Consider the following 113,153-nt stretch of genomic DNA (forward strand, 5'->3'; position numbering starts at 1 on the left):
TCGCTATGAGTTCGAGGCCAGCCTGGTCTACAAAATGAGTCCACTACAGCCAAGGCTACACAGAGAGACCCTGTCTCGAAAAAAAAAATAAGAAAGAAAGAAAGAATACAGGATCGGGCTGGAGAGATGGCTCAGCGGTTAAGAGCACTGACTGCTTTTCCAGAGGTCCTGAGTTCAATCCCCAGCAACCACATGGTGACTCACAATTATCTATAATGTGATCTGATGCCCTCTTCTGGCCTGCAGGTGTGCATGCAGACAGTGCGCTGTATTAATAATAACAAATAAATCTTAAAAAAGAAAGAAAGAATACAGGATCGGCGTCAGTAATGTGGCTGAGCAGGTGGAGGCCCCTGTCACAAAGCCTGACTGATGATCTGGGTTCAGTCCCTTGGGCTCCCATGGTGGAAGGAGGCAATCAGTCCTGCAAGTTGCCCTTTGACCTCCCATACATGCACTATGATATGCTTGCACGGGTGCACAACATATGTGCACACATACATATGCAAAATCAATCAATCAAGTTAATTAATTAAAAATAATACAGGACCTGGGATGGGGAGATGGCTCCCTGGGTAAAAATACTGAACCTGAAACCCTGGTACCCACATAAAAGCCACAATCTGGGGTGCACATCTGCAAGTCAAGCAATGGGGTAGGGTGGGGTAGGGTCAGGGGGATTCTGGAGTTTGCCTGCCAGCCAGTCTAACCGAATAGCTGAGCTTCACACAAAGTGGGAGATTCCAACTCAAAAGAATATATATGATGGAAAGTGATATAGAAAGACACCAACAGCCGGGCGTGGTGGCGCACACCTTTAATCCCAGCATTCGGGAGGCAGAGGCAGGCGGGTTGCTGTGAGTTCCAGGCCAGCCTGGTCTACAAAGTGAGTCCAGGACAGCCAGGGCTGTTACACAGGGAAACACTGTCTCAAAAAACCAAAAAAGAAAAAAGAAAAAGAAAGAAAGAAAAAGAAAAAGAAAGACACCAACATCTGTCCTACACACACACACACACATATGAGCATTCACATGTGCACACGCACAGGCTCTGCCACATGGGTTGCTGTGAGACCTTAACCTGAGCTGATTCATGGAAGCTGCTTAGAACAATGCCTGGCTATAGAATGCTCAGCGATGTTAGCAAGATTTATGAAGACAGACAGAAATCTAAAACCCCCGCTAGAGAGGCTGAAAGTAGCCCGCACGGTGACCGGAACCTGCAGGTGGCTGCGTCTTCTGGAAGGCAAGCAGAAAGTAGTTTTGCACAAACCTAAAAGTCAAGAGAGGAGAGAACATTTGGGGGTGAGGAAGGAGGCTGCAAATCATCACTGTTTATCCCTTACGAATGCCCCCCTTTATGTGTCCCCATTCATTTCCATAGAGACCATAGGCCAGTGACCCTCTCGTCCCCTGGGCCCCTGACTACAACTACGATTCTGCATATCTTGTTACTTCAGGGGGCCCAGGAGCTCTCGTGGGGACTTTTCTGTTTAATATTGAGTTCTCAGAGTCTAGTGCCCACGTGTGAGCGCTCTGATTTACACCGCTATAGTGATGAGACTGTCTTTTTGGTCCCCGCCATCCATCGGTGCCCAGCCCCGCCTCACACCCTCATCTCTCGACCTGTGCTGATTAAGGCTCTCCTGGCTATGTTCTTCCTGTTGGTTGGGTCACAAACCAAAAAGCACAATGTCCACACACAAAATGGCTTCACCTTCAAGCCCCTTCCCCTGTACTGTCCTTCCCCAGCCTCTGACCTGAGAGAAAGCAAGGAAATAAAGCATGCTGGATTTGTTTATGTATTTATTTATTTATTTTTGGTTTTTCGAGACAGGGTTTCCTCTGTGTAGCGTTGGCTGTTCCTGGACTCACTTTGTAGATCCACCTGCCTCTGCCTCCCGAGTGCTGGGATTAAAGGCGTGCGCCACCACACCTGGCCTATCAGCATCCTTTTTATAAAAAATACTTTTTTTAAAAAAAGTTTATGTGCATTAGTGTCTTGCCTGCATGCCTGTCTATGTGAGGGTGTCAGATCCCTTGGAACTGGATTACAGACAGCTGTGAGCCGCCATGGAGGTGCTGGGAATTGAACTCTGGTCCTTTGGAAGGGCGGCCAGTGCTCTTAAACGCTGAGCCATCTCTCCAGCTCACACGGCCGTCCTTTCTAGAAAGCTAACAACACAACCCCTTTGTCTGCAGACCCAACGAGATTCACAGATTCGTTTTCTATGCATCAGGTACTCGACAGCCTCGAACACACACGAACACACAAGCACGTGCACCACACACACCCAGCACTCACACTCACCAAGGCTGTTGTACATTCACTCACAGCTCGAGAGATTTATTTCTCTCTTTCCCTCCTGGGGTCAGCCGGCTTGGTGGCAGGTGCATTTCCCAATTGAGCCACCTTACCTGTCCCTTGGTGGAACCTTTGAGAAGTGGCAGCAGGGTAAGGGCTCGGGCCTCCCAAGTAGGACATTTAATTATGGACTAATGGATGATTTATTGTCTCTGTGTCCTGGCTCATTCAAGTGTCTGTCCTTATAAAGCACACTGGTGGTCAGGGAGGAGCTATCCTGCTGTTCCCCGGGGCAGACACCAGGCGGCAAGCCATCTCAGGCTCAGGAGTGTCACATGTATGCGTCTGAATGAGCTCTAGCACGTGACTGACTGACTGTCTCCAGTCTCCCACGCAAAACTCTCCTCTCTGTGGCATCTCGGGCCTATGTGAAGGTCCTCACTCTCCTGCGCGCGCGTGTCTTTCTGAACTGCCATCTTCCAGAATTCCAAACACAGCCCCACAGTAAAAGTTCATCTGCAGGTGTAAGGGGAAGGGATCCATCGGGCTCAATAGGCTGAGATCTTACTATGTACGTATTGAAAGATCAGGTTATTATTCATCCCAAATCAGCCAGAAGAAGCCTTAAAAAAAGAACAATGCCCTATTTCCCTAAGGGCGGACAGGCAGGGTTTCTGGTTGTTTTCTTGGGATATGGATGTTTATTTTCATTGGGAGTTGATTGTAAGTTATTATTGATCTTATTCAGAGAGAAAACAAGACCCGGGCATGGTGGCACATGCCTTTAATCCCAGCACTCGGGAAGCAGAGGCAGGCGGATCACTGTGAGTTCGAAGCCAGCCTGATCTACGAAGCAAGTCTAGGTCAGCCAAGGCTACACAGAGAAACCCTGTCTCGAAAACAAAAAAAAAACAAACAATAGAGAGAAAATGAGGTTGGACTCAGGCATTTTTCTCCCTCTTCCTTTCTTAGAAAGGGGGTATATAGAAATATATATGGATGACAGGACAAAAAAAAAACAGATTGTTAATCTACTCCTCCTCAACTTAAGGCCTTAACTGTTACTCACAAACAAGGTTATTTTAAATGCATTGGTATAGAATTTTGTATATTCATGCAAAACAGGTTCAATTTTGATACACTGGTATAGAATTCAAATTCAAGATTGTTCTCCACACACATGAAATATATTGCTACTCTAATAGGAGGTATTGAACCCATACAACTCAATTATAATACACGGTTTACTTCCAATACTTTGAAAGTGCTATTGCAGGCTATATTGGATAATTAAGTGATACAAGTTAATTGTAGTTGACCAACTCATAGCCATGTCAATTACTGATCTATTTTCATCACCAGAATATATACCTAGGTTTAACAGATAGATAGTATTCTATAGCTAGATAAGGCAAAATAGTTAGACAAGGTCTTCAAAAACCTCGGACACCTACAGAATGCACCATTTAAAGATGTTTTTATGATTTTAAGGATCCTTTGACAATAAGACAGATTTAACTCCTGGCAACACCCAGCCTACCTCAGAGAAGATGATGAGCATCAAAGAACCTCTTTATGGAGATGGCTTCAAATGTGGGAAATAAGCCACTGGGCAAAATGTCGTTTCTGCTACAGACAGAAATCTACCCACAAGTGGGCAACCTTGGACGCAGGCAGAGTCGATGTCCAAACTCTGTCAAGACAGGGTAAGCAAGTCCTCAATGGTTCCTGCTTCACAAATATGTCTGCCAGATACATTGGGCCAGAAGGCTGAAGATGATGCTCCAACATTATAGAGAGTTTTGGGTGACTGCTCAGGCAGTGAACTGTCTCTGTCATTTCCTCATTTTGGAAGCTGCTAACCTGCACACCCTGTTTACTCAGATAATTAATTTTATTCCTTCTCAAGTCTCTAATGGGGTTGAAGACTAGATAGGTTAGTTTTACAATTAAGCTTAATTGTTTAGGGGTTAAGATGTTTTTAGGTCTAGGTAGATGTTTTTAGCTCGATAGAGAAGAGATATGATAGATATTGATTTACATTCAGAGTTGTAGACTCACCAAGATAGGAAAGATGTTTTCTCCAAGGTTGCTGAACACATATAGGCAAAACACTATGAATGTAACATTTATATAATTCTTAATTGTTTCATGGTCCTTCTTGCTGTATGTAGTTTATTGTATATATGTGTAATAATATATATATGTAAAAGTAAAAAATAAATAATGAAAAAAAGAGATAATCAGGCCATTGCAATTCTATGTCAGGTTTGTGCCGTCACCTTCTGAATCATTTTTTTTTTAATTTTTTAAGTTTTTTTGTTTGTTTGTTTGTTTGTTTGCTATTGTTTGTGGTACTTTAGTGGTTGAGATGACCCAGCTGTGTAGTAACTAACAACACTCCCAGTGCCCACTTTCCCACTGACAGCCCCTGCTGAGCCCTCCCAGACCCTTTGAGAATTAAAGGAGTGGCCAGCCAGGACCAGGTACCAGGTTGTTCTGCAGTTTGATAAGAATAAAGAATGTGAAAGAATGTTGAAAGGATTTATGTAAGCAATATCAATCAGCAAGAAGTGCAGGAAAATAGAAAAAAAGGGGGGCAGTTGCCATGGAAACAAGAGAAAGGAGCATTACAATCTATGCTGTGTCACAGTGTGCTTATTTCAGTCCAAAGAAAAGTGTAAAGACCCTACGTGAGCCTGGACTTCACCGTGGTTGGTGGGACGCCCGGGCAAGTTCAGTTGCCCCCGAAAGACCCTGACGGAAGAGAGGGCAGGGCTGAGGCCTCGAGACAACGCTTTGGCCTTTCAACCTCCGGCTTGTCTGCTAGCTTGCAAAGTAGGAGCTCACATTTTAGAGATGAGGCACAGTGACGTTAAAGTCAGGGATTCCAGCTCCGGCAGTCCACCGCGAGGCAGCGCAGAGCTTCAAACTCAGGCTGCCTAGGTCAAGAGTGAGGTAGAAACGTGCCCAAAGCAGGCTGCCTGTCAGTTAGTCCTAGTTTGTTTTGTTGCTGTGATAAAACGCTGACTAAAACCAGCCTGGAGCGGAAAGGGCTTATTTGAACATACACTTCCAGGTAACGGTCTGTCACTGAGGAGAGGCAGGGCAGGGAAAGCAGAGGCCGGCCTGTGGATGGCGACCTGGTTCAGATATTTACATTATAACTCAGAATGGTAGCCAGGCGTGGTGTTGCATGCCTGTAATCCCGGCAGAGGCAGGCGGATCGCTGTGAGTTCAAGGCCAGCCTGGTCCTCAAAGGGCGTCCTCCAGGACAGGCAAGGCTACACAGAGAAACCCTGTCCCAAAAACAAAAACAAAACCCAAACCCAACCCAAACAAAACCTAACAACCGCCACCAAAATAGCTAACAGTAGCCGAATTACATTATGAAGTAGCCACAAGGTAATTTTATGGTTGGGGTCACCGTAACATGGGTCGCAGCGTTAGGAAGGCTTGAGAACCACTGCCATAGAAGGACGGCTGCTTACTGACTTGCTCACCGGCTGGTTCAGCTAGCTTCAAGGGCCACCTGCCCAGGGGTGGTACCACCCACAGAGAGCCGGACCATCCCACACCAATCATTTGTCAAGGCAATGACGCACTGACAAACCCACGGGCCAACCCCATCTGGATAGTTCAATTGTTCTCCCACACACATCCACCCCCCCCCCCCCGCATGACTATAGTTTGTGTCCAGTTGACAGTGACTACTAGCCAGCACTTTCCCAATATGGTGGTTTGAATAAGTATGGCTCCCCCACAGACTCATGTGTTTGAATGCTTGGCCCATAGGCACCATTAGGAGGCGTGGCCTTGTTGGAGGAAGTGTGTCAGTGTGGGGGCGGGCTTTGAGGTCATATATGCTCAGGCTACACCCAGTGTGGCGCAGTCTCCTTCTGCCTGTGGATCAAGATGTAGAACTCTCAGCTCCTTTTCCAGCACATCTTCCTGTATCCTGCCACACTTCCCACCATGACCATAATGAACTAAATCTCTGAAACTGTAAGCCAGGCCCAATTAAATGTTTTCCTTTTTTATAATTGCCCTGGTCATGGTGTCTCTTCACAGCACTGAAAACTAAACTAAGACACCCAGGGTAGGGGCTGAGGTGAGGCATCAGCGAGCACCTCCCTGAGTCCCAGTGCCTCAGATGGCGGGGGGGGGGGGGGGGGTTGGGGGGGGAGGTCCCACTCTCCCAGGCTGCTTAGCGGTCCCTTTCCACTCACGTCCTGTTTGCCTGCCTGGAACATTCTCTCCTTCAGGCTGCAGATCTGGAGCCTCCACCCTTCATTATCAAAAAGGGTCCCCAGGCACCCAACAGGCACACAGGGAGTGACATTTTTGCCAGCAATCTTGGCAGCCCTGACCCAGCCAGACTTTCCAACAGCAGATCTCACACCCTCATGTTCACACTTTCCTTTCTGGTAAAGCAGACCACTTAAGGACCTTTTCACTGTTTCCTGACCCAATTTCCTCTTGCAGCCATCTCCCATTGGTCCTGATCCAAGTGGTACCCACCTGTCAGGCCAATTTACTTACACCAGCCTCCAAAGTACCAGGCCTTTGCTGGAAACTGAGAGCGCTGAGGTGAAATGTTGAAAGATGTTGATTGACCAGTTCCACCCAGTCCCTTAAACGACACAGGGAACCCTGGGAGGAGATAGTTGAGGTTGGAACAATGCAGAGCAGGTGACCTTTAAGGACAGCTGGCAAGTTTATTTGGGACGAGAGAGCAGAGTTGGGCCTAATTACACACCTGAGAAGACCTCAAGGGTGGGTTGGGCAATACGATCCATTATGGTATGGAAGAGAGAGGCAGCAGAGGCAGGGCCTGCCAGGAAGTGTTAAGAGCGTCTCAGAATGCAAGTGGCACTGACTGGGGCTGTGACAATGGTATACCCAAGGATTTACTTGCAACCCACAATGTCTGACTGTCAGAGAGATACAGTGCAGGCAGAGGACTGAGGCTGGGTTTTGGCGCCACAGGCCTGGGGGTCTGGCCTCTGTAACTTGGTGTACGACAAACTAACATCCTAAAAGTGACTCACTTCTTGTCAGGGTGCTGAGGAGGAAGCCAGTGTGTGCCTGGCACATGCTTTGGGGGCGCTCACAGAGCTATCACTGATGGCAGCCTGCAGCTGCTCAGGGTGAAAAACAAATAACGTCTGGGAAACAAATATGTCAGGTGGGGGTTGGGGGGCAGGAAAGAAGACAGGACTTCTGCTTAGTAACTGATGTAAAGACGACACAGTGGACATAAGCAGCCAAGGACCCACCACAATAGCTCTGCTGTGCACTTAGCTGAAAGCAGACTTGCACCCACAGGGGCTGGGTGGACAGGAAGGCTGCACACCGTCACAGCCACTAGGAGCGAGAGGCACCAGCCCCCTATGCACACGCACCGGGACACCCAGAATGTGATGTCATGGTGTGGGTGGCTTTGCCTCCCGGAAGAAAAGGGTGACAGATGGGCCAGTGAGAACTGAAGAGCCACCATGTCGTACAGCCCCTCAACTGATGCTGCACCACACCAAGGGAGCTTCGCGCTCAACAAGCTGTAGCCTTCAATACAGAGCCAGGGGCCTTACCCAGCCTCTGCAGCGTCAAGGAACCCCAAACCACACTTGTGCATTGACAACCTTTTACTGTTTCACATTTTTTTTCCAGAAATTATGTAACAAAAATACATGGAATTGGGATTCGAGTTACAGTACATTGTGCGATTACAGAATATAACACGAAGTGTATTCCTTCTCAGGGCAGAACATTTTTATTTCACTAAGAGAATCACAACATGATTAGGCAGTTACCCTACACTGTCTGTTGTTCTAATCTCAGAGACTGACAGACTTGGGAGAAGAAAAAAAAAAAACTTAAAAAATAAATAAATAAAACTGAACACAGTAAACTCCCTTGGGTCCCTTGTTTCTTCTTCCTGTCATCTTCACACACGCTGACAGGATGGGGCTGTGAGGGAGCCTCCTGGGGCAGGATAGGTGCTGCTGGCCAAATGCCAGGCAAGCAAGTTCCCTGAGGTGGCCCAGAAGTGTAGCGTGAACCACCACTCGGCACTGCAAGTGGAACTGGGCAGAGGCGGCCTGACGGCTTGGTGTAGTGGGAAAGCTGCTCGCCACAGGAACAGGCCTCAGCCAGCCTGCTCACGGTCATGCAACCCAGGGAGGGGCTGGAAATCATACTCTTAAAACCTGAGCTGCAGTGCTGGCAGAGCACCGGCTGTCCTGCCCGAGTTCCATTGGGTTCATTAAACAGAAAAAGAAAAAAAAAATAAAGAAAAAGAAGGGAAAAAAAAACACTTGGTTTTTTTTTTCAATGAAAAATCCTTCACATCCACCTGTGTTTGATAATAACTTATGTTATGAACAGCTTCCTTACAAAAGCAATTACCTCAGATTTATATGCTGTGTGTAAAGAGCTGCTTGCCTGTGAAGCTTAGAACTAAATCCACCTCACAGAAAGAACAAGTTCAGAGTAAATTAAGCATTTTGCATTGCGAACAATCTCCACTCAGTCACACCAACAGAAACGAGCGGAGGTGGGGAAGACGTTCACTGTCGGGTCGGGCCTCTGGGCTACAGTGGAGTTCAAGCAGGTGAGCCGGGCCGCCAGCTCCCTTCCAAAGAGGCTTCGGTGATGCGCACAGCGGGAAACTTGCAAAAGTGGACGGTGGGTTTTCTTCTTTTGGACAGAAGACTTATTAAAGGAGGCGATGCTACACAGGTTAGTAAGACAAACTGTATTTTACTCATAGGGTAACTCCTCTTTCTTGGGACAAACTTGTGTGGCTCTCATAAAGCCAAGTCATCCCCTTCCAGACGGTAAGGCCGTGTGGGTCCTCCAGCCACGACGTGCTTTTAGACAAAAAACTGATGCTAACATTCCCTAACTCTGGTATCAGTAACCCCATGGAGAAAAAAAGAAAAAAGAAAAAACTAGAACCGACATCAGACAGCTTGAAGACGAGAGTGAGACAGTCTGCAAGGAAAGGTTGGGCTGACCGGATCCGACAGCTGTTCCGTCACTGCCCACCACTTGGGCTTGAGGCTGGTGACTTCATGGACGCATCCCTGGGATGCGCTGCCGAATGTCAGTCTGAGTCTGTCACGGTGACCCCAGTGTGATGCTGCAGCCTTCTACCTGCCACCTCCTCCTACCCACAGGATCCCAGGGACCTGGTGGCCTTAGGGCAAGCACTTTGCCACGGGCCTTCCTGGACGTGGGGTGAGAAAGTGAGGCAACGAATGGTCTGTAGTCTTGGCAACAGCATCCACACCGGGGCTTAACCTCAGCAGCCAGACTGGAGGATGTCTCCCCCGGAACGCTTAGTCACCGACAGCGTTGTGAATATCTGCGGGAGAGAGGAAGAAGGCGTAGTGTGTTTAAAACGAGCAAACAAGCTCACAGATGCATCAAAATGACGCAGGTGACCAAAGATGCCCTCTACTTCCGCGTTAGGGACTGCTTCCCGTGTGTAAACACCTGGTGCTCGGGAGGCATCCACTACCCCTGTTCTTACTTAGAGGGGGACTCAACTCCACTCTGTGGCATTGCATGTCGGTCTCACCCACCCTTGTTTCTACAAGGGCTATTTGGTCACAGCTCACAGGTGCAGGGAGAGATCCTACAGACCACAGTCACGGCACAGGCTGCCCCATCTAGACACACACCACAACGGCCACAAGGCTCTGCTGGGTCCCACCTTAGCCTCGTGGTGCCCGGCACTCCCTACGGATTCTGTCGGCTGCTCCGTGTGAGCACAGGGCATGTGCCATCTCCTGCACTACCCCCTGCTCCTCCTCCTCTTCGATGACACTTTACTACAAGCACAGCAGGCTCACTGCTAAGTTCCTCCCAGCTCTTCCCCTCACTACACTTTTTTTTTTCTCTTTGTAAAGTTCCCAGGGTTCAATCACCAGGCCATCCCCTAATGACTTTCGTCACAAAGGTTACATGTCTAAACAGTTTCCATCCTCCTGGTATTTCAAATGTCAGCACAAGCCTGGGGACCTTTAATCCTGCCCCACCGGGCAGAGCCTCCTTAACCGAAGGCCACGGTGAGTTTGGAAGAGTGCCCAGAGGAAGCAGACACAGGCTGCATGTATCTTCAGTGACCTTCTGGAACAAACTTTTGTGCCAAAGAATACATTCATTGCTTCTCAAGACACTAAGGGCTTCTTAGAACCCTACCCTACTTATTTGATACAGGACCTCACTCTGGAGCCCAGACTGACTTCAAGCTCACAGCAATTCTTCTTCTTCCAAGTATTCAGAGATGGAACATTATTTAGTACCAGGTCAAAAGAGGAAGAAACCAAGGCTGGGCTGGAGAAATGGCTTAGAGGTTAAGAGCACTGTCTGTCTGCTCTTCCCAAGGTCCTAAGTTCAATTCCCAGCAACCATATGATGGCTCACATCCCCCCCTATGAGATCTAGTGCCCTCTTCTGGCAGGCAGGCACACAGGAAGGCAGAACACTGTATACATAAATAAATAAATAAATCTAAAAAAAAAAGAAAAAGAAAAAGAAAGAAAAGAAGCCAAGGCCATATTGAGGTACATGGACCAAAGCAAACACCCTTTGAATGAAAAGGCTCTTTAATGAATGAAAGGGTATCTTTAATCCAGAGAAAAGCCTTCACTCTGGCTTAGCCTTTGAGTAAAGACACGGCCTTTTCCTATAAAGCAGCGCAACAGTGGCACTGTGAAACTTCAGGCCTGAGTACTTACGACCTAAGTCTTAAAATATGACTAATTCATATTCAAAACCAACCGACTAAATTAGGGGATTCGTCTGTTAGGATGTAAAATCCCTGGAGTCGTTATCCCTTTTGTAACTCCATCAAAAGCACATTCCCCCTGATTCCACAAGGCTCGTTAGCACCCTGACAGTCAACGCTGACACACTGAGAGCCAGCCCAGCTGTTCCTGAGAAGGAACACAATTCCTTTGTTAAAAAGTGTGCATTATGGATGAGGGCGGGGAACAATGTGCGATCGGGGATGCCGGTGCTGCGCACACTTTAAGATGCCGTCGGAGCAGCTCCTCCCGGTCTTTACGGCGGGAGAGAAAAGGAATGACCAGGAGAATATGTTTGAACCAAACCCGTGGCTACTGAGACCTGTAAGTTTATGTTTCGTTTCTTGGGGTTTGGAGAGATTTAGAAGGAGGTCTGGATAAGAGCTAACCCACCAGAAAGCACTAGCATTAAAAACAAAAAGCAAAAAAAGGAGAGCTGTTAGTCTACTTTCTTGCACTGATGCCCCTGCTATGGCAAAGAGGAGGAGGCCATCGCTGATGCCAGAGCAGTGAAAAGACGCAAAGCTGATTTTATAGAGATTTCATTCACATACCATTACCTTACAATGTCCTGTAGAATTTATGTATCTGTAAAAAATTTACTGCGGAGGGCAGAGCAGAGCAAAGGACATGGACAGAGGTCAAGTTTGCCAGGGATGCTCCAGTCTTGCCTCAGCTCAGTTCAGCTTCCCACCACCCGCTCCACCCTACCCCACCCATCCCAGCCTCCACATGCCAGGTCCCCGCCCTCTCCTTAGAATGAGAGTGTAATGTAAATGTAAAAGGCACATAAATTAGCCCCCAGTTTCTTAGTAGATAAACCTGTGAAATGGCTCAGGTTTCTGAACCCTTTCTCTTTATTTCTATCCCTTTCTCTCACAGGCCAGTAGCAACCATCCTGGGGACCTCGCACCACAGGAAGTGTGAAGACACTTGAGAGTCAAATTTCACTATTCAAGATCTAGGCCTTTCCCCATAAAAAAAGATTTCTGCAGTCAGGAAAGCCTTTGATTTTTCCAAATTTCTAATTACTTTTGCTTTTTGGTTTTCCAAGACAAGGTTTCCCTGTGTAGCCTTGGCTGTCCTGGACTCGCTTTGTAGACCAGGCTGGCCTTGAACTCACAGCGATCCACCTGCCTCTGCCTCCTGAGTGCTGGGATTAAAGGTGTGCGCTTAGATGCCCTGCTTAGATTAATGCTCTTTGGCCATATCTTTAATTCAGTGCAGTGACACAGACTATCTGTGTCGGGAAGGTGCCAGTGAATTTTGTTTTCTTAGAGTACACTAACAGCACTACAAACAGGTTTATGTGAGAAAGTGGGAATTAGCCACCCAGATGGCGCAGCAGTTCAAAGCCTATACTCTTTTTGCAGATGGCCTGACCCCGTGTCAGGGGCTCTGCACCCATCAGTAACTGCAGCTCCAGGGGCGATGAGGTACCCACACACACACTTGGCATTCGCTCGATTATACACATAAATAAGTATTTTGGATGATACAAATAAATAATAAAAATCTTCTAAAACAAGAAACAACAGAAATATATCCTCACCACTTTAGCCATGTTTTCCCCACCCCCCACATCTCCACCCTCACCAGCCTGGAAATGTGTGGTCTGCCTCTATTACGCTGAGGGGCGTGAAGTGACGGTGTAGCTGCAGTCCTCGGGGTGTCTGTTAAAGTAGACAGTGGGGGGAGGGGATGGTAGAAATGCGGAGGCACTGAAGACAATTTTGAGGAAGCGTTGTTGGTAGGACCTTGGACGGACTGGCTCATGAGGGCCTACTGTGTGCCAGGTACTATGACCTCCCTGTGTTAGCTTCTCTCTGTCCCCTTCCTGAGGAAGTTGAGGGCACCAGACAAGGGCATTGAGGACAGATGGCAAGGACTCAGCCCACAGTTGCCCAGCCTGAGTTGGGAATCTCACACATCAGCTGCTTCTTGGTGAGTCTGGCACGTCTTAGCTTTTCATGGCTTGCAGCAAAGTTAGCTAAACTTGGAACAGTGTCCAGTGTGTGTGGCCTGACAGGAAGGCCACTCACAAAGCGTGTAGGACCGTGCTGCGGCCACACGGGCGGTGCAGCTTGACTGACTGCCTCCCGGGTGTTTGTGGAGCGTAGCAGGAGCAGGGTGGGTTTTGTAAAACTGCCTCTGGTGGGTGGTGGTGTTTTGTTTTTCATCCTTGCCTGTGAGCTCTACTTGAATAGAAATTAGAAATTGGGGCTGGGCGGTGGGGCTTTTGTTTGTTTTAAATATGGGGTCTCTAGCCTATGCTCGGTACAAACCCACTAGGTAGCTAAGGATGGCTTCGAACTTCTGATCCTCCAGCCTCTACCGGAGTGCTAGGATTACCGGGGTGTGCCACCATGCCCATGTTATGCAGTGCTGGGATTGAACCTGTGGCCTTATGCATGCTGAGGCAAGCACCCTACCAAGTTACACCCAAGCCTTTTGTGTGTATGTGTATTTGTGCACACTCGTGTGTATGCACGCCTGCTGGAGTGGAGGCTAGCGTCATGCAACGTCAACGTCTTCCTCTATTGATTCCTTTTTTGGTTTTTCAAGACAGGGTTTCTCTGTGTAGCCTTGGCTGTCCTGGGCTCGCTTTGTAGACAAGGCTGGCCTCGAACTCACAGCGATCCGCCTGCCTCTGCCTCCCGAGTGCTGGGACCAAAGGTGTGCGCCACCACGCCCGGCTCCTCTATTGATTTCTAGCTTGTATTTTTAGATGGTCTTTTGTAGAACCTGCTTCCAGGATCTACCTGTCTCCATCCCCTGACCCTCTGACCTGCCCCCCCACTCTCTCTCACCCCACACCACCATACCATAGTACCCCCCAGGTCCTATTTTATGCAAAAAGCACTTCACTCATCGAGGCACTTCTTCAGGCCCCTTCCTTTATGAGTCTTTTTTAAGGCTGACGTATGTTCAACCAAGAGTTCAGCTTTACAAACACAACTGGAAACAGAGACCAACCAGGTATAAATGAGCTGTAGAATACATATACATATACATACATATATATATACATACATATATGTATATATGATCTAGTAATAATGCGCACAGATCTACCTCCCTACATGCATGCACACACAAGCACAACATACGTCTGTGGAACACAGATAATAGATGCCTTTACTAACCCACACTAAATCACCTTGAGTTCTCCTACGTAACTCCCCTCGAGACAGGGTCTCACTATGTAGCCCTGGTTGCCCTGGAGCTTTCTATATAGCCTAGGCTAGCCACCAACTTAGACCTGACAGCCTTGGCGCCCCCAATACTGGAAACGAAGCTGTGAGCCGCCCAGATAAACATAAGGCATAAGGTCAGTTTTTTCAAGTGCCCTCAGCAAGTTTCCACCTGCAGGGCGGAAGTCTCTAGTTTATACCAGCGGCAGTGCGTCATGAAAAGGGAACCCTCAAGCCCAGAAGGCAAGCATTCCAAGGCCACTAGTCACCGCCACGCTCTCAGGTACCCAGCAGCTCAAAAAAACGGCAGCAGGAAGGCCAGAGAGCCCGGGGCCTGGCGCTCTGAGTGTCAAGGGTGGGCGTGTTTCAGTGGCTCCGGGAGGTGCCCAGGACTCACCTCCGCGCAGACAGGGTGGATGCCGATGGTGCTATCCAGCTGCTGTTTCGTCAGTCCGCACTTGAGCGCAGCCGCGAAGCCCTGCGTCACTTCTCCAGCGTTTGGACCCAGGACGTGAAAGCCCACGACACGTTCCTACGATGCAGAACAGAGTGAGATGGAATAGGCTGGCTTCTCCTTTCTCTTCCCACAGCCCGGGGACTTCCCCAGGATGTTTGGAGAAGCCCCTCCTTCACAGAAACAGCTGCCATGCGCTGTTCACACTGTGCTGTGGAGGGCGATGGTACACCCGCGGATGGGCAGATACAAGGAGCGTGGGAACATCGAGCAGGAGGAAAACACCAATGGAGGGCAACGGAGGAACAACTGGAAAGGTGTCGCGCCTACAGCACCTTAGCCACACAGCCATTCCAGAAAACACGAGCAAAGGGCAGTGTCCTCAGGTTCCCGGGTTGTCCTGGCACTTTACAAATGACCCATGGTGACTAAGACATAAAGGAAGGCATTCAAATTTCAAGATCATTTAGCTGACATTCTGGGTTTTCCAGAACCTTCCACAGGCACACAAGAGGGAAATGTCTGGAAACTCTGCAATACCTGTGTGGGAATTATTATAGATAGATTATCTCTGTCAAGAAGAGAAGTCATGCTGGGTGCAGTGGCGCACACCTGTAATCCCAGCACTCAGGGAGGCAGAGGCAAGCGGATCTCTGTGAGTTCAAGGGTAGCCTGGATTACAAACCGAGTCCAGGTCAGCCTAGGCTACACAAAGAAACCCTGTCTAGAAAAACCAAAAACAAGGAAGCTGTGTGCACTCCCCAGCTCAGCGGTGCATCTTCAGGGCTGACAGACTAGACCAGTACCACTCTGCTCAGAACCAGGGAGACAACCAGAGGCCATGGGCTGCATTATGAACCACCAAAGGGTAAATAAAAACCATAAACAAAATCAGTCGTGTATAACTGGAACCTCTGGGGCTGGAGAGATGGCTCAGCAGTGAAAAGCACTGGCTGCTCTTCCAGGGGACCCGGGTTCAAATCCCAGGACCGATATGGCAGTTCACAACTGTCTTTCACTCCAGTTCCAGAGGATCCAACACCCGCATACAGACATACGTGCAGGCAAAACATCAATGCACATGAAATAAAAAATAAACTTAAAAAAAAATCAGTTGTGTAATTATTTAAAAACAGTCCAAGGTCCCTCTGCTGCCAGTCATGTTACATATGCGACATGAGACAAGGGGGGGGAGGGTTTGGGGTGTGAATAAAGAGCATCCATGGGCTTGTATACCTGAAGACATTTAAAAGACTCAAAAAAAAAAATGACATTAAAAGTAGAAGGTACCAGGCTGTTCGCTGGTAACTCTTTTAGTTAAATCACAAAGCAGTGCGTAGACCCACAGCAAGGAACAAAACCCTCAACAGTCAGGAGACTCCAACTTCAGAGGAGGCGCGACTTGGGATGAAACAAAACAGTAAAGCACGCCCGCAGGCCTGCCAGTCGTCGACACGGCTGCTGCACTGGCGGGCCACTGACAGCTCTGCCGTCAGCTAAGGCCATCGCTGGACTAGGCGTCCACCTGCTTCCGCTTCCTCAGGCCCAGGAGGGGCAGAACGAGCAGCAGCCGTCACCCGTGTGCTAGCATGTGCTCAGGGATGGGACCTGCTGTAAACCGTGTGTGCGCTGCTCATCTCTTACACATTAGCGGATTGTTGTGAGTTCGAGGCCAGCCTGGTCTACAAAGTGAGTCCAGGTCAGCCAAGGCTACATAGAGAGACCTGTCTTAAAAAACCAAAACCAAAACCAAACAAACAAACAAAAAAAAAAAAAAAAACACCAACCTATATCTAAAGAGACAGAGAAAATGGCACACAATTGTTCCTTACATCAACAGTATAGCTCACTAGGGGCTGGCCTAGTGTATTCCCTTACTAAACGCCTGCCTCAGTGGTGACTTTTGTACCCAAGGCAATGCCCTACAACTTTTGGTTTACAAAAGTTGAAAAACTTCAGTTTCAAGATGCAATATTTAAAGAGAGCATATGTGTATATGCGTTCATGTGTCCTGGGATATAATATGTCTCTTCCTGTGTGGGAACCGGCAGAGGGTTGGAAGACCACTAACGCATTCAATGGTTCCCACTGTGGGCTGGAGCGGCTGCCCTCAGGCTTGGTCATTACTACCGCAGGGTGCTGCCCTCTCCACCTCCGCCAGCTCCTCCACCACTTTTCTGCAGTGCCAGCTGCAGCACACCTGGGTTTCTCTGTGGTTCTTTCTCCCACCCACCCCCCAACCCCCGCCCCCGGTGGGTGAGGACTTCACTGCTCTTCATTATCAACACAGAAAAAAATCCAAGCGGCCCTTGATTTCCTTTACTCAAGTGTGTCCTGTGCCTGCAGTGGGGCCCTGCGCCTGGAATGGGGAGTAGGCAGCAAGCAGGAGGGCCGAGACCCTTGTGCCTCAAACGGTGTCCTCGGGGCTGGGGACACCAATGGGTGAGACAGTAAAGGAACGGCACACATTTCTCGTGGTCACATGAGCTGTCCCAAAAGCTAAACATCATTGTAAGGGTCGTCGCTGCACTTACGCTGTCTTGGAGATTACAGATGATTTTTGCATAGCATTTGTTGTTGTCTCGGGATGGAACCGTCCATTCCAATGGCCAAAAGAAACTGTGGTAAACCTGGGAAGGCACAAGCACCAGTCAGTCCCGTTTCCTGAAACAGGAAGTTGTCAAACAGCAGACAGAGAGGCCCTTTAATGCTAGCGCTGCTAATCAAGTTCACAGAATAAACCGGACTTGGTCAGAAGGCAAAAATCTCTTGGGACTCGGCTAGAGCTCCTCTGACAACTCTTGTTTCAACATGACTAGTAAACCTTAAGTAATGTAACAAAAGGAGTGAGGAAAGGAAGAAAGAAGCCTCCTGAACAGTAGTCTTACATAAGAACACAAGCCAGGGCGTGGTGGCGCACGCCTTTAATCCCAGCACATAGGAAGCAGGAGCAGGTGGAACTGAGTGTGAGGCCAGACTGGTCTATATAGGAGTTTGTGTTACTGTCTCAAAAAATAAAAAAATAAAAGGGAAAAAAAGGAAACCAGGAAAAAAAATTTTAAGGGAGAAAAAAAAAAAAAAAAAACCAGAAAAAAATAAAATAAAAAGAGAGAAAAGAAACCAGGAAAACAAACAAACAGACAAACCAACCAACCAATGAAGTGACCACTTTGTTAGCTTAAGGCAGCAGTTCTCAGCCTGTGGGCCACGACCCCTTTGGAAGTTACGTATCAGATATCCCCATATCTGTGTTTACATTACAATTCATAATAGTAGCAATTTTAAATTAGTTATGAAATAGCAATGAAGTTAAGTTTATGGGTGGGGGTGACCACAACATGAGGAACTGCATTAAAGGGTCACAGCATGAAGAAGGTTGAACTGCTGGCTTAGAGGAATGACATCTGCAAACAAGAGCCTGGGAAGCGGCGGGGATAACTCCAGCAACGACAGAGCTGCTGGTTCTCTTGCTTCCTGCTTCCGGAAACCTCCTCCTGGGACCTTATCCAAGGAAGGAAGTGCAGAGGAGCCAGAGGACAGGGACTCTTTCTGATGTGTCTCATGGGTGACAACTTACTGTTTTCTCTAGCCACTAGCCCCAAGGTAAGTTAGAGTATGAGAGACCAGTGCTTCGATAAGCCAGAGCTCAGATACCACAAAATTACACAGGGAAGAGATTAATGAAATATCCCAAACTGCTACATTACAGACATAACCTGAGGAGTTGTTTCCTATTCCTTTAATTAAGTTGTTCAAAGTTTTTTCAACGCAAACATTCACTTGTATATGGGATATAGCAAATCAAAGTAAGAAAATCAGACTAAATGAGCGTGAACTGCTAAGAACCTTAAACTATAAATACTAAAGCCAAGCATGGTGGTGCACACCTTTAATCCCAGCACTCGGGAGGCAGAGGCAGGTGGATCTTTGTGGATTCGAGGCCAGCTTGGTCTACAAAGAGAGTCCTGGACAGCCAAGGCTATCGGCTATCTAGAGAGACCCTGTCTCAAAAACCAAAACCGAAACCAAACAAAAAAGCAAACCAACAAACAAAATTGGGGAGGTAACACTTTCGCGGGTCTTGTGTACCCATGAGGATACCAAAGAAGGCCACTATTATACATATAATGTAATTTATTATTATTATTGCCCCCTACCTTATTCCCTTGACCCTGGACACGCCACTCTCTGGTGAGGCTAGCAGCCAGCATAGGACCAGCACTCATCCTGTCAATACTGCTGGTCCCTGTCCCCACCCCCAATGCTGTTTTTTTTTTAAGCAGGGCACAGCCACACCCAGTCTCTTACGTGAGTGCTGGGGATCTGAATTCAGGCTCTTGTGCTTGCACAAAGCGCTCTTTCATTATCCAGCTCCTCAGTACTTTAATATGTACAGAAATGGACAGTGGACAGAAAGATATTCACAGACTAGAGACGATGCTCAGCAGTTATGAATATCTGGCTAATTTCCCAGCATCCCCTTAGCGCGTGTAGCTCCATAAGCAACATCCGCCTAGCTGTGGCCACTTGACATACAGTGCACTCAGTCAGAGAGGATGGCGGAAGCTTGCGTGCGTGCACCTGGCACCTCACAACCATCCAACCATCTGTAACTCCCGTTCTGAGGGATCTGATGCCTTCGGGTCTCCAACGGTACACATGTGGTACAGAAATACATGGAGGCAGAACACCCATACACAGGAAATAAAAATAAATCGCTAGAAAAAATAAAATTTAAGAAATTATACACATGCTCACTAATCTACTTATAATTGTACTTTTCTTCTATACATTTGAAACCAATTTGAATCTTTGAAAAAAAAGAAACATAAAAAAGAAGGAAAAGGAGAACTCACTTCAATATTTTCTTCCCCAAATTTCTCTACAGCTTTTTCTTCAGAGAGGCCACAACAGCCATACTCCAAAGGAGTAAATACAGTTGTTGGGACATTTTCATAGTCACACTGTGTCAAACAGAAAAAAAAAAAATTAAGAGAGACAAAACGATGATAAAAACAGTGTCTCAGCGGGTGACGGGGCAAAGCTCACTTTGACAGCGGAGCCCCCGTACAGCCTCTGAGCCAGCAACCTCCCCGCCTGAATGGCGACAGGCGTCAGCTCCAGCTTGCCCTCCAGAATGTCACCGATGGCGTAGATGTAAGGCACATTGGTCTGCTCTTCATCTGTGACAGGGATTTTTCCAGTCCTGCAACCATCAATCGCCAATATTAGTGACATTAAACGGCACCGTCTTTCCTCCCCAGGAGAATAACGTTCTAGTTACTAAAAACAGAACAGTGCGTAGGAGTCAAGGGCTTAGCCAAAATCCTGGCACTACTTTAAAAACCAAACATGAAAAATCTTTAAAAAAAAAAACAAAAAAACAAGTTGGGCGTTGTGACACACACTTTTAATCCCAGCACTCGGGAGGCAGAGGTAGGCAGATCACTGTGAGTTCGAGGCCAGCCTGGTCTACAAAGCAAGTCCAGGACAGCCAAGGCTACACAGAGAGACCCTGTCTCGAAAAACGAAAGAAAGAAAGGAAGAAAGAAAGAAAGAGTGAAAATCCTAAGTAAGAACAATCCCCCTCCCAACGCCCACCCCTACCCTGCCCCCACCCCGCGCCCACCCTCCACCCCCACCCCCCACCCCCACCCCCACCCCATTGATTTGGCAAGTTCTTTCAGAACTCTTGAAAACGTTCACCCTAGGGAGACTACTTCAAAAGGCAAAGACTGAGAAAAACAGTGAGTCACTGCGCTGTGTCCGCCCCCTTACTTTTCATTTATCTTCACGCCCACGGTCTCTAAGCCAATGTTTCTCGTACAAGAATCTCTTCCTACTGCCAACAACACCTGAAAAAAATAATAAACTGTTAACAGAAACCACGGCATGAGCCGCTTAACCCCAGACCTGCAGAACACATTTCATTAATAAAAATTCAAGGGTTAAAGTTGATTAAAACCTTTTAGCTTTTAAAATCTACAGAAAACATCTCTTGGCAATTCTTAAAAGAAAAGGAATTGCTGCCTTAATTAAATCAGACAAACTTAAAAACAAGCAGCACAGTCCATGGCAGACAGCCTAGGCAGACGAACAGAGAAGACCATGGCCAGAAAATCTGGTTCATTAGCAACGCCTGCCTGCCTGTGGCCACTTGACGTATATTAACTTACAGGGAGTATGGTGGAAGCCAAAATAAATCCTACTATCAGAGTAGCTGAGATGTCTTAGAATATGCAAAGAAGGGGGCATTTTAGAAAGAGAGGTCATCTGACATAGGTAACAAACCCTAGTAAGGACTCCGCCTGACCTGGGCCCATTCCTTACTGTGTTAAATTCGCCCTCCATGGTCTCCTCACTGGTCGTGGACTGCGCGGTGACCTTGAGTCGGCCTGGTGTCCCTGCTTCAATTTGTTCAACCTGTAAAAGTAATCAAGTTTTGTTCTGAAACAAAGGCAGACAATGGGGACAACTGTTTCTCCCCTTTCTATCTGCTGAGTCCTCAGCGAAGCATGACTCAGCGCGAAAGGGCTTGACACCCCTCCCCCGTGTAACAACATTATCATCAGCAACTCTCTCATTTACCTTACTAACAGTTTGCCTGAGAGGCTTTTTCTCAATAAATAAATAAATAACCATGCCCAGCTTCAAATAATTCTTAAAACAGAGAAATACAGAGGGAAAAGTGGGAAAGAAGTGGAAAAGCCTAGTGCATCGGCTCCTGCCGCCTCCAGGGTCATTACCCAGAATTCCGTAGGTGAGTGCTGGGATTTGAACTCCGGCTCTTGTGCTTGAGTGCCGGTGTTATTCTGGAAGCTGCTGCATTTCAGAATAGCGTATACTTCCCACGGCACAACATACAGCTGTCTCCTAACCGCAGTCTGATGCAAATACGGGGGCTACATGCGTTCCCTAGAACCAGTAAGCCCAGTGCTCATTTCTACTTCAAACTGTAATTTTGCTAATGTTATAAATTGTACTGTAAGCTGGGAGCACACCTGCAACCCCAGCACTTGGGAGGCAGAGGCGGACGGGACGGATCAATGTGAATTGGAGGCCAGCCCGGTCTACAATGTCAAGTCCAGGACAGTCAAGGCTACACAGAGAAACCCTGTCTCGAAAAACCAAAAACATAAATAAATAATATCTGTCTTCCGATGGTCTTACGTGACCCCCGTGAAAGGGTCGTTAAATCCCTAAGGAGGTTATGATCCATAGGTGGAGAACCGCTGAACTACAAGAATGCAGTATTGAGGCCGGGCGTGGTGGCGCACGCCTTTAATCCCAGCACTCGGGAGGCAGAGGCAGGCAGATCGCTGTGAGTTCGAGGCCAGCCTGGTCTACAAAGTGAGTACAGGACAGCCAAGGCTACACAGAGAAACCCTGTCTCAAAAAACCAAACCCAAAAAAAAAAAAAAAAAAAAAAAAAAAAAAAGAATGCAGTATTGGCAACTTTCAGGAAAGCCAAAACCCAGCTCTCACAGTAGGGCCGCCCTGTGCCACACCGTGCTCTAGCTCCTTAGACAACCTGGCCAGCACCTCACGAGAAACGCGGATCTGCAGTGACTTAAGCCTTGGGAGGGTAAGCCATTCTCCCTAAGTCATAGGGCAGCAAAGTGACAGAGCATCTGACAGGTGAGGTTAGCCCCCAAAATGTGACTCTTACTTGTCAGCACTAAGGGACTTAGTCACACAAGCTTAATCCAGTGAGAGAAAAACAACCGGTCTAGCATGTCTAAACTTTACCAAAACCCAACAACTGTCACCCTCACAAGAGGAAATTGCTGGTCTGAGATGCTAAGTGATGGACTTGACCTTGTAGCGCGTGTGTGCGAGAGCAGGTGTGTACTGGCGTAGACTAGAGCCTTCTGCTTATTAGGAGTGCACTCTGCCACCGAGCTGTGCCCCAGCCACATTTCATCACCTGTGTAGGTGTGTGCACGCACTGAGTTATAGTGGTGTGAGCAGTACCAAGTACGGCAGACCAGGGCAGCAACAGGAAGGAATGCAGTTAAACGGAAAAGAAGCACAGGGTCGCTGGTGTGTGGGGAGCAATGGGCATGCGGCAGCAGTGAAGCCCACGCTGGTCCACCCACACAGCGCTCCTGACGGTTTACGATGCTCAAAGGTCTGCGTGTACCACCCATCCCTTCTTACTGCCTTTCACCACGGATAGAAAGCCATAGAAAACCCACTCACTTTAATGGGAACGAACTGCCTTATAAATTTGATGCCGTGCTCTTCCATGTGTTCACCAATTTTGTTGGCCATGTCCTGGTCAAATCCTCTCAGGAGGATGGACCGAACCATCACAGTGACGTCTAAGCCGATACCAGCAAGAAATCCTGCACACTCCAAAGCAACATAGGACGCTCCAACCACCAGGGTCTTACCCGGGCAGTAAGGCAAGGAGAAAAGATCATCACTGAAAAAGTAAAGAAGAAAGAGGAAAAAGGTCACATATGAATAATGATGCAAGTATTTTCCACTTTGCTAAGAAAGAACTTTTATTTTGTTGGGGTTTTTTGTTTATTTTTTCAAGACTGGGTTTCTCTCTGTGTAGCCTTGGCTGTCTTGGACTCACTCGGTAGACCAGGCTGGCCTCAAACTCACAGTGATCCACCTGCCTCTGCCTCCCGAGTGCTGGGATTAAAGGCGTGCGCCACCACACCAAGCTCAAAGGAGAACTTTTAATGTTATAAACACTTGGTAGACACTATGCGTATAATGTGAGAAAACTCTACAAGGTCTTAGATACTATTCTTTGTTGGAAACACTCACCTGGTTTTCAACTATGCTAGTGGCTAAAAACAGCCAACAGTGTGAGTTCTGTGTCAGATGTCACAGCCACTTTGTACCATTTGCAAGCACAAACCCACACTGACCTTCCACTCAAGTTTCATTCCTGGGTGGAAAATCAGTTTTGCTTCTCACCTGGACCCCCAGTAGCAAGAGTGGGAAGGAAAAAAAAATATTCTGAAAATCTAATCTTTGTAAATATAGTTATACAATTTTAACTACAAAAAATTTGTCATTGAGTTAGAAATACATAACAGATAAGAGACTGTAGAATTAGCCAGCTGCCTTTAATCCCAGCTGCCGTGAAGGCAGAGGCAGGAGCATCTGAGTTGGGAGGCTAGCCTGGTGTCTATAGAAAGACCCTGCCTCAAAAACCAAAAAATAAAGGAAAAAACCAAAACAAAAATTATGTATGAGGATAGCTAGGTAAGAGGGTGCCTCCTTATAACCCCAGCACTTGGGAGGGAGAAGCAGGGGCACCATGGATTCGAGGGTGCTGAGGTTAAGCTTCTCAGCCCCTCACCACCACACTGATGAGTCGTCAGGCACAGCGGCACATGCCTGTAGTCTCAGCTCGTCAGGGTGCTGAGGCAGGAAGATCATCTGAACCCAGGGATGCAAAGTCAGCCTCTGCAACATAGGGAACCCCTAGCTCTTTTTTTCTTTCTTTATTATGTATACAGTGCTCTTATTTATTTATTATGTATACCATGCTCTGCCTCCATGTCAGAAGAGGGCATCAGATCACATTATAGATGGTTGTGAGCCACCATGTGGTTGCTGGGAACTGAACTCAGGACCTTTGGAAGAGCAACCAGTGCTCTTAACCTCTGAGCCATCTCTCCAGCCCAGGGAACCCCTATTTCTAAGACAATAAAAACAGGAAAGGAGCTTGCTAGGGCCTGAATGTCTGTATGCCCAAACATCAAAATTCCTGGCAATATTCTACCCTGAGTGTGATAGGATAAACAGGGTTTTTTTAACAGATGGTTAGGGCATAAAAATATCCGACTCTCTGAACAGGACCAGAGCCTATAAAAGAACACCACAGAGATGCCACCATTCTTTCCACCGTAGGAAGGTGTGACCTATGGTGAACCAGGAAGTCAGTCAGGAGTCACAGCCAGTGCCTTGAGCTTACTTTCCAACCCCTCCCACTCACCACCCACCCCATGCACCCTCTACCCCCACCCCCAACTGAGCAAGTTTGTTACTCATAAGCCCCCCCAGTTAGTCCTTAGGTTACAAAAACCAAACACTAAGCAAGACTAACATCACAGGTAGCCAGGACAGAAGCGTCAGAGCTGCCCCTGCACCAGGATCAGGAAAGTCACAGTTCTCACAGAAGGGAGCAGCTAAAACACAGCAGGGATTCCCAGGCCAAAAAAAAAGCATCCAAAAAGGCAGAGGCTGGCGATGTGTCTTATTGATTTAAAAGTGTTGGTAGTTGGCTGCATGTGGTGGCACACACCTTTACATCTTTAATCCCAACACTCAGGAGGCAGAGGCAGGCGGATCGCTATGAGTTCGAGGCCAGCCTGGTCTATAAAGTAAAGTGAACCTAGGACAGCCAGGGCTACACAGAGAGAAATCCTGTCTCAAAAACAACAACAACAAAAAAAATGTTGGTAGTGTTATCCCTTGATGGGAAAAACATTTTGACTATGTTTTCGAGGGCTTTTCTACAAGGTACTGAGGCCACTGGAGGAGCTGGGCAGTGGGGCTGAGGTCTCCGTGGACGGCCATCTGAGCAGATCCTTTGTTCCTACTGCCCTAGCGTTGACAAGGAATGTGATCCTTGCTTGGCAAAAATAAACTCAAGTACACACGACCACACTTACTTAACAAAATGTTCCTGAATACCCACCAGGTTTTAAAATACACATAAATTAATCTCAACTGCAAAGAGAAATGTCCAATCTATCTACACTGTGTTGTTGATATAATGTGTTAAACCTGAGTGGCAGGATGACAGTAGCTTTCAATTGTTAAAATTGTCCGTCTCTTATTCTCTTCTTCCAATCCCCAAGAACAAATATGGCGAAGAATTCAAAATCTAAGACATGAACTATGCAGGTTTAAAGAACAAAACAGGCCGGGTGTGGTGGCGCACACCTGTCATCCCAGCACTCAGGAGGCAGAGGCAGGCGGATCACTATGAGTTCAAAGCCCGCCTGGTCTACAAAGAGTCCAGGACAGCCAAGAATAACACAGAGAGACCCTGTCTTGAAAAACAAGAACAAAAACAAAAAGAACAAAATGGAAGGACCGTCCACCCCTTCGTTCCTCCCACCTGCTGATGCAGTACTCTTTGTCTCCGGGGATGCCCAGGTAGCGTGGCCTTTCGCCCGTGGCAATGAGAAACTTCTCGGCAGAGTAAATTTTCTCTTTGCCTTTGTTATTCGTTGCCTGCAAAGGAAACAGTGTCAACTCACAGTCAGTAAACTTTACAGTCAGTAAAGGGTGCTGACACAGGGTCTTCCCTCAGTTCTCCCAACAGTTACCGTGTGCTAGCAAGTGACAGACAGAGGCACGCATCCAATCTGGCCTGAGGCCCTGAACTCCCACCCACCCCACAGAAGGCCCCAAGATGCCTGACAGCAAAGTAACCAAACTGGGCAATCTGAGGCACATCCACCTTAACCTTCACGCCTTATTTGATTTTCTGAAATGGTTTATCTCCAAACACCAATGAGAGGTTTTTTGAAAAAGCAGCAGAGGAGCACAGACTGCAGCTTTACCTTGATCTTGTGTGGACCAATGAATTTGCCGTAAGCGTTCTCGTAGACAACCTTTTTCTCCCGAAGGGCTACCCGGTAGCCCCAGTTGAGCGAGCCGATGTGATTCTGCACCGACTCTGTCATTTTCTCCCAGTTGTGTTTAACTGCGTGAAGAGAGAGTCTGTTTAGTCCTTCCGACTGCCCGATGAGCCTCTCGGCAGCCTCTCACCCGGAGCCAGGCAGTTCCAACCCAGAACACATTCCCCTGGAGCGCAAAAGCCACTTTCCCACGCTCAGAATTCAAAACTACAACCCAAACGCTTCTCTCCTCTACTGAGAGGTGAACTGGTAGTTTTACTTTGGACTCTAAACACCGATTTGTGGGGGAACAGGGTACCATTAAGACTTAGGACTCCATCTGCAACAGGCTCAGGAAGGCTCTGCTCTAGCCAGGTGTGGAGTGACAATCACAGGCCTGTCATCGCTTTGGTCAGTTTACTTTTACTGAAATATAGGCAAATTCGTTTATATACCATCTCAAGCTGTTTTCACAATATGAAGACAGCTCAGTGGTTACTCCACAAACTGTATGTCAGCTGCCTGCTCCCCCCCCAACCCCCACCCCACAAACACTTGCTTTATCTACAAGTTTGCTGGTTCCTTATTCAGAGAGCTTTTATCTCATTGTCCCTAAACCCTCACCTGGGAAAAAAGTTTCCATTCTATAATTACTAAATACTAGATTCCAAAACGTCAGCCATCTTTTTTGATAGGCACATGCCTACACTGGCTCTTAGCTGAGCAGTGTCTCCCAGTTTGGACTACGGGATAAGACAGAGATGGCTCAGAGGTTGAGAGGACTGTCTGCTCTTCCAGAAGTCACTGAGTTCAATTCCCAGCGGCCACATGGTGGCTCACAACTATCTATATAATGTAATCTGATGCCCTCTTCCGGTGTGCAGGTGTTACATTCAGACAGAGCATTGTGTACATAATAAATAAAATAAAACCTTTTTTTAAAAAAAATTCAGTCTTAAAAATAATACACCTTGGAGCTGGAGAGGTGGCTCAGTGGTTAAAAGCACCACCTGCTCTTCCAGAGATCCTGAGTTCAATTCCCAGCAACCACATGGTGGCTCACAACCATTTATACTGTGATTTGACGCCCTCTTCTGGCATGCAGGTGTATGTGCAGCTAAAACCCCCATACATTAAATAGATAAATAAATCTTTACCAAAAAAAAAAAAAAAAAAAAAATACACCTCTAATCCCAGCACTCGGGAGGCAGAGGCCAGCCTGGTCTAGAGTGAGTTTCAGGACAGCCAGGGAATACACAGGAAAGGAGAAAAAAAGAAAATCACCACCCACAAAAATCAACCTTTAATCACTGGTTAATCACTGTTAGAAATGACCAGAAAACAGATAAAATACTCAGGAGATATGGAGAAAACAAGTCCTAGGGAGGCTGTGGCTTAAGAGGAAACAACAGACAGAGGCTTCTCTCAGGAAAACATACTGATCAAGCAGCTTGCCCTCTGAGCACACAATGAAGCCAGGCCTGTGGTACTTAACGGTGTGCTTCCTGAATTGGCACAACCGCACAGAAACTGGTCTGTGGCTTTATGGAGAATAAACTACAGACCTTTGATTTGCATATCATAAAATATTAGACCTAAGCTGGGCATGGTGGCGCACACCTTTAATGACAGCACTCAGGAGGCAGAGGCTGGTGGATCCCTGTGAGTTCGAGGCCAGCCTGGTCTACAAAGTGAGTCCAGAACAGCCAAGGCTACCCAGAGAGACCCTGTCTCAAAAAAAAAAAAAGTTAGACCTAGATCTGACTTTAAGAGATCAGTTCGGGGACTTATGACATGTTAAGAGCCCTGGCTGCTAGGACCAGAGTCCAATTCCCAGCACCCACATGGCGGCTCACCAACTGTGTCCAACACCCTCACACAGACACCCATGTGGGCAAAACACCAATGCACATAAACAAAGAGAGAGCAGCTCACTTTAGGGGCTATGGAGCCAAGATACTTGGAGGCCGATGCTGTGGGGAGCCTGGAAGAGGCTGCCTGCCTAGCCTCAAACTCTCACCTATTACAATTAAGTACTGCCCACAGCCCTGAATGCCAGTCACCACATCCCATAAGCTCCGAGGGTTCTGAAATTTTACGATCCACAGCCCTGGCGCTAACCCGGGCCATACTGGCAGACCCCCCTCTCAGAACAGAGCTTCAGGTAGCCAGCTGGTACACTGCAAGACCACAGCTCAGAAGCCCCTGCCCCCCCCCCCCACCCCATACCTGTGTCGTCGACTTTCCAGCCATAGTTGCGCGAGTCCTTCAGGGCTTGTCCTAGTAAAGCTGCCTGGTGCATCAGTTTTTTGGGTATGCAACCCACGTTCACACATGTTCCTCCGAGACCTGCAACAATAGAGAGGTCAGTTTGTAGTCCACAGGGGGCCTCAAGTATTAGGATGCAAGGATACATCGTCATTACTACTATTATTGTTATTGTTGTTGTTACTGTAATGTAGCCAATACTGTTGAAGTTTGTTCCTAAGCCTCACTCTATTTCCAAGGCTACAGAGCCTAATGTACTGAGCAAAGAAAAGTCACTCTGAAAGAAAACAGACAGATTCCCGCAACTTCTGTAACTTCCAGATTCAAAATGGTAGGCGGTGATGCAGAACTTGAAACTTCACTCTGGGCCCAACCCTTTACCTACTACTGAATCTACACACAGAAATGAAGGGGCGGGTACACCAAGCGGGTCTGAAATACACATGAAATTGGGTGTTTATGAAGGAAATTCCTAAGGAAGCAGCCTACAGTTTTCACTGATTCGCCAAAGAACTCCTATGTGAAAAATCCTCTCCCCCAAAACAGCAATCTCAAAGCTTACAGAACAAAGTGCAGGCAGGGAGGGAGGTGGCTGTGGAGCTCATAGTTCACAGGCATGTCCTCTGAGGACAATACCACACCCCCATCCCCGCCACGCTGTGTCACCAGGAAGTCCAAATTCCACAGGTCAGGGACTAGATCCAGCACCAAGAACAAGCACTGTCTGAGCGCTAACAGGCTGCCCGTTGCCATCTTATCTGGCTGTTCTGCCTGCTGCTGATGTGAGCAGTTAATGATCTCTATAAAAGGTACTGACCGTTTCTCTTCCCTCAACTCCTCAAAGGCCCTCATTACCTGTCCCCCCCATTCACTGGTCCGGAAGTCCCCAACTTGGCCTGTAAGTGCTGTGCAGTCTGAACTGCCTTTCCCCGCCCCCCTTTCTATTTTTACTTATTGTGCGCACCTCCAACAACCCGGCTATACCCACCATCTGCCTCGGAGCCTACGGATCTGCTCTGTGAGAACGCTAACGAACACTGCCTGCAAGTCCAACTTCAGCCTTTAGCCCATTGGTCCCATCCTCTCCTGCAGCGCCTCTAGCGGGCACCTCTTCAGAACGCTTGCCTTACCACCCCCATAGCTGACCCTCCTCTACCCTGGAGGCCCCTCTTTTCAGTACCTGTCACCCCCAGTGAAGTTCTCACTCATCTCGTTTCCCACTAACGTCTAAGTTCTACGGGGGCAGGAACTTCTACAGCGAGTTCACCGCGACAGCCCCAGGCTCCTGGTCCCCGGGCCGTCGACACACATTCGACCAATGAGCAGCCAACCTGCATTCATTCACCAAGACTCAGAACGGCTCTGGCTGGCTTATGTGATGAGACCTCTGAACACAGGAGAAAGAATGCCTAGGAAGCTTCTCCACTGTGTAACAGATCCTGCATCGACCTTTAAGCCAGCTTGTGGTCAGGGCATCTGTCGAAGCTAATCTACAGCATTTAACCGGATCACACGGGAGTGTTGCGTTTTGTCCTTTCTAATCTTTGTTGTTTTATTTTTAAGGTGGGCTTCTGGAGTCCTTGCCATCACCGCCAGGGGAAACCACACGTGCAGCATCTCAGAAACTCACCCCATCTAGTTCCCAGAGGAGTGGGTGTGACGAAATCCAAGACCAGCACCTTCTTGTTAAATTTGGCTGCCTCCTGGGAAACAAAATTATTCAAATGGGTTAGGTTAGCAATAGGCTAGGCCTGGGGGCGAGCGCCCGTCTGCGGTTTCTACGCTCTAGAGCCTGAAGCAGGACCAGGCTTAGATCCAGGTCTGGGAACCCAGCACATAGTGTTGGTTAGCTCAGCTCTAGGACAAAGCCAAGACACTCAGGTGGCTTCCAATTACACAGACTGTAGCTGTGAAACTGTTGAAACAGCTAGCCGGCCTTGGATGACTCCTGCATGACTCCTTCCGGACAGTAAACCTGGAAAACACCTAGGCGCTTGTCTCACCCTGTACCCTGGAAAGCAACTTTTTTTTTTTTTTTTTAAATTTTTATGTGCATAGGTGTGAGGGTGTCAGGTCCCTTGGAACTGGAGGCATGGACAGTTGTGAGCTGCCACATAGGTGCTTGGAATTGAACCCCGGTGCTCTGCAAGAGCAGCCAGTGTTCTTAACCACTAAGCCACGTCCCCAGCCCCGAGGCAACGTCTTTAAAGGAACTTCTTTGTCAGAGTAGTTGTGACGTACCAGCCACCGGACCTGCAAAGGTTATTGGAGAGCAAGGACGGAAGCCCTGTGTCCTTCAGCAAAGTGACTCAATTCAAGGGGGGGCTTCTGGGGGCCACCTTTACAGGCTGATGTAGGCAGTACCTTAGAGGGCTGAGATCACTTCTGGGAAGGATGGCAGGCCTGAAATTCACAGAGGCAGCAGCATTTCCTGTACCTCAACGATGCTGGGGGCAGATGTTCTTCCCAGTCAAGCCCAGGACTGACTAGCCATTCTCAAATCGCCCCATATACATCGGGGATAAACTAGTTTTAATCAAGTTTAAGAAATCAAACTGAGCCAGGCACGGTGGCACACACCTTTAATCCCAGCATTTGGGAGGCAGAGGCAGGTAGATCGCTGTGCGTTCAAGGCCAGCCTGATCTACAAAGCAAGTCCAGGACAGCCAAGGCTTCACAGAGAGACCCTGTCTCAAAAAACTAAAAAAGAAATCAAACTGTTTACTGGAGAAGAAGAATTATAGAGAGATCAAAGTGGTGGTGGTGGGGGGGGAGCCTCAAATGTTAGTTTTTAAAAAATGTATGTAGGAGCTCTGGAGAGATGGCTCAGAGGTTAAGAGCACTGACTACTCTTCCAGAGGTCCTGAGTTCAATTCCCAGCAACCACATGGTGGCTCACAGCCATCTATGATGAGATCTGGTGCCCTTTTCTGGAGTGCAAGTATACATGCAGGCAGAACACTGTATACATAATAAATAAATAAATAAATCTTTTAAAAAAATGTATGTAATTTCAAACCATTTCCACACACCTTTACTATCCTTGAAAAACAACAAGAAACAAATTTTAAATGAAATTAAGTGTGCCTTAAATCACTGGGCTCTCAACTTTTTTCATGAAGATCCAACATTTCAGTTTGGAAAAGCAATTAATAAAGTGGTCCCTTTATCCGTCCAGCTACCACCCAGATGCCACAGCACAGGGGGCCTTACCTTAGCTGCTGCCAGTCCTCCCGAGCCTCCTCCAATGATGATCAGGTCGAAGTCATACGACCCAGGGGGGTCTTCAGAGCTGTTCATGGCCGGCAGCTTTTGAAGTTGGCTTTTTTGATATGGCTGCAGGACAACAAGAGAAATGAAAAGAATTTAAGTGAAAAGTGGCCATGTCCAGAAAGCTTCGTAAATCTTTCTTTAAAGAAAAGCAAAGGCCATTCTCAAAGAGGATGTGTCGACTCTCACTGCGGCTACATATGGAAACCTCTAGCCTTCCTGACGGGGAACCTTTCCCATCCCTGCTACCTACCTCAAGTGTTCACTCACGTTCTACACACTGACAGCCCATCCAAACCACCGGACACACCTCTCCGAGTGTGACACTGTTCTCTCCCAGGACCTGGTGTTACAGGCATGAATTAACTTATACAGAGTGGGTTTCAATGTGATATTTTCATACTGACTTCCCAGGGATTTTCTTTCCTTACCGGATTTTATTTATTTATTTATTTATTTATTTACTTATTTACTTATTTATTTATTTACGGGGGAGGGCACGTGCCACAGCATAGTTGAGGACATCAGAGGGAAATCTGCCAGAGTCAGTTCATCAGCTTGGTAACAAGCCTGTCTGCTGAGCCATCTCACCAGCCCCCCTTCGTAGTTTGTTTTTTCCCCTCAAACAGGGTTTCTCTGTGTTAGCCTTGGCTGTCCTGGACTAGCTTTGTAGGCCAGGCTGGCCTCAAACTCACAGCGATCCACCTGTCTCTGCCTTCTGAGTGCTGAGATTAAAAGCGTGTGCCACCAAGCCTGGCTCTTCCTAGAGTTTTTAAACTAGGTTTTAAATTAGGTTTCCCTCACTTTGGGAGAAACAAAACATACAAACAAAAAACCTTCTGCTGAAATTCTCCCAACTGCACAGTGTGAGGCAATGTAATTTAGCAATCACCTTTACCTTCTAGTCAAAGACACAATAGTGGGCTAAGGTCATAGGTTAAAGGTCACAGGCTGAGAAGGGGGTCTGGTAAATAATGAACACAGGAAGGCTAACACAGCAACTGTAAAACTGGCCAAGTATTTAAGACTTTATTACACTGTGTGTGTGTGGTCGAGACTCAAATAGTTAAAATCTCTTGAAAAAAAAAAAACCAAAAACACTGACCAGTATTGATGTGTATGTGAAGGCATGCCTCTGCCTCAACAGGCTCCTGTCTAAGTTTGGAGGGTTTATTGTTGGAGACAGGGCCTCACTATGCAGCGCTGGCTGTGTAGACCTACGCCTGTCTCTGCCTCCTCCCAAGCGTAGAAACTAAAGGTATGTACCACCTCCCCTAGCTTCAAACACATGCATGCTTTCTACCACCCAGGCCTCGCAAGACATTTTAAAGCTCATTGCTCTATCCTACATGTCTGAAGTTCTGTTTAGTTTTTGTTTCCGTATTTGTGTGTATTGGATTTTAAGAAAATATTTTAAAATACTCTTTTTTTTTTTAAAGATTTATTTATTATGTATACGTGTTTGCCTGCATATACACCTGCTTACCAGAAGAGGGCACCAGATCTTATTATAGATGGTTATAAGCCATCATGGGGTTGCTGGGATTTGAACTCAGGACTTCTGGACTCTTACCCTCTGAGCCATCTCTCTGGCCCTTAAAAATATTCTTAAAATACCTTTTCATTCTGGTATATACCAGTGTATGTATAGCTTGCTTTATTTATTTATTTATTTATTTATTTATTTATTTATTTTTGGTTCTTCGAGGCAGGATTTTTCTGTGTAGCCTCGGCTGTCCTAGATTGACTTTGTAGACCGCCTATCTCCCCAAGTGCTGAGATTACAGGCATGTGCCACTGTGCCTGGAGTCTGTATGTAGTTTTACATATAACTAGTTGCATTCTTCATTGGTTTGGAACACTGTTTTAGCAATACGTTCATTATCACTTTATAAAATAAAACCCTGGCCTGCTCGGGGTTAATGACTGAAATCAGTAAGTACAATAAAAGTATTTTTTAGGGCTGGAGAGATGGCTCAGAGGTTAAGAGCACGGTCTGTCCTTCCAAAAGTCCCAAGCTCAATTCCCAGCAACCACATGGTGGCTCACCACCATCGAGATCTGGTACCCTTTTCTGGCGTGCAGGAGTACACGCAGGCAGAACACTGTATATGTATGTGGTAAGTAATTTTTAAAATATATTTTTTAATCGTTTTATCCTTAGTATCTAAAAAACCCCAAACTTACCAGCCCAGACTGCGTGTTTTTCTCCTGCCTACAATCAGATGTAGAGGGTGGAGGACAGACACGCGGGTCAGGAGAACAGGGCGTCTGGGATGTGGAGGGGGGTGCCGCCGACGAGCGTGCAGCAGGAGGCAGCGCCCCACAAGTGCCCCTCAGCAGCACATGAGGCACACACAGCGGCTGGGGGGCTGGAGGGAGGAAGCCCGGAAACCAGCAGCAGTCGGGGCAAGTCTGGGCCACCCAGACGGTCTGCATAAAAGGTCTCACTCGAGAAGCTGGGAAACCCAGCCAGCATTCGTCAACTGGCATGATGGCCAAGGCTTCTCCTCCTCCAATGCAGGGCACTGTGGAGGGGAAAACAAGCTGGTAACAACAGCCTCTCTGATCAAAGTATCAGGTAAAGTCGGATAACCAGTATGGCTCCTCCCAAGGGGTCGCCAAGAGCAAGAGGCTCATCTGTTGGTTTTAAAGAGTAAACAAAAACAAAAACTTAAAACATGTTTTTTGAAAAACAAGGAAAAACAAACAACAACAACAAAAACAAAACAGAACAAAACAAAAGACCACTGTGAGGCTAAGGCAATAGAACAGCAGTTGAGTGTACTGTTCTTATAGAGTCTAATTCCCAGACACCAGCATTCACACCCATGCACGCAGGCCTGTTTTACAAGACGGAGGTGGGGGGGGGGGGTAATGGCTCAGCAGTTAAAAACACTAGCTGCCGTTCCAGAAGACCTGGGTTCAATTCCTTGGAGCCAACCTTTTACAACACCTAAGGCAAATGAGTGAGAACAAATGCATTCTTAACCACCCCAGCATCCTAAAAGGCCACCTACACGCCCCCTTCCAAAGGTTTACAGTGTTCTTTATCAGAATTCTGTATACAACACGGAGTTTTACACTTCAAGCTTGAAGTCCAATTGTATCAGCCAGTTACTAACAAAAACTTTGCTGAAGGTATAACCAGCAAGATGCAGGCAACTGAAACACTCAGCTGAACCTAAAACTGAACACTATACTTTCATTTTAACACTACTTAAAAAATCGAACTGGCTATCTGTCCGGCTAAATGGTGTTCCCCCTCATAATATAATCAAACACAAACAGCTCCCCGGGATAGTTACCAGCCCTGACTTTAAGTCTACTCACACCCATTCTGGTTAGACACACCCAGCCTCCAAAACTGCAATAGGTGGTGCTGTCTAAACTATTGGGTGCTTGGCCATTTGTGACAGCACAGGATGGAAACCCACACAGCCACTGTAAACCCAATTCTAGGTAAGACAGTGCTCCACCACACTCCTCCAGCAGCCATGGCACAAACACTAGGGATGGATGGAGAATTCTTGCTATACCTGAAGCACACTCTATGCTAGGAGAAATCACTACGAGTGCTGCCAGCCTAACAGTCGAGAAGTTTTCTTTTCTTTTCTTTTTTTTTTCCTCTCTTTTTGGTTTTTCCAGACAGGGTTTTTTTCTGTGTAGCCTTGGCTGTCCTGGACTAACTTTGTAGACCAGGCTGGCCTGGAATTCAGAGATCCACCTGCCTCTGCCTCCTGAGTGCTGGAATTAAAAGTGTGCGCCACCACGCCTGGCTAAGGAGTTTTCTAAATACGCCCGCCCATGAGTCACAATTCCACACATGTGAACTTGTTTTCTTACCTAGAATGCCTTCTCCACTGGTGTGGTGGTACACATCGTTATTAATCCCAGCAATGAGAGGCAGAGGCAGGTAGGTACAGGCAGATCTCTGTGAGCTCCAGAACAGTCAGAGCTACATGGTGAGACCCTGTCTCAAAACCAAACCACGCAGAATGCCTTCCTGCTGTCTAATTTGAACACACCTTGCTTGAACCTAGCAGTATACACACACTTTGTTAAGGTTGTTTATACAAAAAAAAAAAGGGGGGGGAGGGTTGCCCTTTTTTCTCTCTTTCCCCAGCTTGGTGAAAAGCCCCCTTACAGGACCTTTGGTTCACCATGGCATCGCAGTGAACCCTGGTTTTTGTTTTTTAGTAAGTTGGGTAAACTCAGGAGCTTACTAAGAATATCAAGTGGGTTACAAGAACACTTCCCATAGACACGATAATGAATTTTTAAGGCTAAAACCTTGTAAGTCATGGAGGAAAACACACTGCACAGTAGACAATTTCATTTGTTCGTGGAAATGGTTTACTAGGGAATATGCTTCTGTTTGGACTTTATTTGGAGATACATCAGTACAAGATGGAGCTATACACTACAAACAAAAATCTCTAGTATGAGTTTTTGATCATAGCTTCTGAAATTTCAAAGGTGGAGACGATATTTTTCCAGTCCTGTAAACTCAGAGATATAACTCCTTGTTTCCTGCCATAAGAACAGGAATCATTTTCTTCATCCACCTGGTTAACATTGGTTGGCTCTAAAATTGGCAGTCTGTCTTGGTCAAGCCTTATTCTTGCAAAGCCATCCCTGATGATAAAAGAAACATAGAAGATATTCTCCACAGTGCGAGAAAACGAGTTTGGGTCGACCACGAACTCAAAATATGACACCGGAGTATCAGGGTACTTTTGAAAGTAGGTCTGCAGCAACCCCAGGATTTTTTCCACTTCCTTTTCTGTCGTCTCCTGGTTGGCATGCACGTCGCCCATCTTCCGTAACTTCGTAGGCATATCCCCATTTCCTTCCATTTTGCAAGCTCTTTTGTGGTGTTCAAGCCGGGGCTTCCGTGCGGAACGCTCTGCCTTAAAGGAGCCGAAAATGAAGTGGAACGTTTCCGCTCGCAGCATCCAGGACGTCGCTTCCTTGTTCAGCATACCCCAGAAGGTGTGCGCGACGCTATCACTGCAGTTGCTCAGCTCTTCGCACTCTTCTTCCACCCAATTCAGGCCCACAAACACCAGCAGTAAGTCACAGAAGGCAACCTGGTTAAAAAAGCTCATATCGGAGTTTAGCTGCTTTGCTTTTTCTTTACCCAGATCAGAAGCCAACACCAGGAACTGGGCGTCGAGGGCCGCCTCTCTGGTTCCGCTCACTCCGTCGAACAGCACGTTGGCTTCCTCCAGGGCCTCAGTCAGCGAGTTGCTGGCGGTGTTCACGATGTCCTCGCGGTTCTGCTGTACCGTGTAAATGAGCTGCCGGTACTGCCTGCGGATCCTGCGGCACTTCTCTCGGTCCACCGCCAGCTCCAGGAGGTCCGGGTGCATGGCAGAGTCTTCAAGGCTCAGGTCACTGTCGTCGGAGCCACTGCCCGGACTGTCGTCGTCGTCGTCGTCGTCATCGTCGTCGTCGTCGTCATCGTCGTCGTCGTAGTCGATGTAGTCATCATCGTCTTCCTCCTCCTCTTCGTCATCACAGTAGTAGTCATCGTCATCGTCGTCATCCTCCTCCTCCTCCTCCTCCTCCTCCTCCTCCTCCTCCTCCTTCAATGGTACCTCTTCCTCCTCCTCCGTCCGCTTCACTAGGCGGCCCCAAGCCAGGCTCCTGTCCAGCTCCTCTCTTTTTCCTTTGCCTCCAGTCAGGGAACTTTCTCCTTTAGACATGGTGGCGGTGGGCAGGTTAACAGCTCCAGAGGGCTACCTTACCACGACGATGGCAACTGCAATGGCAACTGGCAACTGAAAGCCGTTGGAGTCTCAGCCTCCTGCCCATGCGCGAGGGGCACCTCGCCCCGCCCCCAGCTCGCTCTCGCGCGCGCGCTCTCTCTCTCTCTCTTCGTGACCACACCCCCAACCTTCAGCCTCAAGCCAGGTCCCTGCCAATTCAAGCGCCCAGATGCTCCTAGTCACACAAAGGCGATCTTAAAAGCGGCTCCACTCAAAGCTGGAAGAACGAACAGTAGGCAGGAGGGAGCTGTGAATCTGGAAGCCTGCCAAAGGCTAAATAAAGGCTTTTAATACTGTACAGAGAGGGTCAACCTGACTCCTAAAGGAGGAGCAAACCAAGTTTTTTAACACCATCCGTGTTTATCATCCGCCGGGTGAATAATGCGCTTTGGAAAACCTACATACCAGCTCACGGGAGACCCACGGGGCAATTAAAGTGGCTCAGGTTACCAGTACAGTACACAGCCATGTAACAACGTAAGGAGTGTTTTATTTCTAGGTACAACAAACACACGCCCAGCTCACCACAGAAAGCGCGACTGGAAAGGCACCCGTGGTCGATGGTGGAGGAGCTCTGGGAATAAGCAACTACGAGGCCCTTTTCCCTAAACCCTGGGGAGGGCGCAAAGGGAAGCTAGGGCAAAGCTTCTTGCCATGGATGAAGAGCAAAACAACATCTGTAAGTATATTAAATCATTCCGTAGTCCTTATTTAACTGCAGTTTTATCCAGGAGCAGAATTACCAGGGCTGGGCATGGTGCCAGCAGACACCTTTAATGCCACCACTTGGGAGGCAGAGGCAGGCAGAGCTCTAAATTCGAGGCCAGGGCGGTCTGCACAGTGAGTTCCAGGATAGCCAAGGCTACATTTAAAAACCCTGTCTTTAAAAAAAAAAAAAAAGACAAGACAGAGTTTCTCTGTGTAGCTTTGCCTGTCCTAGACTCACCAGGCTGGCCTCAAACTCAGAGATCCACCTGCCTCCACCTCTCGAATGCTGGGATTAAAGGTGTGCGCCACCACGCCTGGCCCTCTCAAAAGTGCTTTTTTACTCACAAAGTGGTTAAGTTCTTTTTCACTGCTTTAGGAACAGTACTCTTTTAGGCTGAGATGTAGTTCATCAGTTGTATTTTTGCCCAGTATGCATGAAGCCCTGGCTTTGACTGGTCCTTAGCACCAGGTGCTGGCGGTGCACAGCTGTAATGCTAACGCTTTGGGGGGCAAAGGCAGGAGGAACAAACTCAAAAGTCATCATCAGCTACAAAGGCAGTTTGAGGCCACCCAGGGGTACTTGAGACCCTAACTCAAAAAACAAACGGGGGTGCGGGAGGGGGAAAGTGGGTAAGAACAGCACTTTTCAAGAGTTAAATTGTCAGGGAGGGTTAAACAAAAGCATATTCTACCGGAACAAATTTATCAGTGTAGGAAGAAAAAAAAACTTGCTCCAAGAAGTTGAAAAAAGCCCACTCAGGTTTCAAGGAATGAGAAGTTATGTTGACAACTCGTGGAGTATGCCCGCCTAACAGCCACCGCAAAGCTGTCCCACAGAGAGGCCGCGTTTGCACAGAAAGGTTTTTTTTTTCCCTCACGGGTGACTCCGTGGGTTTCACTAGGAGTCTTTAAAAGCACAGTACCCAAAAGAGACTGAGTAACTTCTCTTTCAAATAAAATGGATTACATCATCTCAACCCAACGCCTTCCTTGCACCTGCTGATCATACCAGTGCCACGTGCTACGGCTACCAGTGAGCTGGTAGTGTTACCCAAACTGGACCCAGGGGGGCCTTGAGCATGCCAGGAGATCCCTCTACCACTGAGCTACACCCTACATCCTAACAAACGTACGTTTAAGTGTGTATATATTATCACACAGATCTGTGTTAGCGATAACAGGGTAAACCGCCTAGCTCGATGCTGACAGCACAGGCGCCTGATCAGCCAGCTGAAGTGACCTCTCTCTTCCCGAGCGACAAGGGCTCGGCTGAGTGCCATGCTAAAGGCACTGTGACTGTCAGATGGAAAAGTCTAAGTGGTTTCCCAATGCGCTACTCAGAACCAGTTCTGAACAGCTCAGGGGTTTTGTGGCTGACAACCCACCTTCAATGAAATCAGAGCCTTCAGAGTTGAGTGAGTCTGTGCGGCTTGGGCACTTAATGCATTACTTACAGAATGAGTATACAGGTAAAGTGTCAATGTATGGAATGCATAGGAAGAGCTAAAGGGACACATGGAAGGAGGACGTGTACCATCCATCTGATTTGGTAGGCACAGTGGAATGAAGTCTCATCCAGCAAGCCTCTAACATATGGAGATCTACTATATGCCGAAACTATGCTAGGAACACTGGGATCTGCGTGGGCTCCATCCTGGCACCCAAGTCAGATCAGGAATAGCCACCTGTCTCAGCAGAGCAGCAGAGTGCAGACAAGGTGGGGGTGGGGGATTCGGACACGCAACCCTGCCTCTGCCTGGTAGCCAGCTGTGTGATCTGGGCGGGCTCCTGTAACTCTGGAGGGCTTCATTTTCTTACCTGCAATACTGGATGACACACCTTTCATCGGGGCAGCTATGAGGGTCCAGCACACAAACAGTTGTTATTGTCAGTAAGAGGCACATCCATTTGGATAGGGGTACTAACATACCCTTGCGAACATGGGCACACAAAGTAAGCCTGCCTCTCCACCTTGATATAAGCCAAGCCTGAGAATTATCTTTGGTGGGTTTCCTAAGGATTCGTAGGGATGCCGTGGGAACACAGAAGTAGTTGGGCCAAGTGATGCATTCTTCCCTGAACAGGTATTCACCTGGAAGAGTGGGTCTGGACAGGAAGAGCCACCAGCCATCGAAATACACTAACCGAGTGGGGAAACCCAGGAAAGTGCAGGTGCTTGTACTCCCAGGAGCTCACAACAGCTTGGGAGGAGAGTGCATGAGACGAAAACAGGTTGGCTCTAGCCCAAGATGGTACATAACACCACACTGCAAAGCGAGCCCTTTATCCTGGAAGCAGATCTCTGGCAGCAAGAAACAGCAATGAGGAAGCCGAGCAGGTTAGGGAGGGAGAGTTCAAGGTGTGAGGCTGCCTGTGTGAGGAGCTGGAGGTCATTTAGGCAAGAAGAAATGGGCTCCTTTCTAGCCTTACAGGGTGGGCTTGAGACTTGTCTTAAAGAGACAGGAGTCTCGTGTGGCCAGTCTTGTTTAGGGTTTTTTGTTTTTTCTTTTTGGCTTTTTTTTAAAAAAAAAGATTTTATTAATTTTAATTTATGTGCATTGTTGTGAGGGTGTCAGCTCTTGGAGTTACACAGTTGTGAGCTGCCATGTGGGTGCTGGGAATTGAACCTGGGTACTTTGGAAGAGCAGGCAGTGCTCTTAATCACTGTGCTGTCTCTCCAGCCCTCTTTTTGGCTTTTCAGGACAGGATTTTTCTGTGTTATCTTGGCTGTCCTGGGCTCGCTTTGTAGACCAGGCTGGCCTCGAAACTCACATCGATACTGGGTGCTGGGATTAAAGGTGTGCCCCCCCCCAACCACCTGGCTCATGTAGTCAGTTTTAATCTTATTGTCCAAGACTGTTCTCTCAAACTACTGAAGGCTTAAGTGTGGTAGCATTGCAGCGGGTACCTTTTCTCACTCATTCTGCCCTCTCTTCTCAGTGTCACCAAAGAGAGGCATTTACACAGGGGATTTGAAAACTTTGGCCTTGGAGATATAGCTCAGTGTGGAAAGGCACCCGCCACTGAGCCTAACAACCTGATTCCTGAGACCCACGTCGTGGAAGGAGAGAACTGAGTCACACAAGTTGTCCCTTGATCACAGATGCACACATAAGAATAAATGTAGTAAATATATTTTAAAACCTCTTGAAGGCCAGGCAGTGGTGGCACATGTCTTTAATCCCAGCACTCCAGAGGCAGAGGCGGGTGGATCGCCGTGAGTTCGAGGCCAGCCTGGTCTACAAAGCGAGTCCAGGACAGCCAAGGCTACACAGAGAAACCCTGTCTCGAAAAACCCAAAAAAATATAATAATAAAACCCTTGGAATTCCCTAAATTCTGATTCTTGTCATCTTGCCTTAAAGGTAAAATAAAATGCTGCCAGGCTTGGTGGCATACACCTGTAATCCTAGCATTCACAAAGCAAGACGCAGGAGATAATCAGTAATTCCAAGGCCAGCCTCGGCTACATAGGAAGTTCAGAGCTAGTCTCACCTACATAGGGAAACTGCCTCAAAAAAACCACAGTCAACAACAGCAACAACAACAACAACAAAAAGGGGCTAGGATTTTAGTGTGGTCAAGTGGTAGAACACCTGCCTGTGTTAAGGCCTGGGTGCTATTCCCAGCAATCCCAACAACACGCTAAAACATTGCCCCAGGGATCTGGGTCTGTGGTAGAGAACACATACCTAAAATGTTTACAGCTCTGGTTAATCCTGGCGCTTGCGCGCAGGCATACACAGAGACAGAAGAAACTTTTGTGCAAACTCCCCTTTTAAGGCATCACCCGTTCCTAGGAGTCCTTCCGAAGTTTCTCTCTCTCTCATCTGCCACAGCAGTCACTGTGGCAAGCAGGTGGCTCAAAGCTCTCGAACCACTGTCTTTCCTGTTCTCTCTACTCCCATCCTTTTGGCACTCATCGAAACCAAAAGAAAACACAAAACACAGCAGCTAGTTTACTTAAGCTCTCTGTATGTAGTAAATGCTGTTTGTGTGAATTTCATCTGTGGCTGCGTACTTCAAAAGCCTCAAACTAACTGGTCATATGAACTTGAAAAAAGCAGACAAGCATGCCAATAAAGTTAATTCCAAAGCTTATAAAAAGTCGTTTTTACTCCCACTCCCACTGGTGTTAAAATCAAGAGCATGAATAAGATTAAGTGGAAGCAAATGATTCTAACATTTCAATATACACTTACAACACAGGTGGAGTATCCCCCGAGCAATAAATATACGCATTGTTATTTTACCTGCAAACCAAAGGTCTGAGTGACACAACTGTTTAGATAGTGAGTAACTATAGGTAAAAAGCCTTTTATCTCCTTTAATTGCCTTCAATTTGTCTTTGAAGTCTAGTCTCATTCCCTATATTCATTCTTCAAAAATGTGTGTTTCTCTGAGAAGAAAAGAGTAAATAATGATGCAAAGCAATGGTTGATAGCCTTCTTGAAAGTACAAACACCGAAATGCTTTGACACTTAGCAGGCCTCAGGTTTACTAAGAAAGCACTGTTCCGCCATGTTTTACTTCTGACACTCCACAGAAGAGCTGTGTGGACGGCTCAGTGCAGAAAGGCACTTGCTGCCACGCATGGAGCCTGGAGTTTGATCCCCAGGATCTGCATGGGGGGAGGGGGGAAGGGATGAACAGTCTCCACAGTGTCCTCCGAGACTTCAACAGATGTCTCTCCCATCATGCATTTTTGCAAATCTGCAGGCTGTGTGTGAGCCCTCCACCTAAGTGAGTGGACCCAAAAAAAAAAAATGTCCAGCGGTCTTGCCACTGAAGGGTAAATCTCCATTCCTTTATAGCCACTAAATTGTTAACTCTGAGCTAGTGAAAGAAATGCCTGATGGGAAACAATTTCAACCCAGGGGATTCCTGGCTGCTCCTAGGAGCCCGGGGTTTCTGGGTGCCCCAGGCCTCAGAGAATTAGGAGGAAGGTGCAGTGGCGACCTGATGAGGGAGGAGGGTAAGCATTTCCTGATGCCCCTTTCTCAAGACTTCCCCGTCCCACTCACCCTACAGCTTAAGTCTCTTAAGAGGGCAAACTCGAGCAAAGGGCATTTTGAACAGTCATTTAAAAAAAGATGAAGAAGAAGAAATGTCTTGGCTTTGCTCTTCCCGGTTTAGGGATCTGAGCACGTGGGTCGAGCGCCCATAGTGGCCAGTGGCCGCGCGCCGGAGACCCGGAGTGCCTTGTGGCTCCTACCTTCAGGGCTGGACCATGGCCACCGGCCGCCGGTCACGCCTTCCACCGGCTCGCCACCTCCCCGCGGCCTCTCCGCTCGCCCGCGCCGCCGCAGGCCCCGCCGCCCTCTGTGGCACAAAGCAGAGCGGCAGTGAGCCTTCCTCCGGGCGGGGCTTCCGGGACGCCACGCGCCCTCCGGTCACTCCCGCCAGTGGACTCCGAGCCCCAAGCAGCCGGGCTAGCAAGACTCCAAGAGGCCGCCGGAACTCAGAAACGCTCGCAAGGGCGGCTCAAAACACGGACCTCGCGGCCACAGGACACCGCCACGTCCCGGTGTGGGTCTGCCTACTGATCGCTGTGCCTAGAGGATGCGACAACCAGGGCTTCCTGAAATCTGAAACCAAAGCCCCACTAAGACGTTACCTATCCCCGCTCTGGATGAGATCAGGGCGGGGATGGTCCCTTTTCACAAAGGGGGTGAACTCGGAAAAGTCTGAGACAGTTTAAAAAACGGAGCCCACAGCTATACTTAAAGAGCATTGATATATAGTCTCACAACTGTATGACCACGTCCATTTCACGGGTAGGGAGACTGAGCTATGTTTTGCCAAGCAACTTGCACACGTTACAGCCGGTCAACATTAAGAGGCAGGACTGAAATCCAGACAAGGATCTCTGCTCTTAACCACAAGCCCCTGCACTGCCTCCTTCAGTTAGGGAGGCGTTGTGTTGCGGTCTCAGCCACCCTGTTCTAACAACCTGGGTCAAGAAGGGGCGAGCCGCTTAGAAAACATGACCATTACAAATACGCTAACAACCCTCAAGGAGTTTCTTAGGACTTAGGATGTGAAAGCACTTGGAAAAGCATGCAATTTCTTATTGTTATCACGGGTCTGTCAACATAGTCTTCACACTGTCGTATGTAACTCAAAACCATTGCTCTACAAACGATACCCATTTTCTCTGATTAGCCTGAAAGCCACCAGCAGACAAAGGCAAGGCTCAAATCCCAAATACTGAAGCTCTGTGACCCCGGCCGTCCTCTGCACCCAGCCTAAGAGCTTACCCTGGCTCGGTCCGCAGGAGCCCCAGCCCTCTTGGTCACATATTAAATAACCCCTCTCCCGTTTTCTAAAATCACCACCCGGGAGTGATGCTCCCAGGCCCATCAGTAACCCTCCCAGGCATCCCCGGCCCCCACCCCACGGCCAGCTCCAAGCTGACAACAGAGCTTACGTGAACAAGAAAAAAACGAAAACACCAGCTTCTCTCGCCCCGCGGCGTCGGCGTCCCGCACCTCCCGCGTGGATGCAAGGCCTGACGGAAGCAAACTGAGGCTAAAGAGCTGCAGGTTCCTAGTGGCTCCGGGAAGCCACGCCCTGCTCTTAGTAGGCGGGCGAACTGCCCGTGTCAGAATGACAAAGCAGAAATCCAGTCCTCATGCAGCCCCGGTGACCTGAGCTTGTCCGCTGGACAAAGTGAGAGCTCCTAATTGGACCGAACCACATCCTTGCTGCTCGGAACCGCCCCGCGCCGGCCCCCACCCCCACCCCCACCCCGACCCAAAGGGCCGAGGCTGCAATTCAAAGAATGTTGGGAACCAGAGCCCAGTGAGAAGAGTGAGTGTGCTGTGAGTAAGCTGGCCTCAGCCCTCAGGCGCTGCTCTCTACATAATCTTCCGGAGTCACGTGAGGACCTTTGGGAATATTGACGCCTGGCACACGTACACACACCGATGTTCTGATACCCCTGCTACCGGCTGTGACCCACGACGACTGGGTTTTAAAAATTCCAGAAGCTATGCTAATTGACAGCACATTTGGTGACCCACTGCCCTGAGGCAATGAACCGATTAGTCAAGTCTGGTGATTTCCCTAAAGGAAGTTCCCTGGCTTTTTAAAGTTATGTCTGCTTCATCCTTACTAACCTGAAAAGAATTGACTAATCCCCTTACAATACTTCCTGCTTGTCCCACTCAGGCTTGGGGTTGTCTCGTTCGCTTGAAGGAAAAGAGAGCATTTTTAGCGCTCGCCTTACCAACCAGCAGCATCTACCGAAGAAGGCCTGGTCCTGCCGTGCCTCCCTGCCCCTAGGTTACTAAGAATGCTTGGAGAATGAATGAATGAATGAATGAATGAATGAATGAATGAATAAAGTCGCTGACCCACTACTTTGGTTAATGTCAGGGTGAAAGAAAGCTAGGTGAGAGCAGTTTTTGTTGGCTCCTAACAGCTTGGAGGCACACCTCCAGGTAGCTGGGTGGCTCGCTGCATTCCTTCTAGGCTCTTCCAGGGTGAAAGTAAGAAACTTGCGTAATGCATACACACTGCACAGGCTTACCCAACACTTCTCCCACACTTCCCACTACACTTCGTGTGTGTGTGTGTGTGTGTGTGTGTGTGTGTGTGTGTGTACATATGTGTATATATATGTGTGTATATATACATTATATATATGCAGTGCAACTTATTTCACAAGCATGACGGCGTAGAAAGAGGCTTTTAAGTCACTGATGTCTGATGTTAGAGCAACATTACCTAAGGCCAAGATTATAGGACGCCAACAGCTTGACCCTGGAAATGTCTTACCCGGCCTGACCAGAAGGGTGGAAGCGGAGACCTTTCTGACCGCATGTCAGAAAAGACTACACAAGTCATTTCGACTTCCTGGTGCTCTTAGGGTAAGCAAGTGATAGCACAGGGGACTGGAACAGCTTCCCCTCTGTGGGGAGCTCTATTCTGGTCCTCTTTTGTTACTGCTTAAGGGAAGAGGCTCCTCGCCTTCTGCCGCCTCCCCCCACCCCACCCCTCCCTTCCCCTCCACCTACCCCTCCCCCCCACCCCTCCCTCCCCCCCCACCCCCCATTCTAATCAAACCCCTTCAATCCTGTTCTTATCTCTCCTCCCTGAGAGCCTATAAAGTCCACAGTCTATCAGCACCCATTCGGAAAGTCACCTCCTCTGGGTGGGGCTCCCTCATTCTCACCCATGATAAAATTGTCTCTTCCCTCTTTGTGGCCCCAAGTACCCACTAACAATTGCACATTTTCTAGATCTATCAAAACTCTGAAAAGCAAGAGCCCTTGTTTGATTTCTTCTCTCCCCAGAATGTGGTAAACAGTAGGTAATTCAGAATAACCATGGAAAAGGCCTTCCCTTCCTGAACTGGCCTCTCAGCCAAGACTGCATTAGCCGCCCGTCCACCTCCGGAAGCACGCTGACCAGGAATAATCACTGTTCAGACCTTTATTTCTCTAGGGCCATTGAGATCAACTCCAAGCTTCTCAATAGTACAGACTAGACCCACCCTTGTTGTGGTTTTTGTTTGTTTGTTTGCTTTGGGGGGGGTTGGTTTTTGTTCGGTTTGGTGTTTTTCTTTGTTTTTCGTTGATGGCGTTTTTTCGAGACAAGATTTCTCTGTGTTGCCCTGGCTGTCCTAGAACTCACTCTGTAGACCAGGCTGGCCTCAAACCCAGAGATCCACCTGCCTCTGCCTCCACCACCACCACCTAGACCCACTTGTGTTAGTGCTACCTGTCCACATAATCTGCACCCTACTTAGGCAGCAAAACATTGTTGGAGAAGCAAACGTATGGTAGCACAGCACTCATGAGGCAGAGGCAGGTGATCTCTGTGAGTTCGAGGCCAGCCCGGTCTACAAAGCGAGTCCAGGACAACCAAGACTACATAGAGAAACCCTGTCTCTAAAAACCAAACAACAACAACAAAACATTGTCGGAGAAACGTCTGGAGAGTAGAAGTGGTTTCCACCTGAAAGTCAAGGCCGCAAACCTCACACCTGTCCTTGGCACTGCCCAGCAGTCCCTCCTCCCTGTCAGACTTTCCCAGCAGCCTCGGCAAGTCTTCCGGTTTCTCCCACTTTTCTGACTTTTCTAACAGCACTGCTGCATCCTGCCCTCCCTCTGCTCGTAACCTAGTTATGAAATAGGGCTGACCAGACCAGAACTTCCCAGTGTTTCCCCATAGGGAGAAAACTACTGAACTCTTTCCCACAGCTCCAGATAAAATAAAAGAAAGGCTCTGACTCCCCTGCACACGGCTCCTCTTGCCTTCCCTGTTCAAGAGCTTCATCTGGAAAGATGCCCCTCGGTCACCATCAATGTCTGTTTCTGTACTTGATCATTTATTTATTTATTTTATTTATTTTGGTTTTTCAAGGTGGGGTTTCTCTGTGTACTTGGCTCTCCTGGACACACTTTGTAGACCGGGCTGACCTTGAACTCACAGAGATCCACCTGCCTCTGCCTCTGCCTCTGCCTCCCCAGGTGCTGGGATTACAGGCATGCGCCACCACGTACCTGATCATTTCTAGCATCACACAAACATACTGTCTGTTCCTCATTCACAGAGGCTGTCATTGCTTCCTTTCACAAGGCATTGGGGATGAGATGGGTGTTGAAAGAGCTCTTTGCCAGGCATGGTGGGTGCTCACCTTTAATCTCAGCACTTGGGAGGCAGAAGTAGGTGGATCATTGTGAGTTCGAGGCCAGCCTGGTCTACAAAGTGAGTCCAGGGCAGCCAAGGCTACACAGAGAAACCCTGTCTCGAAAAATGCTACATATAATGGGATTTTCTGGAAAAAAAAATCAATGGGATATATGAGTCTAGGGAGACATGAAGTTAAAAGGGTCAGCTAACAGGACACTTGCCTGTGGTCCTAATGTCTGGGAAGTAAAGGCCAAAGAGTCAGGAGTTCAAGGTTATTCTTAGCTTGGGAGTTTGAGGCCAGCCGAGACTACCGGAGACCCTGTCTCAAAATAAGACAAACAACCGGCTCAGTGACTGAGAAAGCCAACAAGTCTACCCGCCACAGAATAGGGATTCCAGTGGCACTGTGCAGGCTGGGTGCTGCTTGCTCTTCGGGTGGGTTGGGGGGGGGGGGGGACCTCCGGCTTTCTTCTGAGGGCCTTGACATAGCTAGATAAAGCCCACCCGTGTTAAGGGAGGTAAACTGCTTCACTCCGAGTCCACCGATTTCAACGTTAGTTAATTACACTGTAAAATACCTTCTCAGGAACATCTAGTGCTTAACTAGACGAGTGGGTGTATACCTAGGTCAGGTTGACACATAAACTTAATTCCCACACCACGGTGCTCGATGAAATCACCCAGGGGTTTAGCGTATCTAAGGGAAGGAAGGTGGCCCAGACACAGAGTCCTGAACACCAAATTACAGAGAGAGAAAAAGGAATCACCTAAGGGGAAGGAGCTAGAAGGAAGTAGAGAGAAGACAAAGGCGATAGCATCTCTCTCTGAAGTGGATGGAAAGTGTCCGGGTTTAAAAGGTGGGGGGTGGGTGGGGGGGTGGTTAGGGGTTGTGGGGGCGTCTACTGAGGACTCCTGCGAGATGAGGATGGAGCCACTTCTGTGACAATGATGAGGGACTGCAGGCAGTAAGTAGGGCCAACCCTTTCATCCTAAAACAGTGAAAAAAACAGGGAGTGGGAAATGGAGCCTGAAGACAGATACAGAATGAGCCCCACAGTGTTGGGGTGTTTTTTGCTCCTCTAAGAAGGAGATGATTATAACACGTTGTCATACTGACATTACTGAGGGGATGGATGATCCAGACTGGGTAAAGGGGCCACCGGTCCCCGGAGAAGAAAGGACAAGGTGACTGCGGAACCAACCTCTTTGAACACGTACTTATTATTCAGGGGGACTCTGAAGTAAAACCCGGGTTCTGTCTCGAGCCAGAGGGCAGTTCCTCAGCTTCCCAGCTCCTTAATCTCCTTCCCACAGGGTCCTCTGTGGTCCCCCCACCTCCTCGTCTCCCCCAAACCTCCCCTTCACCCCAGTCATTAGCCCTTCCCCTCATCCCTTTAATTACTATGCTCCCTACCACCACAGGGCTTTGCTGACTCCCAGGTGCTCCTCAAATCCAGTTCAAACCTGTCTTCCTTGAGGATGCCACCAGACAAGCCTTGTCCCATGAAATGTGCCACGTTACCAGCTAGTCTTTCTGCCTGGAACACACACAGGTTGCCTTTATATTTTATTTAGGATTGCTTGCTCAAGGTCAGCCTCCTCTAGACCAGCACAGCCCGGTACAAGTTTCTTTGTGACGAGAGGTTGAGCTGTGCTCTCCCACCTCAGTGCCCTTGGGACTGCTGAGATCTTAAAAGACACTTTGCATGAGTATGGATCTGTTTATTTAATTTAAATTTAATTGCTTTAATGTAAATAGACACAAGCGATCACCCCACCCTCACCCTGCAATTACTATTTTCAGGACTGAATGCCCAGCCACTTAATACAGCGTGCATACATAGAAATCGCTCAGTAAATATTTGTCCAGAGATTAACTCTGTAGATTGAGGGTATTACTAGTTAATTTATATAGATTGTATCTTTTTCATAGAGGGGAAAGAATTTGGTTTTTTCTTTCTTTCTATTTTTTTTTATTTTTTTTTTTATTTTTTTATTTTTGGTTTTTTGAGACAGGGTTTCTCTGTGTAGCCTTGGCTGTCCTGGACTCACTTGTAGACCAGGCTGGCCTCGAACTCACAGCAATCTGCCCACCTCTGCCTCTGCCTCCCAAGTGCTGGGATTAAAGGCCTAGGCCACCACACCAGGCTGGGGAAGAATGTTTTTAACATGACAAATATGGGGGGGGTCTCCTATGGTTCTAGAGAGGGGAATTTCCCTTTTAAGACCTTGATCTATCTCAAGGGGAAGCTGAGACAACAGTGAATACGTAAGGCGTCATCTGAATAAAACCCCGTCTGTCGGGGCCCGGCGTGGTGGCGCACACCTTTAATCCCAGCACTCAGGAGGCAGAGGCAGGTGGATCGCTATGAGTTTGAGGCCAGCCTGGTCTACAAAGCCAGTCCAGGACAGCCATGGCTAACACAGAGAGACCCTGTCTCAAACCCCCCCCCCCAAAAAAAATCCCGTCTGTCATAGGCTTGGGAGGTGCCTGGATTGTGCTGAATGCTCCAATGTGGTGGCCCGTAAGCTCCCCTAAACACACAAACGGGAAGCAGATACTAGTGTGGGGGTCACTGGAGAGGGTTCATCAATCGAGCAGCCTTAATTCATAGCCTGAGGAACAGCGAAGGTGGGATTGTTTTCCCCATTTTACAGAGTGAGTAATATGCAAAAAGGTGCTGAGGTCTTAGGAAGGAACCGATACATCTCTGTATAAAAGGGGGGGGGGGTGAGGTGGGGAAGACAAGGACAGAATAGATTGCATCTGTAGATAAAAGGCTAAGAAAGTGCTTGGTTCATTTCCGCCCGTGCTCAATGAATTCCCAAAGCACTGAGTACCACACCAGAAGATACTAGAAATTGTACTGTATTGTAGAAAGATAAAAGAATCTTATCAAAGCAAGTCAATATTAAGAGTTGCTGGTTAGACTGCCGGGCGTGGTGGCGCATGCTTTTAACCTCGACACTTGGCAGGCAGAGTTCAAGGTCTCTATGAGTGCAAGGTCAGCCTGAGCTTAATAGTAAGTTCCAGGTCAGGTAGCGCTGCATAATGAATTCCTGTTTCTGAAAATAACATAGCTGGAGAGATGGCCCAGCGGGGAAGAGCCACTGGCTGCTCTTCTGGAGGTCCCAGCATTGATTCTCAGCGCTCACATGGAAGCTCGCGGCTGTCTCTAACTCCAGTTCCAGGGAATTTAATGACTTGTTCTGGGCCCCAGGGACACACATGATGCACAGACACACATGCAAGCACCCAGCCATACACACTAACATTTAAAAAATGGTTTTTTTTTTTTAAAGACAACAACAAAAAGCCTTAAGGATTCCTGTCTACAGATGCATTGTTTACAGTTAAGTAATGTTCAGAGAGAAACAGGCCCTCACTTTTACACCACTTGGGAGGTAGAGGCAGGTGCATCACTGTGAGTTCGAGGCCAGCCTGGTCTACAAAGTGAGTCCAGGGCAGCCAAGGCTACACAGAGAAACCCTGTCTCAAAAATAAAAACAAATGCAAAAAAAAAAAAAAAAAAAAAAAACATAGCAGTAACTTTCCGACAAGGGCCAAAGAAGTCTTCATCCACACAGCGCCCATCCCGAGAACTCTGAAATCCTGCCTCGTGACCACGACCCCACAAAGACATCCCCTCTCAAACACAGCCCTAGCCACTCTCGTTTCTTCCATCTGGTGGCTTTAAGTACATTTCTTTTCACTCCTTGAGAGCCTCCATGCACGGGCTGGACAGTCTTGCATCAGCCCCCTCCGCTGCCCTTGGAGAAGCTTATGCCCTTTCTCCATTCACAGATGACTAACTCAGGGCTGGGTGACGGGCCTGAGATCTCGCGGTGAGTCCAAGCCCCGCTGGCCTGCTCCTCTCCCTCCACCACACACTATTTGCCTGAGGGGCTAATCTTCCTTTCCCTGGTGCCTGGCACTGCGCATGCCCCACAGCAGAGACACACTCCAGGTTTGAATGCACCTGGTGCTTGGGGGATTCAACGTGCTTTGCGGTGTTGGGGGAGAAAACCTTGCCATGGAGGTGAAGGAGCCCTGACTTGTTGCATTTGCCAGCGTCTGTGGCACGGACACTGCAACCCGAGCTTGCTTCCAGCTACGGGTCTATTCGCAAAAATCCCTGGGTGTGTAATGGTGGCTCTCCCAGCTGGCAGGGTCTCCTTGGGCCCCAGCTGTCTTCCTCTCGGTGTGTCTTTCTTTCTTTTTTTGTTTTTGTTTTCTTTTGTTTTTTTGAGACAGTGTTTTTTTTGTGAAGCCTTGGCTGTCCTGGGCTCGCTTTATAGACCAGTCTGGCCTCGAATTCACAGTGATCCATCTGCCTCTGCTTCCCAAATGCTGGGATTAAAGGCGTGCGCCACCAATACTCAGACCTCCACACATCCTCAGAAAGCAAGGACACAGACTGCTCTGCCGAGCGGAGCCTTTACTTGCTAGCACTCCACAGTCCTACTGGGTCGGCTTTTAACTGAGACTGAAACTGCATCTCATAGGGTGGTTAAGATCCGTTTTCCAGGCTGTAGCTTAGTGGTGGTAGATCTGCCTGCGGAGCACCAAGCTGTCCCACTTACCAGAGAACTTTGTATGTTCCCACCTGGTATATGTTTTAATTCACTTGTCTACAGATCAAAAATGTTGATTTAAACTGGGTGTGGTGGCATATGCCTTTAATCCCAGCACTTTGTGAGTTCGAGGTCAGCCTGGTCTACAAAGTGAGTCCAGGGCAGCCAGGCCTACACAGAGAAACCCTGTCTCGAAAAACCAAAAAAAAAAAAAAAAAAAAAAGTTTATTTAATCTTTAAAACTGCTAGAAGAAAGAAGGACCTCACTGTCTGCATCCGATGAACATCTGGGTTCTGGTTCACTGTACAGACTCTCCTAGGGTTCCGACTCATTTCCAAAGCCCCTCCCCCATTATCTACCTAGGACACCCACAGCATGGCCATGATTAAGTCATTATATTGCTTAGAAGTCTCCTCATACCCCTCTCTGGGTAAACGGCAGCACAGCCCACACTTCATAACCAAAATCTTGGCAACACCTTTGACTCTTCCTCTGTTTCTTCCACCCCAGATGGTGGTCCTGTCTTCTAGTAAAATCTTCTCCTGGGGATGAAAGGATGGCTCAGTGTTCCTGCAGGGGTCCCAGTCTGTTTCCCAGCACCCACTTGGGGTGGTTCACAACTTCCTTGTAACACCAGTTCCAGGGAGACCCAATGCCGGTGGCCTCCCACAAGGCACCTGCATTCATAGGCACTTACGCCCACACATGCATGCACATAGTTGTAAAACAATAAAGTAAGGCTGAGCGGTGGTGGCGTGCACCTGTAATCCCCGCACTCAGAAGGTAGAGGCAGGTGGATCTCGGTGAGTGAGGCCAGCCTGGTCTATAGAGTGTGTTCCAGGGCAGTCAGACCTACACAACCCCGTCTTGAAAAACTTTTAAATAAAAAATAAAGTATTTGTGAGACCTTTCTTCTTCTTCTTCTTCTTCTTCTTCTTCTTCTTCTTCTTCTTCTTCTTCTTCTTCTTCTTCTTCTTCTTCTTCTTCTTCTTCTTCTTCTTCTTCTTCTTCTTCTTGTTTTTCAAGACAGGGTTTCTCTGTGTAGCCTTGGCTGTCCTGGACTCACTTTGTAGACCAGGCTGGCCTCGAACTCACAGTGATCCACCTGCCTCTTCCTCCCAAGAGGCCTTTCTTTTAAAGAGAAATCAGATCATGTTCATCTATCTACATTTCCTCAGTGCCTGAAGAATGGGACCACAAATACCAGTATTTTTCAACCCTTTTTCTGAGCTTTTAACAATTTCTTTTAGATTTGTTTTATTTTATGTATATGCATGTTGTGTCTGGAGCCTATGGAGTCAGAAGAGGCATCTAGTCCCCTGGAACTGCAGATACGAGCTGCCATATGAGTGATGCCAACAGAGCCTGGTCCTCCGCAGGAGCAAGTGCTTTTAACTGCTGAGCCGGCTCGCTAGCCTGCCGCTGTTTGCCTTTAGCTTGCTTAAAGCCCGATGCGACATTTCATGAAGATCTATCCTAGATCATTTCCTCCTTTCCTGAAACATTATAATGCAGAAACTTGCCCATGCTATTAAACATCTGTGAGTCATGTTTATGGATGCCTAACGCCACAGCAGTTCCTGCTGTGACTGTGTGTCAGGGACTGTGGGAGGCGTTTTATGCATACCCTCACCCCATCCCCACGTCACAGAGGAGGAAGCAAAAGCTTGAGAGCCCTGTACTTGGGGTGACTGTGACTAAGGACAACCACTCAGCAGGCCCCAAGTCACTTACGTATAGCAGAAGGCCCTGAACATTTGCTTAGCAGTGTAAGAGCCATCGACTAGGGTACCAACTAGGTAAAGCTTATACTGTGAAAATCTTCATCTGAATCTCTCCAACTCACAACTGAACAGCTGGAGAGGGGGCATTGATTAATTACGATTGATATGTACAGCATCACCTTAGTTGGAATCTAACAACTCAAGCACAGGGGATGATGGCTAGGGATGTACCTCACTGGGAAAGCACTTGCCTGCCATGTACCAAACAAGCTCCTGGACTTGTCCCCCAGCACTCCAGGAAAAACAAAACAAGCAAAAGGAACCAAGACGCGTTACACTGTCCCCTTACGGCGGGAATGTGATCCTAGATGTGTATGACATAAACATGTATTTTCTTTTCATTTATGTATTTATTTGTTTGTTTTTAGAAAGGTGTCACTATGTTAGTCTTGGCTGTCCTGGACTCACTTTGTAGACCAGGCTGGCCTCGAACTCACAGCAATCCACCTGCCTCTGCCTCCCAAATGCTGGGATTAAAGGCATGTACACCACCACACCCGGCTCTTAAGAGCATTCTTTTAAGAGATATGAGGGTTGTTTGTAGCCCTACTCCTTGTACGTTTTAGAAAACAGATGTGTGCCCCAAAAGAGAAAGATGTGAGTAAATTCTTTGTCTTTTTTTTTTTCCCCAGAGCTGAGGACCAAACCCAGAGCCTTGCACTTGCTAGGCAAGCGTTCTACCACTGAGCTAAATACGCAACGCTGATGTGTATCAATTCTTTTGGGAGTCATGTGCAGTCACTGACACCCACTCCTCTGCATCCTTGTAAGTTTGGGCTGTCTTTCTGGTTACATAACCCTGAGTGACTTATTTAACTCCTCCAGTGACTTATTTAACTCCTGGAGCCCTTCCTTATCGGTGACAGCAACCTCTGCCTCACAGAACTACCATTGACTCAGTCAGTGCTTACGGAGTTTGCAGCAGGCTCATGGCCCTCACTGTTCAAGGCCTCCCCCTATTACTACTCCTTGAGGAACACGACTAATGAGACAGCGGAGTGGAACAGAACACAATTCCAGCCAGGCACTCACTCGGACATCTTCCACCCATCCCCACTCACTGAACCTGGAGCTAGCCTGCCAGTCTGCGAGCCCTAGCCATCTTCTGTCTACACCCACAGCATTGGGGAGGCAGGTACACGCGGTCACACCCAACTTCTTATTTTCGTACTGGGATTGACACTCAAGGCTCACACTTCACAAGTTCCCCGACCTACTGCTCAATGCCCATCTCTATTTTAATAAATATTTTTACAAATAAAGCCTTAATAGTCAGTGACTATGCTGCAGGTTATTTTGATTGTTGTAGAAAAGCCTAATTGTTAGCAACATATAAAAGCTTAAATAGATGTCAGATGCAGGTACGTGTGTCCCGAAGAGATGCAGCTTGGGTGTTCCACTGAGAGTCTCCATAGACAAGGATGCTAAAGAATGGAAAGTTCTGCCGGGCGGTGGTGGTGGCACACACCTTTAATTCCAGCACTCGGGCGGCAGAGACAAGTAGATCGCTGTGAGTTCGAGGCCAGCCTGGTCTACAAAGCGAGTCCAGGACAGCCAAGGCTACACAGGGAAACCTTGTCTTGAAAAACCAAAAGAAAAAAAAATGGAAAGTTCCTCCCCATTTTAAGGCAGGTTGTTTGGGAGAAGTCTGCCGATCTTTGTTTTATGACTATAATCAGCTGGGTGACCTCGAGCTCCCCGACAGTAAAGGTGAAATGGTTCAGCCCCTACTGACTTTGCTTGGACTCCTCTATCCGCGCCCCCCCCCACAGCCCCCCCCCCCATCAATATGCTTCAGGGTGTAGGGGAGGGACTTCTTTTTATAGCAATTGGGCCTTTGAGAGCTTTTTCTTTAGCCTTGGAAAGGCCTTGGCGGAAGGAGCTCTGAGTAAGAGATTAGAATGCTCTCTCTGGGATTGCAGGACCAACACAGAAGCAGCTGGCAGGACACAGGAAAAATAGCATTCTAGGACGAGAGCTAAGGAGCTCACTTGGGTTTGGAGGAGATCAAGAGAAAGGTAGAGTAGCTAGGTAGGATGACACAGAGCGAGATTTCCAAAGAGCCAGCAGTTAAGTTGTAGAATCGGACTTGTAAATAGATATTTGCATATAGCTTGTAAGGGGCCACCCTTCGTGGCTCTTGGCCTAAAACAGGCAATTCCACCTTGCCTGTAGGCTCCATTTTCTACACCTCTGTTTGGCACGTAGCAAGCTGAGGGTCAGCTCGGGGCCATACCACTCAGTTCCAGTTCCGAGAAACCGCTTATTTACCTTATCTCTGCAGCTGCTTTCCTCAGAACTTACCTCCCTATCCTTGAAGTTTTTACTACTGAGGTATATAGCAGAACATCCTCATTAGCTCCTAGGAACCCGCTTGCTTGCTTATCAGCTACATTCTCTCAAAGTTTACTCCCTTATCTTAAAGTTTTTACTACCGGGCTAGAGAGCAGAATAGCTGCCATTAGGCTTCCATAGTAACCCTGCCCTTGCCTCTCTGAGACCCTATTAAAAGCTCTGTGAAAATTATCAATAAACGGGGTCTGGTCAGAATCCAGACTTGCCCTCATTTCTTCGTGTCTCCCTGTCCTGTCTCTTTTTCAGCCTTGCATCCCCCTCCCAGGTTCCATTTGAAGACCCCGCGGGCCGGGGCAATAGCTCAAAATTAAAACTCAGGTTTTTACCTCAGTTTACACCTCCCGTGTCTTAAGCCCACAGAAAAGTCAGACGTGACGCCACACGTCCGCTATTCCTGAACTCCTCAAGAGGGGTACAGGCAGAGATGGGAGAACCTGCCAAAAGCTCACAAGCTAGTATGGGGCAGGCTTCGCCAGAGCAAAAGCAAGAGGGACGCCACCTCAACACTGTGAAGGTGACAAGTTATCCGAAAAGGTGTTCTCTGAGCTCGCGTTTTTGTACTCGCACACAAAATAAATAAAAAGTTCACAAATAACCACAACTCTCGGGCATCCTCACTTCCTGTAGGATAAAACTGCCCCTCCCTCCTCCTTGATGCCCCTCCCCTTTGGTGCCCCTCCTCCTTAATGCCCCTCCCCTTTGGTGCCCTGCCTCCTTGGTGTTCCTCCCCTTTGATGCCCCTCCCCTTTGATGCCCCTCCTTGACTCACTCTGGATATTTTGTAACGTTTCTGCTCATCACCGGGGATTCCCAGCCCCTCTCTCACCTTTCCCTGAGGAAACGCCTATGTGACATCTCTTCCCAGACGGCATACTACACTGAGACTAGAGGGAGGCAGATACTGACAAGCGGGGTGATCTTAAGAACGAGGTGTGCCTCATTCACCTTTTCTCCCCACGCCGGCAAGCCCGGCACTTGATACCCAAAACACATCTGCAGAAGGAACAGACAGCTGAGCGTTGGTGAAGCCAGAGCTTTGCTGGGGCGTCTGCTCTAGTGAGGAGCTTTATTTGCTTGAGGAAAAGCAACCCCTGCAGAGGCAACAGGTCTGGGCTTGACACAGCAACAGTGAACCTGTTCCCGGGCCACCCGCATCTACCTTCTGCTAAGTAAAAACAGAATTCGGTCCAGCAACCGCGGAAGGCTGCTGCGGAGCCTGAGGGAATGAGAGACTTGGGTATGAAAAAGGCCCTCTCCGCTTGCTGAGAACGTCGAAGCAGGAGCTAAGTGGGGATGAGCTACCCTGGAGCCCCCAAGCTAGCGACGCGTAGCTTCGGGTCGACTCTCAGAACACAAGTACTCTCAAAGGTTAAATCCGTTTTCCACACCAACAGCTATAAGATGGCAGCCAGTGTGCAACAATATTAAGTTGACCTTCTTTGATATTAATTGACGGTCGCCAGGAAGCTACAGCAGGCGGACCCAAGGCTCCCGGCATCAGCAAGCCGTTTGCGCAAGCCCACCCACAGGCATGGCTAAAATGTGCCTAGCATGGCAGCCTGTGGCACAACCTCCAGTTGCAAAAGCCGCCATGACTTCCAGGAACACCTATCACAGCGCCAATACCAGCAGCAGCATGCCTAAGGCAGGTGGGGTACGCTGACAAGAGCTCTGAAGACGCTGCCAGAGGAAGCTAGGAACCCAACCAGGATCTACCAGTGTGCTCACCAGAGAGCTAGCCACTGTGCACAGTAATGTTTCTCTACACTGAATTTCTCCTCATCATATGAAGATGATATCACCGCCCATGCCATTGATGGCATTTCAAAGACTTAGAAGGACATGAGTAAGTCTCTGGCACAGGAAGTGTGCCCAGGCACAGGCTCGCGTTAGTGATGCGAGCCATCATGGGGTGCTTGGAATGGAAGCCGGCTCCCCTGGAAGAACAGCCAGGATTCTTAACCACTGGGCCAGCTCTCCAGCCCTTAATGGGTACCTTTCATTGTTTCACGAAGACATCTTCCACCCAGTCCTAGTGGGAAGCATCATGACTCTCTGAGTGGGTGGTCTCTTCCCCTCAAGAAGCAGCTAGCAGTTTTGCCACTGTTGCTTTTACACAATCTAGCCTAAAACAGTGGAAATGGCAGGCAACACTTTGCTATGAAACAGGCTTGGCTAGGTGTGGTGGCCTTTAATCCAAGCACTCTGGAAGGTGTAGGAAGTGCCTCACCATCTACTTCTGACTGACCTTAAACTTGAACTTCACCCACATACTCCTCTATCCCCACTGTCATTTCTCTCTCTCTCTCTCTCTCTCTCTCTCTCTCTCTGTCTTTGGTTGTTGTTTTTTCAAGTCAGAGTTTCTCTGTGTTAACCTTGGCTGTCCTAGAACTTGATCTATAGACCCGGCTGGCCTCAAACTCACAGCGATCCGCCTGCCTCTACCTCTCGAGTGCTGGGATTAGAGGTGTATGCCACCACACCTGGCTCCCACTGTCATCTCTTTCTTCTCCCGCTGAGTCCCTTCTCTGTTGTTTACCTCTCTTGGAGATTAGATAGACTGTACATGCTCAGGCCTCCACTTCCTGTTGAGCTACTAGGCACAAAGGCTGGTATTTCCTAGGCACTGGGCACTTGGGGACATTCCTGATGTTGTTCTGAGTCCTTAGAATATCCTGGCCCACCAACCAAGTCATGAGCACGATGGTTCTAGAAGCAACACTCTGTGTTCCTCCAACCTTTCCTTCCCTGGGAGTCTAGACACACGTGACGGTTCTCGTGGCCCCGTCCACAAAGCTTCAGCCTAACTGGCTTTCATATGTCCCCGACGCAGCTTCTAAATCCATCTCAGTTCAGGTTCGAATCAAGTATTTTCCAGAATTACTTGCGAGAAGGGAGACAGATTTGTAAAAAGCAATAAAGTCACCAGGGAGCCAGAAACTAGGTTCTGTGCCGGGAACTGGGTTCAGGGTTCTCAGGCAGAGTGACTTCAAGAGCAGGAGATAGAAAGTTCCACCAGAGCCGCCAACTCTGGGAGTACCTTAACAAAAGTCACAGGAGGAGCCATCATCATCCAGGAAGACCTCACTCAACAGTAACACCTCACTCAACGGAAACAAACAAGCCCACAAGCCAGGCAGAACAGATGCCATAAAACATACAATTAGCATCAGAGTTTATAAAACAAACAGACCCTTACCTGTTTGGTCAAGTTGAAGCCAAAAACAAGGGACACGCATAGCCCTAAGTAACATCTTTACCTGGAAGAGGTTAAGAAACAAGGTCACGACCAACAGGAAAGAGTCTTGAACCCAGCTTCGTGATTTCCTCCGTGGTCAGCCTTCCCTTTAAAAACCCTCCAGTTCAGTAGAAGAGGCTTACTACACATCCTTGTAAGGCAACTCCGTGGAGAGGCTCCTCACCTTCCTCCAGGAGGGTCCCGGGGATCGAACTTACATGGTGGGACTTAGTGGCAAGGGCCTTTCCTTGTGGCATGATCTTGCCCTCCCTGTCTCCAGCTCATTATTATATAACTAGAGATTCTCCCTGTTGGCAGTAATAATTGTTGATAGGGATTTGAAGTATGTTGATTTCATTCTATTGTATTGGCTTACCCCAATGGCTTTGTAAAAGACATTCTACATATTTGGTGACTCAGTCTACCCACACCATGAAATGGGTTTAATAATGACCATGGTTTTGTTTTGCTGTGTTTTGTTTTTTTTAAGGACCATGTTTTTAAAAGTAGTAGGATACTTAGTGTTTCCAAAATACTGCATTGTATTTCAGGGGGTGGTGGGGACACATCCTTAAAATATTCAAAATATTTTTTTGGCCAAAAAAACCTTCAACCAACACATCTATTAAAAATAATATGTTCCCCTAAGTATGGTGATGCATGCCTGTTAACCCAGGACTAGGGAGGGTGAGCGAGAAGATTATTATAAATTCAAGGCCAGTTTGAACCTCATAGTGAGTTCCAAACCAATATGGGCTATATAGAAAGACATTGTCTCAAACCACAAAACAGGGTCTTGAGACATGGCTCAGTCAGTAAAGTAACTGCCCTGCAAGCATAAGAAGCTGAGTTCAAATCCCCTAGACCCACAGGATAAACTGAGCACAGTAATGCAAGTCCATAATCCCAGTGCTGTATGTAGGGGAGAGAAACTCTGTCTCAAAAAACCAAAAAACAAACAAACAACAACAACAACAACAACAAAGAAATAAGGGAAAGGGTTTCTCTGTGTAGCCTTGGCTGTCCTGCACTCACTTTGTAGACCAGGCTGGCCTCAAACTCACATTGGTTTGCCTGCCTCTGCCTCCTGAGTGCTGGGATTAAAAGCATGCACTACCACGCCCGGCATGAGTGTCCACTTTCTAAGACTAAGCAGGTTCGAACCATATATGGCATGGGTCTAGAATCCCAGAACTTGGGATAAAAAGGCAGGATGACCAGGAGTTTAAAGCCAGTATCAGCTACACAGAAAGTTCAAGGCTAGGCTGGGCTAAATAAGAGGCTCCCTCCCCCATCTCAAACAAACAAATAAGCTAGAAACAAATAAATGTGTTCATATCACACAAAAGCACAGACTTAAGAGGTTGGTTAAGTGGTTAAGAACATATAAGCTTGGTTCCCAGCACACATACCCAGCAGCCCACAACCTGTAACTCCAGATGTAGGGGGAGATCCAATGCATCTGGCCTCTGTGCACACCTGCGCTCATGTGCACATGCCTATGACTGATCCGCCACACACACACATAAGTAAAAATAAATCTTAAGGAGACCATAGACTCTTGTGACATCCTTAGTCTTTTAGAAACAAAAAGTATAGAGGCACCTGGCATGGTGGCGCAAGCCTTTAATGCCAGCACTGGGAGGCAGAGGCAGGAGGATCTTGAAGCCAGCCTAGTCTACAAAGCAGGTCCAGGACAGCCAGGACATAGAGAAAAACCTTGTTTCAAAACAAAACAAAAGAAGTATACAGGCTGTTACTTAAAAAAAAAAAAGTTGTTGGTTTTTTGTTTTTTTTTTTTTGTTTTTTTTTAGTTCTGAGATAAAAATCTCAAAAAAGAGCTTAACAAGTCAGCATGGAAATATTTAAGTGAGATGGCGAAAACACACTTTGGACTCCAGAGTGTACACGGTCCCACCTCAAGCTACTGTCATCGTGTGGCTCAATGACCTGTAGCATAGTCCCACAGTCAAGATTAAAGGTCCATATTAAATAGCGCATGCGACATGCTCTGGGACGTGCCAGCAAACACACCACTGAGCAATGGCAGCGGATCTAGACATCTGTAATGAGTCACTGCCAGCTCCTGCCGATGCGCATGCTCAGTGGGCTGCGGAGCACATCCTTCTGAAAAGATGGCGCTGACCTCCACACTTAAAACCCACTTGAGTAGGGCACACTCAAACCTTGGTGACAGGTTATGCAACATGTAGGACTCTGCGTGCCTATGGGAGCCAATTTCCTTGTGAGCACTTCCCACCTTGGACTCATGCAAATGATTTTGCGTACTCCAGAGCAGAGGATATAGCACAGCCTAGGCGTGAACAGGAAAATGAAGTTCCTCCCTGAGGAACTGAGATCACAATTGCTAAATGACAAAATCAAAGAAGGAAACAGCCCGGGGAAATTCTACTTCAAGGTCTTTTTTTTTTTTCTTTGACATTAAAGCTGGGTGCGGTGGTGTGGTGGCGCACACCTGTGGTCCCAGAGATAACTCAGGAGGCAACAGCAAGATGATTGTGAGTTCAAAGCCAGTCTGGGCTACACAGGGATACCATGTCTCAAAAACAAACAAACAAAAAACAAAAAACAAAAAAACTAGCAGCAGCAGCCAGGCATGGTGACGCACATCTTTTTTTTTTTTTTTAAATAAGTTATTTAATTTCATTTTAGAGTGAGGGTATCAGAGCCATTGGAACCGGAATTACAGACAGTTGTGAGCTGCCATGTGGTGGCTGGGAATTGAACTCCGGTCCTTTGGAAGAGCAGACAGTGCTCTTAACCACTGAGCCATCTCTCCAGCCCCGTGACGGACATCTTTAATCCCAGCACTGGGAAAGCCAGAGGCAAGTGGATTGCTGTGAGTCTGAGGCCAGCCTAGCCTACAAAAGTGAGTCCAGGACAGCCAGGACACAGAGAAACCCTGTCTCGAAAAACCTAAAAACAACAGCAGCAATTAGTAAGAAAGGCTAAGTATATAAATTATGCCCTGCATGAAAAATTCACCATTTCTGCCAAGAGACATATTTATCCATCTTCATGGCCAAAGACCTTGAAAATTCATTTTCACATTAATTGTCATAAACCTGGAAAATGCCTTGTATAGAGCTAGGCATAGGGGTGTCAACTAGAAGACTGAGGCAGGAGATTTGCCCTGAACCTACGGCCAACGGAGGCTACACAGTGAGACTTGGCCCCACTGAAAAGCCTGGCTGAGAAGGACTACAACCCCAGCAGTGGGAAGGTTGAGACAGACCGAGGCCTGGAGCTCACCAGCCAGCCAGTCCAGCTCAACTGATGAGCACCGGCTTTCAGTGAGAGACCCTGTCGCAAAAAGTAAGGTAAAAGTGATGGAGGCAGATGCCTGATATTCACCTCTGGCCTCCATGCATGCACGCACGAGCGCATGCGCATACACACACACACGCGCGCGCGCGCGCGCGCGCGCGAACATGCTCTCACACAAGCATACACGTATACCTCACACAGTAGTCAGATACTGGAATCAAGTCCAAGAATTTCAGTCCTGATAGTAAAACAGAAAAAAATAAGTAGTTGTTTTTCAATTGCATTTGGTTTTTTTTGGTTTGGTTTGGTTTGGTTTGGTTTGGTTTTTTATTTGGTTGGTTGGTTTTTGGTTTTCCAAGACAGTGTTTCTCTGTGTAGCCTTGACCGGCCAGGACTCACTTTGTAGACCAGGCTGGTCTCGAACTTGCAGCCTGTGCTCAGCTTGCATTTGGTTTTTTGAACAAATACTTCCATGGCTAGGTACATTTATAGCTTTTCTAAATATTGACTAATTTAAGTTTCACATTAAAGCCATGACATAACTACTATTATTATATACATTTACTGGTGAGGAAACTGAGGCATACCAAGTTTAGCCACGGTTACATGACTAATAGCAAGCCCCAGAGCCCAGGGCCAAACTACCTTTGAAGTCCGGGCTCTCACCTATTACTTAGTAACAAATAAGATTAGAAATCTTAATAATTATAGAGCTGGAAGAAACCAGTAATCCTTTAGTCTAGGCCAATCATCTTTAAGATTTTTTTTTTTTTAAGGTGAGGGGTTGGGGATCTTCAGGCCAAGTAGGCAGAGTCAGAGCTAGATAATTAGGTGAAGAATTGCACAGCAAGCCGGGAGGTGGTGGCGAACACTTTTAATCCCAGCATTCGGGAGGCAGAGGGTCGCTGTGAGTTCGAAGCCAGCCTGGTCTACAAAGCGAGTTCAGGACAGCCAAGGCTACACAGAGAAACCCTGTCTTTTAAAAAAAAAAGCACAACTACCCATTCTCCCCCCCCTCTCTCTGGGAGGGGTTGGGTGTGTGCTTGAGTGGGTATAGAGGCCAGATGTCAAAGTCAGGTAAATGTCTTCCTCAATCATTCTTTGCTTTCTGCTGCATCATCATCATCAGTTGTTGTTGTGGTTTACAGACAGTGTCTCTGATGGCTATGGGACTCACCATACATGAGGCTGCCTTGAACTCACAGAAATCCTGCCTCTGCCTCTGCTTCCCAGTGCTGGAGCGTGCACCACAACACCTGGTTCCACTTTTTTTTTTTTTTTGAGATTGGGGGCTCTCGCTGAACCAGTTCTAGCCAGTTAGGCTAGAACGACGACTGGCCAGCGAGCCCAGGGTCAGTCTAGTCTGCCTCTGCTTTCCCAGCACTTAGATTATACATGGACCAGGTTGTTTACACGGGAGCTAAGGTCCTCAAACTTATGTGACAAGCACTATACCAACTGAGACACACCCCACCCCTCCACCCCGTCCCCAGTTTCCATTTTTTCCCCCTCGAGACAGGGTCTCTCTGTGTAGCCTTGGCTGTCCTAGACTCTCTTTGTAGACCAGGTTGGCCTCGAACTCACAGCGATCCACCTGCCTCTGCCTCCCGAATGCTAGGATTAAAGGCGCGTGTGCCACCACCGGCCGGCTCCCCATTTTCCTTTTTAAACCTACATTCTGCCTTCTCAGTTTGACCACAGCCCCTCAGGATGAGACTTCTGTCTTCTACCTCTATAACTTTATTCTCAACACACTGCTGCGTCTTCCTCCCCCCCCCCCCCCCAGCATCACTGTCACACTGAGAGGATGAAGGCTGAGGTGGCAGTGATGCAGGCTGTGCTCCAGAGAGACAGATAAAAGGCTCCTCTGAGCACAGGCGTTTTCGTGCTGCCGTGCCCTGTACTCCTTCCTTTTCCCTTACTTGGAAAGAAAACACACACACACACACACACACACACACACACACACACGAGAGGGAGGAGATCACGTAAGCACACACCAGTTCCTAAGGTTGAGCCTTGACAGATGGTTGGGCTCAAGAAACCATTAGCATTGCCAAGGTGTAGTAGCAGCGCACACCTTTAATTCCAGCACTTGGAGGAGCCAGAAGCAGGTGGCTATCTGTGAGTTTGAGGCCCAGCCGAGTCTACAGAGAGTTCCAGGACAGCCAGGCCTACATAGAGAGACCCTATCTCAAAACAAAACAAAACAAAACAAAAACCATTGGCTTGGGAGGTGTAGGTCAGAGGATTGGGAAAGTCAAGGTCATGCTTGGCTATATAAAAATTTCAAGGCCTGTCTCTCCATAGGACAATGACAAAAAACAATTCCTTCCGGTCTGGAAAGGGAGAAGGGCATTGAGAGTACGAAAGTAAAAACTCTTGACACTTCACCACCCTCTGACACAGCAGGCCAGCTGCTCCCAGCTGGGTTCAACCAGCCGCCCAGGGATATGATCACTGTCCCTTTCTCCCTGATGAAGATCTAAACTTGGGCTGGAGAGATGGCTCAGAAGTTAAGAGCAGTGGCTGCTCTTCCAGAGGTCATGTGTTCAATTCCCAGCAACCACATGTTTGCTCACAACCATCTATAATGAGATCTCTATACATAATAATTAAATAAATCTTTTTTAAAAAATATCTAAACTTATAAACCAAGTAGAGGCTTTTTATAAAACCACTTTCCCCACAATAAGCCATAACAAGAGCTAGTTAGAAAAAAAAAAGCTGAAAGCACCTCAAAACCTTAGGAAATATTTCCTAGAGAGGAGTTCAGAGAATATGCAAATCAGCCGCACCACCACCACTTCCCTGGCCTCTGTGGCCTTTTTTTTTTTTTTTAAAGAAAGATTTTATTTATTTATTGTATATGAGTGCTCTACTTTGCATGTACACCTGCTATGACAGAAGAGGGCATTAGATCACATCACAGATGGTTGTGAGCCACCATGTGGTTGCCGGGAGTTGAACTCAGGACCTCTGGAAGAGCAAACAGGATTCTTAACCGCTGAGCCATCTCTCCAGCCGCCTCTGTGGCCTTTACCACGCTGTACTTTGAAAAGGCTCAAAACAAAAACAAAAATAAACCAACCAAAAACAAAACAAAAACCCCCACAACTGCTCAAGCAAAACATTTATTCTCAAATCAATACTCACACGATTCCACTGAGGACACTGAAGAGAGTTGCGCATGCGCATGCGCATGTTATTTACACTCCACAAGCCTGTCAAAACCCCAGCTGAGTCCTTTACCATCACCCGGGGTGACAGCCTTACCTCAGGACTGGTGTTTGCAGGTAGCCAAGCACCGCTGTTTACCAAGACCAGCCGCCAGGTTCTGGGCTCAGGAGGTGCGCTGGGGGAGCCTGTCGGGCTTTCTGACAGAGTGTGGATGGGGGTGATGATCCCTAGCTACAAGCAATGTGAGCCAAGATGGTGATTATCAGAGAGGAAAGCGGGGTGACGCACTGCCTAATACCAGGGTCGCTCTGAGAGCCGCGCAATGGTAGCCCAAGGCCGAAATACTGGATCTGAGAAAGGGACTCCAATGGGTAAGGCCCATGGAGCTTTTCGTCGGTGGAGACCTCTAGCAGTTCACGCTTCCGGGGCCAGCTTGGACACTCCTGGGTCTGTCAGGAGAGCCTACCGGGCAGTGATGTGAACCTTCCCTGGGAGCATTAGGGAAGAGTTGAAGACCAGCGCTGCACTGTGCCCACCTAGCCTGGTTGTGTGGGGGGTGGGGGGGGGAGACGAGGGTTGAGTGCAGAGAGGGCAAAAGGCAGACCCATCCCTCACAAAGATCTAGAAATAAACACAACTGGGTCAGGCTTTCCTGCAACTGACTTCTAGGCAAATGGACAGCATGGTCAAACCCCAGGGAACAAGACTAAATAAAAAAGCAAGACAAACAACAACAACAACAATAACGTCTTCCATTTTTCCATTTCCTCTCCAGGACCCTGCTCATGGTGAGCAAGAGGGACAGGGAGATGGCATAAGGTGGTGGAGTGCCTACCACCCAAGCACCCAAGTTGAGACCCCCTAGCAGGGCACGTAAAAGGTGGCACTGCCTGGCACATGTCTGTTAAGCCTTGCACTGGGATGGGTGCAGAACCAGGAGGCTCCCTGAAGCTCACCGGCCAGCCAGCCTGACGAATTGGTGAGCTCCAAGCTCAGGAAAAGACCGTCCACAGAAAAATAAGCCGGAGAACAGCTGATGGAGACGGCTCTGGCTCCTGCACACCTGTGCAAGTGCACTCACGTGAGCACATGGGCATACCCACCCGCCTGAAGAGGTACGTGCGCCCCCCCCCCCATCACGTGCCCGTATGCGAAAAGCAAGCACGGAACTAACAAGATAGGCTCAGCAAGTAAAAGCCCTCGCTTCCCAGCCTGGCAACCTGGGTCTGGCTCCAAGGAAGGTACATGAAAGAAGAAGAGAACGGATCCCACAAGTGGCCTCTGACCTTCATATGCATGCTGTAACTCACGCAACATATATACACACATTATAAACAAATCCTTTTTTTAAAAAAAAAGATTTGTTTATCATTATGTATACGGTGTTCTGCCTGCATGCACACCCGCAGGCCAGAAGAGGGAATTACATCACATTATGGATGATTGTGAACCCCCATGTGGTTGCTGGGAATTCAACTCAGGACCTTTGGAAGAGCAGGTGGCGCTCTTAACCACTGAGCCATCTCTCCAGCCCTGTAAATACTTTTTTTTTTTAAGTGCGCAGAAATCTAGCTTGGTGGCAAGTCACTGGTACACAACAACACCGTGGCCCAGACCCATCAATACCATGAGACCTCTGTGGCTTGTGAAAACCTCTCTTCTTCGGAGCATGCACCAATCAGGCTCTGCCCTACCTTTAGCCCTTTATTTATCTTGAACTGGAGCGTTCTCTAGTCTCTAGTCTCCTTGGTATTTTCATAGTTGATACTTGCATTTGCTCTGATCTGCGGCAGTGACACACATCAGTGCCCCGCTCACTTTCATGGCCAAGTAATATTCCCTTGTGTGGATATACTGTATTCTATCAGTCTGTTCTTCAGTTGGTGCGTGGACAATGGGGCTGTTGCTGCTTTGCGGCTATCATGAATAAAGTTGCTATAAGCATCACGTACATGAGCCTGTTTGAACACTGTTTTAAATTCTTTTGTGGGGTTGGAGAGATGCCTCAGAGGTTTAGAGCACTGGCTGCTCTTCCAGAGGTCCTGAGTTCAACTCCCAGCACCCACCCGGTGGCTCACAAGCATCTAGAATGAGATTTTTGTGCCCTCTTCTGACCTGCAGGTGTACACTGTATACATAATAAATAAAATTTTAACTTCTTTTGTGAAAAAGCCTACGAGTAGAATTACCAGGTCATATGATAGCTCTGGCAAACTTCTCAAAGATCAGCTGAACTGTTTTCCAAAGCAACTACCCCACTGGCTTCCATTAGCAATTCATAGGTCATGTGCCTACCTCTGTTCCAGAACTTATCTGCTTTATTACACGCATCCTGTCAGCTCCAAGCTGTTGGTTCCTGTCTGTTTTTTTGAGGCAGCCTTACAGGTCTAGCCTCAAACTTACTATGCAGCTGAGGATGGTCTTGAGCTTTGTAGACAAGGTTGGCCTCAAACTCACAGAGATCCTCCTGCCTCTGCCTCCTAAACGCTGGGATTAAATGCATGCACCACCACATCTGGCTGAGCCAATATTATTAATCAGTAGGTTTACCATAGCTTCACTAAGGCTGATTTTAAACCAAATCAGGTAATTTTCCCCAAACAGGAAGCCAGACTTTCATCTTTTATTGTATACTCTTTGAAGTATATGTTGGGCCATGAATGTGTATTGCTATTATAAAAAGCAATTTTAAAGCTAATTAATTAAAAATAATCTCAATTACCCATAGCCAAACATTAGGCAGAGCTTGGGGAATCCTGCAGAAGAGGAGGTCTCATAGGGGCTCACCAAGACTGATCTGACAACCAGGGACCTAAATGGGTTTCTATAACAACCATTAAAAATACTAACACTCAAAATACAGAGAAAGGGGCTAGGGAGATAGCGCAATGGGAGAGCACTTGCCCATGGCACACGAGAGCCTGAGTTCAATTCTTGTCACTGTAAAAAGCAAATATAGATGGATGGGTGGACGGACAGACAGATAATAACAGTGCAATGTGACATAGAAATTCCCTTGACCCTCAGATATGTGTGCTGTGGTTTAAATGTTATGGAAAAGTGTCCGATGTTGAAATATTAACTGCCAAAGTGAAGGTATTAGGAGACAGGTGTTGGTGGGGTGGGTAAGACCCCTCAGTAATGGGGTTCGTATCGGTATAAACCCCTAAGTGTTCCTTTTCCTTTCTGCCATATAAGGACACAGCAAGACATTGTCTATGAAGCAGGAAGTGGGCCCTCACCAGCCATGGGATCTGCTGGGACCCTGACATTAGCATCCCTAGACTGGAGAAAGTGAAGAATCAATGGCACTGCTATAGACTACCTACTTCGCCAGGCGTGGTAGCGGGTGGCGCACGCCTTTGATCCCAGCACTCGGGAGGCAGAGGCAGGTGGATCGCTGCTGTGAGTTCGAGGCCAGCCTGGTCTACAAAGTGAGTCCAAGACAGCCAAGGCTACACAGAGAAACCCTGTCTGGGGGGGAAAAAAGCCAAACAAACAAACAAAAACCTACCCACTTTACAGGAATTTTCTATAGACTAGGTCCAAAAACACAAAACAATAAGGAACAGATTCTCAAAGAAAAACTAAAATGTGCACCATTTAATTATAGCGTCCCAAAGAGCAGTGGGGTATGTGCGTGCGACAGAAGAATATACCACATCAGACCCTAACATCAGTCCTGCGTAGCTGGTACTGTAAGGTAGGCCTTTCAACACTCGCAGCAGTACAAGTGTGGCTTCCTGGGTCTCATCACAACCTCCTAGTCACAACTGCAAGGCATGGAGCCCAAGTATACATACACACACACACACACACACATACACATACACACTCACACACACGTACTTATATATACCTACACACACCCATACTTATATATACCTATGCACACACATGTACTTATACACACACACACATGTACTTATATATACCTACACATATCCTATACCTATTCACACACGTACTTACACATACACATACTTATATATACCTATAACCACACACACATACTTACACACACACACGTACTTACACACACATGTTCTTATATATACTACACACACACACACACACAAACACACACTTATAGATGCCTACGTATTTATGTACACATCCACACTCCCCTTAAGTGATCACTGGCTGTTCTAAGCCACGCTCTTGATCAAGAACTGTTGGAGAAGCAACACGCATGACTGTCCCACCAACGGCACCTCAACATTTTTAATTAATCTCTGCTGTTTGTTTTCTCTTTTCCACTTTGATTATTCTAAAGACAGCACAGAAGAAATAAGGGTTCCCAGTGGTAACAGCTATGGAAAGAAGCCCATGGGATGTCGTTCCGGGAGAGGCTTTTGGGGTCAGTAGGCCAAGCACTCCCACAGATGAAGAATCCAAGGTCAAGGCAGGTAATTAACTGGTGTCAGGATTGGCTCAGCACTCAGGCTCCTAATTCCATTATGGCCGACTGACTCCTCCACCTGATGACTCTAAAAGAAGGTGACGATTCCTTACATAGCATCCATGCCAAGGACACCACCCAACTAACTATTAAGCTTGGGCTACCTGCCAATGCTCAGAGCCCAGCACCAAGGGACATCACAAGAGCTGTGATTAGGAAAAGCGGCAGGCTTACTAAGGAGACTGTCCACTAAAATAAAAGCAAAACAAGTAGATTATGGATATACTTATTCATATGTCTATCATCTCCCTATAAATCATGTTATCCAACTAATTAAAGTCACTAGAATTTTCCCTTAAAATTTGCCTATAAAACAAACTTTATGAGTTTGTCACCTGCTTATTAATGTTGGCAGATTTTTCATCAATTATTAAAACCAATTTCTATTTGTTTATTTATTTATTTATTTGGGGGTTTTGTTTTGTTTTTATTTATTTTGGGGTTTTGTTTTGCTTTTGAGACAGGGTTTCTCTGTGTAGCCCTGGCCGTGCTAGAACTAACTCACTCTGTAGACCAGGCTGGCCTTGAACTCACAGAGCTCCGCCTGCCTCTGCCTTGCAAGTGCTGGGATTAATGATGTGCACCCCCACCTCCTGGCTCTATTTATTCTTTAACAAGTTCACATGTGCATATAATATATATTAATCATTTTTTCAATTTGAACTAAAATTCAAAGTAGCATACAAAGAAATATATTAGGCGAATGTTACAAGAACACCATAGAACTGGATGGTCAGAAAAACAGCTATAATTACAAATTTCTTCTCTTTTTTTTTTTTCCCCTCTCTAAATGTTCACCCACAATCAATTTCTAATACTTTACCCATTTCTCTATCCTATTGTCTACTGCTAAGAAGCTAAGCCCGAAGATAACAATAAAATATGCCCCATACTTATATTTATAAAAAATCAGCATAGAGACCAAGAGTGAAGGACAGAGCAATATAGGATAATTTATATTATGTTACATATAAGCTATTATGAAGAGAAAATGTGGATGGGTTGTTTGTTTTTGAGACAATGATTTGCCATGTACCCCAGGCTAGCTTCACACTTGTGACTAGTAGTCATAGGCGTCAGTGTCCTAAATTCCGGCACTCCAGGTGTGTACATCCACAACCACATCTGGTGAGAAACTGAATTCTCAAGTAAGACAGTAATAACATGGTAATTTGGTAAAAAGTCTGTTTTTTTTTTTCATTTCAGCGGCTTAGAGTTAGCTTTTTTTTTTCATCAATTTATTTACTTATTCACTTTACAGCCCCATTGCAGCCACCCCTAACTTTTCTCCCCCACCCCCGCAACACGGACTTTTCCCCTCTTCCTCCCTCCCTCCCATGGGTACCAACCCACCCTGGCACATCACAGCAGGACTAAGAGCAACCCCTCCCATTGAGGCCAGACAAGGCAGCCCAGCTAAGGGAAAGGGATGCAGAGGCAGGCCACAGAGTCAGAGACAGCCCCCACTCCCATGGTTAGGGGACCCACATGATGACCAAGCTGCACATCTGCTACATATGTGTAGGGGGCCTGGTCCAGCCCATGCATACTCTTTGGTTGATGGTTCATTCTCTGTGAGCTCCCATGGGGCTTTATTTTTTTTTTTTTAACTTAGCTCTTAGGCTAGCCACCCTACCCATAATCCCAACACTTGGGAGGCAGAGGCAGGCAGATCTCTGTGAGTTCAAGGCCAGCCTGGTCTGCAAAGCGAGTCCAGGACAGCCAGGGCTACAGAGAGAAACCCTGTCTCAAAAAACAAAAAAACAAAAAACAAAAACAAAAACTAAAAAGATAAAAAGAACCTTAGCTCTTATTATATAACTAGGAAACTTTCTCTGGGTCGCCAACGACAACTCACGTGACTGGAAGCCTTTTCTGGGTAAACTTCTAGAAGTGGTAACTTCCTAAATTTAGAAGTAAATTTAAAAGAAAAGAGCAACTGCAGAGGTCTCCGGGAGCCTGCAGAGTTGAGCTGCAGTTTCCCTGGAAACCCCTATGTGGAGACTTCCAGAAACCCTGCTGGCCCAAGAGCAGCCTCAGGACAGGGTCCTCCCACGTGCAAACTAAACTGGGTGAAGCCTTAAGGTTCTCAGGAAGAAGAGCTGAGCAGAAAGGACCTAAACGCAAAATGACCCAAAATGACCGATACCCGCAGCCATGGTGTGCTCCGGTCCTCCCCTCCCCCCACCGCCGGCGGCTCCCTTCTCGCAAGCTCTGTTAAAATAACTGCGCACAGCCTGGCACCGGCTTCCTTTCACTCTGCGCCACAGCTGGATTCCATTTTAGGAATTGTTCTTCTGTGTTTTGCCTCATTCCCAGTATACAACCTTCAGCTCAATTGCTACAGCCCAAGGGACATCACTTTTTTTTTTTTTTTTAATAAAATCATCAGTTTGTAGGGAGGGAAAGGGCAGCATGCCACAGTGAGTGTGAAGGTCAGAGGACAAGCCAAAGAAATGTCTCCTTCGGCCATGTGGACTTCTGAGGACAGGCCTCAAGCCTTTAACCCAACCACGTGGAAGACAGAGGAACAGAGTTCTGTGAGTTCAAGGACAGCCTGGTCTACATCAGGCCAGGCAAGGCCACACAGTGAGACCTTGTGTCAAACAAAAAAAAAAAAAACTCAACTCTTTTACCCCCTGAGCCACCTCCCAGATCTCTACTTAATCTTTTAAAAATCTTTCTGTGTCCTTTTCTTTTCTGTTCTGTTTTGTTTTTCCAGACAGGGTTTCTCTATGTAGCCTTGGCCGTCCTGGACTCACTTTGTAGACCAGGCTGGCCTCAAACTCACAGAGATCCGCCTGCCTCTGCCTCCTGAGTGCTGGGATTAAAGGTGTGTGCCACCACGTCTGGTCCATCTCTCTCTGTCCCTTACACACACACACACACACACACACACACACACACACACACATACATATGCTTACTTTTAAACTGTTTTAAAACCTGCTTCTGCGCTGCTGGGGAAATGGCTTGGCTGGTAAAACACCTGCTGTGCTAACAAGGAGACAGATTCCCTGGGGAGGCTGAGGATACAGGAGGAGGATGCTCAGGGCTTGCTGGCTCGTCCTGTTAAACTGATGCACTCTCGGTTCCATGAAAGGCCTTGTGTCAAAATATAAAGTGGAAAGCAACAGAGGAGCCAAGCTCTGACGTCCACATGTACATATATTTACATGCCTGCAGCACACACATACACAAAAACCCTGCTTCTAGCTCCAAATCTGCTTCATTTAAAAAAAAAAATGTAACTGATTATACTGCAAAACCCTACTAACATTTGTAAGGCAAGAGAAAAGAATAGGAAAAATATTTAGGACAGAAATAACTAATAAAAATACTAATACTAATACTAATACTAATAATCTGGCCACAAACTATAAAATGAATAACAAATAAGGAGACCTAACTGATTGGAAAGGAAATAGCAAATCTAGAAAAAAAGAATCTTTTTATCTTATTCACAGTCAAAATTAACACTGACAATAAAAAATGCAAATTGGCAGTGCTGGCAAACGTGTGCTGAAGTGAGTCCACAGACATGAGAGGTGCAGACGGCAGCTAAGCTACAGCTTTCACTCCCCACATCACATGCCCATTGTCTTCCTGGACATTGGGACAGAGTCATGCTGCCTCAATCGGTCTCTCTCTCGCTCCCAGAGCTAAGTAACAAAGTGTCCCACCCAGCTTTCCAGCTCAATCACCCTGTCCCCTGTCCCCTGTCCCCTGTCCCCTGTCCAGCTCCCAAGCTCTTCTTTTTACTTCATTATACTGATAATTTGGTTATAACATCACTTGTCCAAAAAAAAAAAAAATCTAGAGGGGCTGGAGAGATGGCTCAGAGGTTAAGAGCACTGGCTGCTCTTCCAGAGGTCCTGAGTTCAATTCCCAGCAACCACATGGTGGCTCACAGCCATCTGTAATGAGTTCTGGTGCCCTCTTCTGGCATACAGGAACACAGGCAGAGAGAACCCTCATATACATTAAATAAATATATATACTTTTTAAATCTAGAAATCAGCCGGGTGTGATGGCATATGTCTTTAATTCCAGCACTCATGGGGCAGAGGCAGGCGGATCGCTCTGAGTTCGAGGCCAGCCTGGTCTACAAAGGGAGTCCAGGACAGCCAAGGTTACAGAGAGAAACCATGTCTTGAAAAACAAAAAAAAAACAAAAACAAAAAACATACATTCTGAACTTATGGAAAATCTGAGTGTATCGGCATTGCTGGGTTCCCAAGGGTGATGGGGACTGTGACGCAGGAGAGCACCCCAAATGTAGGAAGGGGCCTCCTTTGAACTAGCCATCTTCTTTAAGAGGCTCTTACTATGTAATCCTGAAAAAAAAAAAAAAAGCGAGGGCTGGAGAAATGGCTCAGAGGTTAAGAGCACTGGCTGCTCTTGTAAAGGACCCGGGTTCAATTCCCAGCACCCACATGGCAGCTCACAACTGTCTGTAACTGCAGCCAAAATAAATAAATAAATTCATTAATAAAAAAAAAAACTGAGGGAGGGCAACAGAGTGAATTTTAATATGGGTTGCATTAGGTGATGTGATTAAAGCAACATTAAAGTCTTTGGGATTACGTAAACATTGCTGTTCTTTGGTGACCTGCAAGGATATTAAGAGCTCTGGTGTTTAAGACGTACCTCAGATGGCTCAGGAAGAAATGCGTGCGTGCGTGCGTGCGTGCGTGCGTGCGTGCGTGCGTGCGTGCGTGAGTAGAGGAGAGAAAAGGAGAAAGATGGTGTAAAATAATGAGACTAAAAGCCAATGCAGTAAGATGCGGTAATATGTGGCTGCAACTGCTGGCTGGGGCAGCAAATGTCAAAGCCTTCCCAGCAGGCTCATGATGGCACACTACTCCTGCTCACGTTTTCAGAAAATCCCTTCATTCCACCTCCCTACCCCCCCATCCCCCACCCCCGTCACAGCCCCTCTCTCTACTCAGGTCTGAGTCTGGAAAAACTCTGAAGATGCCGAGAGGCATCTCTAGGACTGATCCTGGGGTTCCGTCCGGGACAGGCGAGCATCCCAGCCAGGGACTTCTCACAAACACCTGTGTCAGTTGGTACTGTCAACTTGACACCTAGAAGGCAGGCCTCCAAGCACACCCGAGAAGGGCTGTCTAGATTAAGGCTCACCCCTGAGTAGGTGTATGATGAATTGTCTGATTAAGTTAGTCGGTGTGGGTGGCACCATTACCTAAGCAGGGAGCCACAGGCTGAGCACCAGCAAGCCCGCACTCCCTGCTTCTTGGCTACAGATGCAGTGTGACTCTGCTTCTTTTGTTTTGTTTTGCTTTTTTGAGACAGGGTTTCTCTCTGTAGCCTTGGCTGTCCTGGACTTACTTTTGTAGCCCAGGCTGGCCTTGAACTCACAGCGATCGGCCTGCCTCTGCCTCCCAAGTGCTGGGCTTAAAGGCATGTGCCACCACGCCCGGCCCGTGGTAAATCTTTTAACAGTGCCCTGCTCTGTTGTTGTCATGGCTTTCAGGTTTGTAGGTTCGTTGCCCGTGTATTTTGACTCCGCTGCGTACAGCGACAAGCGTCCAGACAGCAAGAAGTCAGAAGGAAAGAAGGATTTCTGAGGTCCCAGCACCCCTTAACAAACTCAGTCCAAGAGGGAACAGCTCCACCCACGCACCACAGTCGTCAGAGGTGATAATGAGGGGAGACATTTATTGGGGGAGGGGGGAAGCGCAGACACACCGCATGCTATGGCCCTGAGTCTAATGAGGCCCTATTAACTGGACCTAAGAGTGGGGAAGCTTACATGGATAAGCATGACCGAGTGCACAAAGTGAAGATGGGGGTGGGGGGCGGGGTGGGAGGGGGCGGGGCTAGTTACAGTGCGTGTTCAGGTCTGCAAGGGATGAGACACGCTAGGAAAATAAAACAGAAATATATGTGACAGCCCAAGGAAAAGGACAAGGACTCCGTGACAGGCTGGGGGGGCGGGGTGGAGGGGTGGGGGGAGGTGAGGAGGTAGGGGCGGAGTTGGGATGGGGGAGGGGGATGGATTTCTAACGCTAAAGACAATCAGGACGGGTTAATCTTTATTATCATCTGTCCACTAAGTTGGAAAAGTGCCTTAGGATGAGAAACAGCTCTCATCCTTACAGAGAACTCATCAGATTAAGCGCCAACTCTGTGAGAAGCAAACTCCAAAAGGACCACAGCGGCCGCCCGGTTCCAGCTCTTGCTTGCGGAGAGAAGTCTCACAGGAGGGTGACCTTGAACCTGGGAGAGAAGTCTCACAGGAGGGTGACCTTGAACCTGGGCTGGGCTGGGAGGATAGGCCTGGCAAGAGCGTTCCACTTGACTCACTTGATAAACCAATCCTCACAACTGCACACCATGGCCAACTCCATGCCTGCAGATCAACAACACATCCAAAAAGAGCACACACTCCTCCAAAGAACTGGTCGGGCTCGCGCCCTCTCTCTCTCTCTCTCTCTGTCTCTGTCTGTCTCTCTGTCTCTCTCTCTCTCTCTCTCTCTCTCTCTCTCTCTCTCTCTCTCTCTCTGTCTTGGGGGGGAGGGGTTGAAACAGGGTTTCTCTGTATAGCTGTCCTGGAACTTGCTCTGTAGACCAGGCTAGCATCAAACTCACAGAGATCTGCCAGCCTCTGCCTCCTGAGTAGTGGTACCAAAGGCTTGTGCCCACTCCCCCCACCCCTGCCCAGCTACCCTGGCTATAAAATTTAATACTGACAATGCTAAGAAGATGCAGTCACTTTAAGACAACATTAAAGAACTCTGTAAAAGTCATAAATATTGCTGGGTGTGTGTGTGTGGGGGGGGTGCATGCCTTTAATCTCAGCACTCGAGAGGCAGAGGCAGGTGGATCTCTGTGAGTTGCAGGACAGCCTGGTCTACAAAGTGAGTCCAGGACAGCCAAGGATACACAGAGAAACCCTGTCTCGAAAAATAAAGCATACAAACAAAAGTCATAAACATTAAATATAAAAGATTTAAATAAAATATATAACTAAAAGTGTTCAGACGGGCGTGGTGGCGCATGCCTTTAATCCCAGCACTTAGGAGGCAGAGGCAGGCGGATCGTTGTGAGTTTGAGGCCAGCCTGGTCTACAAAGTGAGTCCAGGACAGCCAAGGCTACACAGAGAGACCCTGTCTGGAAAACCCAAATAAATAAATAAACATAAAGAAAAAATAAAAATGAAAACAATTTGAGAAAGCCAGACAGTAGTGGCAGCCTAGTCTACAGCTCAAGATCCAGGCCAGCCCAAGCTACACAGAGAAACCCAGATCCTTTCCAAATACAACAGACAGCCTTTGGGCCTCCATGTGTTTACTGCTATAAAACGTGCCCTTCCTTGTTCTCTTGAGCTACTGATTTGCCCTCATAAAATGAAGTGGTGAGTTGAAATCTTAGTCATTACTCAGGCATGCATCTTGGCAGCCAACTGGGGATGAGAGGGTGTGCTCGAGGGGGCACCAGGGTGGGGATGGGGGGCCGGGGTGGGGGTATGTCTTAAACAATTCAAATGAAATTATCTTGAATATCATGTAATTTATAAAATGCTTGGTATTTTTATTTGGGATTATCATATTCAATATGCCCAAATTTAGGGGCTCGGTGTTTGATTCACTTCTTGTCAGATCTAGCTGATGAGGAGACCTCGGCCCAGGGGCAAAGAGGCCACGCCCCAGGGGTGAAGAGGCCACGCCCCAGGGGTGCTGATGCGGAGATGTCTTCCCCGGGGTGCTCTGAATCTCATCTAAGGCCACACAGCTACTTGACGTTGTATTAGGGCTGGAACTCCGCCCTGGCAACCCTAATTGTCTTTCCACACCATCACGTGACTTGTAAGCCATAGTAAGGAGCGGTCAACATACAAGTTTTCTGGAAAGCAGGGCCGATGTCAGACCAATCTTAAGATAGACCTGTTTTCTATCAGGCTCTTCTGGCTCAAGGTAAGTGTCCCACGGCTACAGTTGAGCTGATCGACATGAAAAGACAGTGACTCTCCCCTGCTTCCCAGCTAAGCTCAGTTACACCAAGCTGCACCTGTGGGTCACTACCCCTTTGGGGGTGGAGTTTCAGATACCCTGCATGTCAGGTACTTAGGTTACAATTCATAACAGTAGCAAAACTGCAGCTAGGAAGTAGCGACAAAGTAACTTTATGGTTGGGGGTCAACCACAACATGAGGAAGTGTACTAAAGGGCCGCAGCATCAGGAACATTGTGCACCACTGCCAAAACCGTCTTCAGCACTTCTAAGACTAACTCTAGGTCATCCTGTCACCAAACATCAGGTGAAAATATCCTGAAATGTGTTCCTCTCACTCTTTTTCCAGGTCCTGGCTCTCCTCCTCACGTCTTAGGAGAGGATAGAGAAGTCCGGGCGCTCATTAGCTCGCACATGCGCAGTACAGCCCTTCTGCGCAATGAGGTGAAACTGCATCTTGATTAACGAACATGGACTTCTGACAGACACCTGGCACTGTCACCTGCTGGCTATAAGGCCTCTCCTTCCTGGGCCTCATTTCCCTCCTCTGCTTGTTGCAGCGATGATGAAATGAACTGACAGCCCGGCTGGAGGGATGGCTCAGTGGTTAAGAGTTCGTTGCTCTTGCGGAGGATCCGAGTTTGATTTCCCAGCATCCACATGGTGGTTCCCAAGCATCAGTAACTCCAGTGTCAGGGGATCCAATGCCATCTTCTGACTCACCTCCCCCCCCAGGGTACCAAGACCACTCATGGTACACAGGCATAAAATGCAGACAAAACACTCATACATAAAAAGCAATGAATATAATTATGAAAATAAATAAGGATTTTTAGGGGGACTGGAGAGATGGCTCAGTGGTTAAGAGCACTGTCTGCTCTTCCAAAGGTCCTGAGTTCAATTCCCAGCAACCACATGGTGGCTCACAACCATTTATAATGTAATCTAATGCTCTCTTCTGGTGTGCAAGCGTACACTCAGGCAGAGCACTGTATATATAATAAAAAATAAATCTTTTAAAAAAATAAATAAATAAGGGTTTAATTGAGTCCAAGTATTTAAAATGCTGTGTAGGGAGCATATCATGGTGCATACTCTGACAAATCTTACTGCTTTTCGTTGAGCCCCTAAAGGTACATATTACTCTAGCAAAGGTCTCTGCGAAGGTATGTATATTTACTCATAGATACCCAGCACACTCATCAACACCTAACATGTAGAAGATTCCAAAGTGCTAAGCAAAGTCAACAAGGCCATCTTAGGACTTACTCCCCACCCCCACCCCCCACTGTCAAAAGACTTTTGCTGGGAAGTATGCTGCCATAAGCTAGAAATGCTCAAAAGTCTCCATTCTTGGCTGGTTGTAATGGCACTTGGGAGGCAGAGATGGCCAGATCTCTCCAAGTTCAAGGTTAGCCCAGTCTATACAATGCGCTCCAGGCCAGTCAGACCTACACAGTTAGACGGGCTCAAAAAAAAAAAAAAGTGGTTGTGCAAGCCTTTAGTGGCAGCACTTGGGAGCAGAGACAGGAGGGTCTCTGAGTTCAAGGCCAGCCTGGTCTACAAAGCAAGTTCTAGGATAGCCAGGGCTACACAGAGAAACCCTGTCTTGAAAAATGAACCAAAAAAAAAAAAAAAAAAAAGACAAAAGAGCTGGGCATGGTGGCACACGCCTTTAATCCCAGCACTTGAGAGGCAGAGGCAGGTGGATCACTGTGAGTTCGAGGCCAGCCTGGTCTACAAAGCGAGTTCAGGACAGCCAAAATAACACAGAGAAACCCTGTCTCATAAAACCAAAACTAAAAATAAAATGAAATTTTAAAAAGCAGAGCTGGAGAGATGGCTCGGCGATTAAGAGAACTGTCTGCTATTCCAGAGGACCCAGGTTCAATTCCCAGCAATCTCTAGATGGCTTACAACCATCTCTAATAGATTCCAATACCCTCTTCTGTCATGCATGCAAATAGAGTACTTATGTATAAATACTTCTTTAATTTATATTTAATTTTAAAAAGTGAAAGAAGAGACAGCTTCCACATTGGCTCAAGGGTGAAGCATCCATTATGCAAGTGTTGAGGACCTAAGTTGGAATCCCATGAACCCACGGAAAGCCAGGTGGTGGGGCCAGGTGCGAACAAACCCAGTGCACCTGCAGCCAGAAGGAGGCGGAGGCAGGAGAATCCCGAGAAGCTTCCAGGCCACCTAGCATCCACCTAACATCCACCTAGCATCTCCTATACAGTTTTAAAATAAGAAAGTCTGTCTCAAAGACTGTAGAAGGACCCACAACCAATGTCGTTCTCTGATCTCACTCAGGTAAGCTTACACACACACACACACACACACACACACACACACACACACACACACACAAATAAATAAAAACTCCCCACACTTTTACCTTCATAACAATGTCAATTTGAGCTGTGTCAGCTGTCCCATCCGTAGGGGTTCAGAAGATCCGAAGCAAGAGGGTAGATGAAAGAAGTTTCTGAAAAGGAAAACAGAGGTTCCCTGGTTGATCACAAAAGTAAGACCACCAGACAGGGCCTGGAGAGATGGCTCAGAGGTTAAGAGCACTGGCTGCTCTTCCAAAGGTCCTGAGTTCAATTCCCAGCACCCACATGATGGCTCATAACCATCTAGAATGAGATCTGGTGCCCTCTTCTGGCCTGCGGGTGTACGTGCAGATAGAACACTGTATACATAATAAATTAGAAGAAGAAGAAAGAAGAAGAAGAAGAAGAAGAAGAAGAAGAAGAAGAAGAAGAAGAAGAAGAAGACCAGACAGAAGGAAACACCCTGACTGTTCAAACATTTCCTTGGTATCTGCCCTGCACCATGCCAGGGCAAATTCAACCCTTACAAAACACCCTTACCCCTGGGAGCTCAGCCAGTGGTGTGTGCTACACTGTGTCCTACCTATATAGTGCTACCCAGAAAGGGCAAGACTCCTGCTGTCTGGGGAATCACAAAATTGCCATTTGAACTAGCCTCTATGTGTGTAGGAGAATTTGCCCAGCAACAGAGAAAAAAAAAAAAAACAGTATCTTAAATAGAGGAACCAAACATTCAAAATCACTAGTGAGCTGGGAGGTGGTGGTACATGCCTTTAATCCCAGCACTCAGGAGGCAGAGGAAGGCAGATCTCTGAGTGAGGCCAGCCTGGTGTAGCCAGGATATCCAAGGCTACACAGAGAAACACTATCTCATAAAAACAAAACAAAAAAACCCCAAAACCAAGCTAGGCATGGTGGTACACATCTTCAATCCCAGCACTTGGGAAGCAGAGGCAAGTGGATCACTGTGAGTTCAAGGCCAGACTGTTCTACAAAGGGAGTCCAGGACAGCCAGGGCTACACGGAGAAAACCTATCTCGAAAAACAAAACATAACCAAACAAGCAAATAAATCCCCTAAAAAAAACGAGTGAGAGAGGCCAGAAATGTCAGAATTGGGGAAAGTGCAAGAATAAATTACTTAAACTTAGAGGCATGTCCAACCTTTTGACATCCTGACACGATAACATCTACAAAGCTGAACCTTAAGAATAATGCACCTAGCGTGGTGGCGCACGCCTTTAATCCCAGCAATAGGGAGGCAGAGACAGGCAGATCGCTGTGAGTTCGAGGCCAGCCTGGTCTACAAAGTGAGTCTAGGACAGCCAAGGCTACATAGAGAAACCCTGTCTTAAAAAAAAAAAAGAATAATAAAAAAAGTAAATCACACACAAAAGAATCTCAGTTGTTTTCTTCTTGTTAATTTTTTATTTTATGTGTATGGATGCTATGCCTTCATGTATGTCTTTATGTCGTGTGTGTGTGTGTGTGTGTGTGTGTGTGCTTTGCCTGCCTGTGGATGCCAGAAAAGGGCACTGAATCACATGTAACTGGAGTTACAGACGGTAGTGAGTTGACATATGGGTGCTGGGAATTGAACTTGGGTCCGGTGGAAGAACAGCAATGCTCTTAACTGTTGAGCCATCTCCTTCAACCCCACACTCCCCAAGTCCTATAACATCATCAGTAGCAAAGTTCACCAAGAGTGATGGGTTTTATTTCTTTTTTTGGTTTGTTTGTTTGTTTGTTTGTTTGTTTTGAGACAGGGTCTCACTGTGTAGCCTTGGCTGTCCTGGACTCACTATGTAGACTAGGCTGGCCTCGAACTCCCAGCAATCAGCCTGCCTCTGCCTCCCAAGCGCTAGGATTAAAGGTGTGCACCACCACACCTGGCGGTGGGTTTTATTTCATCTACTGAGAAAGACTATTAGCCAGCACTGCTGCAAAAAGAAAGGACCTCTTGGTGGATTGGGGCCCGGGGGGGGGGGGGGGGGGGCGGGGAGGGGGGGGAAGTCTGCTCAAACTATTGCACTAACCAAGGACAATGCAAGTAGTAAACACCGAACCCCTACTCTGATCTAGTCAATGGACAGGACATCTTCCACAGTTATGTGGAAAGCAGGGACTAACTCTGACATGAGCTCTGGTGCCTCATATTGATGACCTCCCCTTGGTGGGGAGCCCTGGTGGCACTCAAAGAAAGAATAGGTAGACTACCAAGATGAGACTTTTTAGCCTGCGACCATAAAGTGGGGGAGGAGATCCCCCTCGGACATGGACCTAAGGGAGGGTAATAGGGTGGGGGTGGAAGGGTAGGAGGAACAGGAGGATACGACTGATGGGAGAACAACTGAGTTGTAATCTGAATAAATTAATTTAAAAAAAAAAAAAGGACCTCATGCAACTCTGGCTCAACGGGCATCAACTGCCTCCCTCCCTCCCTCCCAGGCCCCTCCCTCCTCTCTCCACACCCAGGGCGGGAGAAACTATGAGGAAGCCATCAGGCCAGGCACAGTGCTGCACCCTTGAAACCCAGCACCTGGGGCAGAGAAGAAGCAGCAGATCTCCAGCAAGACTGAGGCCTGCTGGGACTCCAAACAGAGCCCCAGGCCCGCTAGGGCTAAGGCAGGAGACCCGTAGTTTTTTAAAAATTAAGGAGGAAAATCCCAGCGACCAACCCACAGACGAGCTTGTTCACGTCTTCAGGACTGTCTGGGAACTGCGCTTGCCCTACCTTAATACAGAAAGCCTTCCTGTATTAAGTTTCTGCTAAACAGTACGTGAGGGTGGAAGCTGGCTACCCATTTCCTTCCTTCGCCCATTCTGTCTTGATCTCGCCAAACAAAACAGAATGAAACCTAGTCCTGGCCCCAGAAAGCAAGCTTCCTGCTGCCCCGACTAAAGAAAAGCCACGCTTCAGAGAGCTATGGCTACTTGTAAGCAGATACCTCCCCCCACACACACACACACTAGAGAAGACAGCGTCTTCAACCACTGCTGCTGGTCAGACTGCAGGGCTGCACAGAGAAGAACGCAAACACAGCCATGTCCACCACCCTGCATAAAACAACTCAACGCCAGGCGAATCAAGGACCCTAACCTAAGACGGGATACCCTGAGGCTGATAAGAAGAGGGGAGGAGCAGCCTTGAACTCATTGGCACAGGGAAGAACTTTCTGAACGGGACACCAACACCACAGTCACTAAAACCAACAATTAATAAATGGGACTTCACAAAGCTGAAAAACTTCCATATGGCGAAGGACTCCATCATTTGAACAAAACAGATCTTTACCAAAAGGTTTTGGGTTTTGTTTTTTTGTTGTTGTTGTTTTGTTTTGTTTTGTTTGGTTTGGTTTTTGGTTTTTGGTTTTTTGAGACAGGGTTTCTCTATGTAGCCTTGGCCGTCCTGGCTTGCTTTGTAGACCAGGCTGGCCTCGAACTCACAGCAATCCACCTGCCTCTGCCTCCAGAGTGCTGGAATTAAAGTCATGTGCCACTATGTCTGGCCTTTTTTTTTTTTTTTTAAGATTTATTTATTTATTATGTACACAGTGCTCTACCTGCAAGTACACCTGTGTGCAGGAGAGAGTACAAGATCTCATTATAGCCGGGCGAGGTGGTGCGCGCTTTTAATCCTAGCACTCGGGAGGCAGAGGCAGGCAGCTCACTGTGAGTTCGAGGCCAGGCTGGTCTACAAAGTGAGTCTAGGACAGCCAAGGCTCACAGAGAAACCCTGTCTTGAAAAACCAAAACCAAAACAAAACAAAAAAGATCTCATTATAGATGGTTGTGAGCCACTACATGGTTGCTGGGAATTGAACTCAGGACCTCTGGAAGAGCATCCAGCACTCTTAACCTCTGAGCCATCTCTCCAGTCTCTACCAAAAGAACTTTACCAATTTTACATCTGATAGAGGCTTAGTGTATCTAGAATATATAAAGAACTAAAACAAACAAACAAACAAACAAAAAGTCCACTGACCATTAAGAAAAAAAAATACCCCAATTTTAAAATGAGGCAGAGGGTTCTGAAAAGATGAAACACACATGGCTGAGAAACAAAGAAAGGTTCAACATCCTTAGTTATCAGGGAAATGCAAATAAAAGATACTTTGAGATTTTTATCTCATGCTCATCAGAATGACTGAGATCATTAATACAAATGACAACTCATGCTGGTAGGCTGTGGAGCAAGGGGAACACTCCTCCATTGCTGGTGGGACTGTAACTGGTACTACCACTATGGAAATCAGTACGGCAGTTCCTCAGGAAGTCATGAATCAACGTCCGTCAAGATCCAGCTGCAGGGTTAGAGCGATGGATCAAAGGTTAAGAGCACTGACTGCTCTTCCAGAGGCCCTGAGTTCAATTCCCAGCAACCACCTGGTGACTCACAACCATCTATAATGTGACCTAATGCCCTCTTCTGGTGTGTAAGTGTACATGTAGGCCGGCCTCGAATTCACAGCGATCCACCTGCCTCTGTCTCCCAGAGTGCTGGGATTAAAGGCGTGGATATTTTCTGGCTTTATCCATTTACCTGTAAATTTCATTTTTCTTAACAGCTGAATAGCATTCCATTGTGTCAATGTAGCACAATTTCATCATCCATTCATCAATTGATGGGCATCTAGGCAGTTTACAGTCTTCTCTGGCTATTAAGAGCAGAGCCTCAAGCCTGGTGTGGTGGCGCACGCCTTTAATCCCAGCACTCGGGAGGCAGAGGCAGGTAGATCTTTGTGAGTTCGAGGCCAGCCTGGTCTACAAGTGAGTCCAGGACAGCCAAGGCTACACAGAGAAACCCTGTCTCAGGGAGAAGAAAAAAAAAAAAAAAGAACAGAGCATCTGAGCAACTGTCTCTATAGTTCAAAGTAGAGTTGTTTGGTTATATGCCCAAGAGTGCTATAGCTGGATCTTTATTTATTTATTTTTGATGTATTTATTTATTAATTATATATACAGTGCTCTGCCTGCATGTATGCCTGCAGCCAGGGATACACAGAGAAACCCTGTCTCAAGGGGAAAAAAGGAAGAAGGCAAAAACCACGTCTTTTCCTCAACTGCCCAACAGATCACACAATATTAATTTCTCATTGGGGGTCCCCGGAGTAACAGATGGGAGGAAGTCTAGTTCTGTGCCGGCCTGCCATTTCCTCTCGCTACCTCTGTTTTAGTGGTCCCTAGGCCTTCCTCAGCCACACCTACCCAAAGCTCACATACCCTGCTTTCCTCCTGCTCAGCATCTGAGAGCAGTTAACAGGCTCAGGAATGCAAGTTCATAACTTAGATACTCCTGGCTCACACGTAACTAATTTGGGGCCGTCTTTGAGAAACATAGCCCCCTGCCTTGCTGGAGAAGCCTGTCTATTTTTTTTATTTTTTAAGGTTCCTCACTTGTAAACCCCCTTCTCCCTCTGGAGTGCGTGCAGACGCCTTTGCCCATCTGTTAAGGCAGTGAGCCAAGAAACTGTGGGAGTCAAAGTCAGTAAACACAGTAAACATTCCTGGTCTTCGCAACTCGAGCAGGAAAATTTTTTTATAAGCTCATTAAGAAGGGATGGGACGTGTTCTGGCAAAAGCGTCAACGCCCTCTGCCCTGCTCCCCAAGCTGCTGGGGCCCCTCTGCTTTCCTGACTACACGGCATGACGCTGCGTTTTCTCAGTATGTTCAAGGGCTGAGGTCATGCCTTGTTTATCTGATTGAGGCCACAATACCTGATAACTAATAGATGCCTGGGTGAAGAGTCATTCGGTTGTCAAGTTACCGCGTCCTTGGCGACCTGAACCAGACTGTGAGATGCTTCACATTAGATTTGGGGTGCTCGCTTGGGAACCATCTTCTGGGGGGGGGGCCTTAGCGCAAACGAGGGACAGTCATGGGCTTCGGCATTTCAATGACGTTCCTATGCAGCTCATCAGTGCATTCCAGGGAAATGGCATTTAGAGCTGCTTCCGAGTGTCACACGAGAAGCATGTCTAATGCTCCGTGTATATGTGAGGACCTGAGGTCAGGCCCCCCAGAGAGTAAAAAGACAATGAGGGAGCTGGAGGAATGGCTCAGAGATGAAGAACCCTCGGGGTTCTTGCGGAAGATGTGGGTTCGGCTCCCAGCACCCATATTGGGTGCTCACAATGCCCTGTAACCCCAGTTCCAGGAGACAGGGCATCTACATCTGGCTTCCTCTGGCATTTGAAGGCGTGTAGTGCACCTACAGATAGGTAGCCGCACACACCGTACACATACACAGATTGAAAATGAAAAAAAAATGTAAAAGGCACTGTAATCTACACCTGTGATTCTGGCAAGGGATACACAGAGGAGGCCTGGTATGGGAGCTAGGCCAATGAGAGACCCTGCCTCAAAAGATGGAAGGTGTCTGAGGACCCTCTCCTGAGGTTGCCCTCTGATCTCGTGTGCTACACACACACACACACACACACACACACACACACACACACCCCACCCCTACAGTATGTGGTATACTGTATACTGTTAGAAACCAGAGAAAGGACTGGAGAGATGGCTCAGTGGTTAAGAGCACTCCAGAGGACCTGGGTTCAATTCCCAGCAGCCACATGGCAGCTCACAACTGTCTGTAACTCCAGTATCTGACACGCTCTCAAGACATACATGCAGGCAAAATACCAATGCACACAAAATAAATAAATAAATAATTTAAAAAAGAAAGGAAGGAAGAAACCAGAGAAGGTGGTAGGCTAGGAACGCAGCTCTGTAATAGAGTGTTCGTCTAGCAGGGAAGAGGAAGGGGAAGACGGGGCGAGGGAAAGAGGAAGAGGAAGAGGAGGAGGAAGAGGAAGAGGAGGAGGAAGAGGAGGAGGAAGAGGAAGAGGAGGAGCTGCTACTACTAAAGGAGAGGTGGTAGCTGTTGGTGTGGAAGTGGGAGACTTTAAGGGTGCTTTGGGGGGATGTGATGGGCAGTACTGTTCCCTGAATCCTATTGCTGACTGTGTAATACACTGTGTGTGTGCGGTCAGCAAGCTGTATTGTAGCTGTATGAAAAATGAACATACCTCCCTGTATTATATCAATCAACAAGAACACATTTATAAAGTACCTTATACTTTAAAGTATTTTATATAAGAAAGGTATTTTCTCAGTTGTGGTTCCCCTTTCCCAAACCACTATAACAGCCTGTATCAACTGCCATGAAAACTAGGCAATACAGACAGTAAGTGGGGCTGTTTCCAACTGTATATAAAGCTGTATATCTGTTTCCGTAGATTGGCGCTGCCCTCAACCTCGGCCAGAGCTTCTCTCTGCAGTGCTCTGCAGTTCATGCAGACTCACCAAAGTGCTGAGTTCTCAGCCCTAGGTCAGTCATCTGACCAACGCATGCGCACATGCACACTCCAAGGCTCAGGAAGCATCGCTGAAGAGAAGCAAGATAGGATGGGGGGGCAGGGGGGGGCGCTGGAGAGACGGCTCAGAGGTTAAGAGCACCGGCTGTTCTTCCAAAGGTCCTGAGTTCAATTGCCAGCAACCACATGGTGGCTCACAACCATCTGTAAAGATATCTAGCGCCCTCTACTGGTGTGCAAGTGTACATGTAGGCAAAACACTGTATACCTAAATAAATGCATCTTGGGAGGGGGGAAAAGGCAGGATGGGGACTAGAGCTCTGAAACCCCGTCTTTCGGACATGACTCAGTTACTGCTCTTAAAAACACACCAGAAGCCAGGCAGGCCTAGTGGCACACGCCTTTAATCCCAGCGCTCCTCCAGCAGAGGCAAGCGGATCTTTGCGAGTTCCAGGACAGCCAGGGCTGTTACACGGAGAAACCCAGTGTTGAAAAACCAAAAAAACCAAACCAACCAACCAAACAAACAAACAAACAAAACCAAACCGCAGCTACAGTTACCTGCACAAGGTTAAGTCAACAACCCCAGTCAGCATTCCAGCAAACAGCACTAATTGAATTCAACCGGCTTTGACCTGGGAGCTGGGAAGGAAATGGCAGGGGGAGGGGCAGGAGTTGGCAGTGGCTGTGCTCAATATACATTATTTACAGGTATAAAGCTATTAAAAAATTAATAGAAGATGTTCTGTTAAAATGTGAATTTGAGGTTGTAGCTCACTGGTAGAGCATTTATGCAAGGCCCTGGGGTAAATTGCCCAACATTGCCAAAAACAAAAAACAAAAACAAACAAACAAACAAATGAAAACAAAAGAACAACAATAAAACCCTTATTATATTGTAAGGATAAACAAAATGTAATTTAGACTGAGACCAGACTATTACTTAGATTAAAAAGAGAAGGAAATCTTGTGACACACAATATAGATTAAATAAACCAGTCACAAAAAGACTATCTGAAAACCCTGTCTCGAAAAACCAAACCAAACCAAACCAAACCAAAACAAAAAACCGAAAAGACTATCTGTGTGATTCTACTCGATAAGGAAGTGGTCAGGGTCATAGAAAAGGGGTAGAATTGGGCTGGAGGGATCAGGAAACAGGAAGCTGACTCCTTCCAGGCACTGCAGAGTTCCAGAGATGTGTCCCACAGTGCAAATTCACTGAACACCTTCACATGGTTAAGATAGTGTCCTTTTTTATCTCCCCTGAAACAGGGTCTCTTTGTGTAGCCCTGGCTATGCTGAACTCACTTTGTAGACCAGGCTGGCCTCGAACTCATGACAGCGTCTTAGTTAGGACTTCTATGTGCTAAAACACCACGACCAAAGGCAACTTAGGCAAGAAAAGGGTTTATTTTTATTTTCACAACTCTCAGGTCACACTCCATCGCTGAGAAAAATCAGGGGAAAAAAAAAAAAAACTCAAGACAGAAACCCAGAAGCAGGGAACTGCAGCCGCAGCCATGGAGAAGTTCGGATTCCTGGCTTGTTCCCTATGGCCTGCCCAGCCTGACCACCTGTCCAGGGGTGGTGGCACCAACAAAATGCTATGGACTCTCCCACATTAATCACTAAGTAAGAAAATGCCCCACAGGCCAATCAAAATCTCTCTCTCTCTCTCTCTCTCTCTCTCTCTCTCTCTCTCTCTCTCTCTCTCTCTGTTTTGTTTTTCGAGACAGGGCTTCTCTGTGTAGCCTTGGCTGTCCTGGACTCGCTTTGTAGACTAGGCTGGCCTCGAACTCACAGACATCCACCTGCCTCTGCCTCCCGAGTGCTGGGATTAAAGGCGTGCGCCACCATGCCCGGCCCCACAGGCCAATCTTACAGAGATATTTTCTCAACTGTGGTTCCCTCTTCCCGAATGATTCTAGCCAGTGTCAAGTTGCCATGAAAACTAGCCAATACAGGCAGTAACTTTGGTTATGTTTCCAATCGTATGTTAAGTATTCAAAGAAAACTTGTAAAGTGACACAGCACGTGGGAGTCAGGGAACATCCTGAGGGAAAAAAACCTTAAGTGACGGCCACATTAGCTATCAGCCCTTTCCTGGGGAACCCTCCTATCCCCTCCCGCCGTCATACATGCTAAGTCTTTTTGGTCCTCTGTATGTCCTTCCCCAGGGCTGCCCTGGCCCAGAATGCCCTTCCCTGCTCTGACACTCAGCCAACCTCCCCTCACCAGGTGAGCCCCTATCTCACCATCTCAGCAGAAGGGCAGAGCAACAGTGTCGAATTTCCCTTTCGGAACTTTCAAAGGACGTGGGGGAAAGCAGTGTAACCAGTGGTCGCAGCCAGAGCCCCAAAGCTTCTGCTAGGGTCCCGGCGCTGCCACTCTGCCTGGGTTAAAACTCTGAGCAAGTTTCCTAACCTCTTCGAGCCTCGGTTCCTTCACCTGTACCATGGGGGTTACTGGAAACCATTGCGGGAGATGCTTACACTCGGCCTGGGTGGCGGGAGGTCCGGGGACAGCCAGTGGGGTCCAGCCACCAACGCCCTTAAGACCCGTTGGCGGCGAGCGCCCCTCTCCGCTCCCGCCCAGCCCGCCGACCCCCTCGGAAGCTCCGGGAGGGCCGCTCCGGGGCGTCTTCCGGAGGAGTGCGCACCCCCCGGGGCAGCGTGGAGGGTTGGAGCTCGGCCGTACCTGACGCACCCTTGCCGCTCCTGCCCTCAGCGCCTCCGGTGACCGTGCCCCTCCTCCTCGCTCACGCGCAGACCGGACACGCGTGTAGGAGGAGGAGGAGGGGTCTGCGCGCGCGGGAGGACGGCGAGCGGAGGGCGCGCGCCCCCTGCCGGCCAGGGGAGAGATAAGCGGTGGGCGGGGTTAGGCCGGTTTTGGGAGGGGAGGGGGGGCCAGAGGGGAGGGGAGACGGGAGTGGAGGACGAGGGCTTCGGGAAGGGCAACTAACTTTAGGTGGTATCATACACCCGTGTCTTCGTTTATTTTCTTTGGCTTCTTAAATGTTTGTGCGGAGCGCACGCGTGTCTTGGTGCAAATGTTGGAAGTCAGAGGACACCTCAGGACAGCTGGGTGTAGCTCAGGCCTTTAATCCAGCAGAGGAGGCAGAGGCAGTCGGATCTCTGTGAGTTCCAGGACAGCCAGAGCTACATAGAAACCCAGTCTTTAAAAACAATACAAAAGAGGTCAACTCAGGAGTCAGTGGGTCCCTGGGATCACACCCAAGCCATAAGGTTTGATTACATACTGAGCCATGTCTCCGGCCAGTTTTTTGTTGGTTTCATTTTGGTTTGGTTTTTGTGTTTGCTTTGGTTTTTCGAGACGGGGTTTCTCTGTGTAGCCTTGGCTGTCCTGGACTCACTTTGTAGACCAGGCTGGCCTCGAACTCACAGCGATCCGCCTGCCTCTGCCTCCCGAGCGCTGGGATTAAAGGCGTGCGCCACCACCGCCGGACTCCAGTTTCTTTCTTACTTTCTTTTTTAAAGACTTATTTATTTATTTTATACAGAAGGGTGCCTTATCTACGTGTACACCTACAGGCCAGAAAAGGGCACCAGATCTCATTATAGATGGTTGTGAGCCACCCTGTGGTTGCTGGGAATTGAACTCAGGACCTCTGAAGAGCCATCTCTCCAGTGTTTGTTTTTGCTTTTTTGAGGAAGTATCTTGTGTCTAGCCTGGGCTGACCTCGAACTTGCTAGTATGTTTGGCTCCTGAGTTAAGCTTTGTTTTTTTATTTTGGTTTTCAGTGGCCCCGTAAGCCATGCAACTAACCTGGCCTCCACTGTCACCACAACCTCATTTGGCAAGGAGTAGTGTGCATACTGGCCATCCTACACCGTTTTGAAAAAATAAGCTGTATTTTTTAAAATATTTATTTATTTATTACGTATACAATGCTCTGCCTGCATGTACCCCTGCACACCAGAAGAGGGCACCAGATCTCATTATAGATGGTTATGAGCCACCATGTGGTTGCTGGAAATTGAACTCAGGACCTTTCGAAGAGCAGCCAGTGCTCTTAACCTCTGAGCCATCTCTCCAGCCCATAAGCTGTATTTAAAAAAAAAAAATGTTTTTGTATCAAAACAGAGTCTATGTAGCCCAAATTTACCTCAAATTATGAAACTCCTGCTTAGCCAGTCATGATGTTGCATGCCTGCAATCCCAGCACTCAGGGAGGCAAAGTCGGGGATCTCTTCGAGTTTGAAGGAGGCAAGCCTGGAATACAAGGCTTTTTTGTTTGTTTATTTGGTTGGTTGGATGGTTGGTTGGGGTTTTTGTTTTGTTTTGTTTTTGTTTTTGTTTGGTTTGGTTTTGGTTTTTTGAGGCAGGGTTTCTCTGTGTAGCCCTGGCTGTCCTGGACTCACTCAGTAGACCAGGCTGGCTTTGAACTCACAGCGATCTGCCTGCCTCCGACTCCCCAAGTGCTGGGATCACAGATGTGCGCCACCACACCTGGCTGCTCTTTAGCTTCTTTATTAACCAATCAGACATAACTGGGGAGTAAGTTTTACCCAACACTGAGACAGGAGAGGCCTCAATCACAATGGCAAGACCAAAATCTGTTAGCATTTAGCTCACCGCTGGCTCAGCAATTAACAATCCAATATACAGAGACACCTAATACAATGTGACTGAAGGTAGCCTCCACATCCCAGCCTCTTGATTTTTGTTGTTTTGGTTTGGCTTTTGGTTTTTCGAGACAGGGTTTCTCTGTGTAGCCTTGGCTGTCCTTGACTCGCTTTGTAGACTAGGCTGGTCTTGAACTCACAGCTATCCTCCTGCCTCAGCCTCCCGAGTGCTAGGATTAAAGATGTGTGTCACCATACCCAGCAATATACATTTATATTATTACACACATATAAAACTACATACAACAAGAAGAACCACAAAACAATCAGGAATTATATAAATGTTACATTCATAGTGTTTTGGCTATTTGTATTTGGCAGCTTTGAAGAAAACATCTTTCCTATCTTTGTGAGTCTAAAATTCTGCATGTAAATCAATTTCTATCATATTTCATCTCTATCAACTTAAAACCTCTATCTAGACCTAAAAATATCTTTCACTCAGTTTAATTGTAAAAACTAAACTATCTGGTTTTCAACCCTACCAGAGACTTGAGAAGGAATAAAATTAATTACCTGAGTAAACAAGTAGTACAGGTTAGCAGCTTCCAAAGTGGGGGAAAAAAAATGACAGAGACAGTTCACTGCCTGAGCAGTCACCCAAAACTCTCTATAACGTTGGAGCATCATCTTCAGCCTTCTTGCCCAGTATATCTGACAGATATATTTGTGAGGCAGGAACTGTTGAGGACTCGCTTACCCTGTCTTGGCAGAGTTTGGCTGCCTTTAAAAAAAAAAAAAAAAAAGACAGGGTTTTACTGTGTAGCCACGCTGGACCCAACCTTGCAATCCACCTGCTTCAGCCTCCTGAGTGCTCAGATTATAGGCATGTGCCATCTTGCCTGCCAAACTGTGTCTCTTCTAAAAAGACTGCAGATACGATTGCAGCGAACATGTTTGCGTTTGGAACTTTAGGGCTGACCTGTCATGGTGCCAGGTGGCCTTTGCAGACAAGGAATCCCATCTGTGTCCCTGCTGGTGCAGAAAGAGAGTGAGTTCTTAACCTCAGACTCTCAGGCATAGACTTGCCGTTCTGGGTCTGTTGCAATTTTTGTTTAACTGCGGTACATTAAGCCTCAGCCCCCACCTCACCCCATCCCCCACCCCACCCTCAGCCTTGCTCTGCTCAGGGGCTAGAGAGTGTATAGATTAAACTTCCTGTTTTTAAGGAGCTTCCAAAGCTCTGAGGCCTAGTGACCTCATCTGGTCACCAGATGTCTGACAGGTATGGTGTTTGGACCAGTGTCCTGTTTTTTGTTTTTCCCCTGGACCATGCCAGGATCACAGAGTTCTTTAAAAACACTGGGTGGTTGTTTGCTTAAATACAGAAGGCAAATAAAAAGCTGGGCCAAAGTTTTTTTGTTTTTTTTTTTTTAAGTGTGCTTTGCAAAGGAAAAGCAGACCTCGGGCAGGTGCCGATGGCAGCTATTAAAATAGCAGTTGACCTAAGGAGCCAGGGCCTCCTGGCAGCGTTCTCTGCCTCAGGAGCCGGCCTACATCTCTTTTGTTCCATGCTACATCAGAATAGTTGCTTTAGATTTTTTTTTTTCCTTTTTAGAGGTAGAACCTCAGAACTAGAATTCTCTATGTAGCCAAGAGTGACCTTGAACTGCAGCTCTACCCTTGGGTAACTTCTGGACTTTGAATTATGTGCATGTAACACCTACTCAAAAAAGCAATTCCAGCCAGGCGCTTTAATCCCAGCCCTCAGGAGGCAGAGGCTGGTGGATTGCTGTGAGTTTGAGGCCAGCCTTGTTTACAAAGTGAGTCCACGACAGCCAAGGCTACACAGAAAAACTCTGACTCAAAAAAGGAAAAACAAAAAAACAAAACAGAAAAAAACCTCCAAAGAAAAAGCAAACATTTTTTGGAGCTGAACTTCTGTTTGGTTTGGTTTGTTTGAGTCAGGGTTTCTCTGTGTAGCCCTGGAACTTGCTCTGTAGACCAGGCTGGCCTCAAACTCACCTGCATCTGCCTCTTGAGTGGTGGAATTAAAGGTGTGCACCACCACTGCCTGGCTAGGATATTTTAACTTACAACATAACAAATAAATCCCTAAGAAAAAAACTATTCAAGACATATTACGGAGCATGCACTTTTTGCTGGAGACACAGCAGAGGCCGAGGGAGAGCCCCTGTGCATGGGGAACTTACGATTCTAGCACTGGGAAATAGTGAGGGAGAAAAAGTGCACATGAGTGAAAATGCAAGACACACCTGATGACATTATGTCCTAACATTGTCACCTCCAGAGTTCCCTCCAGAGAACCATGCAATCAGTATGAACAAATGGCAACAACGCAAAACCACCCCACACTGTCTGAAGTAAATGGTTTTTTGTTTTGTTGTTTGTTTTGAGACGGGGACTCTATGTGTAGCCCTGGCTGTCCTGGAGCTCAGTGTGTAGACCAGGGTGGCCTCAAACTCACAGAGATCTGCCTGCTGCCATTAAAGGCACCCACCACCACACCCAGCCAATTTAAAGAGTTCATGCTGGGTCTCTGAATTTCAGAGTTATCCTGGGGTACATGTGGCCTGTGGGCTGGGTACACCTGCAAGGTAATAAAGTACAACAAATGAAAAGAACTAATCGGGTTTGAGAGTCCTGAGGGAGATTCAGGAGAGGTACAGAGGTGGAATTAATTAACTGGTCTCGTGTAGCCCAGGCTGGCCTCAAACTCCCAATGTAGCTGAGGGAAACAGCCAACTCCTTTCTGCCTTTGCCCTCCAAGTGCTATTTTTGGGCCAGTGCCCTCATGCAAGCTATGGGGTACCACTCTAAGAAGATGATTAGGCAGGCCTCCCTCGGTGAGAAGGGAGCCTTTTTACACACACTGTCTGCATTTACACGCTTCCATTTTTCTAGACACTTGGGTTACACAGGCAACTTTGTACATGAAGATCTTTCTATATTTTAGATTCCTTAGGGCAGCAATACATGATCATTCTCACTTTTAACTTTTTCTACTTCATTAATTCAGCTGGGTGGTGGTGGCGCACGCCTTTAATCCCAGCGCTTGGGAGGCAGAGACAGGTGGATCTCTGTGAGTTCAAGACCAGCCTGGTCTACAAAGAGAGCTCAGGACAGCCAGAGCTCTGTTACACAGAGAAACCGTGTCTCAAAAACAACAACAAAAGACTTCATCCAGGGGGCGCTGGAGAGATGGCTCAGGGGTTAAGAGCACCAAATGCCCTTTCCTAAAGGTCCCAAGTTCAATTCCCAGCAACCACATGGTAGCTCATGACCATCTGTGATGAGATCTGGTGCCCTCTTCAGGTGGGCAGGAACACATGCAAACAGAATACTGTACAAATAATAAATAAATCTTTATTATTATTGTTGTTGTTGTTGTTTTGTTTTGTTTTGGGTTTTTGGTTTTTCGAGACAAGGTCTCTCTGTGTTATCCTTGGCTATCCTGGACTCGCTCTGTAGACCAGGCTGGCCTCGAACTCACAGCGATCCACCTGCCTCTGCCTCCTGAGTGCTGGGATTAAAGGGGTGCACCACCACGCCTGGCTCATAAATAAAAGACTTCATCGTGTTGAAGCTAGAGAGATGACGGCTCAGCAGGCAAGAGGGCTTGCTGCTTTTGCAGAGGATATGGGTTCAGTTCTCCGCACCCACATCAGTGGCTCACAGCCACCTATAACTATGACTCCAGAGGATCCAATGCCCTCTTCTGGCCTTTGAAAGCCTCTGCACACATGTGCCATACAGACACAGATAGACACAAATTAAAAACAAAACTTAACAAAAAAGGATGTTCTCTTCTCAGCCAGCCACATGACTCGGTGAGCAGAGGTGATCTGCTTGCTGCCAAGCTTGAAGACCCAAGTTCGATCCCTGGGGCCCACATGGTGGAGGGAGAAAACGAGCTCTACAAAGCTATCCTCTACCTGACCCCCCCCCCCGCCATGTCCTCTACTCACCCCCTCCAATGTGTTGCATGTCACATGTGTGCTTCCACCCCCCATACACACAAGTAGTTAAATATCATATGAAAAAAATTTTTTCCTCTATCTACTCTTGGTAGGTTAATGACTCATCGTTCCTCCCTCACGTCTAAGAGCCTCTCATCCTGTCATCAGGTCTTTCCTAGCTCAGAAACCCTTGACCACAGCTCAGCACCACAACCCTTCTGCTTTGAGCCCAGTGTGCTCTTCTATCCCTATGCAAAAGGATGCTCAGAAGTTATTTTGTTTTTTGGAGGTTTTTTTTCCCCCCGAGACAGGATTTCTCTGTGTAGCCTTGGCTGTCCTGGACTTGCTTTGTAGACCAGGCTGGCCTCGAACTCACAGAGATCTGCCTGTCTCTGCCTCCCAAGTGCTGGGATTAAAGGCGTGTGTCACCAGCGCCCGGCTTCTATGCTCAGAACTTTTGTGCACAGCAAACATCACAAAGGGGGGGCGGACCTAACCATGGTGGCGCCAAACATGGACCAGACAGTGGAAATGGAGCAGCAGGTGTTCAGAGAGCCTGGGGGATATGGCTGGGTTGGCTTGGTGCTTGCACAACATGCCTGAATTAGGTGTTGAGTCAATGGCCTCCCAGCACAGTGGGTGGTACATGTGTGTATCCCCAGGCAGGAGGATCACAAGTTCAAAGTCACCTTCAGCCACATAACAAGTTTGAAGCCAGCCTGACATACATGAAACCCCAGCACACAAAATAAAGAATAGAAAGATATTGGAAGCCAGCTAAACATTCAGCACGATAGGACTGACTCCTGAGATCCATATAGACACATCCACAGGACGGACAAGTGAGCCTCCAGGAGAAGGAAGAGTGAGATCCAACTCCAAAATAATCTCCAAAGGAAACAAGGTAAACCAGGAAGCTGGATGTTGAGGAACACGCCTGCGGTCCCAGCACTTGGGAGATGAAGGTAGGAAGAGCGGGAGTTTAAGGCCATCCTCAGCCACAAAGTTTAACCCTATCTCAAAAAAAAAAAAAAAAAAAAAAAAGGTCAGGCATGGTGATGCACACCTTTAATCCCAGCACTCAGGAGGCAGAGGTAGGTGGATCTCTGTGAGTGAGTTCGAGGCCAGCCTGGTCTACAAAGAGAGTCCAGATCAACCAAGGCTACACAGAGAGACCCTGCCTCAAAACAAAACAAAACAAGACAAAACAAAAAAGCACCAAATAATAAAACTAAAGCAAGATATATTCCAAGGACGTATTATTCCATCATGGTGTTTAAAAAGAAAGAAAAAGAGACACCTCAGTGATTAAGAGTAAGAGTGGACTGACTGGTTAGCTGGGCAGTGGTGACACATGTCTGCAGTCCCAGCACTTGGGAGGCAGAGGCAGGAAGATAGCTGTAAATTCGAGGTCAGCCTAGTCTACAAAGCGAGTCCAGAACAGCCAGGGCTACACAGCTGTCTCAAAAAACAAAAATAAGTAAAAATAATAATAATAATAATAATAATAATAATAATAATAATATAAAAATTAAAAAGTGGATTGGTAATTACAGACACTATCTGGAAAGATTTACCTTTCCTAACCTTAGCTGTTTCCTGTGAGGGATTAGGGATCTGGGGTCAGAGGTTACAATAACATCTTTTGTTGCAGTTAATTTATCGGTATGGCCTAATGATGTTTATTATTAGCCCTATAATTATTATCACAGCAGTGTTTTCTAACCCGCTTAGCAATAAATGAAACACAGACACCTGTTATATTTTTGTAATAGCCTTGTTTCACCTGGGGCAGGCCAGATATTAATCCCCAAACTACCTCACACACTGGAGCAGGTATCCCATGCCCTGCCCCAATCCCACGCCATCAGCTTCTGACAATTTCCGCTGAGCTCCCTCCCATCCACAACGCCATATACTTGCTAACGTTCTTCATCTGGGCCAAACCTTCCACCCACGGCAGCCATGGGCTTCTCCACCTAACCCTTGGCACCGGCCCCTTCATTCCTTCTCCTCCTCCTCATCGCTTTCAATTTCCCAAAAGCCCTCAAACCTTAGCCCACGCCTATCCAATTTGCCCTGCCCCCGGGTGTGGGGTGTGTTGGCTTTTTATCTGTCAAACAAGAATAAGCTCTTAGACAACGGTACAGACATTTTGGGGTACATGAGTCTGCTCATTTGTGCAGCAAACAGATCGAACCCCAACACATCTTCATTTCCATTGTCATGTTTGGTTGTGAGCCTAGCTTTTTTATAAAATATATTTTATTAATTTATTCATATTACATCTCAATTGTTATTACGTCCCTTGTATCCTCCCATTCCTCCCTCCCTCCCATTGGAATTTGATCCGTAGACCAGGCTGGCCTTGAACTCAGAGATCTGCCTGATCTCTGCCTCCTGAGTGCTGGGATTAAAGGCATGAGCCACCATCGCCCGGTTCTATTGGCATTTTTTAAACTCAGTCTTGTACTACTGAAAAAAGGAAGAAACTGGGATGAAGAGATGGCTCAGAGGTTAGGAGCACTGTCTGCAAGCTGGGCATGGTGGCACATGCCTTTAATCCCAGCACTTGGGAGGCAGAGGCAGGTGGATCACTGTGAGTTCGAGGCCAGTCTGGTCTACAAAGTGAGTCCAGGACAGCCAGGGATACACAGAGGAAACCCTGTCTTGAAAAACAAAACATAACAAAACAAAAATTAAAAAAAAAAAAGAAAAGAAAAGAAAAGAAGAGCACTGTCTCCTCTTCCAAAGATCCTGAGTTCAATTCCCAGCAACCACATGGTGGCTCACAACCATCTATAATGAGATCTGGTGCCCTCTTCTGGTGTGCAGGTGTACATGCAAGCAGAACACTATATAAATAATAAATGCGTCTTTAAAAAAAAAATATATATATATATAAAAGGAAGAAACCAAGTTGTACTTGGTTGTGGACACCTTTAATCTTAGCACTCAGGAAAGCAGAGGTAGGCAGATCTCTGTGAGTGCAAGGCTAGCCTGGTCTACAAAGGGAGTCCAGGACAGTCAAGGCTACACAGAGAAATCCTGTCTCAAAAAACAAACAAACAAACAAACAAACAAACAAAAACAAAGAAAAAAGAAAGAAAGAAAAAGTTTTAAACCCTGGTGACTGGTGGCAGTACACACCTTTAATCCCAACACTTGGGGAAGCAAAAACAGAGATAGGCAGATCCCTGGGGCTTGCTGGTGAGCACCCCCACCAACCCCACCCCAACCCCCCGACCCTACCCCACCCCAACGGCCACATGAACTGTACTTTCAGTGAAAGCTGTGGGCTTCAGAGCATCTCTGTTCCCCTTTTTGGAAGACCACTGTTTTTCCTCCCATATTCTCCATCTCCATCAGGCTTTCTCATCAGAGGACAGCCTCCTGACTTTGATAATTGCCTGGCTGCCCTGGGATCATTTGCACACACCAGGCCTTTGTGCTTTACACCAATCTGATTCTGAGGCCCATGCTCCAGGCTTTGTTGCTTGTTTTTAGATAGCTATAAAAATCAGGAGTGTACACAGAGAAACCCTGTCTCGAAAAACCAAAAAAAAAAAAAAAATCAGGAGTGGGGGGTCGCTGAAGACATGGCTCAGAGGTTAAGATGCACTCGGTGTTCAATTCCCCGGTTCAATTCCCAGCACCCACACAAGCAGCTCACACCTGACTGTAACTCCAAGATCTGACACCCTCGTGCAGGCAAAACACCCATGCACATAAAATGAAAATAAATTAGGTAGAAAAATAATGAGTGAGTAGGGCCACACGGCTGTGCTTCGTGTTAAATCTCCATTAAATCTCTGCCATGGGTAACGCTGCAGATGTGGGGGTCATGACTAACGCATCCATAGTGAGCGGCTAGCTATCCATCCAGCTCCACCACGTTCTGAATGATTGTGCCACAGACATCGATCATGTTTGCCTAGGCTGCTGAACACCTGGCGTCCATGTCCCTTTTGAGACTTGTGTCTCCTACTTAAATTCTTATGCGTCAACTCTGTCTTATAGAACTCATTTGTTTAGTGATCGCTGCACCTACCGAGCCAGAGGGACATATTCTATTGGCCTGGATGACAGCAAACATGCACGTGGCGAACTGCCCGTGGGAGGTGGGTAGGGGGCAGATGGAAGGGTTGATGGGTGGCATCAAGAGCTGAGAACAGCAGCCGGGCGTGGTGGCGCACGCCTTTAATCCCAGCACACTCTGGAGGCAGGAGCAGACGGATTGCTGCGAGTTCGAGGCCAGCCTGGTCTACAAAGTGAGTCCAGGAAAGCAAGGCTACACAGAGAAGCTCTGTCTCAAAAAACAAACAAACAAAAAAACAAAACAAAAAGAAAGAAAGAAAAAGAAAAAAAGAAAGAAAAAAGAAAGGAAATGGGCACTCCATCCTGGGACTGAGTGAACTGAATTCTGTTAGGTCCAACCGTGAGCCTGGGAGCAGAATTTCCAGAGGCTCAGGTGACAGGAATTCAAATAAATAGTCACTGTAAATTGCTAAAATTGTTGTAAACTGCCAATAAGAAACAATGAGAAGTTCTTCCCTAGTTTTTCAGGAGCTGGGAACATGCATTTATTTATTTATTTATTTATTTACTTATTTATTTTTGTTTTTTGAGGCAGGGTTTCTCTGTGTAGCCCTGGCTGTCCTGGACTCACTTTGTAGACCAGGCTGGCCTCGAACTCACAACAATCCGTGTGCCTCAGCCTCCTGAGTGCTGGGATTAAAGGCGTGCACCACCACCGCCTGGCCCCTTTTTTTATTTTTTATTTTTACTTATCTGATTTGCTGTACAGTCACTTATTTCCCAGCAATTCCTGACTGACGTGTTTGCTGCCTAACACACACCTGGAGACACATCACTTTTTTTTTTTTTAATGCCTCTGACAATCTAAGGAGGTAATTTTTCCTCCCTCAGGTAAAAAAATGACACTTGAAAACTCACACCTGAGCACAGTGGCCCCGTTAAGCAGCAGGCATATGAGGTCATGCTTGAGTGAAGACAGTTTCACTTACAAATAACACAAATCTATTTGAAGTGCCTTAAGGGACTAAGAGAGGGAGGGGGTGCTAATTATTACGGAGATTATCTCAGGGAATTTCCAGTTTAAAACACGCAGCTGGGACTCTCGGAGGACATGCCTTGAGCAGCTGGTCTCCGAATCACCTTTGACCTACAAGTCATTCATTTGCATCAGTTTTGCCAGAAAGCAATTCAGTCAGGCCATTAATGTATCAAGTGGTTCTGCGAGAAATCACTGGGAATTGTAAACAAAAGGCAGTGTTCTGTCCAGAGGAACCTGTGGCTGGAGCTGGCCCCACAGTGGCAGCGGTCCACTTCCCCCAAGGGATTGCCCAGACTTAGTCCTAGATGGGCCCGTGGTGGGTACCATAAAAAAGCGTTAAAGGCAGGTGGCTGGCCCAGCTCTTAGGAGCACTTACTCAATGCCTCGGCATCCTCGTAACAGACACAGAGAGAAAGGAATAGTCCACCAAGGAGCATAGGTGTAGTGTTGACAATAGGCTTTAAGGAATGTGGCTTAGGACTGGGGTAAACTGGTTTGGTTTGAATTCTGGAACAGGATCTGTTACTTTTCTGTTGCTGCGATAATAAAATATCCTGACCAAAGCAACTTAAGGGAGAAGGGGTTTATTTTGGCTGGCAGTTCAGGGGTACAGTGCATCACGGGGGTGGGGTGGGGATGGGGTGGGGGTGGGAATCAGGCAGCAGGACTTTTGTGTGCTCGTATCACACCCACACCAAGAAAGCAGAGAACGACAATGCTGTGTTCAGCTCAGGCTCTCCTCCCCCTCCCCCCACCCCCCATCCCCTCCACCCTCTACTCCCCCACCCCCCACCCCTCCCCTCCAGACAGGTTTTCTCTGTGTAACAGTTCTAGCTGTCCTGTAACTTGCTCTGTAGACCAGGCTGGCCTCGAACTCACAGAGATCCACCTGCCTCTGCCTCCCAAGCCCTGAGATTAAAGGTATGCGCTGCTGCCGCCACCACCACCACCACCACCACCACCGCCCAGCCAGACTCTCTTTTTTTATATAGTCCAGGAAAACAAGCTAGGGATTAGTACCACCCATAGTGGGCAGATGTCCCCTTCAAATAACATTTTCAAGATAATCCATCACAGGTATGCCCAGACGCTTCCAGATGATTCTAGGTGTCAATAAATTGAAATTTTAGATTAACCCTCACAATCTCCCAATAGCCTCAATCTCAAGATCTGCCTGCCTCAGGCTGCAATGTGCTGGGGTTGTGGGTGGTACCACCATGCTGGTTTTGTAGCGGCCTTTACTCGTGGTTTTGTTTTAGCTGTGTTGTGTCTGTCTGATCCTGCAGGCTGGGGTTGGGGCTGCAGAGACAGGCTCACTGCTTACGAGAACTGGATGCTCTTTCAGAGGACTTGGGTTCGATTCCCATCACCCACATGGTGGCTCCCGGTGGTCTGGAACTCCAAGTTCCAGGGGATTGGATGACAACTTGTTTACTGTGGCACACGGTGAACATACATGCTTGCCAGAAGAAACGCCTATACACATAAAATTTAAAAATGTGTATGTGTGAGGAGGTGGTAATCAAGGGCATAGATTGCCTTGCTGAGGGGAAGTTGGGCTCCTTTGGTATGTAGAAATAGTTAAACCTATTCTGACTCCATGAGGCAAGCCTACATGTGAGAGGAGGGATGAATGTTGGGCATCCAGACACAACAGATCTTCCCTCGGGCAAAGTTAGAGTAAGCTGTGGAGTAGAAAAAGGAGACAGGAATTCGGAAGTGGAGTATAGCTGCGAGGCATGCTTGCTTTGTCTGTCTCCTCCTTCTTCATCCCTTCATTGTGACCACAGCACTGTTAGGGGAACAGCTCAAACGGACCCCAGAAGGGAAGGGGGCGGGGAGCAGAAGACTATGTTAACCACCGGCTCATTGGGGTAGACTCCTCCGCTGCCTCGGAGTTCTTACAGTACTGCTAGCCAGTTCAGCAGTAGTTTTAACTATCCCATCCTTGGTGGACCTTAAAGAGGATTAAAACAAACGAGAAATTCCTTTCTTGCAGTCTGGCGTGTTTACCGAAGCTGATAAGGAGCACAGAAGTCGGCAGTTTTGCCTTTTTTTTTTTGTGGAAGAGGCTAATTGCTGGCAGCTGTTCGCCCAGACACGGTTAAGTCCCATTTCCTCCAGGTGGCTGTTGCCTGTCTGTGTTCCTCTCTTTGTTCTTATCTTAACTTTATTTCCTCCTTCAGAGTCAGGGCACGCCACCATGGAGCTTTCTAGTTTTCAAAAATATTATCAAACATATGACTGCTTCGCCTGCGTGTGTGTGTGTGTGTGTGTGTGTGCGCGTGCGTGCGTGCGTGCGTGCGTGTGTGTGTGTGTGTGTGTGTGTGTGTGTGTGTCTGCGTGCCACATGCGTGTGCCAGTGCAGTGCCCACAAAGGCCAGATAAGGGTGTTGGGTCTGGTCCCCTGGAACTGGGCTTATAGGTGGTTGTAAGCTACGGTGCAGGTGCTGGGAACCAAACCTGGGTCAAGTCATTGCTCCTTTGTCAAGGATTTTAATAGAAATTTGAACAAGGGGCTGGGGGGGGGGTTAGGGGGGGTAGTTGGGCTTCTTTCTCCCCTCTGTCCCTCCTTCTGCTCCCTTTCTTTTCCTTCTTTTCTTCCTCACTCCTCCCTTCATCCTTCTTTTTAAATTTTTATTGGTTTTGCAAGACAGGGTCCTGGACTCGCTTTGTAGACCAGGCTGGCCTCGAACTCACAGAGATCCGCCTGCCTCTGCCTCCCAAGTGCTGGGATTAAAGGTGTGCACCACCACACCCGGCTTCAACTCTTTATATGACTGAGATGACCTTGACTTTGTGATCTGCTTGCTCCTACATATCAAGTACTGGGATCACAAGCATGCGTCACCACCCCAGGGTAGGCAGTGCTGGGAACTGAGCCCTGGCCCCAGAGCAAGGGGCTCACCCCCTTCAGCCACACCCCCAAACCCCTGAGCACAATTTCTAGTCTGGTCTGAAAATAAGAGGGAAGGAAATAGCCAGGAGAAGGAGGGGGAAGGCAGAGTTGGCCAAGTCACGGAGTCTTGGCAAGGTTCATTCAACATCGGAACCCTGCCTGGGCCAGTGATGAGAGCGGAGCCTCGGGGCAGATTACCAAACACCTTGAACCTTAACGCCAAACTGTTGATTGTATCTCTAGGTTGAGGGAGGATTTAATCTTTCGAATTGAACATTTTAAGCACTTTAATGATACTATCTCTGGCAGCTGGCGGGAAAGCAGGAAGGCAGGATGGGATGGGGCGAGGAATTCTGGCCAAGGGCCCAGTCCCGGGCCAGGTGGGAGTTCTGACAGGACACAAGACTACTCCGCGGTGGCAGAGGGGGTGGCATTCTGGAGCTCCGGTAGAATCTATGGGATTTGGCTTGATAAACAGTTCCTGGAGGGATGCGGGGGGGGGGGGGGGGGCGACAAGAATTTGCAGCAAGGAGCTACTGCCCTCCCCTGGCCGGTTCCAGCCAGACTGAGTCATACGTTAAGCAGCATGGACGCACACTAGTTCCCAAAACAGAACCTGCTGCTGGGAAGCAACGTCAGGAGTTTCCTGCGACCCCCAGCACAGCTTTTCACTTCGTCTGCATCCCAACCAATCTGTCTTTGGCGCCTGTTAAGTGCTGTGCTGGGTGTAAACTGGAGAGGGAAGCTGGCACCCTTCCTCTCCTCATGGCAGTCGGCACCACAGCGAAACAGCATATGGAAGACTGAGACGTACAAACGAGGCTGGGAGTGTGGCTCAGTTGCCAGAGGGCTCACCTAGCCTGTAGGATGCTCTGGGTTGGGTCCTCAGTGCGACAGACACAAACTGGACACGGTGACGGTGACGAGGGTTATGGTCTTAGCCCTTGAGAGGCAGAGGCAGGCATTCTGGGCTCGATGACAACACATTACGGGTAGGAATCAGAGAACCTCCTGGAACAGGAGTGTGCAGGATGAGACAGAGTTCTGAATGAGACTTTCCTGTCGCTTTGTATGTGAGGAAGACGCTGTCTAGCCTCAGTAGACCCTGAGGACCACTTCCACACTGCACCCACCTGTACCTTTTAGTCAAGCTTTTGAAGTGATTAGGAGGAAGAGGAGGAGGAGGAGGAAGAGGAGGAGGAGGAGGAGGAGGAGGAGGCAGTGTTTTCTAATTTATGCTTAAGCGGTTAAGAACAAAGATGACAGCTCGGTGTAGGATATTGTCTCAAGGGGGAGAAAAAGTCAAGGGCTGGACTGATGGTTCAGCAATGCTCTTGAAGAAGATAAGGTTTCAGTTTCCAGCACTCATGTGGCAGCTTGCTACTGCCAGTAACTTCAGTCGAAGGTGCAGGGAATCCAATGCCCTCTTCTGGCCTCTGTGGGCACCGGGCACACACGTCATACACATACATACGTGCATGCAGGCAAAAACACTTCAACACATAAAATAAGTAAATCTTTGAAAAAAAAAAGATTAGACATTTTAGAACATGAATAAAATTAAATTGGCAATATCCAAATGCACCAGTGTCTCATAATCAAATTTTACGTCTTTCCAATGAACAAAAATAGCTGCGAGAGCCGGGTGCGATGGTACATGCCTTGTGCGTTCGAGGCCAGCCAGGTCTACAAAGCGAGTCCAGGACAGCCAGGGCTACACAGAGAACCTCTGTCTCGAAAAGCAAACAGCAACAACAGCAAACAGTTGAGAGCAATTAAAACAGTAGCTCAGTTCTGGCTGAAAAAAAAATCATGACTTCTTTGATGCACTCACAGGAAGGAACAGAATGCCTTTAATCCCAGCACTCGGGGTGGGGGAGGCACGGGGGGGTGGGTAGGGCAGAGGCAGGTGGATAACCATGAGTTCAGAAGAGCCTGGTTTATATAGTCAGACCCAGGACAGCCAGGGAGACATAGAAACACCCTATTTCAATAAACAAACAACGCCGGGCGGTCGTGGCGCACGCCTTTAATCCCGGCACTCAGGAGGCAGAGGCAGGTGAATCCCTGTGAGTTTGAGGCCAGCCTGGTCTACAAAGTGAGGCAAGGACAGCCAAGGCTACACAGAGAAACCTTGTCTAGAAAAAAAAAAATAACAAAAAATTCAATAAGCAAAAAACAAATAAATAACTTTGCTCCCCGGTACTTTAAAACATTAATGCAGTGACTAGTCCTAAAGCCTAAACACACATTTCAGAAGCTTTATAGCCAGAAGATAGTCTGTTCCCCGAAGAACAAGGGTAGCCCGCATCTCTTTAATGTTTTCCGCTTTCTTTTTAAAATTATTTTTATTTTTATTTTCAAGACAGGGTTTCTCTGTGTAGCCTTGGCTGTCCTAGACTCGCTTTGTAGACCAGGCTGGCCTCCAACTCACAGTGATCCACCTGCCTCTGCCTCCCGAGTGCTGGGATTAAAGGTGTGCGCCACCACACCTGGCTTGCTTTCTTTTTTTTAACTTGAGAATCATATTCCACTATTTATTTATTTATTTATTTATTCAGATTACGCTCCCCATCGCTATCCCCTCACTGTATCTTCCCCTTCTCCCCTCCCTCCCTCTATCATCCTATTCCCCTGCCCTAGACCTGAGACAGAAGGGGACTTCATCCTCCCCCACCATGTGATCACAGCCTATCCGGTTTCATCCTGGTAGCCTACTTCTCCTTCCTCTGTGTGCCACAGGCCTCCCCACCAAGGGGAAGTGGTCAAACTGGGGACACCAGAGTTCATGTCGGAGTCAGTCCCTGCTCTATACACAACTGTGGAGAATGCGCGGTCCATTGGCTAGATCTGAAGAGGCGGTCTAGGTTTCCTGCATGCATTGCCCTTGGTTGGTGCGTCAGTTTGTGCAGGGCCCCCCTGGATCCAGATCCTCCAGCCTTGATGGTCTCTTTGTGGACATTGCAACTTTTAATAAAGATTCAGAGTGGTGAGTTGACTGCCTGTGAGTGCAGGTTATGAATAATATAGTTATTTTTTATGCCAAGCTCTAACCTCTTCCCTAGCTGAAAGAATAGTCACCGTTATACCAATAGAACACACTCCTTTTGTTGTTGTTGTTGTTGTTGTTGTTTTGGTTTGGTTTAGTTTTCGAGACAGGGTTTCTCTGTGTAGCCCTGCTTGTCCTGGACTCACTCTGTAGACCAGGCTGGCCTCGAACTCACATTGATCCTCCTGCCTCTGCCTCCCCAGAGCTGGGATTAAAGACTTCTACCACCATGCCCGGCTATGCGAGTCAGTCTTATTCAAACCACCACAGAGAATAAGAGGGGTTTATATTTAAAAAAAAAAAAAAAGGCAGGTTGGAGAGGTGATTCTGTAGTCAAGAGTAGGTGTTGCTCTCACAGAGGTCCCAGTTTCAGTTCCATGACTTCATCTTTTGACCTCCCTGGCCACCAGGCACACACATGGTGTCCATATAGACACGTATATATATGCATTATTTATATACATAATATGCACCCTGTGCAAATAAGAATAAGTATTAGACATACATATGCAGTAATGTGCACATTATAACATACATATTCTACATGTAGGATATGCATGTTTTAATGTTCATATAATATAAATGTAGGAAAACACTTATCCATATAAGCCAAGTTAATAAAACATTTAATTACAAAAGTGGAGGGTTTGGGGAGATGGCTTAGTGGTTAAAGCACTTGCTTCCCAAGGAAGACCTGAGTTTAAGTCCGTAGCATCCATGCAATAAGCCAGGTGTGGCAGTGCATGCCTGGACTCCCAGCCCCTGTGAGGCACAGACAGGACAATCCCTGGTGTTACTATCTGGCTTTAGTGAGCCGTGTTTAGTGAGACACTGTTTCTTAGAAAATATGGTGGAGGGACAGTGAGAGGGCTCAGCGGACAGAGGCGCTTGCAGTGCAAGTCTGGCAAGCTGAGTTTGATCCCTGGAACCCATGCGAAGGCAGGAGGAGAGAACGGAAAACATCAAGTTTTCCTCTGACTTCCACGCATGCTCCGTGACGTGTTCACCCTCTTTTCCCACCGCCCATCACAACTCCGCCCCCACTCACCCCACTAATAAATAATTTTTAAAAAGGGGGGGTGGTGATCAAGGAAGACACCAGTGATCTCTGGCTTCAACACACACAAGCCCCCACACTCATATTCACGTACATGAGCGTGAACACACACAATAACCCTGAGTTAATGAAAAAGCTGAGGAAAAGGTACACGGAGCTTCCTCTGTTCCTGTGTTAGATACTGTGGTGTCACTATGACCGAAAACCCACGGAGACTGAGTCAGGGAGGAGCATTTGTTGTCTCAATTTCTTTTTGTTTGTTTGTTTGTTTTTTGAGACATGGTTTCTCTGCGTAGCCTTGGCTGTCCTGGACTCACTTTGTAAACCAGGTTGGCCTCGAACTAAGGAAGATCTGCCTGCCTCTGCCTCCCGAGTGCTGGGATTACAGGTCTGCGCCACCATGCCTGGCTTGTTGTCTCAGTTGCTGAGGATTCTGTCACTTGGCCCCATGTGCGTGGGCAGACTACCACTGCAGCAGGAGGAGCCCGTGAAGGTATAGGGCCGTTTGCTTTACAGCCAACCGGAAGTTGGTCACACCACACACACCACCTCCACCCCCCCCCCCATGACGTACTTCCTCCAACTACACCCCACTTCCTACTTTCTTACCAGTATGACCATCATACTATAAATCCATCAAGGGATAACTCACTCATCAGGTCATTGTTACGATCTGATCGTCTCACACACACACACACACACACACACTTAGGCATTTGCCTATCTAATGAAGCAGACAACCAGGGTACCCATCACAACTATTCTTTTTACAACTGTATTTACCTGAAAATATCATCGATTAAAAATGTTCTGGAGGGTTGGAGGTCTCAGAGGTTAAGAGCACTGACGGCTCCTCCATAGGCACTGAGTTCAATTCCCAGCAACCACATGGTGGCTCACAACCATCTATAATGAGATCTGATGCCCTCTTTGCGGCCTGCAGGTGTACGTGCAGGCAAAGCACTGTATACATAATAATAAATAAACAAATCTTTTTTTGTTTTTGTTTTGTTTTGTTTGAGACAGGGTCTCTCTGCGTAGCCTTGGCTGTCCTGGACTCACTTTGTAGACCAGGCTGGCCTCAAACTCACAGTGATCTACCAGCATCTGCCTCCCAAGTGCTGGGATTAAAGGCATGTACCACCATGCCCGGCCAAATAAACACATTTTTTTTACAAAATGTTCTGAAAATTTTTCTAGAAAGCCTTCTTATAATTTTGCCATTGGAATTAGTCAAATGTAGATAATTTGTTGGGTTTGGATATACTTCCTTCCATCTCAGTGAATATTTTGGAATTCTTTCTAAGTGAGAAAATAATCACAATTAGAAATATCTAGTGCCAGCCAGGTGGTGGTGGCACACGCCTTTAATCCCAGCATTCAGGAGACAGAGGCCGGCAGATCGCTGTGAGTTTGAGGCCAGCCTGGTGTATAAAGTGAGTCCAGGACAGCCAAGGCTACACAGAGAAACTCTGTCTCCCCCCTCCCCCCCAAAAAAAAGAAGGAAAAGAAATATCTAGTGCTAAGTACTGTTCTAAATGTTTTGTTCATTTAATTCTTTCTGTGAGGTTAGGGTGTATGTCATATGTTTAATATGAAGTTAACCAAAGATGAAGAAACCAAAGCTCAGGTCATTCTGCAAACAGTAGAGCTAGGATTTAGATACAGGCAGGGTTTTGTGTCACAATTCATACCGTTTCCCCCCTAGTGTACAACTGTGTAAGTTATGTGAAGCAAGTTCAAATATGAAGACATTTTTATGAATTCTTTTTTTTTTTTTTTTAAGTTTTTCAAGACAGGATTTCTCTGTGTTATCTTGGCTGTCCTGGACTTGCTTTGTAGACCAGGCTGACCTCAAACTCACAGCGATCCACCTGCCTCTGCCTCCGGAGTGCTGGGATTAAAGGTGTGTGCCACCACACCCGGCCTCAAGCACTTTTTTAAAAAAAACATTCTGTGTGTGTGTGTGTGTGTGTGTGTGTGTGTGTGTGTGTGTGTGTACAAGCATGGGTATACCAAGGCATGCATGTGGAGGTCAGAGAAAAACTTGGGGGAATTGGATCTATCTCTCCTGCCATCTTGTGGATCCCAGGGCCTGAATTCAGATCATCACACTGTAGCAGGTGCCTTGCCCAGCAGGATTTCCCCAGCCCAGGTCCATCAGTCCTGACCAGAGGGTGAGTAGCCAATCCAGAGAGCTGAGGGGAGGGACAGCCAAGACTTATTACGCAGTGGTAGACTAAATAGCAGCCCCTCAAGGGACAATCAGGGACCAAAATGACATAGGATCATTCAAGATACAAACATACTGTGAAGATCTGTGAAGGGGGACACAGAAAAATAATGTTCCCCCACCCTCATTAATTTATGTCTGTCTGTCTGTCTATCTATCTATCTATCTATCTATCTATCTATCTATCTTACTATTGAGAGAGAAAGAGAGAAAGAGCTTGTACACCCAGCATCATGACGTGAGTATGGAGGTCAGAAAAGAACTGTCAGGAACTTGATCACTCCTACTTTGTGGACCCAGAGAGTAAACTCAGGTTGCTAGGCTGCAGGCTCTTACCAGTGCAGCCATCTCATGAGCCCTCTCTGCACTGGTTATAACACCATTTGACCTGCCCTAAGCATTTGGAGGTGGGAAGAAGAGACGGACAATTTGCCTTGGTTTCGTAACCTAGTAGTGAGGGCTGCTCTGTAGGACCCTCCCTTAAGAAATCAAATGATAGCCAGGAAGTGGTGACCCCCGCACTTGGGAGGCACAAGCTGTGAGTTCAAGGCCAGCCTGGTCTATAAAGAGAGTCCAGGGGGCTGGAGAGATGGCTCAGTGGTTAAGAGCACAGCCTGTGCTTCCGGAGTTCCCAGTTCAATTCCCAGCAACCAGTTGGTGGTTCACAACCATCTGTAATATGATATGATGCCCTCTTCCAGCCTGCGGGTGTATGTGCAGGCAGAGCACTGTATACATAATAATAAATAAATAAATCTTTAAAAAACAAAAACAAAACAAAACACGAAAAGAGAGTCCAGGACAGCCAAGGCTACACAGAGAAACCCTGTCTCAGAAGAAACAAAAAAGAAAAAAAAATAAGAAAAAGAAACAATGAGGATGATTTTATAGCTCAAGTGGTAAGGCTATGGACCTTGAACCAAAAGAAAGCAAATGATGAGTCAACATGGCAGTGGTGCAGGCCTTTAACCCCAGCACTGGGGAGGCAGAGGCAGAGGCAGAGGCAGAGGCAGAAAAACCCTGTCTCAAAAAACTAAAAAAAAAAAAAAAAAAAAACAAAAACAAAAAACAAACAAACTATAATTTATAGTCAATATACTGGTTTAGAAAACAGACTAATCAAATTCTGGAGAGGGAAGGGCGGGAAACCCTCTGAGTTCTGACAGCCTGCAGAGAACAGCTGCAGAATCTGTGGGCGGAAGCAGAAGGAGGGGCCTGGCCATGACCTCTGGTAGAGCCAGGTGGCAAGCCAGGAGAAAGGGAGCCAGGCAAACAAACACCACCATCCCCCATCCTCCAACCCCCCACCCCCATCCCTCCCCCCCTCCATCCCTCCCCCCCTTCCTCCCCCCACTGTCCCAACCCCCCCCCCCTCATTTCATCTCATCAGCCTGGCGGAGTTGCTGCCTCTGCTGGCCAAACGCGTGATAGAACTTCATACAAACAGAACTTCATACAAACAGGGTTTGCGGAAGTGAGTGTGTGCTGTAGGGAGGTAAGAGGTGGGGGCGGAGGAAATCCAGGTGATACCAACATTCTGGGTGGGGACATGTGAGGTGGAAAACAAGCTGTAGACAACGGAGCTCATGATAAGGTTGATTGCAGAGTGCCAGAACGTTCTCTGATGGGTTTGGACCGGCTTCCGGTGCAGCCGGCCGAAAGACTGGTGTATGATTCCCAAGTTCTTTATGTCTGAAGCACTGTCCTTGGCTAGAGGT

General features: G+C 47.5%; 2 protein-coding genes across 7 annotated transcripts; both read right to left on the reverse strand.

The window, feature by feature from the left end:
- Positions 1 to 7,931: 7,931 nt before the first annotated feature.
- Positions 7,932 to 91,351, reverse strand: TXNRD1 (thioredoxin reductase 1). 6 transcript variants are annotated; one of them, XM_084796299.1, is made up of 16 exons: positions 44,818 to 45,047; positions 43,603 to 43,709; positions 34,094 to 34,434; positions 31,850 to 31,972; positions 30,267 to 30,339; positions 28,598 to 28,717; positions 26,312 to 26,454; positions 25,864 to 25,979; positions 22,971 to 23,196; positions 21,099 to 21,191; positions 20,547 to 20,623; positions 19,818 to 19,974; positions 19,625 to 19,732; positions 17,303 to 17,398; positions 14,712 to 14,846; positions 7,932 to 9,673 (listed from the first exon to the last, which is right to left on the reverse strand). In XM_084796299.1, exons 3-16 carry the CDS (start codon positions 34,397 to 34,399, stop codon positions 9,611 to 9,613), a joined length of 1,836 nt encoding a protein of 611 aa, XP_084652425.1. In that variant the 5' UTR covers positions 34,400 to 34,434; positions 43,603 to 43,709; positions 44,818 to 45,047; the 3' UTR covers positions 7,932 to 9,610. The 6 variants fall into 6 exon arrangements, with proteins under 6 accessions (XP_084652425.1, XP_084652427.1, XP_084652426.1 ...); XM_084796301.1 differs by lacking the exons at positions 34,094 to 34,434; positions 43,603 to 43,709; positions 44,818 to 45,047 and adding exons at positions 81,292 to 81,381; positions 91,252 to 91,351; XM_084796300.1 differs by lacking the exon at positions 43,603 to 43,709.
- Positions 36,216 to 39,298, reverse strand: EID3 (EP300 interacting inhibitor of differentiation 3). Its single transcript, XM_084796319.1, has one exon. The coding sequence runs from the start codon at positions 37,615 to 37,617 to the stop codon at positions 36,346 to 36,348; it is 1,272 nt and encodes a 423-aa protein (XP_084652445.1). The 5' UTR covers positions 37,618 to 39,298; the 3' UTR covers positions 36,216 to 36,345.
- Positions 91,352 to 113,153: the final 21,802 nt, after the last annotated feature.

This window comes from Acomys minous (assembly GCF_964271855.1).
Source record: "Acomys minous genome assembly, chromosome: 9".
In the NCBI taxonomy this organism is placed as follows: domain Eukaryota; kingdom Metazoa; phylum Chordata; class Mammalia; order Rodentia; family Muridae; genus Acomys; species Acomys minous.

Bases quoted from the DNA above. Each gene is read 5' to 3' on its own strand.
- TXNRD1 (XM_084796300.1), bottom strand. From the start codon at position 34,399: ATGCCAGTTGACGAATGCTGGCTGGGTTTCCCAGCTTCTCGAGTGAGA. The intron at 19,975-20,546 runs GTAAGGGGGCGG...TGATGGTTGCAG, and splicing joins GGCGTGAAGATAAATGAAAA to GACTGGAAAAATCCCTGTCA. The intron at 17,399-19,624 runs GTGAGTTCTCCT...GTGCCTTCCCAG, and splicing joins TTGGGGAAGAAAATATTGAA to GTTTACCACAGTTTCTTTTG.
- EID3 (XM_084796319.1), bottom strand. From the start codon at position 37,617: ATGTCTAAAGGAGAAAGTTCCCTGACTGGAGGCAAAGGAAAAAGAGAG.